The following is a 144179-nucleotide window of genomic DNA, read 5'->3' as shown; positions in this document are numbered from 1 at the left end:
CTCGGGATCGAAGGCACAGCCGAAGAATAGAACCTCCGACTTGCTGGAGTTGGCCTTCAGACTATTTCACTGGAACCAGCTGAAGACCCTGTCCAAGCAGTCCTGGATTCTCTCCCCATCAAATGTCTGATCTTTTTCACATGTGAAGAGGAGTTGTGTGTCATCGGCGTAGGACACGATCTGGGCTCTGTAAGCCTCAACCGCAGCCGCCAGGGGGGACATAAAGATGTTGAATAATGTCGGGCTCAACACAGAACCCTGTGGAACCCCAACACCCAATGGCGGCATCTCGGCGGAGCTCTGGGAAACCCATACCGTCTGGCGGCGGCCCTCCAGGAAAGATGTAAACCATCTGAGCACCGTCCCCCTTAGGCCGATGTCGTAGAGCCTGGCGAGAAGCGCCTCATGGGGGACGGTGTCGAAAGCCGCCGACAGGTCCAACATGACTAGCATGGCCTTGCCACCCCCATCCAAGGTCTCCCTGATGATCTCAGAGACCTCCACCAACGCTGTTTCCGTACTGAAATTCGGACGGAAACCGGATTGGGATGGATGGAGCAGATTGTGAGACTCTAGGAAGTTCGACAAGACGCCATGAACATGTTTCTCAGTGATCTTGGCCAGAGCTGGGAGAAGTGAAATTGGCCTATAATTGGCCAAGACCTCGGCATCAAGACCAGGCTTTTTCAGGAGGGGGATCACCATCGCCCTTTTCCAGGTGCGTGGGACACTCCCCTCCCTCAAGGAGGCATTGAGGATCGGGTTGACCAGGGGATTCACCACTGCCGCCATCCCGGCCAAAAATTTGGCGGGGCAGGGGTCAAGTGGGGAGCCAGATTTAAGACTGGCTAGCAGGGTCCGGGACATGTCACTGGAGACAGGTGGAAAGTTCTCCAGGATAGCCATAGACATGGCCGATGTTCCAAGTCCTGCCCCAAGATCACAGCAACCCTCCACCGTGCTCTCCGAGAAGGAGGCCTGAATGGCCTTAATCTTGTCGGTGAAAAAGGTGGCAAGATCACGCGCCCACGCATCAGGTGATTCAGGCGGAGGTGAATAAGAGGTGGGAGACGTGAACTCCTTCACAATCGTGAAGATCTCCTTACAGGAGTTCGCCGACGCCTCAATCCTCCTGGCAAGGTATTCCCGCTTGGCACCAAGAATATCACGGTGATAGGCCTTCACCGCCGACCTATAGACGAGTTTGGCCTCCCCATCGTATTGATGGCGCCAGGCCCGCTCAGCGACCTTACATTGGCTGCGAGCCATGCGTAGCGCCTCTGTAAACCAAGGCGCAGATTGCCGTTTCGCCGTGGACCGGGGGGTTGCCCTGGGGGCAAGATCATCTAACCTCTCAGTCAGCCATCGCTGCAGGGCCTCCGTGTCTCTTTCCGGATCCCCCGAGAGAGAACAAGGATGTTCCGTGAGCGCCTGCTCTAACATAGCAGGCGTCACTCTGTGTAACGCTCTCGAGGCCGATCTGGGCACCGTGGGGGCGCAGGTGTCAGACCGCCCATTCTCCAACACAGAGAACCCAATCAGCCTATGATCCGACCAGAGCACAGGCCGCGTTTCAATGTCGACAATTGGGACAGAGGAAAACACTTGATCAAGGGTGTGCCCTTTCTCATGTGTAGGCCCCGACACAAACGGTGCCAGGCCAAGCGGAGATGTAATATCCAGCAATTTAGCCCCATCCGGGTCGTCCGTGAAATCAAGATGAAAATTGAAATCGCCTGCCAGCAAACAATGCTGTGCAGACAGCGCCAGCTCCGAAATGGCTGTCTGTAGGTCCTCTCAAAAGGAGCCCACCGGACCAGGAGGCCTGTAGACCAACAGACCCTTAAGCGCTTGGCCTGGAGACAGTCTTAGCGTGAAAGCAAGGGATTCAGAGCCCCCAATGGAGTTCACGGGAAGAACTGAACAAGAAATGTTCTTCCTCACCACCACAGCGACTCCGCCCCCCCTGCCCTTAGCTCTGTCTTGGCGAAAGATGTTATAGGTTGGAGGGATCGCAGTGAAGATATCCGGATTGGACGCCTCTCCCAGCCAAGTTTCGGTCAGGAGTAGACAAAAAGGATTATCCCTGACCAATAGATCATAGATGTGCAGAGCATGTCTTCCTACCGACCTTGTATTAAGCAGCAGACAGAGATGCTTCGCATGCACCTCGGTAGTCCTAAGGGTGCTACACAGCGTCCCCGTGGGCGACCAACCGCAGGCCGGACAGCGTCGTTTACCCTTGTATCGACCAGGGAAAACCGAGCGACACTGGCAAGATGTAGTACGCAAGGCGCGGAGCGTCGCCGAGGTATAATGGATCATCCTCGCCCACGCCTGACCAGAGTCCTACGCCGCCCTGCCGCCTCCGGGACGCTGACTGGCGCAGACGGGCAGGACTCCGGCACGACTCAGGCTAAGCGAAGGCGTCCACCTGCGCATCCCGCTGCGCGTAGGGAGCGACTTTAAATAGGCTCTCCAGTGAGCCCTTGGCGCGCGAGTCCGCTCAAAGATGGCGGCCGCCACCGAATACCAAGCCCCAAACAAAGATGGCGCCCAAAAAGGAAACCCAGGACCCGGACCCACCAAAGTGGTGGTGCTTTATAGGCACAGAGGTGCGCTTTTTAAATGCAGTAAAGGGGCTGGGGTGCGAGCTGCAGGCAGCCAGGTAAAAACAGGGGTAAGTCAAAGAAAAAGCTAACCCAAATAGAAAATGAAGGAGAGGTTTAGGGCCCCTGGAAGCATGAAAATCACTTTAAACATGCTAATTTTAGCTCTAACACTGATGATCCACCTACAAATGTGAACTGACGTTCAAAAATAAAACATTTGAAAACGGACCAATTTCCACATTTCTGAAGCATGACGTAATGGGGGGGTGTTATCTCTTTTGTCAAAAACAGCTGTTTTTGCTTGAACATTAAATGCCTCCAAATAGTATTTAATTCACTTCCCGAGCCCCTGGAAGCATGAAAATCACTTTAAACATGCTAATTTTAGCTCTAACACTGATGATCCACCTACAAATGTGAACTGACGTTCAAAAATAAAACATTTGAAAACGGACCATTTTCCACATTTCTGAAGCATGACATAATGGGGGGGTGTTATCTCTTTTGTCGAAAATCTGCCGTTTTTGCTCGAACATTAAATGCCTCCAAATGGTATTTAATTAACTTCCCGGGCTGAAGAAACCCTTTTTGAGAACTCAAAGTGAGTAAATTGGCCATTTTCATGCACTTTTAACAATTCCATAAATCTTGTGTTTAGGGCCCCTGGAAGCATGAAAATCACTTCAAACATGCTAATTTTAGCTCTAACACTGATGATCCACCTACAAATGTGAACTGACGATAAAAAAAAAACATTTGAAAACGGACCATTTTGCACATTTCTGAAGCATGACGTAATGGGGGGGTGTTATCTCTTTTGTCAAAAATCAGCTGTTTTTGCTTGAACATTAAATGCCTCCATATAGTATTTAATTCACTTCCCGAGCCCCTGGAAGCATGAAAATCACTTTAAACATGCTAATTTTAGCTCTAACACTGATGATCCACCTACAAATGTGAACTGACGCTCAAAAATAAAACATTTGAAAACAGACCATTTTCCACATTTCTGAAGCATGACGTAATGGGGGGGTGTTATCTCTTTTGTCGAAAATCATCCTTTTTTGCTCGAACATTAAATGCCTCCAAATGGTATTTAATTAACTTCCCGGGGTGAAGAAACCCTTTTTGAGAACTCAGAGTGAGTAAATTGGACATTTTCATGCACTTTTAACGATTCCATAAATCTTGTGTTTAGGGCCCCTGGAAGCATGAAAATCACTTTAAACATGCTAATTTTAGCTCTAACACTGATGATCCACCTACAAATGTGAACTGACGTTCAAAAATAAAACATTTGAAAACGGACCATTTTCCACATTTCTGAAGCATGACGTAATGGGGGGTGTTATCTCTTTTGTCAAAAATCAGCTGTTTTTGCTTGAACACTAAATGCATCCAAATAGTATTTAATTCACTTCCCGAGCCCCTGGAAGCATGAAAATCACTTTAAACATGCTAATTTTAGCTCTAACACTGATGATCCACCTACAAATGTGAACTGACGTTCAAAAATAAAACATTTGAAAACGGACCATTTTCCACATTTCTGAAGCATGACGTAATGGGGGGGTGTTATCTCTTTTGTCGAAAATCAGCCGTTTTTGCTCGAACATTAAATGCCTCCAAATGGTATTTAATTAACTTCCCGGGGTGAAGAAACTCTTTTTGAGAACTCAGAGTGAGTAAATTGGCCATTTTCATGCACTTTTAACCATTCCATAAATCTTGTGTTTAGGGCCCCTGGAAGCATGAAAATCACTTTAAACATGCTAATTTTAGCTCTAACACTGATGATCCACCTACAAATGTGAACTGACGTTCAAAAATAAAACATTTGAAAACGGACCATTTTCCACATTTCTGAAGCATGACGTAATGGGGGGGTGTTATCTCTTTTGTCAAAAATCAGCTGTTTTTGCTTGAACATTAAATGCCTCCAAATAGTATTTAATTCACTTCCCGAGCCCCTGGAAGCATGAAAATCACTTTAAACATGCTAATTTTAGCTCTAACACTGATGATCCACCTACAAATGTGAACTGACGTTCAAAAATAAAACATTTGAAAACGGACCATTTTCCACATTTCTGAAGCATGACATAATGGGGGGGTGTTATCTCTTTTGTCGAAAATCAGCCGTTTTTGCTCGAACATTAAATGCCTCCAAATGGTATTTAATTAACTTCCCGGGCTGAAGAAACCCTTTTTGAGAACTCAAAGTGAGTAAATTGGCCATTTTCATGCACTTTTAACCATTCCATAAATCTTGTGTTTAGGGCCCCTGGAAGCATGAAAATCACTTCAAACATGCTAATTTTAGCTCTAACACTGATGATCCACCTACAAATGTGAACTGACGATAAAAAAAAAACATTTGAAAACGGACCATTTTCCACATTTCTGAAGCATGACGTAATGGGGGGGTGTTATCTCTTTTGTCAAAAATCAGCTGTTTTTGCTTGAACATTAAATGCCTCCAAATAGTATTTAATTCACTTCCCGAGCCCCTGGAAGCATGAAAATCAATTCTAACATGCTAATTTTAGCTTTAACACTGATGATCCACCTACAAATGTGAACTGACGTTCAAAAATAAAACATTTGAAAACGGACCATTTTCCACATTTCTGAAGCATGACGTAATGGGGGGTGTTATCTCTTTTGTCGAAAATCAGCCGTTTTTGCTCGAACATTAAATGCCTCCAAATGGTAGTTAATTAACTTCCCGGGGTGAAGAAACCCTTTTTGAGAACTCAGAGTGAGTAAATTGGCCATTTTCATGCACTTTTAACCATTCCATAAATCTTGTGTTTAGGGCCCCTGGAAGCATGAAAATCACTTTCAACATGCTAATGTTAGCTCTAACACTGATGATCCACCTACAAATGTGAACTGACGTTCAAAAATAAAACATTTGAAAACTGACCATTTTCCACATTTCTGAAGCATGACGTAATGGGGGGGTGTTATCTCTTTTGTCGAAAATCAGCCGTTTTTGCTCGAACATTAAATGCCTCCAAATGGTATTTAATTAACTTCCCGGGGTGAAGAAACCCTTTTTGAGAACTCAGAGTGAGTAAATTGGCCATTTTCATGCACTTTTAACCATTCCATAAATCTTGTGTTTAGGGCCCCTGGAAGCATGAAAATCACTTTAAACATGCTAATTTTAGCTCTAACACTGATGATCCACCTACAAATGTGAACTGACGTTCAAAAATAAAACATTTGAAAAAGGACCATTTTCCATATTTCTGAAGCATGACGTAATGGGGGGGGTGTTATCTCTTTTGTCAAAAATCAGCTGTTTTTGCTTGAACACTAAATGCATCCAAATAGTATTTAATTCACTTCCCGAGCCCCTGGAAGCATGAAAATCACATTAAACATGCTAATTTTAGCTCTAACACTGATGATCCACCTACAAATGTGAACTGACGTTCAAAAATAAAACATTTGAAAAAGGACCATTTTCCACATTTCTGAAGCATGACGTAATGGGGGCTGTTATCTCTTTTGTCAAAAATCAGCTGTTTTTCCTTGAACATTAAATGCCTCCATATAGTATTTAATTCACTTCCCGAGCCCCTGGAAGCATGAAAATCACTTTAAACATGCTAATTTTAGCTCTAACACTGATGATCCACCTACAAATGTGAAGTGACGCTCAAAAATAAAACATTTGAAAACAGACCATTTTCCACATTTCTGAAGCATGACGTAATGGGGGGGTGTTATCTCTTTTGTCGAAAATCATCCGTTTTTGCTCGAACATTAAATGCCTCCAAATGGTATTTAATTAACTTCCCGGGGTGAAGAAACCCTTTTTGAGAACTCAGAGTGAGTAAATTGGACATTTTCATGCACTTTTAACGATTCCATAAATCTTGTGTTTAGGGCCCCTGGAAGCATGAAAATCACTTTAAACATGCTAATTTTAGCTCTAACACTGATGATCCACCTACAAATGTGAACTGACGTTCAAAAATTAAACATTTGAAAACGGACCATTTTCCACATTTCTGAAGCATGACGTAATGGGGGGGTGTTATCTCTTTTGTCAAAAATCAGCTGTTTTTGCTTGAACACTAAATGCATCCAAATAGTATTTAATTCACTTCCCGAGCCCCTGGAAGCATGAAAATCACTTTAAACATGCTAATTTTAGCTCTAACACTGATGATCCACCTACAAATGTGAACTGACGTTCAAAAATAAAACATTTGAAAATGGACCATTTTCCACATTTCTGAAGCATGACGTAATGGGGGGGTGTTATCTCTTTTGTCGAAAATCAGCCGTTTTTGCTCGAACATTAAATGCCTCCAAATGGTATTTAATTAACTTCCCGGGGTGAAGAAACCCTTTTTGAGAACTCAGAGTGAGTAAATTGGCCATTTTCATGCACTTTTAACCATTCCATAAATCTTGTGTTTAGGGCCCCTGGAAGCATGAAAATCACTTTAAACATGCTAATTTTAGCTCTAACACTGATGATCCACCTACAAATGTGAACTGACGTTCAAAAATAAAACATTTGAAAATGGACCATTTTCCACATTTCTGAAGCATGATGTAATGGGGGGGTGTTATCTCTTTTGTCAAAAATCAGCTGTTTTTGCTTGAACATTAAATGCCTCCAAATAGTATTTAATTCACTTCCCGAGCCCCTGGAAGCATGAAAATCACTTTAAACATGCTAATTTTAGCTCTAACACTGATGATCCACCTACAAATGTGAACTGACGTTCAAAAATAAAACATTTGAAAACGAACCATTTTCCACATTTCTGAAGCATGACATAATGGGGGGGTGTTATCTCTTTTGTCGAAAATCAGCCGTTTTTGCTCGAACATTAAATGCCTCCAAATGGTATTTAATTAACTTCCCGGGGTGAAGAAACCCTTTTTGAGAACTCAGAGTGAGTAAATTGGCCATTTTCATGCACTTTTAACCATTCCATAAATCTTGTGTTTAGGGCCCCTGGAAGCATGAAAATCACTTTAAACATGCTAATTTTAGCTCTAACACTGATGATCCACCTACAAATGTGAACTGACGTTCAAAAATAAAACATTTGAAAACGGACCATTTTCCACATTTCTGAAGCATGATGTAATGGGGGGGTGTTATCTCTTTTGTCAAAAATCAGCTGTTTTTGCTTGAACATTAAATGCCTCCAAATAGTATTTAATTCACTTCCCGAGCCCCTGGAAGCATGAAAATCACTTTAAACATGCTAATTTTAGCTCTAACACTGATGATCCACCTACAAATGTGAACTGACGTTCAAAAATAAAACATTTGAAAACGAACCATTTTCCACATTTCTGAAGCATGACATAATGGGGGGGTGTTATCTCTTTTGTCGAAAATCAGCCGTTTTTGCTCGAACATTAAATGCCTCCAAATGGTATTTAATTAACTTCCCGGGCTGAAGAATCCCTTTTTGAGAACTCAAAGTGAGTAAATTGGCCATTTTCATGCACTTTTAACCATTCCATAAATCTTGTGTTTAGGGCCCCTGGAAGCATGAAAATCACTTCAAACATGCTAATTTTAGCTCTTACACTGATGATCCACCTACAAATGTGAACTGACGATAAAAAAAAAAACATTTGAAAACGGACCATTTTCCACATTTCTGAAGCATGACGTAATGGGGGGGTGTTATCTCTTTTGTCAAAAATCAGCTGTTTTTGCTTGAACATTAAATGCCTCCATATAGTATTTAATTCACTTCCCGAGCCCCTGGAAGCATGAAAATCACTTTAAACATGCTAATTTTAGCTCTAACACTGATGATCCACCTACAAATGTGAACTGACGCTCAAAAATAAAACATTTGAAAACAGACCATTTTCCACATTTCTGAAGCATGACGTAATGGGGGGGTGTTATCTCTTTTGTCGAAAATCATCCTTTTTTGCTCGAACATTAAATGCCTCCAAATGGTATTTAATTAACTTCCCGGGGTGAAGAAACCCTTTTTGAGAACTCAGAGTGAGTAAATTGGACATTTTCATGCACTTTTAACGATTCCATAAATCTTGTGTTTAGGGCCCCTGGAAGCATGAAAATCACTTTAAACATGCTAATTTTAGCTCTAACACTGATGATCCACCTACAAATGTGAACTGACGTTCAAAAATAAAACATTTGAAAACGGACCATTTTCCACATTTCTGAAGCATGACGTAATGGGGGGTGTTATCTCTTTTGTCAAAAATCAGCTGTTTTTGCTTGAACATTAAATGCCTCCAAATAGTATTTAATTCACTTCCCGAGCCCCTGGAAGCATGAAAATCACTTTAAACATGCTAATTTTAGCTCTAACACTGATGATCCACCTACAAATGTGAACTGACGTTCAAAAATAAAACATTTGAAAACGGACCATTTTCCACATTTCTGAAGCATGACATAATGGGGGGGTGTTATCTCTTTTGTCGAAAATCAGCCGTTTTTGCTCGAACATTAAATGCCTCCAAATGGTATTTAATTAACTTCCCGGGCTGAAGAAACCCTTTTTGAGAACTCAAAGTGAGTAAATTGGCCATTTTCATGCACTTTTAACCATTCCATAAATCTTGTGTTTAGGGCCCCTGGAAGCATGAAAATCACTTCAAACATGCTAATTTTAGCTCTAACACTGATGATCCACCTACAAATGTGAACTGACGATAAAAATAAAACATTTGAAAACGGACCATTTTCCACATTTCTGATGCATGACGTAATGGGGGGTGTTATCTCTTTTGTCAAAAATCAGCTGTTTTTGCTTGAACATTAAATGCCTCCAAATAGTATTTAATTCACTTCCCGAGCCCCTGGAAGCATGAAAATCAATTCTAACATGCTAATTTTAGCTTTAACACTGATGATCCACCTACAAATGTGAACTGACGTTCAAAAATAAAACATTTGAAAACGGACCATTTTCCACATTTCTGAAGCATGACGTAATGGGGGGTGTTATCTCTTTTGTCATAAATCAGCCGTTTTTGCTCGAACATTAAATGCCTCCAAATGGTAGTTAATTAACTTCCCGGGGTGAAGAAACCCTTTTTGAGAACTCAGAGTGAGTAAATTGGCCATTTTCATGCACTTTTAACCATTCCATAAATCTTGTGTTTAGGGCCCCTGGAAGCATGAAAATCACTTTCAACATGCTAATGTTAGCTCTAACACTGATGATCCACCTACAAATGTGAACTGACGTTCAAAAATAAAACATTTGAAAACTGACCATTTTCCACGTTTCTGAAGCATGACGTAATGGGGGGGTGTTATCTCTTTTGTCGAAAATCAGCCGTTTTTGCTCGAACATTAAATGCCTCCAAATGGTATTTAATTAACTTCCCGGGGTGAAGAAACCCTTTTTGAGAACTCAGAGTGAGTAAATTGGCCATTTTCATGCACTTTTAACCATTCCATAAATCTTGTGTTTAGGGCCCCTGGAAGCATGAAAATCACTTTAAACATGCTAATTTTAGCTCTAACACTGATGATCCACCTACAAATGTGAACTGACGTTCAAAAATAAAACATTTGAAAACGGACCATTTTCCACATTTCTGAAGCATGACGTAATGGGGGGGTGTTATCTCTTTTGTCAAAAATCAGCTGTTTTTGATTGAACATTAAATGCCTCCAAATAGTATTTAATTCACTTCCCGAGCCCCTGGAAGCATGAAAATCACTTTCAACATGCTAATTTTAGCTCTAACACTGATGATCCACCTACAAATGTGAACTGACGTTCAAAAATAAAACATTTGAAAAAGGACCATTTTCCATATTTCTGAAGCATGACGTAATGGGGGGGTGTTATCTCTTTTGTCAAAAATCAGCTGTTTTTGCTTGAACACTAAATGCATCCAAATAGTATTTAATTCACTTCCCGAGCCCCTGGAAGCATGAAAATCACATTAAACATGCTAATTTTAGCTCTAACACTGATGATCCACCTACAAATGTGAACTGACGTTCAAAAATAAAACATTTGAAAAAGGACCATTTTCCACATTTCTGAAGCATGACGTAATGGGGGCTGTTATCTCTTTTGTCAAAAATCAGCTGTTTTTCCTTGAACATTAAATGCCTCCATATAGTATTTAATTCACTTCCCGAGCCCCTGGAAGCATGAAAATCACTTTAAACATGCTAATTTTAGCTCTAACACTGATGATCCACCTACAAATGTGAAGTGACGCTCAAAAATAAAACATTTGAAAACAGACCATTTTCCACATTTCTGAAGCATGACGTAATGGGGGGGTGTTATCTCTTTTGTCGAAAATCATCCGTTTTTGCTCGAACATTAAATGCCTCCAAATGGTATTTAATTAACTTCCCGGGGTGAAGAAACCCTTTTTGAGAACTCAGAGTGAGTAAATTGGACATTTTCATGCACTTTTAACGATTCCATAAATCTTGTGTTTAGGGCCCCTGGAAGCATGAAAATCACTTTAAACATGCTAATTTTAGCTCTAACACTGATGATCCACCTACAAATGTGAACTGACGTTCAAAAATAAAACATTTGAAAACGGACCATTTTCCACATTTCTGAAGCATGACGTAATGGGGGGGTGTTATCTCTTTTGTCAAAAATCAGCTGTTTTTGCTTGAACACTAAATGCATCCAAATAGTATTTAATTCACTTCCCGAGCCCCTGGAAGCATGAAAATCACTTTAAACATGCTAATTTTAGCTCTAACACTGATGATCCACCTACAAATGTGAACTGACGTTCAAAAATAAAACATTTGAAAATGGACCATTTTCCACATTTCTGAAGCATGACGTAATGGGGGGGTGTTATCTCTTTTGTCGAAAATCAGCCGTTTTTGCTCGAACATTAAATGCCTCCAAATGGTATTTAATTAACTTCCCGGGGTGAAGAAACCCTTTTTGAGAACTCAGAGTGAGTAAATTGGCCATTTTCATGCACTTTTAACCATTCCATAAATCTTGTGTTTAGGGCCCCTGGAAGCATGAAAATCACTTTAAACATGCTAATTTTAGCTCTAACACTGATGATCCACCTACAAATGTGAACTGACGTTCAAAAATAAAACATTTGAAAACGGACCATTTTCCACATTTCTGAAGCATGATGTAATGGGGGGGTGTTATCTCTTTTGTCAAAAATCAGCTGTTTTTGCTTGAACATTAAATGCCTCCAAATAGTATTTAATTCACTTCCCGAGCCCCTGGAAGCATGAAAATCACTTTAAACATGCTAATTTTAGCTCTAACACTGATGATCCACCTACAAATGTGAACTGACGTTCAAAAATAAAACATTTGAAAACGAACCATTTTCCACGTTTCTGAAGCATGACATAATGGGGGGGTGTTATCTCTTTTGTCGAAAATCAGCCGTTTTTGCTCGAACATTAAATGCCTCCAAATGGTATTTAATTAACTTCCCGGGCTGAAGAATCCCATTTTGAGAACTCAAAGTGAGTAAATTGGCCATTTTCATGCACTTTTAACCATTCCATAAATCTTGTGTTTAGGGCCCCTGGAAGCATGAAAATCACTTCAAACATGCTAATTTTAGCTCTAACACTGATGATCCACCTACAAATGTGAACTGACGATAAAAAAAAAAACATTTGAAAACGGACCATTTTCCACATTTCTGAAGCATGACGTAATGGGGGGGTGTTATCTCTTTTGTCAAAAATCAGCTGTTTTTGCTTGAACATTAAATGCCTCCAAATAGTATTTAATTCACTTCCCGAGCCCCTGGAAGCATGAAAATCACTTCTAACATGCTAATTTTAGCTCTAACACTGATGATCCACCTACAAATGTGAACTGACGTTCAAAAATAAAACATTTGAAAAAGGACCATTTTCCACATTTCTGAAGCATGACGTAATGGGGGGGTGTTATCTCTTTTGTCAAAAATCAGCTGTTTTTGCTTGAACACTAAATGCATCCAAATAGTATTTAATTCACTTCCCGAGCCCCTGGAAGCATGAAAATCACTTTAAACATGCTAATTTTAGCTCTAACACTGATGATCCACCTACAAATGTGAACTGACGTTCAAAAATAAAACATTTGAAAACGGACCATTTTCCACATTTCTGAAGCATGACGTAATGGGGGGGTGTTATCTCTTTTTTCGAAAATCAGCCGTTTTTGCTCGAACATTAAATGCCTCCAAATGGTATTTAATTAACTTCCTGGGGTGAAGAAACCCTTTTTGAGAACTCAGAGTGAGTAAATTGTCCATTTTCATGCACTTTTAACCATTCCATAAATCTTGTGTTTAGGGCCCCTGGAAGCATGAAAATCACTTTAAACATGCTAATTTTAGCTCTAACACTGATGATCCACCTACAAATGTGAACTGACGTTCAAAAATAAAACATTTGAAAAAGGACAATTTTCCACATTTCTGAAGCATGACGTAATGGGGGGGTGTTATCTCTTTTGTCAAAAATCAGCTGTTTTTCCTTGAACATTAAATGCCTCCATATAGTATTTAATTCACTTCCTGAGCCCCTGGAAGCATGAAAATCACTTTAAACATGCTAATTTTAGCTCTAACACTGATGATCCACCTACAAATGTGAACTGACGCTCAAAAATAAAACATTTGAAAACAGACCATTTTCCACATTTCTGAAGCATGACGTAATGGGGGGGTGTTATCTCTTTTGTCGAAAATCATCTGTTTTTGCTCGAACATTAAATGCCTCCAAATGGTATTTAATTAACTTCCCGGGGTGAAGAAACCCTTTTTGAGAACTCAGAGTGAGTAAATTGGACATTTTCATGCACTTTTAACCATTCCATAAATCTTGTGTTTAGGGCCCCTGGAAGCATGAAAATCACTTTAAACATGCTAATTTTAGCTCTAACACTGATGATCCACCTACAAATGTGAACTGACGTTCAAAAATAAAACATTTGAAAACAGACCATTTTCCACATTTCTGAAGCATGACGTAATGGGGGGGTGTTATCTCTTTTGTCGAAAATCAGCCGTTTTTGCTCGAACATTAAATGCCTCCAAATGGTATTTAATTAACTTCCCGGGGTGAAGAAACCCTTTTTGAGAACTCAGAGTGAGTAAATTGGCCATTTTCATGCACTTTTAACCATTCCATAAATCTTGTGTTTAGGGCCCCTGGAAGCATGAAAATCACTTTAAACATGCTCATTTTAGCTCTAACACTGATGATCCACCTACAAATGTGAACTGACGTTCAAAAATAAAACATTTGAAAACGGACCATTTTCCACATTTCTGAAGCATGACGTAATGGGGGGGGGTTATCTCTTTTGTCAAAAATCAGCTGTTTTTGCTTGAACATTAAATGCCTCCAAATAGTATTTAATTCACTTCCCGAGCCCCTGGAAGCATGAAAATCACTTTAAACATGCTAATTTTAGCTCTAACACTGATGATCCACCTACAAATGTGAACTGACGATCAAAAAAAACCCATTTAAAAACGGACCATTTTCCACATTTCTGAAGCATGACGTAATGGGGGGGTGTTATCTCTTTTGTCAAAAATCAGCTGTTTTTGCTCGAACATTAAATGCCTCCAAATGGTATTTAATTAACTTCCCGAGCCCCTGGAAGCATGAAAATCACTTTAAACATGCTAATTTTAGCTCTAACACTGATGATCCACCTACAAATGTGAACTGACGTTCAAAAATAAAACATTTGAAAACGGACCATTTTCCACATTTCTGAAGCATGACGTAATGGGGGGGTGTTATCTCTTTTGTCGAAAATCAGCCGTTTTTGCTCGAACATTAAATGCCTCCAAATGGTATTTAATTAACTTCCCGGGGTGAAGAAACCCTTTTTGAGAACTCAGAGTGAGTAAATTGGCCATTTTCATGCACTTTTAACCATTCCATAAATCTTGTGTTTAGTGCCCCTGGAAGCATGAAAATCACTTTAAACATGCTAATTTTAGCTCTAACACTGATGATCCACCTACAAATGTGAACTGACGTTCAAAAATAAAACATTTGAAAAAGGACCATTTTCCACATTTCTGAAGCATGACGTAATGGGGGGGTGTTATCTCTTTTGTCAAAAATCAGCTGTTTTTCCTTGAACATTAAATGCCTCCATATAGTATTTAATTCACTTCCCGAGCCCCTGGAAGCATGAAAATCACTTTAAACATGCTAATTTTAGCTCTAACACTGATGATCCACCTACAAATGTGAACTGACGTTCAAAAATAAAACATTTGAAAACAGACCATTTTCCACATTTTTGAAGCATGACGTAATGGGGGGGTGTTATCTCTTTTGTCAAAAATCAGCTGTTTTTCCTTGAACATTAAATGCCTCCATATAGTATTTAATTCACTTCCCGAGCCCCTGGAAGCATGAAAATCACTTTAAACATGCTAATTTTAGCTCTAACACTGATGATCCACCTACAAATGTGAACTGACGTTCAAAAATAAAACATTTGAAAACAGACCATTTTCCACATTTTTGAAGCATGACGTAATGGGGGGGTGTTATCTCTTTTGTCGAAAATCAGCCGTTTTTGCTCGAACATTAAATGCCTCCAAATGGTATTTAATTAACTTCCCGGGGTGAAGAAACCCTTTTTGAGAACTCAGAGTGAGTAAATTGGCCATTTTCATGCACTTTTAACCATTCCATAAATCTTGTGTTTAGGGCCCCTGGAAGCATGAAAATCACTTTAAACATGCTAATTTTAGCTCTAACACTGATGATCCACCTACAAATGTGAACTGACGTTCAAAAATAAAACATTTGAAAACGGACCATTTTCCACATTTCTGAAGCATGACGTAATGGGGGGGTGTTATCTCTTTTGTCAAAAATCAGCCGTTTTTGCTCGAACATTAAATGCCTCCAAATGGTATTTAATTAACTTCCCGGGGTGAAGAAACCCTTTTTGAGAACTCAGAGTGAGTAAATTGGCCATTTTCATGCACTTTTAACCATTCCATAAATCTTGTGTTTAGGGCCCCTGGAAGCATGAAAATCACTTTAAACATGCTAATTTTAGCTCTAACACTGATGATCCACCTACAAATGTGAACTGACGTTCAAAAATAAAACATTTGAAAAAGGACCATTTTCCACATTTCTGAAGCATGACGTAATGGGGGGGGTGTTATCTCTTTTGTCAAAAATCAGCTGTTTTTCCTTGAACATTAAATGCCTCCATATAGTATTTAATTCACTTCCCGAGCCCCTGGAAGCATGAAAATCACTTTAAACATGCTAATTTTAGCTCTAACACTGATGATCCACCTACAAATGTGAACTGACGTTCAAAAAAAAAACATTTGAAAACAGACCATTTTCCACATTTCTGAAGCATGACGTAATGGGGGGGTGTTATCTCTTTTGTCGAAAATCAGCCGTTTTTGCTCGAACATTAAATGCCTCCAAATGGTATTTAATTAACTTCCCGGGGTGAAGAAACCCTTTTTGAGAACTCAGAGTGAGTAAATTGGCCATTTTCATGCACTTTTAACCATTCCATAAATCTTGTGTTTAGGGCCCCTGGAAGCATGAAAATCACTTTAAACATGCTAATTTTAGCTCTAACACTGATGATCCACCTACAAATGTGAACTGACGTTCAAAAATAAAACATTTGAAAACGGACCATTTTCCACATTTCTGAAGCATGACGTAATGGGGGGGTGTTATCTCTTTTGTCAAAAATCAGCTGTTTTTGCTTGAACATTAAATGCCTCCAGATAGTAGTTAATTCACTTCCCGAGCACCTGGAAGCATGAAAATCACTTTAAACATGCTAATTTTAGCTCTAACACTGATGATCCACCTACAAATGTGAACTGACGTTCAAAAATAAAACATTTGAAAACGGACCAATTTCCACATTTCTGATGCATGACGTAATGGGGGGGTGTTATCTCTTTTGTCGAAAATCAGCCGTTTTTGCTCGAACATTAAATGCCTCCAAATGGTATTTAATTAACTTCCCGGTGTGAAGAAACCCTTTTTGAGAACTCAGAGTGAGTAAATTGGCCATTTTCATGCACTTTTAACCATTCCATAAATCTTGTGTTTAGGGCCCCTGGAAGCATGAAAATCACTTTAAACATGCTAATTTTAGCTCTAACACTGATGATCCACCTACAAATGTGAACTGACGTTCAAAAATAAAACATTTGAAAACGGACCATTTTCCCCATTTCTGAAGCATGACGTAATGGGGGGGTGTTATCTCTTTTGTCAAAAATCAGCTGTTTTTGATTGAACATTATATGCCTCCAAATAGTATTTAATTCACTTCCTGAGCCCCTGGAAGCATGAAAATCACTTTAAACATGCTAATTTTAGCTCTAACACTGATGATCCACCTACAAATGTGAACTGACGTTCAAAAATAAAACATTTGAAAACGGACCATTTTCCACATTCCTGAAGCATGACGTAATGGGGGGTGTTATCTCTTTTGTAAAAAATCAGCTGTTTTTGCTTGAACATTAAATGCCTCCAAATAGTATTTAATTCACTTCCCGAGCCCCTGGAAGCATGAAAATCACTTTAAACATGCTAATTTTAGCTCTAACACTGATGATCCACCTACAAATGTGAACTGACGTTCAAAAATAAAACATTTGAAAAAGGACCATTTTCCACATTTCTGAAGCATGACGTAATGGGGGGGTGTTATCTCTTTTGTCGAAAATCAGCCGTTTTTGCTCGAACATTAAATGCCTCCAAATGGTATTTAATTAACTTCCCGGGGTGAAGAAACCCTTTTTGAGAACTCAGAGTGAGTAAATTGGCCATTTTCATACACTTTTAACCATTCCATAAATCTTGTGTTTAGGGCCCCTGGAAGCATGAAAATCACTTTAAACATGCTAATTTTAGCTCTAACACTGATGATCCACCTACAAATGTGAACTGACGTTCAAAAATAAAACATTTTAAAACGGACCATTTTCCACATTTCTGAAGCATGACGTAATGGGGGGGGTGTTATCTCTTTTGTCAAAAATCAGCTGTTTTTGCTTGAACATTAAATGCCTCCAAATAGTATTTAATTCACTTCCCGAGCCCCTGGAAGCATGAAAATCACTTTAAACATGCTAATGTTAGCTCTAACACTGATGATACACCTACAAATGTGAACTGACGTTCAAAAATAAAACATTTTAAAACAGACCATTTTCCACATTTCTGAAGCATGACGTAATGGGGGGTTGTTATCTCTCTTGTCGAAAATCAGCCGTTTTTGCTCGAACAATAAATGCCTCCAAATGGTATTTAATTAACTTCCAGGGGTGAAGAAACCCTTTTTGAGAACTCAGAGTGAGTAAATTGGCCATTTTCATGCACTTTTAACCATTCCATAAATCTTGTGTTTAGGGCCCCTGGAAGCATGAAAATCACTTTAAACATGCTAATTTTAGCTCTAACACTGATGATCCACCTACAAATGTGAACTGACGTTCAAAAATAAAACCTTTGAAAACGGACCATTTTCCACATTTCTGAAGCATGACGTAATGGGGGGGTGTTATCTCTTTTGTCAAAAATCAGCTGTTTTTGATTGAACATTAAATGCCTCCAAATAGTATTTAATTCACTTCCCGAGCCCATGGAAGCATGAAAATCACTTTAAACATGCTAATTTTAGCTCTAACACTGATGATCCACCTACAAATGTGAACTGACGTTCAAAAATAAAACATTTGAAAACGGACCATTTTCCACATTTCTGAAGCATGACGTAATGGGGGGGTGTTATCTCTTTTGTCGAAAATCAGCCGTTTTTGCTCGAACATTAAATGCCTCCAAATGGTATTTAATTAACTTCCCGGGGTGAAGAAACCCTTTTTGAGAACTCAGAGTGAGTAAATTAGCCATTTTCATGCACTTTTAACCATTCCATAAATCTTGTGTTTAGGGCCCCTGGAGGCATGAAAATCACTCTAAACATGCTAATTTTAGCTCTAACACTGATGATCCACCTACAAATGTGAACTGACGTTCAAAAATAAAACATTTGAAAACTGACCATTTTCCACATTTCTGAAGCATGACGTAATGGGGGGGTGTTATCTCTTTTGTCAAAAATCAGCTGTTTTTGCTTGAACATTAAATGCCTCCAAATAGTATTTAATTCACTTCCCGAGTCCCTGGAAGCATGAAAATCACTTTAAACATGCTAATTTTAGCTCTAACACTGATGATCCACCTACAAATGTGAACTGACGTTCAAAAATAAAACATTTGAAAACGGACCATTTTCCACATTTCTGAAGCATGACGTAATGGGGGGGTGTTATCTCTTTTGTCGAAAATCAGCCGTTTTTGCTCGAATATTAAATGCCTCCAAATGGTATTTAATTAACTTCCCGGGGTGAAGAAACCCTTTTTGAGAACTCAGAGTGAGTAAATTGGCCATTTTCATGCACTTTTAACCATTCCATAAATCTTGTGTTTAGGGCCCCTGGAAGCATGAAAATCACTTTAAACATGCTAATTTTAGCTCTAACACTGATGATCCACCTACAAATGTGAACTGACGTTCAAAAATAAAACATTTGAAAACGGACCATTTTCCCCATTTCTGAAGCATGACGTAATGGGGGGGTGTTATCTCTTTTGTCAAAAATCAGCTGTTTTTGATTGAACATTATATGCCTCCAAATAGTATTTAATTCACTTCCTGAGCCCCTGGAAGCATGAAAATCACTTTAAACATGCTAATTTTAGCTCTAACACTGATGATCCACCTACAAATGTGAACTGACGTTCAAAAATAAAACATTTGAAAACGGACCATTTTCCACATTCCTGAAGCATGACGTAATGGGGGGTGTTATCTCTTTTGTAAAAAATCAGCTGTTTTTGCTTGAACATTAAATGCCTCCAAATAGTATTTAATTCACTTCCCGAGCCCCTGGAAGCATGAAAATCACTTTAAACATGCTAATTTTAGCTCTAACACTGATGATCCACCTACAAATGTGAACTGACGTTCAAAAATAAAACATTTGAAAAAGGACCATTTTCCACATTTCTGAAGCATGACGTAATGGGGGGTTGTTATCTCTCTTGTCGAAAATCAGCCGTTTTTGCTCGAACAATAAATGCCTCCAAATGGTATTTAATTAACTTCCAGGGGTGAAGAAACCCTTTTTGAGAACTCAGAGTGAGTAAATTGGCCATTTTCATGCACTTTTAACCATTCCATAAATCTTGTGTTTAGGGCCCCTGGAAGCATGAAAATCACTTTAAACATGCTAATTTTAGCTCTAACACTGATGATCCACCTACAAATGTGAACTGACGTTCAAAAATAAAACCTTTGAAAACGGACCATTTTCCACATTTCTGAAGCATGACGTAATGGGGGGGTGTTATCTCTTTTGTCAAAAATCAGCTGTTTTTGATTGAACATTAAATGCCTCCAAATAGTATTTAATTCACTTCCCGAGCCCATGGAAGCATGAAAATCACTTTAAACATGCTAATTTTAGCTCTAACACTGATGATCCACCTACAAATGTGAACTGACGTTCAAAAATAAAACATTTGAAAACGGACCATTTTCCACATTTCTGAAGCATGACGTAATGGGGGGGTGTTATCTCTTTTGTCGAAAATCAGCCGTTTTTGCTCGAACATTAAATGCCTCCAAATGGTATTTAATTAACTTCCCGGGGTGAAGAAACCCTTTTTGAGAACTCAGAGTGAGTAAATTAGCCATTTTCATGCACTTTTAACCATTCCATAAATCTTGTGTTTAGGGCCCCTGGAGGCATGAAAATCACTCTAAACATGCTAATTTTAGCTCTAACACTGATGATCCACCTACAAATGTGAACTGACGTTCAAAAATAAAACATTTGAAAACTGACCATTTTCCACATTTCTGAAGCATGACGTAATGGGGGGGTGTTATCTCTTTTGTCAAAAATCAGCTGTTTTTGCTTGAACATTAAATGCCTCCAAATAGTATTTAATTCACTTCCCGAGTCCCTGGAAGCATGAAAATCACTTTAAACATGCTAATTTTAGCTCTAACACTGATGATCCACCTACAAATGTGAACTGACGTTCAAAAATAAAACATTTGAAAACGGACCATTTTCCACATTTCTGAAGCATGACGTAATGGGGGGGTGTTATCTCTTTTGTCGAAAATCAGCCGTTTTTGCTCGAATATTAAATGCCTCCAAATGGTATTTAATTAACTTCCCGGGGTGAAGAAACCCTTTTTGAGAACTCAGAGTGAGTAAATTGGCCATTTTCATGCACTTTTAACCATTCCATAAATCTTGTGTTTAGGGCCCCTGGAAGCATGAAAATCACTTTAAACATGCTAATTTTAGCTCTAACACTGATGATCCACCTACAAATGTGAACTGACGTTCAAAAATAAAACATTTGAAAACGGACCATTTTCCACATTTCTGAAGCATGACGTAATGGGGGGGTGTTATCTCTTTTGTCAAAAATCAGCTGTTTTTGATTGAACATTAAATGCCTCCAAATAGTATTTAATTCACTTCCTGAGCCCCTGGAAGCATGAAAATCACTTTAAACATGCTAATTTTAGCTCTAACACTGATGATCCACCTACAAATGTGAACTGACGTTCAAAAATAAAACATTTGAAAACGGACCATTTTCCACATTTCTGAAGCATGACGTAATGGGGGGGGTGTTATCTCTTTTGTCGAAAATCAGCCGTTTTTGCTCGAACATTAAATGCCTCCAAATGGTATTTAATTAACTTCCCGGTGTGAAGAAACCCTTTTTGAGAACTCAGAGTGAGTAAATTGGAAATTTTCATGCACTTTTAACCATTCCATAACTCTCGTGTTTAGGTCCCCTGGAAGCATGAAAATCACTTTAAACATGCTAATTTTAGCTCTAACACTGATGATCCACCTACAAATGTGAACTGACGTTCAAAAATAAAACATTTGAAAACGGACCATTTTCCACATTTCTGAAGCATGACGTAATGGGGGGTGTTATCTCTTTTGTAAAAAATCAGCTGTTTTTGATTGAACATTAAATGCCTCCAAATAGTATTTAATTCACTTCCCGAGCCCCTGGAAGCATGAAAATCACTTTAAACATGCTAATTTTAGCTCTAACACTGATGATCCACCTACAAATGTGAACTGACGTTCAAAAATAAAACATTTGAAAACGGACCATTTTCCACATTTCTGAAGCATGACTTAATGGGGGGGTGTTATCTCTTTTGTCGAAAATCAGCCGTTTTTGCTCGAACATTAAATGCCTCCAAATGGTATTTAATTAACTTCCCGGTGTGAAGAAACCCTTTTTGAGAACTCAGAGTGAGTAAATTGGCCATTTTCATGCACTTTTAACCATTCCATAAATCTTGTGTTTAGGGCCCCTGGAAGCATGAAAATCACTTTAAACATGCTAATTTTAGCTCTAAGACTGATGATCCACCTACAAATGTGAACTGACGTTCAAAAATAAAACATTTGAAAACGGACCATTTTCCACATTTCTGAAGCATGACGTAATGGGGGGGGGGGTGTTATCTCTTTTGTCAAAAATCAGCTGTTTTTGCTTGAACATTAAATGCCTCCAAATAGTATTTAATTAACTTCCCGAGCCCCTGGAAGCATGAAAATCACTTTAAACATGCTAATTTTAGCTCTAACACTGATGATCCACCTACAAATGTGAACTGACGTTCAAAAATAAAACATTTGAAAACGGACCATTTTCCACATTTCTGAAGCATGACGTAATGGGGGGGTGTTATCTCTTTTGTCGAAAATCAGCCGTTTTTGCTCGAACATTAAATGCCTCCAAATGGTATTTAATTAACTTCCTGGGGTGAAGAAACCCTTTTTGAGAACTCAGAGTGAGTAAATTGGCCATTTTCATGCACTTTTAACCATTCCATAAATCTTGTGTTTAGGGCCCCTGGAAGCATGAAAATCACTTTAAACATGCTAATTTTAGCTCCAACACGGATGATCCACCTACAAATGTGAACTGACGTTCAAAAATAAAACATTTTAAAACGGACCATTTTCCACATTTTTGAAGCATGACGTAATGGGGGGGTGTTATCTCTTTTGTCAAAAATCAGCTGTTTTTGATTGAACATTAAATGCCTCCAAATAGTATTTAATTCACTTCCCGAGCCCCTGGAAGCATGAAAATCACTTTAAACATGCTAATTTTAGCTCTAACACTGATGATCCACCTACAAATGTGAACTGACGTTCAAAAATAAAACATTTGAAAACGGACCATTTTCCACATTTCTGAAGCATGACTTAATGGGGGGGTGTTATCTCTTTTGTCGAAAATCAGCCGTTGTTGCTCGAACATTAAATGCCTCCAAATGGTATTTAATTAACTTCCCGGGGTGAAGAAATCCTTTTTTAGAACTCAGAGTGAGTAAATTGGCCATTTTCATGCACTTTTAACCATTCCATAAATCTTGTGTTTAGGGCCCCTGGAAGCATGAAAATCACTTTAAACATGCTAATTTTAGCTCTAACACTGATGATCCACCTACAAATGTGAACTGACGTTCAAAAATAAAACATTTGAAAACGGACCATTTTCCACATTTCTGAAGCATGACGTAATGGGGGGGTGTTATCTCTTTTGTCGAAAATCAGCCGTTTTTGCTCGAATATTAAATGCCTCCAAATGGTATTTAATTAACTTCCCGGGGTGAAGAAACCCTTTTTGAGAACTCAGAGTGAGTAAATTGGCCATTTTCATGCACTTTTAACCATTCCATAAATCTTGTGTTTAGGGCCCCTGGAAGCATGAAAATCACTTTAAACATGCTAATTTTAGCTCTAACACTGATGATCCACCTACAAATGTGAACTGACGTTCAAAAATAAAACATTTGAAAACGGACCATTTTCCACATTTCTGAAGCATGACGTAATGGGGGGGTGTTATCTCTTTTGTCAAAAATCAGCTGTTTTTGATTGAACATTAAATGCCTCCAAATAGTATTTAATTCACTTCCTGAGCCCCTGGAAGCATGAAAATCACTTTAAACATGCTAATTTTAGCTCTAACACTGATGATCCACCTACAAATGTGAACTGACGTTCAAAAATAAAACATTTGAAAACGGACCATTTTCCACATTTCTGAAGCATGACTTAATGGGGGGGTGTTATCTCTTTTGTCGAAAATCAGCCGTTTTTGCTCGAACATTAAATGCCTCCAAATGGTATTTAATTAACTTCCCGGTGTGAAGAAACCCTTTTTGAGAACTCAGAGTGAGTAAATTGGAAATTTTCATGCACTTTTAACCATTCCATAACTCTCGTGTTTAGGGCCCCTGGAAGCATGAAAATCACTTTAAACATGCTAATTTTAGCTCTAACACTGATGATCCACCTACAAATGTGAACTGACGTTCAAAAATAAAACATTTGAAAACGGACCATTTTCCACATTTCTGAAGCATGACTTAATGGGGGGGTGTTATCTCTTTTGTCGAAAATCAGCCGTTTTTGCTCGAACATTAAATGCCTCCAAATGGTATTTAATTAACTTCCCGGTGTGAAGAAACCCTTTTTGAGAACTCAGAGTGAGTAAATTGGCCATTTTCATGCACTTTTAACCATTCCATAAATCTTGTGTTTAGGGCCCCTGGAAGCATGAAAATCACTTTAAACATGCTAATTTTAGCTCTAAGACTGATGATCCACCTACAAATGTGAACTGACGTTCAAAAATAAAACATTTGAAAACGGACCATTTTCCACATTTCTGAAGCATGACGTAATGGGGGGGGGGTGTTATCTCTTTTGTCAAAAATCAGCTGTTTTTGCTTGAACATTAAATGCCTCCAAATAGTATTTAATTCACTTCCCGAGCCCCTGGAAGCATGAAAATCACTTTAAACATGCTAATTTTAGCTCTAACACTGATGATCCACCTACAAATGTGAACTGACGTTCAAAAATAAAACATTTGAAAACGGACCATTTTCCACATTTCTGAAGCATGACGTAATGGGGGGGTGTTATCTCTTTTGTCGAAAATCAGCCGTTTTTGCTCGAACATTAAATGCCTCCAAATGGTATTTAATTAACTTCCTGGGGTGAAGAAACCCTTTTTGAGAACTCAGAGTGAGTAAATTGGCCATTTTCATGCACTTTTAACCATTCCATAAATCTTGTGTTTAGGGCCCCTGGAAGCATGAAAATCACTTTAAACATGCTAATTTTAGCTCCAACACGGATGATCCACCTACAAATGTGAACTGACGTTCAAAAATAAAACATTTTAAAACGGACCATTTTCCACATTTCTGAAGCATGACGTAATGGGGGGGGTGTTATCTCTTTTGTCAAAAATCAGCTGTTTTTGATTGAACATTAAATGCCTCCAAATAGTATTTAATTCACTTCCCGAGCCCCTGGAAGCATGAAAATCACTTTAAACATGCTAATTTTAGCTCTAACACTGATGATCCACCTACAAATGTGAACTGACGTTCAAAAATAAAACATTTGAAAACGGACCATTTTCCACATTTCTGAAGCATGACGTAATGGGGGGGTGTTATCTCTTTTGTCGAAAATCAGCCGTTTTTGCTCGAACATTAAATGCCTCCAAATGGTATTTAATTAACTTCCTGGGGTGAAGAAACCCTTTTTGAGAACTCAGAGTGAGTAAATTGGCCATTTTCATGCACTTTTAACCATTCCATAAATCTTGTGTTTAGGGCCCCTGGAAGCATGAAAATCACTTTAAACATGCTAATTTTAGCTCCAACACGGATGATCCACCTACAAATGTGAACTGACGTTCAAAAATAAAACATTTGAAAAAGGACCATTTTCCACATTTCTGAAGCATGACGTAATGGGGGGGTGTTATCTCTTTTGTCAAAAATCAGCTGTTTTTCCTTTAACATTAAATGCCTCCATATAGTATTTAATTCACTTCCCGAGCCCCTGGAAGCATGAAAATCACTTTAAACATGCTAATTTTAGCTCTAACACTGATGATCCACCTACAAATGTGAACTGACGTTCAAAAATAAAACATTTGAAAACAGACCATTTTCCACATTTTTGAAGCATGACGTAATGGGGGGGTGTTATCTCTTTTGTCGAAAATCAGCCGTTTTTGCTCGAACATTAAATGCCTCCAAATGGTATTTAATTAACTTCCCGGGGTGAAGAAACCCTTTTTGAGAACTCAGAGTGAGTAAATTGGCCATTTTCATGCACTTTTAACCATTCCATAAATCTTGTGTTTAGGGCCCCTGGAAGCATGAAAATCACTTTAAACATGCTAATTTTAGCTCTAACACTGATGATCCACCTACAAATGTGAACTGACGTTCAAAAATAAAACATTTGAAAACGGACCATTTTCCACATTTCTGAAGCATGACGTAATGGGGGGGTGTTATCTCTTTTGTCAAAAATCAGCCGTTTTTGCTCGAACATTAAATGCCTCCAAATGGTATTTAATTAACTTCCCGGGGTGAAGAAACCCTTTTTGAGAACTCAGAGTGAGTAAATTGGCCATTTTCATGCACTTTTAACCATTCCATAAATCTTGTGTTTAGGGCCCCTGGAAGCATGAAAATCACTTTAAACATGCTAATTTTAGCTCTAACACTGATGATCCACCTACAAATGTGAACTGACGTTCAAAAATAAAACATTTGAAAAAGGACCATTTTCCACATTTCTGAAGCATGACGTAATGGGGGGGGTGTTATCTCTTTTGTCAAAAATCAGCTGTTTTTCCTTGAACATTAAATGCCTCCATATAGTATTTAATTCACTTCCCGAGCCCCTGGAAGCATGAAAATCACTTTAAACATGCTAATTTTAGCTCTAACACTGATGATCCACCTACAAATGTGAACTGACGTTCAAAAAAAAAACATTTGAAAACAGACCATTTTCCACATTTCTGAAGCATGACGTAATGGGGGGGTGTTATCTCTTTTGTCGAAAATCAGCCGTTTTTGCTCGAACATTAAATGCCTCCAAATGGTATTTAATTAACTTCCCGGGGTGAAGAAACCCTTTTTGAGAACTCAGAGTGAGTAAATTGGCCATTTTCATGCACTTTTAACCATTCCATAAATCTTGTGTTTAGGGCCCCTGGAAGCATGAAAATCACTTTAAACATGCTAATTTTAGCTCTAACACTGATGATCCACCTACAAATGTGAACTGACGTTCAAAAATAAAACATTTGAAAACGGACCATTTTCCACATTTCTGAAGCATGACGTAATGGGGGGGTGTTATCTCTTTTGTCAAAAATCAGCTGTTTTTGCTTGAACATTAAATGCCTCCAGATAGTAGTTAATTCACTTCCCGAGCACCTGGAAGCATGAAAATCACTTTAAACATGCTAATTTTAGCTCTAACACTGATGATCCACCTACAAATGTGAACTGACGTTCAAAAATAAAACATTTGAAAACGGACCAATTTCCACATTTCTGATGCATGACGTAATGGGGGGGTGTTATCTCTTTTGTCGAAAATCAGCCGTTTTTGCTCGAACATTAAATGCCTCCAAATGGTATTTAATTAACTTCCCGGTGTGAAGAAACCCTTTTTGAGAACTCAGAGTGAGTAAATTGGCCATTTTCATGCACTTTTAACCATTCCATAAATCTTGTGTTTAGGGCCCCTGGAAGCATGAAAATCACTTTAAACATGCTAATTTTAGCTCTAACACTGATGATCCACCTACAAATGTGAACTGACGTTCAAAAATAAAACATTTGAAAACGGACCATTTTCCCCATTTCTGAAGCATGACGTAATGGGGGGGTGTTATCTCTTTTGTCAAAAATCAGCTGTTTTTGATTGAACATTATATGCCTCCAAATAGTATTTAATTCACTTCCTGAGCCCCTGGAAGCATGAAAATCACTTTAAACATGCTAATTTTAGCTCTAACACTGATGATCCACCTACAAATGTGAACTGACGTTCAAAAATAAAACATTTGAAAACGGACCATTTTCCACATTCCTGAAGCATGACGTAATGGGGGGGTGTTATCTCTTTTGTAAAAAATCAGCTGTTTTTGCTTGAACATTAAATGCCTCCAAATAGTATTTAATTCACTTCCCGAGCCCCTGGAAGCATGAAAATCACTTTAAACATGCTAATTTTAGCTCTAACACTGATGATCCACCTACAAATGTGAACTGACGTTCAAAAATAAAACATTTGAAAAAGGACCATTTTCCACATTTCTGAAGCATGACGTAATGGGGGGGTGTTATCTCTTTTGTCGAAAATCAGCCGTTTTTGCTCGAACATTAAATGCCTCCAAATGGTATTTAATTAACTTCCCGGGGTGAAGAAACCCTTTTTGAGAACTCAGAGTGAGTAAATTGGCCATTTTCATACACTTTTAACCATTCCATAAATCTTGTGTTTAGGGCCCCTGGAAGCATGAAAATCACTTTAAACATGCTAATTTTAGCTCTAACACTGATGATCCACCTACAAATGTGAACTGACGTTCAAAAATAAAACATTTTAAAACGGACCATTTTCCACATTTCTGAAGCATGACGTAATGGGGGGGGGTGTTATCTCTTTTGTCAAAAATCAGCTGTTTTTGCTTGAACATTAAATGCCTCCAAATAGTATTTAATTCACTTCCCGAGCCCCTGGAAGCATGAAAATCACTTTAAACATGCTAATGTTAGCTCTAACACTGATGATACACCTACAAATGTGAACTGACATTCAAAAATAAAACATTTTAAAACAGACCATTTTCCACATTTCTGAAGCATGACGTAATGGGGGGTTGTTATCTCTCTTGTCGAAAATCAGCCGTTTTTGCTCGAACATTAAATGCCTCCAAATGGTATTTAATTAACTTCCAGGGGTGAAGAAACCCTTTTTGAGAACTCAGAGTGAGTAAATTGGCCATTTTCATGCACTTTTAACCATTCCATAAATCTTGTGTTTAGGGCCCCTGGAAGCATGAAAATCACTTTAAACATGCTAATTTTAGCTCTAACACTGATGATCCACCTACAAATGTGAACTGACGTTCAAAAATAAAACCTTCGAAAACGGACCATTTTCCACATTTCTGAAGCATGACGTAATGGGGGGGTGTTATCTCTTTTGTCGAAAATCAGCCGTTTTTGCTCGAACATTAAATGCCTCCAAATGGTATTTAATTAACTTCCCGGGGTGAAGAAACCCTTTTTGAGAACTCAGAGTGAGTAAATTAGCCATTTTCATGCACTTTTAACCATTCCATAAATCTTGTGTTTAGGGCCCCTGGAGGCATGAAAATCACTCTAAACATGCTAATTTTAGCTCTAACACTGATGATCCACCTACAAATGTGAACTGACGTTCAAAAATAAAACATTTGAAAACTGACCATTTTCCACATTTCTGAAGCATGACGTAATGGGGGGGTGTTATCTCTTTTGTCAAAAATCAGCTGTTTTTGCTTGAACATTAAATGCCTCCAAATAGTATTTAATTCACTTCCCGAGTCCCTGGAAGCATGAAAATCACTTTAAACATGCTAATTTTAGCTCTAACACTGATGATCCACCTACAAATGTGAACTGACGTTCAAAAATAAAACATTTGAAAACGGACCATTTTCCACATTTCTGAAGCATGACGTAATGGGGGGGTGTTATCTCTTTTGTCGAAAATCAGCCGTTTTTGCTCGAATATTAAATGCCTCCAAATGGTATTTAATTAACTTCCCGGGGTGAAGAAACCCTTTTTGAGAACTCAGAGTGAGTAAATTGGCCATTTTCATGCACTTTTAACCATTCCATAAATCTTGTGTTTAGGGCCCCTGGAAGCATGAAAATCACTTTAAACATGCTAATTTTAGCTCTAACACTGATGATCCACCTACAAATGTGAACTGACGTTCAAAAATAAAACATTTGAAAACGGACCATTTTCCACATTTCTGAAGCATGACGTAATGGGGGGGTGTTATCTCTTTTGTCAAAAATCAGCTGTTTTTGATTGAACATTAAATGCCTCCAAATAGTATTTAATTCACTTCCTGAGCCCCTGGAAGCATGAAAATCACTTTAAACATGCTAATTTTAGCTCTAACACTGATGATCCACCTACAAATGTGAACTGACGTTCAAAAATAAAACATTTGAAAACGGACCATTTTCCACATTTCTGAAGCATGACGTAATGGGGGGGTGTTATCTCTTTTGTCAAAAATCAGCTGTTTTTCCTTTAACATTAAATGCCTCCATATAGTATTTAATTCACTTCCCGAGCCCCTGGAAGCATGAAAATCACTTTAAACATGCTAATTTTAGCTCTAACACTGATGATCCACCTACAAATGTGAACTGACGTTCAAAAATAAAACATTTGAAAACAGACCATTTTCCACATTTTTGAAGCATGACGTAATGGGGGGGTGTTATCTCTTTTGTCGAAAATCAGCCGTTTTTGCTCGAACATTAAATGCCTCCAAATGGTATTTAATTAACTTCCCGGGGTGAAGAAACCCTTTTTGAGAACTCAGAGTGAGTAAATTGGCCATTTTCATGCACTTTTAACCATTCCATAAATCTTGTGTTTAGGGCCCCTGGAAGCATGAAAATCACTTTAAACATGCTAATTTTAGCTCTAACACTGATGATCCACCTACAAATGTGAACTGACGTTCAAAAATAAAACATTTGAAAACGGACCATTTTCCACATTTCTGAAGCATGACGTAATGGGGGGGTGTTATCTCTTTTGTCAAAAATCAGCCGTTTTTGCTCGAACATTAAATGCCTCCAAATGGTATTTAATTAACTTCCCGGGGTGAAGAAACCCTTTTTGAGAACTCAGAGTGAGTAAATTGGCCATTTTCATGCACTTTTAACCATTCCATAAATCTTGTGTTTAGGGCCCCTGGAAGCATGAAAATCACTTTAAACATGCTAATTTTAGCTCTAACACTGATGATCCACCTACAAATGTGAACTGACGTTCAAAAATAAAACATTTGAAAAAGGACCATTTTCCACATTTCTGAAGCATGACGTAATGGGGGGGGTGTTATCTCTTTTGTCAAAAATCAGCTGTTTTTCCTTGAACATTAAATGCCTCCATATAGTATTTAATTCACTTCCCGAGCCCCTGGAAGCATGAAAATCACTTTAAACATGCTAATTTTAGCTCTAACACTGATGATCCACCTACAAATGTGAACTGACGTTCAAAAAAAAAACATTTGAAAACAGACCATTTTCCACATTTCTGAAGCATGACGTAATGGGGGGGTGTTATCTCTTTTGTCGAAAATCAGCCGTTTTTGCTCGAACATTAAATGCCTCCAAATGGTATTTAATTAACTTCCCGGGGTGAAGAAACCCTTTTTGAGAACTCAGAGTGAGTAAATTGGCCATTTTCATGCACTTTTAACCATTCCATAAATCTTGTGTTTAGGGCCCCTGGAAGCATGAAAATCACTTTAAACATGCTAATTTTAGCTCTAACACTGATGATCCACCTACAAATGTGAACTGACGTTCAAAAATAAAACATTTGAAAACGGACCATTTTCCACATTTCTGAAGCATGACGTAATGGGGGGGTGTTATCTCTTTTGTCAAAAATCAGCTGTTTTTGCTTGAACATTAAATGCCTCCAGATAGTAGTTAATTCACTTCCCGAGCACCTGGAAGCATGAAAATCACTTTAAACATGCTAATTTTAGCTCTAACACTGATGATCCACCTACAAATGTGAACTGACGTTCAAAAATAAAACATTTGAAAACGGACCAATTTCCACATTTCTGATGCATGACGTAATGGGGGGGTGTTATCTCTTTTGTCGAAAATCAGCCGTTTTTGCTCGAACATTAAATGCCTCCAAATGGTATTTAATTAACTTCCCGGTGTGAAGAAACCCTTTTTGAGAACTCAGAGTGAGTAAATTGGCCATTTTCATGCACTTTTAACCATTCCATAAATCTTGTGTTTAGGGCCCCTGGAAGCATGAAAATCACTTTAAACATGCTAATTTTAGCTCTAACACTGATGATCCACCTACAAATGTGAACTGACGTTCAAAAATAAAACATTTGAAAACGGACCATTTTCCCCATTTCTGAAGCATGACGTAATGGGGGGGTGTTATCTCTTTTGTCAAAAATCAGCTGTTTTTGATTGAACATTATATGCCTCCAAATAGTATTTAATTCACTTCCTGAGCCCCTGGAAGCATGAAAATCACTTTAAACATGCTAATTTTAGCTCTAACACTGATGATCCACCTACAAATGTGAACTGACGTTCAAAAATAAAACATTTGAAAACGGACCATTTTCCACATTCCTGAAGCATGACGTAATGGGGGGGTGTTATCTCTTTTGTAAAAAATCAGCTGTTTTTGCTTGAACATTAAATGCCTCCAAATAGTATTTAATTCACTTCCCGAGCCCCTGGAAGCATGAAAATCACTTTAAACATGCTAATTTTAGCTCTAACACTGATGATCCACCTACAAATGTGAACTGACGTTCAAAAATAAAACATTTGAAAAAGGACCATTTTCCACATTTCTGAAGCATGACGTAATGGGGGGGTGTTATCTCTTTTGTCGAAAATCAGCCGTTTTTGCTCGAACATTAAATGCCTCCAAATGGTATTTAATTAACTTCCCGGGGTGAAGAAACCCTTTTTGAGAACTCAGAGTGAGTAAATTGGCCATTTTCATACACTTTTAACCATTCCATAAATCTTGTGTTTAGGGCCCCTGGAAGCATGAAAATCACTTTAAACATGCTAATTTTAGCTCTAACACTGATGATCCACCTACAAATGTGAACTGACGTTCAAAAATAAAACATTTTAAAACGGACCATTTTCCACATTTCTGAAGCATGACGTAATGGGGGGGGGTGTTATCTCTTTTGTCAAAAATCAGCTGTTTTTGCTTGAACATTAAATGCCTCCAAATAGTATTTAATTCACTTCCCGAGCCCCTGGAAGCATGAAAATCACTTTAAACATGCTAATGTTAGCTCTAACACTGATGATACACCTACAAATGTGAACTGACATTCAAAAATAAAACATTTTAAAACAGACCATTTTCCACATTTCTGAAGCATGACGTAATGGGGGGTTGTTATCTCTCTTGTCGAAAATCAGCCGTTTTTGCTCGAACATTAAATGCCTCCAAATGGTATTTAATTAACTTCCAGGGGTGAAGAAACCCTTTTTGAGAACTCAGAGTGAGTAAATTGGCCATTTTCATGCACTTTTAACCATTCCATAAATCTTGTGTTTAGGGCCCCTGGAAGCATGAAAATCACTTTAAACATGCTAATTTTAGCTCTAACACTGATGATCCACCTACAAATGTGAACTGACGTTCAAAAATAAAACCTTCGAAAACGGACCATTTTCCACATTTCTGAAGCATGACGTAATGGGGGGGTGTTATCTCTTTTGTCGAAAATCAGCCGTTTTTGCTCGAACATTAAATGCCTCCAAATGGTATTTAATTAACTTCCCGGGGTGAAGAAACCCTTTTTGAGAACTCAGAGTGAGTAAATTAGCCATTTTCATGCACTTTTAACCATTCCATAAATCTTGTGTTTAGGGCCCCTGGAGGCATGAAAATCACTCTAAACATGCTAATTTTAGCTCTAACACTGATGATCCACCTACAAATGTGAACTGACGTTCAAAAATAAAACATTTGAAAACTGACCATTTTCCACATTTCTGAAGCATGACGTAATGGGGGGGTGTTATCTCTTTTGTCAAAAATCAGCTGTTTTTGCTTGAACATTAAATGCCTCCAAATAGTATTTAATTCACTTCCCGAGTCCCTGGAAGCATGAAAATCACTTTAAACATGCTAATTTTAGCTCTAACACTGATGATCCACCTACAAATGTGAACTGACGTTCAAAAATAAAACATTTGAAAACGGACCATTTTCCACATTTCTGAAGCATGACGTAATGGGGGGGTGTTATCTCTTTTGTCGAAAATCAGCCGTTTTTGCTCGAATATTAAATGCCTCCAAATGGTATTTAATTAACTTCCCGGGGTGAAGAAACCCTTTTTGAGAACTCAGAGTGAGTAAATTGGCCATTTTCATGCACTTTTAACCATTCCATAAATCTTGTGTTTAGGGCCCCTGGAAGCATGAAAATCACTTTAAACATGCTAATTTTAGCTCTAACACTGATGATCCACCTACAAATGTGAACTGACGTTCAAAAATAAAACATTTGAAAACGGACCATTTTCCACATTTCTGAAGCATGACGTAATGGGGGGGTGTTATCTCTTTTGTCAAAAATCAGCTGTTTTTGATTGAACATTAAATGCCTCCAAATAGTATTTAATTCACTTCCTGAGCCCCTGGAAGCATGAAAATCACTTTAAACATGCTAATTTTAGCTCTAACACTGATGATCCACCTACAAATGTGAACTGACGTTCAAAAATAAAACATTTGAAAACGGACCATTTTCCACATTTCTGAAGCATGACGTAATGGGGGGGGTGTTATCTCTTATGTCGAAAATCAGCCGTTTTTGCTCGAACATTAAATGCCTCCAAATGGTATTTAATTAACTTCCCGGTGTGAAGAAACCCTTTTTGAGAACTCAGAGTGAGTAAATTGGAAATTTTCATGCACTTTTAACCATTCCATAACTCTCGTGTTTAGGTCCCCTGGAAGCATGAAAATCACTTTAAACATGCTAATTTTAGCTCTAACACTGATGATCCACCTACAAATGTGAACTGACGTTCAAAAATAAAACATTTGAAAACGGACCATTTTCCACATTTCTGAAGCATGACGTAATGGGGGGTGTTATCTCTTTTGTAAAAAATCAGCTGTTTTTGATTGAACATTAAATGCCTCCAAATAGTATTTAATTCACTTCCCGAGCCCCTGGAAGCATGAAAATCACTTTAAACATGCTAATTTTAGCTCTAACACTGATGATCCACCTACAAATGTGAACTGACGTTCAAAAATAAAACATTTGAAAACGGACCATTTTCCACATTTCTGAAGCATGACTTAATGGGGGGGTGTTATCTCTTTTGTCGAAAATCAGCCGTTTTTGCTCGAACATTAAATGCCTCCAAATGGTATTTAATTAACTTCCCGGTGTGAAGAAACCCTTTTTGAGAACTCAGAGTGAGTAAATTGCCCATTTTCATGCACTTTTAACCATTCCATAAATCTTGTGTTTAGGGCCCCTGGAAGCATGAAAATCACTTTAAACATGCTAATTTTAGCTCTAAGACTGATGATCCACCTACAAATGTGAACTGACGTTCAAAAATAAAACATTTGAAAACGGACCATTTTCCACATTTCTGAAGCATGACGTAATGGGGGGGGGGGGTGTTATCTCTTTTGTCAAAAATCAGCTGTTTTTGCTTGAACATTAAATGCCTCCAAATAGTATTTAATTCACTTCCCGAGCCCCTGGAAGCATGAAAATCACGTTAAACATGCTAATTTTAGCTCTAACACTGATGATCCACCTACAAATGTGAACTGACGTTCAAAAATAAAACATTTGAAAACGGACCATTTTCCACATTTCTGAAGCATGACGTAATGGGGGGGTGTTATCTCTTTTGTCGAAAATCAGCCGTTTTTGCTCGAACATTAAATGCCTCCAAATGGTATTTAATTAACTTCCTGGGGTGAAGAAACCCTTTTTGAGAACTCAGAGTGAGTAAATTGGCCATTTTCATGCACTTTTAACCATTCCATAAATCTTGTGTTTAGGGCCCCTGGAAGCATGAAAATCACTTTAAACATGCTAATTTTAGCTCTAACACTGATGATCCACCTACAAATGTGAACTGACGTTCAAAAATAAAACATTTGAAAACGGACCATTTTCCACATTTCTGAAGCATGACGTAATGGGGGGGTGTTATCTCTTTTGTCAAAAATCAGCTGTTTTTGCTTGAACATTAAATGCCTCCAGATAGTAGTTAATTCACTTCCCGAGCACCTGGAAGCATGAAAATCACTTTAAACATGCTAATTTTAGCTCTAACACTGATGATCCACCTACAAATGTGAACTGACGTTCAAAAATAAAACATTTGAAAAAGGACCATTTTCCACATTTCTGAAGCATGACGTAATGGGGGGGGTGTTATCTCTTTTGTCAAAAATCAGCTGTTTTTCCTTGAACATTAAATGCCTCCATATAGTATTTAATTCACTTCCCGAGCCCCTGGAAGCATGAAAATCACTTTAAACATGCTAATTTTAGCTCTAACACTGATGATCCACCTACAAATGTGAACTGACGTTCAAAAAAAAAACATTTGAAAACAGACCATTTTCCACATTTCTGAAGCATGACGTAATGGGGGGGTGTTATCTCTTTTGTCGAAAATCAGCCGTTTTTGCTCGAACATTAAATGCCTCCAAATGGTATTTAATTAACTTCCCGGGGTGAAGAAACCCTTTTTGAGAACTCAGAGTGAGTAAATTGGCCATTTTCATGCACTTTTAACCATTCCATAAATCTTGTGTTTAGGGCCCCTGGAAGCATGAAAATCACTTTAAACATGCTAATTTTAGCTCTAACACTGATGATCCACCTACAAATGTGAACTGACGTTCAAAAATAAAACATTTGAAAACGGACCATTTTCCACATTTCTGAAGCATGACGTAATGGGGGGGTGTTATCTCTTTTGTCAAAAATCAGCTGTTTTTGCTTGAACATTAAATGCCTCCAGATAGTAGTTAATTCACTTCCCGAGCACCTGGAAGCATGAAAATCACTTTAAACATGCTAATTTTAGCTCTAACACTGATGATCCACCTACAAATGTGAACTGACGTTCAAAAATAAAACATTTGAAAACGGACCAATTTCCACATTTCTGATGCATGACGTAATGGGGGGGTGTTATCTCTTTTGTCGAAAATCAGCCGTTTTTGCTCGAACATTAAATGCCTCCAAATGGTATTTAATTAACTTCCCGGTGTGAAGAAACCCTTTTTGAGAACTCAGAGTGAGTAAATTGGCCATTTTCATGCACTTTTAACCATTCCATAAATCTTGTGTTTAGGGCCCCTGGAAGCATGAAAATCACTTTAAACATGCTAATTTTAGCTCTAACACTGATGATCCACCTACAAATGTGAACTGACGTTCAAAAATAAAACATTTGAAAACGGACCATTTTCCCCATTTCTGAAGCATGACGTAATGGGGGGGTGTTATCTCTTTTGTCAAAAATCAGCTGTTTTTGATTGAACATTATATGCCTCCAAATAGTATTTAATTCACTTCCTGAGCCCCTGGAAGCATGAAAATCACTTTAAACATGCTAATTTTAGCTCTAACACTGATGATCCACCTACAAATGTGAACTGACGTTCAAAAATAAAACATTTGAAAACGGACCATTTTCCACATTCCTGAAGCATGACGTAATGGGGGGGTGTTATCTCTTTTGTAAAAAATCAGCTGTTTTTGCTTGAACATTAAATGCCTCCAAATAGTATTTAATTCACTTCCCGAGCCCCTGGAAGCATGAAAATCACTTTAAACATGCTAATTTTAGCTCTAACACTGATGATCCACCTACAAATGTGAACTGACGTTCAAAAATAAAACATTTGAAAAAGGACCATTTTCCACATTTCTGAAGCATGACGTAATGGGGGGGTGTTATCTCTTTTGTCGAAAATCAGCCGTTTTTGCTCGAACATTAAATGCCTCCAAATGGTATTTAATTAACTTCCCGGGGTGAAGAAACCCTTTTTGAGAACTCAGAGTGAGTAAATTGGCCATTTTCATACACTTTTAACCATTCCATAAATCTTGTGTTTAGGGCCCCTGGAAGCATGAAAATCACTTTAAACATGCTAATTTTAGCTCTAACACTGATGATCCACCTACAAATGTGAACTGACGTTCAAAAATAAAACATTTTAAAACGGACCATTTTCCACATTTCTGAAGCATGACGTAATGGGGGGGGGTGTTATCTCTTTTGTCAAAAATCAGCTGTTTTTGCTTGAACATTAAATGCCTCCAAATAGTATTTAATTCACTTCCCGAGCCCCTGGAAGCATGAAAATCACTTTAAACATGCTAATGTTAGCTCTAACACTGATGATACACCTACAAATGTGAACTGACATTCAAAAATAAAACATTTTAAAACAGACCATTTTCCACATTTCTGAAGCATGACGTAATGGGGGGTTGTTATCTCTCTTGTCGAAAATCAGCCGTTTTTGCTCGAACATTAAATGCCTCCAAATGGTATTTAATTAACTTCCAGGGGTGAAGAAACCCTTTTTGAGAACTCAGAGTGAGTAAATTGGCCATTTTCATGCACTTTTAACCATTCCATAAATCTTGTGTTTAGGGCCCCTGGAAGCATGAAAATCACTTTAAACATGCTAATTTTAGCTCTAACACTGATGATCCACCTACAAATGTGAACTGACGTTCAAAAATAAAACCTTCGAAAACGGACCATTTTCCACATTTCTGAAGCATGACGTAATGGGGGGGTGTTATCTCTTTTGTCGAAAATCAGCCGTTTTTGCTCGAACATTAAATGCCTCCAAATGGTATTTAATTAACTTCCCGGGGTGAAGAAACCCTTTTTGAGAACTCAGAGTGAGTAAATTAGCCATTTTCATGCACTTTTAACCATTCCATAAATCTTGTGTTTAGGGCCCCTGGAGGCATGAAAATCACTCTAAACATGCTAATTTTAGCTCTAACACTGATGATCCACCTACAAATGTGAACTGACGTTCAAAAATAAAACATTTGAAAACTGACCATTTTCCACATTTCTGAAGCATGACGTAATGGGGGGGTGTTATCTCTTTTGTCAAAAATCAGCTGTTTTTGCTTGAACATTAAATGCCTCCAAATAGTATTTAATTCACTTCCCGAGTCCCTGGAAGCATGAAAATCACTTTAAACATGCTAATTTTAGCTCTAACACTGATGATCCACCTACAAATGTGAACTGACGTTCAAAAATAAAACATTTGAAAACGGACCATTTTCCACATTTCTGAAGCATGACGTAATGGGGGGGTGTTATCTCTTTTGTCGAAAATCAGCCGTTTTTGCTCGAATATTAAATGCCTCCAAATGGTATTTAATTAACTTCCCGGGGTGAAGAAACCCTTTTTGAGAACTCAGAGTGAGTAAATTGGCCATTTTCATGCACTTTTAACCATTCCATAAATCTTGTGTTTAGGGCCCCTGGAAGCATGAAAATCACTTTAAACATGCTAATTTTAGCTCTAACACTGATGATCCACCTACAAATGTGAACTGACGTTCAAAAATAAAACATTTGAAAACGGACCATTTTCCACATTTCTGAAGCATGACGTAATGGGGGGGTGTTATCTCTTTTGTCAAAAATCAGCTGTTTTTGATTGAACATTAAATGCCTCCAAATAGTATTTAATTCACTTCCTGAGCCCCTGGAAGCATGAAAATCACTTTAAACATGCTAATTTTAGCTCTAACACTGATGATCCACCTACAAATGTGAACTGACGTTCAAAAATAAAACATTTGAAAACGGACCATTTTCCACATTTCTGAAGCATGACGTAATGGGGGGGGTGTTATCTCTTATGTCGAAAATCAGCCGTTTTTGCTCGAACATTAAATGCCTCCAAATGGTATTTAATTAACTTCCCGGTGTGAAGAAACCCTTTTTGAGAACTCAGAGTGAGTAAATTGGAAATTTTCATGCACTTTTAACCATTCCATAACTCTCGTGTTTAGGTCCCCTGGAAGCATGAAAATCACTTTAAACATGCTAATTTTAGCTCTAACACTGATGATCCACCTACAAATGTGAACTGACGTTCAAAAATAAAACATTTGAAAACGGACCATTTTCCACATTTCTGAAGCATGACGTAATGGGGGGTGTTATCTCTTTTGTAAAAAATCAGCTGTTTTTGATTGAACATTAAATGCCTCCAAATAGTATTTAATTCACTTCCCGAGCCCCTGGAAGCATGAAAATCACTTTAAACATGCTAATTTTAGCTCTAACACTGATGATCCACCTACAAATGTGAACTGACGTTCAAAAATAAAACATTTGAAAACGGACCATTTTCCACATTTCTGAAGCATGACTTAATGGGGGGGTGTTATCTCTTTTGTCGAAAATCAGCCGTTTTTGCTCGAACATTAAATGCCTCCAAATGGTATTTAATTAACTTCCCGGTGTGAAGAAACCCTTTTTGAGAACTCAGAGTGAGTAAATTGCCCATTTTCATGCACTTTTAACCATTCCATAAATCTTGTGTTTAGGGCCCCTGGAAGCATGAAAATCACTTTAAACATGCTAATTTTAGCTCTAAGACTGATGATCCACCTACAAATGTGAACTGACGTTCAAAAATAAAACATTTGAAAACGGACCATTTTCCACATTTCTGAAGCATGACGTAATGGGGGGGGGGGGTGTTATCTCTTTTGTCAAAAATCAGCTGTTTTTGCTTGAACATTAAATGCCTCCAAATAGTATTTAATTCACTTCCCGAGCCCCTGGAAGCATGAAAATCACGTTAAACATGCTAATTTTAGCTCTAACACTGATGATCCACCTACAAATGTGAACTGACGTTCAAAAATAAAACATTTGAAAACGGACCATTTTCCACATTTCTGAAGCATGACGTAATGGGGGGGTGTTATCTCTTTTGTCGAAAATCAGCCGTTTTTGCTCGAACATTAAATGCCTCCAAATGGTATTTAATTAACTTCCTGGGGTGAAGAAACCCTTTTTGAGAACTCAGAGTGAGTAAATTGGCCATTTTCATGCACTTTTAACCATTCCATAAATCTTGTGTTTAGGGCCCCTGGAAGCATGAAAATCACTTTAAACATGCTAATTTTAGCTCCAACACGGATGATCCACCTACAAATGTGAACTGACGTTCAAAAATAAAACATTTTAAAACAGACCATTTTCCACATTTCTGAAGCATGACGTAATGGGGGGGTGTTATCTCTTTTGTAAAAAATCAGCTGTTTTTGATTGAACATTAAATGCCTCCAAATAGTATTTAATTCACTTCCCGAGCCCCTGGAAGCATGAAAATCACTTTAAACATGCTAATTTTAGCTCTAACACTGATGATCCACCTACAAATGTGAACTGACGTTCAAAAATAAAACATTTGAAAACGGACCATTTTCCACATTTCTGAAGCATGACTTAATGGGGGGGTGTTATCTCTTTTGTCGAAAATCAGCCGTTTTTGCTCGAACATTAAATGCCTCCAAACGGTATTTAATTAACTTCCCGGGGTGAAGAAATCCTTTTTTAGAACTCAGAGTGAGTAAATTGGCCATTTTCATGCACTTTTAACCATTCCATAAATCTTGTGTTTAGGGCCCCTGGAAGCATGAAAATCACTTTAAACATGCTAATTTTAGCTCTAACACTGATGATCCACCTACAAATGTGAACTGACGTTCAAAAATAAAACATTTGAAAACGGACCATTTTCCACATTTCTGAAGCATGACGTAATGGGGGGGTGTTATCTCTTTTGTCGAAAATCAGCCGTTTTTGCTCGAATATTAAATGCCTCCAAATGGTATTTAATTAACTTCCCGGGGTGAAGAAACCCTTTTTGAGAACTCAGAGTGAGTAAATTGGCCATTTTCATGCACTTTTAACCATTCCATAAATCTTGTGTTTAGGGCCCCTGGAAGCATGAAAATCACTTTAAACATGCTAATTTTAGCTCTAACACTGATGATCCACCTACAAATGTGAACTGACGTTCAAAAATAAAACATTTGAAAACGGACCATTTTCCACATTTCTGAAGCATGACGTAATGGGGGGGTGTTATCTCTTTTGTCAAAAATCAGCTGTTTTTGATTGAACATTAAATGCCTCCAAATAGTATTTAATTCACTTCCTGAGCCCCTGGAAGCATGAAAATCACTTTAAACATGCTAATTTTAGCTCTAACACTGATGATCCACCTACAAATGTGAACTGACGTTCAAAAATAAAACATTTGAAAACGGACCATTTTCCACATTTCTGAAGCATGACTTAATGGGGGGGTGTTATCTCTTTTGTCGAAAATCAGCCGTTTTTGCTCGAACATTAAATGCCTCCAAATGGTATTTAATTAACTTCCCGGGGTGAAGAAACCCTTTTTGAGAACTCAGAGTGAGTAAATTGGCCATTTTCATGCACTTTTAACCATTCCATAAATCTTGTGTTTAGGGCCCCTGGAAGCATGAAAATCACTTTAAACATGCTAATTTTAGCTCTAACACTGATGATCCACCTACAAATGTGAACTGACGTTCAAAAATAAAACATTTGAAAAAGGACCATTTTCCACATTTCTGAAGCATGACGTAATGGGGGGGGTGTTATCTCTTTTGTCAAAAATCAGCTGTTTTTCCTTGAACATTAAATGCCTCCATATAGTATTTAATTCACTTCCCGAGCCCCTGGAAGCATGAAAATCACTTTAAACATGCTAATTTTAGCTCTAACACTGATGATCCACCTACAAATGTGAACTGACGTTCAAAAAAAAAACATTTGAAAACAGACCATTTTCCACATTTCTGAAGCATGACGTAATGGGGGGGTGTTATCTCTTTTGTCGAAAATCAGCCGTTTTTGCTCGAACATTAAATGCCTCCAAATGGTATTTAATTAACTTCCCGGGGTGAAGAAACCCTTTTTGAGAACTCAGAGTGAGTAAATTGGCCATTTTCATGCACTTTTAACCATTCCATAAATCTTGTGTTTAGGGCCCCTGGAAGCATGAAAATCACTTTAAACATGCTAATTTTAGCTCTAACACTGATGATCCACCTACAAATGTGAACTGACCTTCAAAAATAAAACATTTGAAAACGGACCATTTTCCACATTTCTGAAGCATGACGTAATGGGGGGGTGTTATCTCTTTTGTCAAAAATCAGCTGTTTTTGCTTGAACATTAAATGCCTCCAGATAGTAGTTAATTCACTTCCCGAGCACCTGGAAGCATGAAAATCACTTTAAACATGCTAATTTTAGCTCTAACACTGATGATCCACCTACAAATGTGAACTGACGTTCAAAAATAAAACATTTGAAAACGGACCAATTTCCACATTTCTGATGCATGACGTAATGGGGGGGTGTTATCTCTTTTGTCGAAAATCAGCCGTTTTTGCTCGAACATTAAATGCCTCCAAATGGTATTTAATTAACTTCCCGGTGTGAAGAAACCCTTTTTGAGAACTCAGAGTGAGTAAATTGGCCATTTTCATGCACTTTTAACCATTCCATAAATCTTGTGTTTAGGGCCCCTGGAAGCATGAAAATCACTTTAAACATGCTAATTTTAGCTCTAACACTGATGATCCACCTACAAATGTGAACTGACGTTCAAAAATAAAACATTTGAAAACGGACCATTTTCCCCATTTCTGAAGCATGACGTAATGGGGGGGTGTTATCTCTTTTGTCAAAAATCAGCTGTTTTTGATTGAACATTATATGCCTCCAAATAGTATTTAATTCACTTCCTGAGCCCCTGGAAGCATGAAAATCACTTTAAACATGCTAATTTGAGCTCTAACACTGATGATCCACCTACAAATGTGAACTGACGTTCAAAAATAAAACATTTGAAAACGGACCATTTTCCACATTCCTGAAGCATGACGTAATGGGGGGGTGTTATCTCTTTTGTAAAAAATCAGCTGTTTTTGCTTGAACATTAAATGCCTCCAAATAGTATTTAATTCACTTCCCGAGCCCCTGGAAGCATGAAAATCACTTTAAACATGCTAATTTTAGCTCTAACACTGATGATCCACCTACAAATGTGAACTGACGTTCAAAAATAAAACATTTGAAAAAGGACCATTTTCCACATTTCTGAAGCATGACGTAATGGGGGGGTGTTATCTCTTTTGTCGAAAATCAGCCGTTTTTGCTCGAACATTAAATGCCTCCAAATGGTATTTAATTAACTTCCCGGGGTGAAGAAACCCTTTTTGAGAACTCAGAGTGAGTAAATTGGCCATTTTCATACACTTTTAACCATTCCATAAATCTTGTGTTTAGGGCCCCTGGAAGCATGAAAATCACTTTAAACATGCTAATTTTAGCTCTAACACTGATGATCCACCTACAAATGTGAACTGACGTTCAAAAATAAAACATTTTAAAACGGACCATTTTCCACATTTCTGAAGCATGACGTAATGGGGGGGGTGTTATCTCTTTTGTCAAAAATCAGCTGTGTTTGCTTGAACATTAAATGCCTCCAAATAGTATTTAATTCACTTCCCGAGCCCCTGGAAGCATGAAAATCACTTTAAACATGCTAATGTTAGCTCTAACACTGATGATACACCTACAAATGTGAACTGACGTTCAAAAATAAAACATTTTAAAACAGACCATTTTCCACATTTCTGAAGCATGACGTAATGGGGGGTTGTTATCTCTCTTGTCGAAAATCAGCCGTTTTTGCTCGAACATTAAATGCCTCCAAATGGTATTTAATTAACTTCCAGGGGTGAAGAAACCCTTTTTGAGAACTCAGAGTGAGTAAATTGGCCATTTTCATGCACTTTTAACCATTCCATAAATCTTGTGTTTAGGGCCCCTGGAAGCATGAAAATCACTTTAAACATGCTAATTTTAGCTCTAACACTGATGATCCACCTACAAATGTGAACTGACGTTCAAAAATAAAACCTTCGAAAACGGACCATTTTCCACATTTCTGAAGCATGACGTAATGGGGGGGTGTTATCTCTTTTGTCAAAAATCAGCTGTTTTTGATTGAACATTAAATGCCTCCAAATAGTATTTAATTCACTTCCCGAGCCCATGGAAGCATGAAAATCACTTTAAACATGCTAATTTTAGCTCTAACACTGATGATCCACCTACAAATGTGAACTGACGTTCAAAAATAAAACATTTGAAAACGGACCATTTTCCACATTTCTGAAGCATGACGTAATGGGGGGGTGTTATCTCTTTTGTCGAAAATCAGCCGTTTTTGCTCGAACATTAAATGCCTCCAAATGGTATTTAATTAACTTCCCGGGGTGAAGAAACCCTTTTTGAGAACTCAGAGTGAGTAAATTAGCCATTTTCATGCACTTTTAACCATTCCATAAATCTTGTGTTTAGGGCCCCTGGAGGCATGAAAATCACTCTAAACATGCTAATTTTAGCTCTAACACTGATGATCCACCTACAAATGTGAACTGACGTTCAAAAATAAAACATTTGAAAACTGACCATTTTCCACATTTCTGAAGCATGACGTAATGGGGGGGTGTTATCTCTTTTGTCAAAAATCAGCTGTTTTTGCTTGAACATTAAATGCCTCCAAATAGTATTTAATTCACTTCCCGAGTCCCTGGAAGCATGAAAATCACTTTAAACATGCTAATTTTAGCTCTAACACTGATGATCCACCTACAAATGTGAACTGACGTTCAAAAATAAAACATTTGAAAACGGACCATTTTCCACATTTCTGAAGCATGACGTAATGGGGGGGTGTTATCTCTTTTGTCGAAAATCAGCCGTTTTTGCTCGAATATTAAATGCCTCCAAATGGTATTTAATTAACTTCCCGGGGTGAAGAAACCCTTTTTGAGAACTCAGAGTGAGTAAATTGGCCATTTTCATGCACTTTTAACCATTCCATAAATCTTGTGTTTAGGGCCCCTGGAAGCATGAAAATCACTTTAAAGATGCTAATTTTAGCTCTAACACTGATGATCCACCTACAAATGTGAACTGACGTTCAAAAATAAAACATTTGAAAACGGACCATTTTCCACATTTCTGAAGCATGACGTAATGGGGGGGTGTTATCTCTTTTGTCAAAAATCAGCTGTTTTTGATTGAACATTAAATGCCTCCAAATAGTATTTAATTCACTTCCTGAGCCCCTGGAAGCATGAAAATCACTTTAAACATGCTAATTTTAGCTCTAACACTGATGATCCACCTACAAATGTGAACTGACGTTCAAAAATAAAACATTTGAAAACGGACCATTTTCCACATTTCTGAAGCATGACGTAATGGGGGGGGTGTTATCTCTTTTGTCGAAAATCAGCCGTTTTTGCTCGAACATTAAATGCCTCCAAATGGTATTTAATTAACTTCCCGGTGTGAAGAAACCCTTTTTGAGAACTCAGAGTGAGTAAATTGGAAATTTTCATGCACTTTTAACCATTCCATAACTCTCGTGTTTAGGTCCCCTGGAAGCATGAAAATCACTTTAAACATGCTAATTTTAGCTCTAACACTGATGATCCACCTACAAATGTGAACTGACGTTCAAAAATAAAACATTTGAAAACGGACCATTTTCCACATTTCTGAAGCATGACGTAATGGGGGGTGTTATCTCTTTTGTAAAAAATCAGCTGTTTTTGATTGAACATTAAATGCCTCCAAATAGTATTTAATTCACTTCCCGAGCCCCTGGAAGCATGAAAATCACTTTAAACATGCTAATTTTAGCTCTAACACTGATGATCCACCTACAAATGTGAACTGACGTTCAAAAATAAAACATTTGAAAACGGACCATTTTCCACATTTCTGAAGCATGACTTAATGGGGGGGTGTTATCTCTTTTGTCGAAAATCAGCCGTTTTTGCTCGAACATTAAATGCCTCCAAATGGTATTTAATTAACTTCCCGGTGTGAAGAAACCCTTTTTGAGAACTCAGAGTGAGTAAATTGGCCATTTTCATGCACTTTTAACCATTCCATAAATCTTGTGTTTAGGGCCCCTGGAAGCATGAAAATCACTTTAAACATGCTAATTTTAGCTCTAAGACTGATGATCCACCTACAAATGTGAACTGACGTTCAAAAATAAAACATTTGAAAACGGACCATTTTCCACATTTCTGAAGCATGACGTAATGGGGGGGGGGGGGGGGTGTTATCTCTTTTGTCAAAAATCAGCTGTTTTTGCTTGAACATTAAATGCCTCCAAATAGTATTTAATTCACTTCCCGAGCCCCTGGAAGCATGAAAATCACGTTAAACATGCTAATTTTAGCTCTAACACTGATGATCCACCTACAAATGTGAACTGACGTTCAAAAATAAAACATTTGAAAACGGACCATTTTCCACATTTCTGAAGCATGACGTAATGGGGGGGTGTTATCTCTTTTGTCGAAAATCAGCCGTTTTTGCTCGAACATTAAATGCCTCCAAATGGTATTTAATTAACTTCCTGGGGTGAAGAAACCCTTTTTGAGAACTCAGAGTGAGTAAATTGGCCATTTTCATGCACTTTTAACCATTCCATAAATCTTGTGTTTAGGGCCCCTGGAAGCATGAAAATCACTTTAAACATGCTAATTTTAGCTCCAACACGGATGATCCACCTACAAATGTGAACTGACGTTCAAAAATAAAACATTTTAAAACGGACCATTTTCCACATTTCTGAAGCATGACGTAATGGGGGGGTGTTATCTCTTTTGTCAAAAATCAGCTGTTTTTGATTGAACATTAAATGCCTCCAAATAGTATTTAATTCACTTCCCGAGCCCCTGGAAGCATGAAAATCACTTTAAACATGCTAATTTTAGCTCTAACACTGATGATCCACCTACAAATGTGAACTGACGTTCAAAAATAAAACATTTGAAAACGGACCATTTTCCACATTTCTGAAGCATGACTTAATGGGGGGGTGTTATCTCTTTTGTCGAAAATCAGCCGTTTTTGCTCGAACATTAAATGCCTCCAAATGGTATTTAATTAACTTCCCGGGGTGAAGAAATCCTTTTTTAGAACTCAGAGTGAGTAAATTGGCCATTTTCATGCACTTTTAACCATTCCATAAATCTTGTGTTTAGGGCCCCTGGAAGCATGAAAATCACTTTAAACATGCTAATTTTAGCTCTAACACTGATGATCCACCTACAAATGTGAACTGACGTTCAAAAATAAAACATTTGAAAACGGACCATTTTCCACATTTCTGAAGCATGACGTAATGGGGGGGTGTTATCTCTTTTGTCGAAAATCAGCCGTTTTTGCTCGAATATTAAATGCCTCCAAATGGTATTTAATTAACTTCCCGGGGTGAAGAAACCCTTTTTGAGAACTCAGAGTGAGTAAATTGGCCATTTTCATGCACTTTTAACCATTCCATAAATCTTGTGTTTAGGGCCCCTGGAAGCATGAAAATCACTTTAAACATGCTAATTTTAGCTCTAACACTGATGATCCACCTACAAATGTGAACTGACGTTCAAAAATAAAACATTTGAAAACGGACCATTTTCCACATTTCTGAAGCATGACGTAATGGGGGGGTGTTATCTCTTTTGTCAAAAATCAGCTGTTTTTGATTGAACATTAAATGCCTCCAAATAGTATTTAATTCACTTCCTGAGCCCCTGGAAGCATGAAAATCACTTTAAACATGCTAATTTTAGCTCTAACACTGATGATCCACCTACAAATGTGAACTGACGTTCAAAAATAAAACATTTGAAAACGGACCATTTTCCACATTTCTGAAGCATGACTTAATGGGGGGGTGTTATCTCTTTTGTCGAAAATCAGCCGTTTTTGCTCGAACATTAAATGCCTCCAAATGGTATTTAATTAACTTCCCGGTGTGAAGAAACCCTTTTTGAGAACTCAGAGTGAGTAAATTGGAAATTTTCATGCACTTTTAACCATTCCATAACTCTCGTGTTTAGGGCCCCTGGAAGCATGAAAATCACTTTAAACATGCTAATTTTAGCTCTAACACTGATGATCCACCTACAAATGTGAACTGACGTTCAAAAATAAAACATTTGAAAACGGACCATTTTCCACATTTCTGAAGCATGACGTAATGGGGGGTGTTATCTCTTTTGTAAAAAATCAGCTGTTTTTGATTGAACATTAAATGCCTCCAAATAGTATTTAATTCACTTCCCGAGCCCCTGGAAGCATGAAAATCACTTTAAACATGCTAATTTTAGCTCTAACACTGATGATCCACCTACAAATGTGAACTGACGTTCAAAAATAAAACATTTGAAAACGGAACCATTTTCCACATTTCTGAAGCATGACTTAATGGGGGGGTGTTATCTCTTTTGTCGAAAATCAGCCGTTTTTGCTCGAACATTAAATGCCTCCAAATGGTATTTAATTAACTTCCCGGTGTGAAGAAACCCTTTTTGAGAACTCAGAGTGAGTAAATTGGCCATTTTCATGCACTTTTAACCATTCCATAAATCTTGTGTTTAGGGCCCCTGGAAGCATGAAAATCACTTTAAACATGCTAATTTTAGCTCTAAGACTGATGATCCACCTACAAATGTGAACTGACGTTCAAAAATAAAACATTTGAAAACGGACCATTTTCCACATTTCTGAAGCATGACGTAATGGGGGGGGGGGGGTGTTATCTCTTTTGTCAAAAATCAGCTGTTTTTGCTTGAACATTAAATGCCTCCAAATAGTATTTAATTCACTTCCCGAGCCCCTGGAAGCATGAAAATCACTTTAAACATGCTAATTTTAGCTCTAACACTGATGATCCACCTACAAATGTGAACTGACGTTCAAAAATAAAACATTTGAAAACGGACCATTTTCCACATTTCTGAAGCATGACGTAATGGGGGGGTGTTATCTCTTTTGTCGAAAATCAGCCGTTTTTGCTCGAACATTAAATGCCTCCAAATGGTATTTAATTAACTTCCTGGGGTGAAGAAACCCTTTTTGAGAACTCAGAGTGAGTAAATTGGCCATTTTCATGCACTTTTAACCATTCCATAAATCTTGTGTTTAGGGCCCCTGGAAGCATGAAAATCACTTTAAACATGCTAATTTTAGCTCCAACACGGATGATCCACCTACAAATGTGAACTGACGTTCAAAAATAAAACATTTTAAAACGGACCATTTTCCACATTTCTGAAGCATGACGTAATGTGGGGGTGTTATCTCTTTTGTCAAAAATCAGCTGTTTTTGATTGAACATTAAATGCCTCCAAATAGTATTTAATTCACTTCCCGAGCCCCTGGAAGCATGAAAATCACTTTAAACATGCTAATTTTAGCTCTAACACTGATGATCCACCTACAAATGTGAACTGACGTTCAAAAATAAAACATTTGAAAACGGACCATTTTCCACATTTCTGAAGCATGACTTAATGGGGGGGTGTTATCTCTTTTGTCGAAAATCAGCCGTTTTTGCTCGAACATTAAATGCCTCCAAATGGTATTTAATTAACTTCCCGGGGTGAAGAAATCCTTTTTTAGAACTCAGAGTGAGTAAATTGGCCATTTTCATGCACTTTTAACCATTCCATAAATCTTGTGTTTAGGGCCCCTGGAAGCATGAAAATCACTTTAAACATGCTAATTTTAGCTCTAACACTGATGATCCACCTACAAATGTGAACTGACGTTCAAAAATAAAACATTTGAAAACGGACCATTTTCCACATTTCTGAAGCATGACGTAATGGGGGGTGTTATCTCTTTTGTCAAAATCAGCTGTTTTTGCTTGAATATTAAATGCCTCCAAATAGTATTTAATTCACTTCCCGAGCCCCTGGAAGCATGAAAATCACTTTAAACATGCTAATTTTAGCTCCAACACTGATGATCCACCTACAAATGTGAACTGACGTTCAAAAATAAAACATTTGAAAACGGACCATTTTCCACATTTCTGAAGCATGACGTAATGGGGGGGGTGTATCTCTTTTGTCGAAAATCAGCCGTTTTTGCTCGAACATTAAATGCCTCCAAATGGTATTTAATTAACTTCCCAGGGTGAAGAAACCCTTTTTGAGAACTCAGAGTGAGTAAATTGGCCATTTTCATGCACTTTTAACCATTCCATAAATCTTGTGTTTAGGGCCCCTGGAAGCATGAAAATCACTTTAAACATGCTAATTTTAGCTCTAACACTGATGATCCACCTACAAATGTGAACTGACGTTCAAAAATAAAACATTTGAAAACGGACCATTTTCCACATTTCTGAAGCATGACGTAATGGGGGGTGTTATCTCTTTTGTCAAAATCAGCTGTTTTTGCTTGAATATTAAATGCCTCCAAATAGTATTTAATTCACTTCCCGAGCCCCTGGAAGCATGAAAATCACTTTAAACATGCTAATTTTAGCTCTAACACTGATGATCCACCTACAAATGTGAACTGACGTTCAAAAATAAAACATTTGAAAACGGACCATTTTCCACATTCCTGAAGCATGACGTAATGGGGGGGTGTTATCTCTTTTGTAAAAAATCAGCTGTTTTTGCTTGAACATTAAATGCCTCCAAATAGTATTTAATTCACTTCCCGAGCCCCTGGAAGCATGAAAATCACTTTAAACATGCTAATTTTAGCTCTAACACTGATGATCCACCTACAAATGTGAACTGACGTTCAAAAATAAAACATTTGAAAAAGGACCATTTTCCACATTTCTGAAGCATGACGTAATGGGGGGGTGTTATCTCTTTTGTCGAAAATCAGCCGTTTTTGCTCGAACATTAAATGCCTCCAAATGGTATTTAATTAACTTCCCGGGGTGAAGAAACCCTTTTTGAGAACTCAGAGTGAGTAAATTGGCCATTTTCATACACTTTTAACCATTCCATAAATCTTGTGTTTAGGGCCCCTGGAAGCATGAAAATCACTTTAAACATGCTAATTTTAGCTCTAACACTGATGATCCACCTACAAATGTGAACTGACGTTCAAAAATAAAACATTTTAAAACGGACCATTTTCCACATTTCTGAAGCATGACGTAATGGGGGGGGTGTTATCTCTTTTGTCAAAAATCAGCTGTTTTTGCTTGAACATTAAATGCCTCCAAATAGTATTTAATTCACTTCCCGAGCCCCTGGAAGCATGAAAATCACTTTAAACATGCTAATGTTAGCTCTAACACTGATGATACACCTACAAATGTGAACTGACGTTCAAAAATAAAACATTTTAAAACAGACCATTTTCCACATTTCTGAAGCATGACGTAATGGGGGGTTGTTATCTCTCTTGTCGAAAATCAGCCGTTTTTGCTCGAACATTAAATGCCTCCAAATGGTATTTAATTAACTTCCAGGGGTGAAGAAACCCTTTTTGAGAACTCAGAGTGAGTAAATTGGCCATTTTCATGCACTTTTAACCATTCCATAAATCTTGTGTTTAGGGCCCCTGGAAGCATGAAAATCACTTTAAACATGCTAATTTTAGCTCTAACACTGATGATCCACCTACAAATGTGAACTGACGTTCAAAAATAAAACCTTCGAAAACGGACCATTTTCCACATTTCTGAAGCATGACGTAATGGGGGGGTGTTATCTCTTTTGTCAAAAATCAGCTGTTTTTGATTGAACATTAAATGCCTCCAAATAGTATTTAATTCACTTCCCGAGCCCATGGAAGCATGAAAATCACTTTAAACATGCTAATTTTAGCTCTAACACTGATGATCCACCTACAAATGTGAACTGACGTTCAAAAATAAAACATTTGAAAACGGACCATTTTCCACATTTCTGAAGCATGACGTAATGGGGGGGTGTTATCTCTTTTGTCGAAAATCAGCCGTTTTTGCTCGAACATTAAATGCCTCCAAATGGTATTTAATTAACTTCCCGGGGTGAAGAAACCCTTTTTGAGAACTCAGAGTGAGTAAATTAGCCATTTTCATGCACTTTTAACCATTCCATAAATCTTGTGTTTAGGGCCCCTGGAGGCATGAAAATCACTCTAAACATGCTAATTTTAGCTCTAACACTGATGATCCACCTACAAATGTGAACTGACGTTCAAAAATAAAACATTTGAAAACTGACCATTTTCCACATTTCTGAAGCATGACGTAATGGGGGGGTGTTATCTCTTTTGTCAAAAATCAGCTGTTTTTGCTTGAACATTAAATGCCTCCAAATAGTATTTAATTCACTTCCCGAGTCCCTGGAAGCATGAAAATCACTTTAAACATGCTAATTTTAGCTCTAACACTGATGATCCACCTACAAATGTGAACTGACGTTCAAAAATAAAACATTTGAAAACGGACCATTTTCCACATTTCTGAAGCATGACGTAATGGGGGGGTGTTATCTCTTTTGTCGAAAATCAGCCGTTTTTGCTCGAATATTAAATGCCTCCAAATGGTATTTAATTAACTTCCCGGGGTGAAGAAACCCTTTTTGAGAACTCAGAGTGAGTAAATTGGCCATTTTCATGCACTTTTAACCATTCCATAAATCTTGTGTTTAGGGCCCCTGGAAGCATGAAAATCACTTTAAACATGCTAATTTTAGCTCTAACACTGATGATCCACCTACAAATGTGAACTGACGTTCAAAAATAAAACATTTGAAAACGGACCATTTTCCACATTTCTGAAGCATGACGTAATGGGGGGGTGTTATCTCTTTTGTCAAAAATCAGCTGTTTTTGATTGAACATTAAATGCCTCCAAATAGTATTTAATTCACTTCCTGAGCCCCTGGAAGCATGAAAATCACTTTAAACATGCTAATTTTAGCTCTAACACTGATGATCCACCTACAAATGTGAACTGACGTTCAAAAATAAAACATTTGAAAACGGACCATTTTCCACATTTCTGAAGCATGACGTAATGGGGGGGGTGTTATCTCTTTTGTCGAAAATCAGCCGTTTTTGCTCGAACATTAAATGCCTCCAAATGGTATTTAATTAACTTCCCGGTGTGAAGAAACCCTTTTTGAGAACTCAGAGTGAGTAAATTGGAAATTTTCATGCACTTTTAACCATTCCATAACTCTCGTGTTTAGGTCCCCTGGAAGCATGAAAATCACTTTAAACATGCTAATTTTAGCTCTAACACTGATGATCCACCTACAAATGTGAACTGACGTTCAAAAATAAAACATTTGAAAACGGACCATTTTCCACATTTCTGAAGCATGACGTAATGGGGGGTGTTATCTCTTTTGTAAAAAATCAGCTGTTTTTGATTGAACATTAAATGCCTCCAAATAGTATTTAATTCACTTCCCGAGCCCCTGGAAGCATGAAAATCACTTTAAACATGCTAATTTTAGCTCTAACACTGATGATCCACCTACAAATGTGAACTGACGTTCAAAAATAAAACATTTGAAAACGGACCATTTTCCACATTTCTGAAGCATGACTTAATGGGGGGGTGTTATCTCTTTTGTCGAAAATCAGCCGTTTTTGCTTGAACATTAAATGCCTCCAAATGGTATTTAATTAACTTCCCGGTGTGAAGAAACCCTTTTTGAGAACTCAGAGTGAGTAAATTGGCCATTTTCATGCACTTTTAACCATTCCATAAATCTTGTGTTTAGGGCCCCTGGAAGCATGAAAATCACTTTAAACATGCTAATTTTAGCTCTAAGACTGATGATCCACCTACAAATGTGAACTGACGTTCAAAAATAAAACATTTGAAAACGGACCATTTTCCACATTTCTGAAGCATGACGTAATGGGGGGGGGGGGGTGTTATCTCTTTTGTCAAAAATCAGCTGTTTTTGCTTGAACATTAAATGCCTCCAAATAGTATTTAATTCACTTCCCGAGCCCCTGGAAGCATGAAAATCACGTTAAACATGCTAATTTTAGCTCTAACACTGATGATCCACCTACAAATGTGAACTGACGTTCAAAAATAAAACATTTGAAAACGGACCATTTTCCACATTTCTGAAGCATGACGTAATGGGGGGGTGTTATCTCTTTTGTCGAAAATCAGCCGTTTTTGCTCGAACATTAAATGCCTCCAAATGGTATTTAATTAACTTCCTGGGGTGAAGAAACCCTTTTTGAGAACTCAGAGTGAGTAAATTGGCCATTTTCATGCACTTTTAACCATTCCATAAATCTTGTGTTTAGGGCCCCTGGAAGCATGAAAATCACTTTAAACATGCTAATTTTAGCTCCAACACGGATGATCCACCTACAAATGTGAACTGACGTTCAAAAATAAAACATTTTAAAACGGACCATTTTCCACATTTCTGAAGCATGACGTAATGGGGGGGTGTTATCTCTTTTGTCAAAAATCAGCTGTTTTTGATTGAACATTAAATGCCTCCAAATAGTATTTAATTCACTTCCCGAGCCCCTGGAAGCATGAAAATCACTTTAAACATGCTAATTTTAGCTCTAACACTGATGATCCACCTACAAATGTGAACTGACGTTCAAAAATAAAACATTTGAAAACGGACCATTTTCCACATTTCTGAAGCATGACTTAATGGGGGGGTGTTATCTCTTTTGTCGAAAATCAGCCGTTTTTGCTCGAACATTAAATGCCTCCAAATGGTATTTAATTAACTTCCCGGGGTGAAGAAATCCTTTTTTAGAACTCAGAGTGAGTAAATTGGCCATTTTCATGCACTTTTAACCATTCCATAAATCTTGTGTTTAGGGCCCCTGGAAGCATGAAAATCACTTTAAACATGCTAATTTTAGCTCTAACACTGATGATCCACCTACAAATGTGAACTGACGTTCAAAAATAAAACATTTGAAAACGGACCATTTTCCACATTTCTGAAGCATGACGTAATGGGGGGGTGTTATCTCTTTTGTCGAAAATCAGCCGTTTTTGCTCGAATATTAAATGCCTCCAAATGGTATTTAATTAACTTCCCGGGGTGAAGAAACCCTTTTTGAGAACTCAGAGTGAGTAAATTGGCCATTTTCATGCACTTTTAACCATTCCATAAATCTTGTGTTTAGGGCCCCTGGAAGCATGAAAATCACTTTAAACATGCTAATTTTAGCTCTAACACTGATGATCCACCTACAAATGTGAACTGACGTTCAAAAATAAAACATTTGAAAACGGACCATTTTCCACATTTCTGAAGCATGACGTAATGGGGGGGGTGTTATCTCTTTTGTCAAAAATCAGCTGTTTTTGATTGAACATTAAATGCCTCCAAATAGTATTTAATTCACTTCCTGAGCCCCTGGAAGCATGAAAATCACTTTAAACATGCTAATTTTAGCTCTAACACTGATGATCCACCTACAAATGTGAACTGACGTTCAAAAATAAAACATTTGAAAACGGACCATTTTCCACATTTCTGAAGCATGACTTAATGGGGGGGTGTTATCTCTTTTGTCGAAAATCAGCCGTTTTTGCTCGAACATTAAATGCCTCCAAATGGTATTTAATTAACTTCCCGGTGTGAAGAAACCCTTTTTGAGAACTCAGAGTGAGTAAATTGGAAATTTTCATGCACTTTTAACCATTCCATAACTCTCGTGTTTAGGGCCCCTGGAAGCATGAAAATCACTTTAAACATGCTAATTTTAGCTCTAACACTGATGATCCACCTACAAATGTGAACTGACGTTCAAAAATAAAACATTTGAAAACGGACCATTTTCCACATTTCTGAAGCATGACGTAATGGGGGGTGTTATCTCTTTTGTAAAAAATCAGCTGTTTTTGATTGAACATTAAATGCCTCCAAATAGTATTTAATTCACTTCCCGAGCCCCTGGAAGCATGAAAATCACTTTAAACATGCTAATTTTAGCTCTAACACTGATGATCCACCTACAAATGTGAACTGACGTTCAAAAATAAAACATTTGAAAACGGACCATTTTCCACATTTCTGAAGCATGACTTAATGGGGGGGTGTTATCTCTTTTGTCGAAAATCAGCCGTTTTTGCTCGAACATTAAATGCCTCCAAATGGTATTTAATTAACTTCCCGGTGTGAAGAAACCCTTTTTGAGAACTCAGAGTGAGTAAATTGGCCATTTTCATGCACTTTTAACCATTCCATAAATCTTGTGTTTAGGGCCCCTGGAAGCATGAAAATCACTTTAAACATGCTAATTTTAGCTCTAAGACTGATGATCCACCTACAAATGTGAACTGACGTTCAAAAATAAAACATTTGAAAACGGACCATTTTCCACATTTCTGAAGCATGACGTAATGGGGGGGGGGGGGGTGTTATCTCTTTTGTCAAAAATCAGCTGTTTTTGCTTGAACATTAAATGCCTCCAAATAGTATTTAATTCACTTCCCGAGCCCCTGGAAGCATGAAAATCACTTTAAACATGCTAATTTTAGCTCTAACACTGATGATCCACCTACAAATGTGAACTGACGTTCAAAAATAAAACATTTGAAAACGGACCATTTTCCACATTTCTGAAGCATGACGTAATGGGGGGGTGTTATCTCTTTTGTCGAAAATCAGCCGTTTTTGCTCGAACATTAAATGCCTCCAAATGGTATTTAATTAACTTCCTGGGGTGAAGAAACCCTTTTTGAGAACTCAGAGTGAGTAAATTGGCCATTTTCATGCACTTTTAACCATTCCATAAATCTTGTGTTTAGGGCCCCTGGAAGCATGAAAATCACTTTAAACATGCTAATTTTAGCTCCAACACGGATGATCCACCTACAAATGTGAACTGACGTTCAAAAATAAAACATTTTAAAACGGACCATTTTCCACATTTCTGAAGCATGACGTAATGGGGGGGTGTTATCTCTTTTGTCAAAAATCAGCTGTTTTTGATTGAACATTAAATGCCTCCAAATAGTATTTAATTCACTTCCCGAGCCCCTGGAAGCATGAAAATCACTTTAAACATGCTAATTTTAGCTCTAACACTGATGATCCACCTACAAATGTGAACTGACGTTCAAAAATAAAACATTTGAAAACGGACCATTTTCCACATTTCTGAAGCATGACTTAATGGGGGGGTGTTATCTCTTTTGTCGAAAATCAGCCGTTTTTGCTCGAACATTAAATGCCTCCAAATGGTATTTAATTAACTTCCCGGGGTGAAGAAATCCTTTTTTAGAACTCAGAGTGAGTAAATTGGCCATTTTCATGCACTTTTAACCATTCCATAAATCTTGTGTTTAGGGCCCCTGGAAGCATGAAAATCACTTTAAACATGCTAATTTTAGCTCTAACACTGATGATCCACCTACAAATGTGAACTGACGTTCAAAAATAAAACATTTGAAAACGGACCATTTTCCACATTTCTGAAGCATGACGTAATGGGGGGTGTTATCTCTTTTGTCAAAATCAGCTGTTTTTGCTTGAATATTAAATGCCTCCAAATAGTATTTAATTCACTTCCCGAGCCCCTGGAAGCATGAAAATCACTTTAAACATGCTAATTTTAGCTCCAACACTGATGATCCACCTACAAATGTGAACTGACGTTCAAAAATAAAACATTTGAAAACGGACCATTTTCCACATTTCTGAAGCATGACGTAATGGGGGGGGTGTATCTCTTTTGTCGAAAATCAGCCGTTTTTGCTCGAACATTAAATGCCTCCAAATGGTATTTAATTAACTTCCCAGGGTGAAGAAACCCTTTTTGAGAACTCAGAGTGAGTAAATTGGCCATTTTCATGCACTTTTAACCATTCCATAAATCTTGTGTTTAGGGCCCCTGGAAGCATGAAAATCACTTTAAACATGCTAATTTTAGCTCTAACACTGATGATCCACCTACAAATGTGAACTGACGTTCAAAAATAAAACATTTGAAAACGGACCATTTTCCACATTTCTGAAGCATGACGTAATGGGGGGTGTTATCTCTTTTGTCAAAATCAGCTGTTTTTGCTTGAATATTAAATGCCTCCAAATAGTATTTAATTCACTTCCCGAGCCCCTGGAAGCATGAAAATCACTTTAAACATGCTAATTTTAGCTCTAACACTGATGATCCACCTACAAATGTGAACTGACGTTCAAAAATAAAACATTTGAAAAAGGACCATTTTCCACATTTCTGAAGCATGACGTAATGGGGGGGTGTTATCTCTTTTGTCGAAAATCAGCCGTTTTTGCTCGAACATTAAATGCCTCCAAATGGTATTTAATTAACTTCCCGGGGTGAAGAAACCCTTTTTGAGAACTCAGAGTGAGTAAATTGGCCATTTTCATACACTTTTAACCATTCCATAAATCTTGTGTTTAGGGCCCCTGGAAGCATGAAAATCACTTTAAACATGCTAATTTTAGCTCTAACACTGATGATCCACCTACAAATGTGAACTGACGTTCAAAAATAAAACATTTGAAAACGGACCATTTTCCACATTTCTGAAGCATGACGTAATGGGGGGGTGTTATCTCTTTTGTCAAAAATCAGCTGTTTTTGATTGAACATTAAATGCCTCCAAATAGTATTTAATTCACTTCCCGAGCCCCTGGAAGCATGAAAATCACTTTAAACATGCTAATTTTAGCTCTAACACTGATGATCCACCTACAAATGTGAACTGACGTTCAAAAATAAAACATTTGAAAACGGACCATTTTCCACATTTCTGAAGCATGACGTAATGGGGGGGTGTTATCTCTTTTGTCGAAAATCAGCCGTTTTTGCTCGAACATTAAATGCCTCCAAATGGTATTTAATTAACTTCCCGGGGTGAAGAAACCCTTTTTGAGTACTCAGAGTGAGTAAATTAGCCATTTTCATGCACTTTTAACCATTCCATAAATCTTGTGTTTAGGGTCCCTGGAAGCATGAAAATCACTCTAAACATGCTAAATTTAGCTCTAACACTGATGATCCACCTACAAATGTGAACTGACGTTCAAAAATAAAACATTTGAAAACTGACCATTTTCCACATTTCTGAAGCATGACGTAATGGGGGGGTGTTATCTCTTTTGTCAAAAATCAGCTGTTTTTGCTTGAACATTAAATGCCTCCAAATAGTATTTAATTCACTTCCCGAGCCCCTGGAAGCATGAAAATCACTTTAAACATGCTAATTTTAGCTCTAACACTGATGATCCACCTACAAATGTGAACTGACGTTCAAAAATAAAACATTTGAAAACGGACCATTTTCCACATTTCTGAAGCATGACGTAATGGGGGGGTGTTATCTCTTTTGTCGAAAATCAGCCGTTTTTGCTCGAATATTAAATGCCTCCAAATGGTATTTAATTAACTTCCCGGGGTGAAGAAACCCTTTTTGAGAACTCAGAGTGAGTAAATTGGCCATTTTCATGCACTTTTAACCATTCCATAAATCTTGTGTTTAGGGCCCCTGGAAGCATGAAAATCACTTTAAACATGCTAATTTTAGCTCTAACACTGATGATCCACCTACAAATGTGAACTGACGTTCAAAAATAAAACATTTGAAAACGGACCATTTTCCACATTTCTGAAGCATGACGTAATGGGGGGGTGTTATCTCTTTTGTCAAAAATCAGCTGTTTTTGATTGAACATTAAATGCCTCCAAATAGTATTTAATTCACTTCCTGAGCCCCTGGAAGCATGAAAATCACTTTAAACATGCTAATTTTAGCTCTAACACTGATGATCCACCTACAAATGTGAAGTGACGTTCAAAAATAAAACATTTGAAAACGGACCATTTTCCACATTTCTGAAGCATGACGTAATGGGGGGGGTGTTATCTCTTTTGTCGAAAATCAGCCGTTTTTGCTCGAACATTAAATGCCTCCAAATGGTATTTAATTAACTTCCCGGTGTGAAGAAACCCTTTTTGAGAACTCAGAGTGAGTAAATTGGAAATTTTCATGCACTTTTAACCATTCCATAACTCTCGTGTTTAGGGCCCCTGGAAGCATGAAAATCACTTTAAACATGCTAATTTTAGCTCTAACACTGATGATCCACCTACAAATGTGAACTGACGTTCAAAAATAAAACATTTGAAAACGGACCATTTTCCACATTTCTGAAGCATGACGTAATGGGGGGTGTTATCTCTTTTGTAAAAAATCAGCTGTTTTTGATTGAACATTAAATGCCTCCAAATAGTATTTAATTCACTTCCCGAGCCCCTGGAAGCATGAAAATCACTTTAAACATGCTAATTTTAGCTCTAACACTGATGATCCACCTACAAATGTGAACTGACGTTCAAAAATAAAACATTTGAAAACGGACCATTTTCCACATTTCTGAAGCATGACTTAATGGGGGGGTGTTATCTCTTTTGTCGAAAATCAGCCGTTTTTGCTCGAACATTAAATGCCTCCAAATGGTATTTAATTAACTTCCCGGTGTGAAGAAACCCTTTTTGAGAACTCAGAGTGAGTAAATTGGCCATTTTCATGCACTTTTAACCATTCCATAAATCTTGTGTTTAGGGCCCCTGGAAGCATGAAAATCACTTTAAACATGCTAATTTTAGCTCTAACACTGATGATCCACCTACAAATGTGAACTGACGTTCAAAAATAAAACATTTGAAAACGGACCATTTTCCACATTTCTGAAGCATGACGTAATGGGGGGGGGTGTTATCTCTTTTGTCAAAAATCAGCTGTTTTTGCTTGAACATTAAATGCCTCCAAATAGTATTTAATTCACTTCCCGAGCCCCTGGAAGCATGAAAATCACTTTAAACATGCTAATTTTAGCTCTAACACTGATGATCCACCTACAAATGTGAACTGACGTTCAAAAATAAAACATTTGAAAACGGACCATTTTCCACATTTCTGAAGCATGACGTAATGGGGGGGTGTTATCTCTTTTGTCGAAAATCAGCCGTTTTTGCTCGAACATTAAATGCCTCCAAATGGTATTTAATTAACTTCCTGGGGTGAAGAAACCCTTTTTGAGAACTCAGAGTGAGTAAATTGGCCATTTTCATGCACTTTTAACCATTCCATAAATCTTGTGTTTAGGGCCCCTGGAAGCATGAAAATCACTTTAAACATGCTAATTTTAGCTCCAACACGGATGATCCACCTACAAATGTGAACTGACGTTCAAAAATAAAACATTTTAAAACGGACCATTTTCCACATTTCTGAAGCATGACGTAATGGGGGGTGTTATCTCTTTTGTCAAAATCAGCTGTTTTTGCTTGAATATTAAATGCCTCCAAATAGTATTTAATTCACTTCCCGAGCCCCTGGAAGCATGAAAATCACTTTAAACATGCTAATTTTAGCTCTAACACTGATGATCCACCTACAAATGTGAACTGACGTTCAAAAATAAAACATTTTAAAACGGACCATTTTCCACATTTCTGAAGCATGACGTAATGGGGGGGTGTTATCTCTTTTGTCAAAAATCAGCTGTTTTTGATTGAACATTAAATGCCTCCAAATAGTATTCAATTCACTTCCTGAGCCCCTGGAAGCATGAAAATCACTTTAAACATGCTAATTTTAGCTCTAACACTGATGATCCACCTACAAATGTGAACTGACGTTCAAAAATAAAACATTTGAAAACGGACCATTTTCCACATTTCTGAAGCATGACGTAATGGGGGGGGTGTTATCTCTTTTGTCGAAAATCAGCCGTTTTTGCTCGAACATTAAATGCCTCCAAATGGTATTTAATTAACTTCCCGGTGTGAAGAAACCCTTTTTGAGAACTCAGAGTGAGTAAATTGGAAATTTTCATGCACTTTTAACCATTCCATAACTCTCGTGTTTAGGGCCCCTGGAAGCATGAAAATCACTTTAAACATGCTAATTTTAGCTCTAACACTGATGATCCACCTACAAACGTGAACTGACGTTCAAAAATAAAACATTTGAAAACGGACCATTTTCCACATTTCTGAAGCATGACGTAATGGGGGGTGTTATCTCTTTTGTAAAAAATCAGCTGTTTTTGATTGAACATTAAATGCCTCCAAATAGTATTTAATTCACTTCCCGAGCCCCTGGAAGCATGAAAATCACTTTAAACATGCTAATTTTAGCTCTAACACTGATGATCCACCTACAAATGTGAACTGACGTTCAAAAATAAAACATTTGAAAACGGACCATTTTCCACATTTCTGAAGCATGACGTAATGGGGGGTGTTATCTCTTTTGTAAAAAATCAGCTGTTTTTGATTGAACATTAAATGCCTCCAAATAGTATTTAATTCACTTCCCGAGCCCCTGGAAGCATGAAAATCACTTTAAACATGCTAATTTTAGCTCTAACACTGATGATCCACCTACAAATGTGAACTGACGTTCAAAAATAAAACATTTGAAAACGGACCATTTTCCACATTTCTGAAGCATGACGTAATGGGGGGTGTTATCTCTTTTGTAAAAAATCAGCTGTTTTTGATTGAACATTAAATGCCTCCAAATAGTATTTAATTCACTTCCCGAGCCCCTGGAAGCATGAAAATCACTTTAAACATGCTAATTTTAGCTCTAACACTGATGATCCACCTACAAATGTGAACTGACGTTCAAAAAAAAAACATTTGAAAACGGACCATTTTCCACATTTCTGAAGCATGACTTAATGGGGGGGTGTTATCTCTTTTGTCGAAAATCAGCCGTTTTTGCTCGAACATTAAATGCCTCCAAATGGTATTTAATTAACTTCCCGGTGTGAAGAAACCCTTTTTGAGAACTCAGAGTGAGTAAATTGGCCATTTTCATGCACTTTTAACCATTCCATAAATCTTGTGTTTAGGGCCCCTGGAAGCATGAAAATCACTTTAAACATGCTAATTTTAGCTCTAACACTGATGATCCACCTACAAATGTGAACTGACGTTCAAAAATAAAACATTTGAAAACGGACCATTTTCCACATTTCTGAAGCATGACGTAATGGGGGGGGGGGTGTTATCTCTTTTGTCAAAAATCAGCTGTTTTTGCTTGAACATTAAATGCCTCCAAATAGTATTTAATTCACTTCCCGAGCCCCTGGAAGCATGAAAATCACTTTAAACATGCTAATTTTAGCTCTAACACTGATGATCCACCTACAAATGTGAACTGACGTTCAAAAATAAAACATTTGAAAACGGACCATTTTCCACATTTCTGAAGCATGACGTAATGGGGGGGTGTTATCTCTTTTGTCGAAAATCAGCCGTTTTTGCTCGAACATTAAATGCCTCCAAATGGTATTTAATTAACTTCCTGGGGTGAAGAAACCCTTTTTGAGAACTCAGAGTGAGTAAATTGGCCATTTTCATGCACTTTTAACCATTCCATAAATCTTGTGTTTAGGGCCCCTGGAAGCATGAAAATCACTTTAAACATGCTAATTTTAGCTCCAACACGGATGATCCACCTACAAATGTGAACTGACGTTCAAAAATAAAACATTTTAAAACGGACCATTTTCCACATTTCTGAAGCATGACGTAATGGGGGGGTGTTATCTCTTTTGTCAAAAATCAGCTGTTTTTGATTGAACATTAAATGCCTCCAAATAGTATTTAATTCACTTCCCGAGCCCCTGGAAGCATGAAAATCACTTTAAACATGCTAATTTTAGCTCTAACACTGATGATCCACCTACAAATGTGAACTGACGTTCAAAAATAAAACATTTGAAAACGGACCATTTTCCACATTTCTGAAGCATGACTTAATGGGGGGGTGTTATCTCTTTTGTCGAAAATCAGCCGTTTTTGCTCGAACATTGAATGCCTCCAAATGGTATTTAATTAACTTCCCGGGGTGAAGAAATCCTTTTTTAGAACTCAGAGTGAGTAAATTGGCCATTTTCATGCACTTTTAACCATTCCATAAATCTTGTGTTTAGGGCCCCTGGAAGCATGAAAATCACTTTAAACATGCTAATTTTAGCTCTAACACTGATGATCCACCTACAAATGTGAACTGACGTTCAAAAATAAAACATTTGAAAACGGACCATTTTCCACATTTCTGAAGCATGACGTAATGGGGGGTGTTATCTCTTTTGTCAAAATCAGCTGTTTTTGCTTGAATATTAAATGCCTCCAAATAGTATTTAATTCACTTCCCGAGCCCCTGGAAGCATGAAAATCACTTTAAACATGCTAATTTTAGCTCCAACACTGATGATCCACCTACAAATGTGAACTGACGTTCAAAAATAAAACATTTGAAAACGGACCATTTTCCACATTTCTGAAGCATGACGTAATGGGGGGGGTGTATCTCTTTTGTCGAAAATCAGCCGTTTTTGCTCGAACATTAAATGCCTCCAAATGGTATTTAATTAACTTCCCAGGGTGAAGAAACCCTTTTTGAGAACTCAGAGTGAGTAAATTGGCCATTTTCATGCACTTTTAACCATTCCATAAATCTTGTGTTTAGGGCCCCTGGAAGCATGAAAATCACTTTAAACATGCTAATTTTAGCTCTAACACTGATGATCCACCTACAAATGTGAACTGACGTTCAAAAATAAAACATTTGAAAACGGACCATTTTCCACATTTCTGAAGCATGACGTAATGGGGGGTGTTATCTCTTTTGTCAAAATCAGCTGTTTTTGCTTGAATATTAAATGCCTCCAAATAGTATTTAATTCACTTCCCGAGCCCCTGGAAGCATGAAAATCACTTTAAACATGCTAATTTTAGCTCCAACACTGATGATCCACCTACAAATGTGAACTGACGTTCAAAAATAAAACATTTGAAAACGGACCATTTTCCACATTTCTGAAGCATGACGTAATGGGGGGGGTGTATCTCTTTTGTCGAAAATCAGCCGTTTTTGCTCGAACATTAAATGCCTCCAAATGGTATTTAATTAACTTCCCAGGGTGAAGAAACCCTTTTTGAGAACTCAGAGTGAGTAAATTGGCCATTTTCATGCACTTTTAACCATTCCATAAATCTTGTGTTTAGGGCCCCTGGAAGCATGAAAATCACTTTAAACATGCTAATTTTAGCTCTAACACTGATGATCCACCTACAAATGTGAACTGACGTTCAAAAATAAAACATTTGAAAACGGACCATTTCCCACATTTCTGAAGCATGACGTAATGGGGGGGTGTTATCTCTTTTGTCAAAAATCAGCTGTTTTTTGAACATTAAATGCCTCCAAATAGTATTTAATTCACTTCCCGAGCCCCTGGAAGCATGAAAATCACTTTAAACATGCTAATTTTAGCTCTAACACTGATGATCTACCTACAAATGTGAACTGACGTTCAAAAATAAAACTTTTGAAAACGGACCATTTTCCACATTTCTGAAGCATGACGTAATGGGGGGGGTGTTATCTCTTTTGTCGAAAATCAGCCGTTTTTGCTCGAACATTAAATGCCTCCAAATGGTATTTAATTAACTTCCCGGGGTGAAGAAACCCTTTTTGAGAACTCAGAGTGAGTAAATTGGCCATTTTCATGCACTTTTAACCATTCCATAAATCTTGTGTTTAGGGCCCCTGGAAGCATGAAAATCACTTTAAACATGCTAATTTTAGCTCTAACACTGATGATCCACCTACAAATGTGAACTGACGTTCAAAAATAAAACATTTGAAAACGGACCATTTGCCACATTTCTGAAGCATGACGTAATGGGGGGGTGTTATCTCTTTTGTCAAAAATCAGCCGTTTTTGCTCGAACATTAAATGCCTCCAAATGGTATTTAATTAACTTCCCGGGGTGAAGAAACCCTTTTTGAGAACTCAGAGTGAGAAAATTGGCCATTTTCATGCACTTTTAACCATTCCATAAATCTTGTGTTTAGGGCCCCTGGAAGCATGAAAATCACTTTAAACATGCTAATTTTAGCTCTAACACTGATGATCCACCTACAAATGTGAACTGACGTTCAAAAATAAAACATTTGAAAAAGGACCATTTTCCACATTTCTGAAGCATGACGTAATGGGGGGGGTGTTATCTCTTTTGTCAAAAATCAGCTGTTTTTCCTTGAACATTAAATGCCTCCATATAGTATTTAATTCACTTCCCGAGCCCCTGGAAGCATGAAAATCACTTTAAACATGCTAATTTTAGCTCTAACACTGATGATCCACCTACAAATGTGAACTGACGTTCAAAAAAAAAACATTTGAAAACAGACCATTTTCCACATTTCTGAAGCATGACGTAATGGGGGGGTGTTATCTCTTTTGTCGAAAATCAGCCGTTTTTGCTCGAACATTAAATGCCTCCAGATAGTAGTTAATTCACTTCCCGAGCACCTGGAAGCATGAAAATCACTTTAAACATGCTAATTTTAGCTCTAACACTGATGATCCACCTACAAATGTGAACTGACGTTCAAAAAAAAAACATTTGAAAACAGACCATTTTCCACATTTCTGAAGCATGACGTAATGGGGGGGTGTTATCTCTTTTGTCAAAAATCAGCTGTTTTTGCTTGAACATTAAATGCCTCCAGATAGTAGTTAATTCACTTCCCGAGCACCTGGAAGCATGAAAATCACTTTAAACATGCTAATTTTAGCTCTAACACTGATGATCCACCTACAAATGTGAACTGACGTTCAAAAATAAAACATTTGAAAACGGACCAATTTCCACATTTCTGATGCATGACGTAATGGGGGGGTGTTATCTCTTTTGTCGAAAATCAGCCGTTTTTGCTCGAACATTAAATGCCTCCAAATGGTATTTAATTAACTTCCCGGTGTGAAGAAACCCTTTTTGAGAACTCAGAGTGAGTAAATTGGCCATTTTCATGCACTTTTAACCATTCCATAAATCTTGTGTTTAGGGGCCCTGGAAGCATGAAAATCACTTTAAACATGCTAATTTTAGCTCTAACACTGATGATCCACCTACAAATGTGAACTGACGTTCAAAAATAAAACATTTTAAAACGGACCATTTTCCACATTTCTGAAGCATGACGTAATGGGGGGGTGTTATCTCTTTTGTCAAAAATCTGCTGTTTTTGCTTGAACATTAAATGCCTCCAAATAGTATTTAATTCACTTCCTGAGCCCCTGGAAGCATGAAAATCACTTTAAACATGCTAATGTTAGCTCTAACACTGATGATGCACCTACAAATGTGAACTGACGTTCAAAAATAAAACATTTTAAAACAGACCATTTTCCACATTTCTGAAGCATGACGTAATGGGGGGTTGTTATCTCTCTTGTCGAAAATCAGCCGTTTTTGCTCGAACATTAAATGCCTCCAAATGGTATTTAATTAACTTCCAGGGGTGAAGAAACCCTTTTTGAGAACTCAGAGTGAGTAAATTGGCCATTTTCATGCACTTTTAACCATTCCATAAATCTTGTGTTTAGGGCCCCTGGAAGCATGAAAATCACTTTAAACATGCTAATTTTAGCTCTAACACTGATGATCCACCTACAAATGTGAACTGACGTTCAAAAATAAAACATTTGAAAACGGACCATTTTCCACATTTCTGAAGCATGACGTAATGGGGGGGTGTTATCTCTTTTGTCAAAAATCAGCTGTTTTTGATTGAACATTAAATGCCTCCAAATAGTATTTAATTCACTTCCCGAGCCCCTGGAAGCATGAAAATCACTTTAAACATCCTAATTTTAGCTCTAAGACTGATGATCCACCTACAAATGTGAACTGACGTTCAAAAATAAAACATTTGAAAACGGACCATTTTCCACATTTCTGAAGCATGACGTAATGGGGGGGTGTTATCTTTTTTGTCGAAAATCAGCCGTTTTTGCTCGAACATTAAATGCCTCCAAATGGTATTTAATTAACTTCCCGGGGTGAAGAAACCCTTTTTGAGAACTCAGAGTGAGTAAATTAGCCATTTTCATGCACTTTTAACCATTCCATAAATCTTGTGTTTAGGGCCCCTGGAAGCATGAAAATCACTCTAAACATGCTAATTTTAGCTCTAACACTGATGATCCACCTACAAATGTGAACTGACGTTCAAAAATAAAACATTTGAAAACTGACCATTTTCCACATTTCTGAAGCATGACGTAATGGGGGGGTGTTATCTCTTTTGTCAAAAATCAGCTGTTTTTGCTTGAACATTAAATGCCTCCAAATAGTATTTAATTCACTTCCCGAGCCCCTGGAAGCATGAAAATCACTTTAAACATGCTAATTTTAGCTCTAACACTGATGATCCACCTACAAATGTGAACTGACGTTCAAAAATAAAACATTTGAAAACGGACCATTTTCCACATTTCTGAAGCATGACGTAATGGGGGTGTGTTATCTCTTTTGTCGAAAATCAGCCGTTTTTGCTCGAATATTAAATGCCTCCAAATGGTATTTAATTAACTTCCCGGGGTGAAGAAACCCTTTTTGAGAACTCAGAGTGAGTAAATTGGCCATTTTCATGCACTTTTAACCATTCCATAAATCTTGTGTTTAGGGCCCCTGGAAGCATGAAAATCACTTTAAACATGCTAATTTTAGCTCTAACACTGATGATCCACCTACAAATGTGAACTGACGTTCAAAAATAAAACATTTGAAAATGGACCATTTTCCACATTTCTGAAGCATGACGTAATGGGGGGGTGTTATCTCTTTTGTCAAAAATCAGCTGTTTTTGATTGAACATTAAATGCCTCCAAATAGTATTTAATTCACTTCCTGAGCCCCTGGAAGCATGAAAATCACTTTAAACATGCTAATTTTAGCTCTAACACTGATGATCCACCTACAAATGTGAACTGACGTTCAAAAATAAAACATTTGAAAACGGACCATTTTCCACATTTCTGAAGCATGACGTAATGGGGGGGGTGTTATCTCTTTTGTCGAAAATCAGCCGTTTTTGCTCGAACATTAAATGCCTCCAAATGGTATTTAATTAACTTCCCGGTGTGAAGAAACCCTTTTTGAGAACTCAGAGTGAGTAAATTGGAAATTTTCATGCACTTTTAACCATTCCATAACTCTCGTGTTTAGGGCCCCTGGAAGCATGAAAATCACTTCAAACATGCTAATTTTAGCTCTAACACTGATGATCCACCTACAAATGTGAACTGACGTTCAAAAATAAAACATTTGAAAATGGACCATTTTCCACATTTCTGAAGCATGACGTAATGGGGGGTGTTATCTCTTTTGTAAAAAATCAGCTGTTTTTGATTGAACATTAAATGCCTCCAAATAGTATTTAATTCACTTCCCGAGCCCCTGGAAGCATGAAAATCACTTTAAACATGCTAATTTTAGCTCTAACACTGATGATCCACCTACAAATGTGAACTGACGTTCAAAAATAAAACATTTGAAAACGGACCATTTTCCACATTTCTGAAGCATGACTTAATGGGGGGGTGTTATCTCTTTTGTCGAAAATCAGCCGTTTTTGCTCGAACATTAAATGCCTCCAAATGGTATTTAATTAACTTCCCGGTGTGAAGAAACCCTTTTTGAGAACTCAGAGTGAGTAAATTGGCCATTTTCATGCACTTTTAACCATTCCATAAATCTTGTGTTTAGGGCCCCTGGAAGCATGAAAATCACTTTAAACATGCTAATTTTAGCTCTAACACTGATGATCCACCTACAAATGTGAACTGACGTTCAAAAATAAAACATTTGAAAACGGACCATTTTCCACATTTCTGAAGCATGACGTAATGGGGGGGGGGGTGTTATCTCTTTTGTCAAAAATCAGCTGTTTTTGCTTGAACATTAAATGCCTCCAAATAGTATTTAATTCACTTCCCGAGCCCCTGGAAGCATGAAAATCACTTTAAACATGCTAATTTTAGCTCTAACACTGATGATCCACCTACAAATGTGAACTGACGTTCAAAAATAAAACATTTGAAAACGGACCATTTTCCACATTTCTGAAGCATGACGTAATGGGGGGGTGTTATCTCTTTTGTCGAAAATCAGCCGTTTTTGCTCGAACATTAAATGCCTCCAAATGGTATTTAATTAACTTCCTGGGGTGAAGAAACCCTTTTTGAGAACTCAGAGTGAGTAAATTGGCCATTTTCATGCACTTTTAACCATTCCATAAATCTTGTGTTTAGGGCCCCTGGAAGCATGAAAATCACTTTAAACATGCTAATTTTAGCTCCAACACGGATGATCCACCTACAAATGTGAACTGACGTTCAAAAATAAAACATTTTAAAACGGACCATTTTCCACATTTCTGAAGCATGACGTAATGGGGGGTGTTATCTCTTTTGTCAAAATCAGCTGTTTTTGCTTGAATATTAAATGCCTCCAAATAGTATTTAATTCACTTCCCGAGCCCCTGGAAGCATGAAAATCACTTTAAACATGCTAATTTTAGCTCTAACACTGATGATCCACCTACAAATGTGAACTGACGTTCAAAAATAAAACATTTGAAAACGGACCATTTTCCACATTTCTGAAGCATGACGTAATGGGGGGGGTGTATCTCTTTTGTCGAAAATCAGCCGTTTTTGCTCGAACATTAAATGCCTCCAAATGGTATTTAATTAACTTCCCAGGGTGAAGAAACCCTTTTTGAGAACTCAGAGTGAGTAAATTGGCCATTTTCATGCACTTTTAACCATTCCATAAATCTTGTGTTTAGGGCCCCTGGAAGCATGAAAATCACTTTAAACATGCTAATTTTAGCTCTAACACTGATGATCCACCTACAAATGTGAACTGACGTTCAAAAATAAAACATTTGAAAACGGACCATTTCCCACATTTCTGAAGCATGACGTAATGGGGGGGTGTTATCTCTTTTGTCAAAAATCAGCTGTTTTTTGAACATTAAATGCCTCCAAATAGTATTTAATTCACTTCCCGAGCCCCTGGAAGCATGAAAATCACTTTAAACATGCTAATTTTAGCTCTAACACTGATGATCTACCTACAAATGTGAACTGACGTTCAAAAATAAAACTTTTGAAAACGGACCATTTTCCACATTTCTGAAGCATGACGTAATGGGGGGGGTGTTATCTCTTTTGTCGAAAATCAGCCGTTTTTGCTCGAACATTAAATGCCTCCAAATGGTATTTAATTAACTTCCCGGGGTGAAGAAACCCTTTTTGAGAACTCAGAGTGAGTAAATTGGCCATTTTCATGCACTTTTAACCATTCCATAAATCTTGTGTTTAGGGCCCCTGGAAGCATGAAAATCACTTTAAACATGCTAATTTTAGCTCTAACACTGATGATCCACCTACAAATGTGAACTGACGTTCAAAAATAAAACATTTGAAAACGGACCATTTGCCACATTTCTGAAGCATGACGTAATGGGGGGGTGTTATCTCTTTTGTCAAAAATCAGCCGTTTTTGCTCGAACATTAAATGCCTCCAAATGGTATTTAATTAACTTCCCGGGGTGAAGAAACCCTTTTTGAGAACTCAGAGTGAGAAAATTGGCCATTTTCATGCACTTTTAACCATTCCATAAATCTTGTGTTTAGGGCCCCTGGAAGCATGAAAATCACTTTAAACATGCTAATTTTAGCTCTAACACTGATGATCCACCTACAAATGTGAACTGACGTTCAAAAATAAAACATTTGAAAAAGGACCATTTTCCACATTTCTGAAGCATGACGTAATGGGGGGGGTGTTATCTCTTTTGTCAAAAATCAGCTGTTTTTCCTTGAACATTAAATGCCTCCATATAGTATTTAATTCACTTCCCGAGCCCCTGGAAGCATGAAAATCACTTTAAACATGCTAATTTTAGCTCTAACACTGATGATCCACCTACAAATGTGAACTGACGTTCAAAAAAAAAACATTTGAAAACAGACCATTTTCCACATTTCTGAAGCATGACGTAATGGGGGGGTGTTATCTCTTTTGTCGAAAATCAGCCGTTTTTGCTCGAACATTAAATGCCTCCAGATAGTAGTTAATTCACTTCCCGAGCACCTGGAAGCATGAAAATCACTTTAAACATGCTAATTTTAGCTCTAACACTGATGATCCACCTACAAATGTGAACTGACGTTCAAAAAAAAAACATTTGAAAACAGACCATTTTCCACATTTCTGAAGCATGACGTAATGGGGGGGTGTTATCTCTTTTGTCAAAAATCAGCTGTTTTTGCTTGAACATTAAATGCCTCCAGATAGTAGTTAATTCACTTCCCGAGCACCTGGAAGCATGAAAATCACTTTAAACATGCTAATTTTAGCTCTAACACTGATGATCCACCTACAAATGTGAACTGACGTTCAAAAATAAAACATTTGAAAACGGACCAATTTCCACATTTCTGATGCATGACGTAATGGGGGGGTGTTATCTCTTTTGTCGAAAATCAGCCGTTTTTGCTCGAACATTAAATGCCTCCAAATGGTATTTAATTAACTTCCCGGTGTGAAGAAACCCTTTTTGAGAACTCAGAGTGAGTAAATTGGCCATTTTCATGCACTTTTAACCATTCCATAAATCTTGTGTTTAGGGGCCCTGGAAGCATGAAAATCACTTTAAACATGCTAATTTTAGCTCTAACACTGATGATCCACCTACAAATGTGAACTGACGTTCAAAAATAAAACATTTGAAAACGGACCATTTTCCACATTTCTGAAGCATGACGTAATGGGGGGGTGTTATCTCTTTTGTAAAAAATCAGCTGTTTTTGCTTGAACATTAAATGCCTCCAAATAGTATTTAATTCACTTCCCGAGCCCCTGGAAGCATGAAAATCACTTTAAACATGCTAATTTTAGCTCTAACACTGATGATCCACCTACAAATGTGAACTGACGTTCAAAAATAAAACATTTTAAAACGGACCATTTTCCACATTTCTGAAGCATGACGTAATGGGGGGTGTTATCTCTTTTGTCAAAAATCAGCTGTTTTTGCTTGAACATTAAATGCCTCCAAATAGTATTTAATTCACTTCCCGAGCCCCTGGAAGCATGAAAATCACTTTAAACATGCTAATGTTAGCTCTAACACTGATGATGCACCTACAAATGTGAACTGACGTTCAAAAATAAAACATTTTAAAACAGACCATTTTCCACATTTCTGAAGCATGACGTAATGGGGGGTTGTTATCTCTCTTGTCGAAAATCAGCCGTTTTTGCTCGAACATTAAATGCCTCCAAATGGTATTTAATTAACTTCCAGGGGTGAAGAAACCCTTTTTGAGAACTCAGAGTGAGTAAATTGGCCATTTTCATGCACTTTTAACCATTCCATAAATCTTGTGTTTAGGGCCCCTGGAAGCATGAAAATCACTTTAAACATGCTAATTTTAGCTCTAACACTGATGATCCACCTACAAATGTGAACTGACGTTCAAAAATAAAACATTTGAAAACGGACCATTTTCCACATTTCTGAAGCATGACGTAATGGGGGGGTGTTATCTCTTTTGTCAAAAATCAGCTGTTTTTGATTGAACATTAAATGCCTCCAAATAGTATTTAATTCACTTCCCGAGCCCCTGGAAGCATGAAAATCACTTTAAACATCCTAATTTTAGCTCTAACACTGATGATCCACCTACAAATGTGAACTGACGTTCAAAAATAAAACATTTGAAAACGGACCATTTTCCACATTTCTGAAGCATGACGTAATGGGGGGGTGTTATCTTTTTTGTCGAAAATCAGCCGTTTTTGCTCGAACATTAAATGCCTCCAAATGGTATTTAATTAACTTCCCGGGGTGAAGAAACCCTTTTTGAGAACTCAGAGTGAGTAAATTAGCCATTTTCATGCACTTTTAACCATTCCATAAATCTTGTGTTTAGGGCCCCTGGAAGCATGAAAATCACTCTAAACATGCTAATTTTAGCTCTAACACTGATGATCCACCTACAAATGTGAACTGACGTTCAAAAATAAAACATTTGAAAACTGACCATTTTCCACATTTCTGAAGCATGACGTAATGGGGGGGTGTTATCTCTTTTGTCAAAAATCAGCTGTTTTTGCTTGAACATTAAATGCCTCCAAATAGTATTTAATTCACTTCCCGAGCCCCTGGAAGCATGAAAATCACTTTAAACATGCTAATTTTAGCTCTAACACTGATGATCCACCTACAAATGTGAACTGACGTTCAAAAATAAAACATTTGAAAACGGACCATTTTCCACATTTCTGAAGCATGACGTAATGGGGGGGTGTTATCTCTTTTGTCGAAAATCAGCCGTTTTTGCTCGAATATTAAATGCCTCCAAATGGTATTTAATTAACTTCCCGGGGTGAAGAAACCCTTTTTGAGAACTCAGAGTGAGTAAATTGGCCATTTTCATGCACTTTTAACCATTCCATAAATCTTGTGTTTAGGGCCCCTGGAAGCATGAAAATCACTTTAAACATGCTAATTTTAGCTCTAACACTGATGATCCACCTACAAATGTGAACTGACGTTCAAAAATAAAACATTTGAAAACGGACCATTTTCCACATTTCTGAAGCATGACGTAATGGGGGGGTGTTATCTCTTTTGTCAAAAATCAGCTGTTTTTGATTGAACATTAAATGCCTCCAAATAGTATTTAATTCACTTCCTGAGCCCCTGGAAGCATGAAAATCACTTTAAACATGCTAATTTTAGCTCTAACACTGATGATCCACCTACAAATGTGAACTGACGTTCAAAAATAAAACATTTGAAAACGGACCATTTTCCACATTTCTGAAGCATGACGTAATGGGGGGGGTGTTATCTCTTTTGTCGAAAATCAGCCGTTTTTGCTCGAACATTAAATGCCTCCAAATGGTATTTAATTAACTTCCCGGTGTGAAGAAACCCTTTTTGAGAACTCAGAGTGAGTAAATTGGAAATTTTCATGCACTTTTAACCATTCCATAACTCTCGTGTTTAGGGCCCCTGGAAGCATGAAAATCACTTCAAACATGCTAATTTTAGCTCTAACACTGATGATCCACCTACAAATGTGAACTGACGTTCAAAAATAAAACATTTGAAAATGGACCATTTTCCACATTTCTGAAGCATGACGTAATGGGGGGTGTTATCTCTTTTGTAAAAAATCAGCTGTTTTTGATTGAACATTAAATGCCTCCAAATAGTATTTAATTCACTTCCCGAGCCCCTGGAAGCATGAAAATCACTTTAAACATGCTAATTTTAGCTCTAACACTGATGATCCACCTACAAATGTGAACTTACGTTCAAAAATAAAACATTTGAAAACGGACCATTTTCCACATTTCTGAAGCATGACTTAATGGGGGGGTGTTATCTCTTTTGTCGAAAATCAGCCGTTTTTGCTCGAACATTAAATGCCTCCAAATGGTATTTAATTAACTTCCCGGTGTGAAGAAACCCTTTTTGAGAACTCAGAGTGAGTAAATTGGCCATTTTCATGCACTTTTAACCATTCCATAAATCTTGTGTTTAGGGCCCCTGGAAGCATGAAAATCACTTTAAACATGCTAATTTTAGCTCTAACACTGATGATCCACCTACAAATGTGAACTGACGTTCAAAAATAAAACATTTGAAAACGGACCATTTTCCACATTTCTGAAGCATGACGTAATGGGGGGGGGGGGTGTTATCTCTTTTGTCAAAAATCAGCTGTTTTTGCTTGAACATTAAATGCCTCCAAATAGTATTTAATTCACTTCCCGAGCCCCTGGAAGCATGAAAATCACTTTAAACATGCTAATTTTAGCTCTAACACTGATGATCCACCTACAAATGTGAACTGACGTTCAAAAATAAAACATTTGAAAACGGACCATTTTCCACATTTCTGAAGCATGACGTAATGGGGGGGTGTTATCTCTTTTGTCGAAAATCAGCCGTTTTTGCTCGAACATTAAATGCCTCCAAATGGTATTTAATTAACTTCCTGGGGTGAAGAAACCCTTTTTGAGAACTCAGAGTGAGTAAATTGGCCATTTTCATGCACTTTTAACCATTCCATAAATCTTGTGTTTAGGGCCCCTGGAAGCATGAAAATCACTTTAAACATGCTAATTTTAGCTCCAACACGGATGATCCACCTACAAATGTGAACTGACGTTCAAAAATAAAACATTTTAAAACGGACCATTTTCCACATTTCTGAAGCATGACGTAATGGGGGGTGTTATCTCTTTTGTCAAAATCAGCTGTTTTTGCTTGAATATTAAATGCCTCCAAATAGTATTTAATTCACTTCCCGAGCCCCTGGAAGCATGAAAATCACTTTAAACATGCTAATTTTAGCTCTAACACTGATGATCCACCTACAAATGTGAACTGACGTTCAAAAATAAAACATTTGAAAAAGGACCATTTTCCACATTTCTGAAGCATGACGTAATGGGGGGTGTTATCTCTTTTGTCGAAAATCAGCCGTTTTTGCTCGAACATTAAATGCCTCCAAATGGTATTTAATTAACTTCCCGGGGTGAAGAAACCCTTTTTGAGAACTCAGAGTGAGTAAATTGGCCATTTTCATACACTTTTAACCATTCCATAAATCTTGTGTTTAGGGCCCCTGGAAGCATGAAAATCACTTTAAACATGCTAATTTTAGCTCTAACACTGATGATCCACCTACAAATGTGAACTGACGTTCAAAAATAAAACATTTTAAAACGGACCATTTTCCACATTTCTGAAGCATGACGTAATGGGGGGGTGTTATCTCTTTTGTCAAAATCAGCTGTTTTTGCTTGAACATTAAATGCCTCCAAATAGTATTTAATTCACTTCCCGAGCCCCTGGAAGCATGAAAATCACTTTAAACATGCTAATGTTAGCTCTAACACTGATGATACACCTACAAATGTGAACTGACGTTCAAAAATAAAACATTTTAAAACAGACCATTTTCCACATTTCTGAAGCATGACGTAATGGGGGGTTGTTATCTCTCTTGTCGAAAATCAGCCGTTTTTGCTCGAACATTAAATGCCTCCAAATGGTATTTAATTAACTTCCAGGGGTGAAGAAACCCTTTTTGAGAACTCAGAGTGAGTAAATTGGCCATTTTCATGCACTTTTAACCATTCCATAAATCTTGTGTTTAGGGCCCCTGGAAGCATGAAAATCACTTTAAACATGCTAATTTTAGCTCTAACACTGATGATCCACCTACAAATGTGAACTGACGTTCAAAAATAAAACATTTGAAAACGGACCATTTTCCACATTTCTGAAGCATGACGTAATGGGGGGGTGTTATCTCTTTTGTCAAAAATCAGCTGTTTTTGATTGAACATTAAATGCCTCCAAATAGTATTTAATTCACTTCCCGAGCCCCTGGAAGCATGAAAATCACTTTAAACATGCTAATTTTAGCTCTAACACTGATGATCCACCTACAAATGTGAACTGACGTTCAAAAATAAAACATTTGAAAACGGACCATTTTCGACATTTCTGAAGCATGACGTAATGGGGGGGTGTTATCTCTTTTGTCGAAAATCAGCCGTTTTTGCTCGAATATTAAATGCCTCCAAATGGTATTTAATTAACTTCCCGGGGTGAAGAAACCCTTTTTGAGAACTCAGAGTGAGTAAATTGGCCATTTTCATGCACTTTTAACCATTCCATAAATCTTGTGTTTAGGGCCCCTGGAAGCATGAAAATCACTTTAAACATGCTAATTTTAGCTCTAACACTGATGATCCACCTACAAATGTGAACTGACGTTCAAAAATAAAACATTTGAAAACGGACCATTTTCCACATTTCTGAAGCATGACGTAATGGGGGGGTGTTATCTCTTTTGTCAAAAATCAGCTGTTTTTGATTGAACATTAAATGCCTCCAAATAGTATTTAATTCACTTCCTGAGCCCCTGGAAGCATGAAAATCACTTTAAACATGCTAATTTTAGCTCTAACACTGATGATCCACCTACAAATGTGAACTGACGTTCAAAAATAAAACATTTGAAAACGGACCATTTTCCACATTTCTGAAGCATGACGTAATGGGGGGGGGTGTTATCTCTTTTGTCGAAAATCAGCCGTTTTTGCTCGAACATTAAATGCCTCCAAATGGTATTTAATTAACTTCCCGGTGTGAAGAAACCCTTTTTGAGAACTCAGAGTGAGTAAATTGGAAATTTTCATGCACTTTTAACCATTCCATAACTCTCGTGTTTAGGGCCCCTGGAAGCATGAAAATCACTTTAAACATGCTAATTTTAGCTCTAACACTGATGATCCACCTACAAATGTGAACTGACGTTCAAAAATAAAACATTTGAAAATGGACCATTTTCCACATTTCTGAAGCATGACGTAATGGGGGGTGTTATCTCTTTTGTAAAAAATCAGCTGTTTTTGATTGAACATTAAATGCCTCCAAATAGTATTTAATTCACTTCCCGAGCCCCTGGAAGCATGAAAATCACTTTAAACATGCTAATTTTAGCTCTAACACTGATGATCCACCTACAAATGTGAACTGACGTTCAAAAATAAAACATTTGAAAACGGACCATTTTCCACATTTCTGAAGCATGACTTAATGGGGGGGTGTTATCTCTTTTGTCGAAAATCAGCCGTTTTTGCTCGAACATTAAATGCCTCCAAATGGTATTTAATTAACTTCCCGGTGTGAAGAAACCCTTTTTGAGAACTCAGAGTGAGTAAATTGGCCATTTTCATGCACTTTTAACCATTCCATAAATCTTGTGTTTAGGGCCCCTGGAAGCATGAAAATCACTTTAAACATGCTAATTTTAGCTCTAACACTGATGATCCACCTACAAATGTGAACTGACGTTCAAAAATAAAACATTTGAAAACGGACCATTTTCCACATTTCTGAAGCATGACGTAATGGGGGGGGGGGGGGTGTTATCTCTTTTGTCAAAAATCAGCTGTTTTTGCTTGAACATTAAATGCCTCCAAATAGTATTTAATTCACTTCCCGAGCCCCTGGAAGCATGAAAATCACTTTAAACATGCTAATTTTAGCTCTAACACTGATGATCCACCTACAAATGTGAACTGACGTTCAAAAATAAAACATTTGAAAACGGACCATTTTCCACATTTCTGAAGCATGACGTAATGGGGGGGTGTTATCTCTTTTGTCGAAAATCAGCCGTTTTTGCTCGAACATTAAATGCCTCCAAATGGTATTTAATTAACTTCCTGGGGTGAAGAAACCCTTTTTGAGAACTCAGAGTGAGTAAATTGGCCATTTTCATGCACTTTTAACCATTCCATAAATCTTGTGTTTAGGGCCCCTGGAAGCATGAAAATCACTTTAAACATGCTAATTTTAGCTCCAACACGGATGATCCACCTACAAATGTGAACTGACGTTCAAAAATAAAACATTTTAAAACGGACCATTTTCCACATTTCTGAAGCATGACGTAATGGGGGGTGTTATCTCTTTTGTCAAAATCAGCTGTTTTTGCTTGAATATTAAATGCCTCCAAATAGTATTTAATTCACTTCCCGAGCCCCTGGAAGCATGAAAATCACTTTAAACATGCTAATTTTAGCTCTAACACTGATGATCCACCTACAAATGTGAACTGACGTTCAAAAATAAAACATTTGAAAAAGGACCATTTTCCACATTTCTGAAGCATGACGTAATGGGGGGTGTTATCTCTTTTGTCGAAAATCAGCCGTTTTTGCTCGAACATTAAATGCCTCCAAATGGTATTTAATTAACTTCCCGGGGTGAAGAAACCCTTTTTGAGAACTCAGAGTGAGTAAATTGGCCATTTTCATACACTTTTAACCATTCCATAAATCTTGTGTTTAGGGCCCCTGGAAGCATGAAAATCACTTTAAACATGCTAATTTTAGCTCTAACACTGATGATCCACCTACAAATGTGAACTGACGTTCAAAAATAAAACATTTTAAAACGGACCATTTTCCACATTTCTGAAGCATGACGTAATGGGGGGGTGTTATCTCTTTTGTCAAAAATCAGCTGTTTTTGCTTGAACATTAAATGCCTCCAAATAGTATTTAATTCACTTCCCGAGCCCCTGGAAGCATGAAAATCACTTTAAACATGCTAATGTTAGCTCTAACACTGATGATACACCTACAAATGTGAACTGACGTTCAAAAATAAAACATTTTAAAACAGACCATTTTCCACCTTTCTGAAGCATGACGTAATGGGGGGTTGTTATCTCTCTTGTCGAAAATCAGCCGTTTTTGCTCGAACATTAAATGCCTCCAAATGGTATTTAATTAACTTCCAGGGGTGAAGAAACCCTTTTTGAGAACTCAGAGTGAGTAAATTGGCCATTTTCATGCACTTTTAACCATTCCATAAATCTTGTGTTTAGGGCCCCTGGAAGCATGAAAATCACTTTAAACATGCTAATTTTAGCTCTAACACTGATGATCCACCTACAAATGTGAACTGACGTTCAAAAATAAAACATTTGAAAACGGACCATTTTCCACATTTCTGAAGCATGACGTAATGGGGGGGTGTTATCTCTTTTGTCAAAAATCAGCTGTTTTTGATTGAACATTAAATGCCTCCAAATAGTATTTAATTCACTTCCCGAGCCCCTGGAAGCATGAAAATCACTTTAAACATGCTAATTTTAGCTCTAACACTGATGATCCACCTACAAATGTGAACTGACGTTCAAAAATAAAACATTTGAAAACGGACCATTTTCCACATTTCTGAAGCATGACGTAATGGGGGGGGTGTTATCTCTTTTGTCGAAAATCAGCCGTTTTTGCTCGAACATTAAATGCCTCCAAATGGTATTTAATTAACTTCCCGGGGTGAAGAAACCCTTTTTGAGAACTCAGAGTGAGTAAATTAGCCATTTTCATGCACTTTTAACCATTCCATAAATCTTGTGTTTAGGGCCCCTGGAAGCATGAAAATCACTCTAAACATGCTAATTTTAGCTCTAACACTGATGATCCACCTACAAATGTGAACTGACGTTCAAAAATAAAACATTTGAAAACTGACCATTTTCCACATTTCTGAAGCATGACGTAATGGGGGGGTGTTATCTCTTTTGTCAAAAATCAGGTGTTTTTGCTTGAACATTAAATGCCTCCAAATAGTATTTAATTCACTTCCCGAGCCCCTGGAAGCATGAAAATCACTTTAAACATGCTAATTTTAGCTCTAACACTGATGATCCACCTACAAATGTGAACTGACGTTCAAAAATAAAACATTTGAAAACGGACCATTTTCCACATTTCTGAAGCATGACGTAATGGGGGGGTGTTATCTCTTTTGTCGAAAATCAGCCGTTTTTGCTCGAATATTAAATGCCTCCAAATGGTATTTAATTAACTTCCCGGGGTGAAGAAACCCTTTTTGAGAACTCAGAGTGAGTAAATTGGCCATTTTCATGCACTTTTAACCATTCCATAAATCTTGTGTTTAGGGCCCCTGGAAGCATGAAAATCACTTTAAACATGCTAATTTTAGCTCCAACACGGATGATCCACCTACAAATGTGAACTGACGTTCAAAAATAAAACATTTTAAAACGGACCATTTTCCACATTTCTGAAGCATGACGTAATGGGGGGTGTTATCTCTTTTGTCAAAATCAGCTGTTTTTGCTTGAATATTAAATGCCTCCAAATAGTATTTAATTCACTTCCCGAGCCCCTGGAAGCATGAAAATCACTTTAAACATGCTAATTTTAGCTCTAACACTGATGATCCACCTACAAATGTGAACTGACGTTCAAAAATAAAACATTTGAAAAAGGACCATTTTCCACATTTCTGAAGCATGACGTAATGGGGGGTGTTATCTCTTTTGTCGAAAATCAGCCGTTTTTGCTCGAACATTAAATGCCTCCAAATGGTATTTAATTAACTTCCCGGGGTGAAGAAACCCTTTTTGAGAACTCAGAGTGAGTAAATTGGCCATTTTCATACACTTTTAACCATTCCATAAATCTTGTGTTTAGGGCCCCTGGAAGCATGAAAATCACTTTAAACATGCTAATTTTAGCTCTAACACTGATGATCCACCTACAAATGTGAACTGACGTTCAAAAATAAAACATTTTAAAACGGACCATTTTCCACATTTCTGAAGCATGACGTAATGGGGGGGTGTTATCTCTTTTGTCAAAAATCAGCTGTTTTTGCTTGAACATTAAATGCCTCCAAATAGTATTTAATTCACTTCCCGAGCCCCTGGAAGCATGAAAATCACTTTAAACATGCTAATGTTAGCTCTAACACTGATGATACACCTACAAATGTGAACTGACGTTCAAAAATAAAACATTTTAAAACAGACCATTTTCCACCTTTCTGAAGCATGACGTAATGGGGGGTTGTTATCTCTCTTGTCGAAAATCAGCCGTTTTTGCTCGAACATTAAATGCCTCCAAATGGTATTTAATTAACTTCCAGGGGTGAAGAAACCCTTTTTGAGAACTCAGAGTGAGTAAATTGGCCATTTTCATGCACTTTTAACCATTCCATAAATCTTGTGTTTAGGGCCCCTGGAAGCATGAAAATCACTTTAAACATGCTAATTTTAGCTCTAACACTGATGATCCACCTACAAATGTGAACTGACGTTCAAAAATAAAACATTTGAAAACGGACCATTTTCCACATTTCTGAAGCATGACGTAATGGGGGGGTGTTATCTCTTTTGTCAAAAATCAGCTGTTTTTGATTGAACATTAAATGCCTCCAAATAGTATTTAATTCACTTCCCGAGCCCCTGGAAGCATGAAAATCACTTTAAACATGCTAATTTTAGCTCTAACACTGATGATCCACCTACAAATGTGAACTGACGTTCAAAAATAAAACATTTGAAAACGGACCATTTTCCACATTTCTGAAGCATGACGTAATGGGGGGGGTGTTATCTCTTTTGTCGAAAATCAGCCGTTTTTGCTCGAACATTAAATGCCTCCAAATGGTATTTAATTAACTTCCCGGGGTGAAGAAACCCTTTTTGAGAACTCAGAGTGAGTAAATTAGCCATTTTCATGCACTTTTAACCATTCCATAAATCTTGTGTTTAGGGCCCCTGGAAGCATGAAAATCACTCTAAACATGCTAATTTTAGCTCTAACACTGATGATCCACCTACAAATGTGAACTGACGTTCAAAAATAAAACATTTGAAAACTGACCATTTTCCACATTTCTGAAGCATGACGTAATGGGGGGGTGTTATCTCTTTTGTCAAAAATCAGGTGTTTTTGCTTGAACATTAAATGCCTCCAAATAGTATTTAATTCACTTCCCGAGCCCCTGGAAGCATGAAAATCACTTTAAACATGCTAATTTTAGCTCTAACACTGATGATCCACCTACAAATGTGAACTGACGTTCAAAAATAAAACATTTGAAAACGGACCATTTTCCACATTTCTGAAGCATGACGTAATGGGGGGGTGTTATCTCTTTTGTCGAAAATCAGCCGTTTTTGCTCGAATATTAAATGCCTCCAAATGGTATTTAATTAACTTCCCGGTGTGAAGAAACCCTTTTTGAGAACTCAGAGTGAGTAAATTAGCCATTTTCATGCACTTTTAACCATTCCATAAATCTTGTGTTTAGGGCCCCTGGAAGCATGAAAATCACTCTAAACATGCTAATTTTAGCTCTAACACTGATGATCCACCTACAAATGTGAACTGACGTTCAAAAATAAAACATTTGAAAACTGACCATTTTCCACATTTCTGAAGCATGACGTAATGGGGGGGTGTTATCTCTTTTGTCAAAAATCAGGTGTTTTTGCTTGAACATTAAATGCCTCCAAATAGTATTTAATTCACTTCCCGAGCCCCTGGAAGCATGAAAATCACTTTAAACATGCTAATTTTAGCTCTAACACTGATGATCCACCTACAAATGTGAACTGACGTTCAAAAATAAAACATTTGAAAACGGACCATTTTCCACATTTCTGAAGCATGACGTAATGGGGGGGTGTTATCTCTTTTGTCAAAAATCAGCTGTTTTTGATTGAACATTAAATGCCTCCAAATAGTATTTAATTCACTTCCCGAGCCCCTGGAAGCATGAAAATCACTTTAAACATGCTAATTTTAGCTCTAACACTGATGATCCACCTACAAATGTGAACTGACGTTCAAAAATAAAACATTTGAAAACGGACCATTTTCCACATTTCTGAAGCATGACGTAATGGGGGGGGTGTTATCTCTTTTGTCGAAAATCAGCCGTTTTTGCTCGAACATTAAATGCCTCCAAATGGTATTTAATTAACTTCCCGGGGTGAAGAAACCCTTTTTGAGAACTCAGAGTGAGTAAATTAGCCATTTTCATGCACTTTTAACCATTCCATAAATCTTGTGTTTAGGGCCCCTGGAAGCATGAAAATCACTCTAAACATGCTAATTTTAGCTCTAACACTGATGATCCACCTACAAATGTGAACTGACGTTCAAAAATAAAACATTTGAAAACTGACCATTTTCCACATTTCTGAAGCATGACGTAATGGGGGGGTGTTATCTCTTTTGTCAAAAATCAGGTGTTTTTGCTTGAACATTAAATGCCTCCAAATAGTATTTAATTCACTTCCCGAGCCCCTGGAAGCATGAAAATCACTTTAAACATGCTAATTTTAGCTCTAACACTGATGATCCACCTACAAATGTGAACTGACGTTCAAAAATAAAACATTTGAAAACGGACCATTTTCCACATTTCTGAAGCATGACGTAATGGGGGGGTGTTATCTCTTTTGTCAAAAATCAGCTGTTTTTGATTGAACATTAAATGCCTCCAAATAGTATTTAATTCACTTCCCGAGCCCCTGGAAGCATGAAAATCACTTTAAACATGCTAATTTTAGCTCTAACACTGATGATCCACCTACAAATGTGAACTGACGTTCAAAAATAAAACATTTGAAAACGGACCATTTTCGACATTTCTGAAGCATGACGTAATGGGGGGGTGTTATCTCTTTTGTCGAAAATCAGCCGTTTTTGCTCGAATATTAAATGCCTCCAAATGGTATTTAATTAACTTCCCGGGGTGAAGAAACCCTTTTTGAGAACTCAGAGTGAGTAAATTGGCCATTTTCATGCACTTTTAACCATTCCATAAATCTTGTGTTTAGGGCCCCTGGAAGCATGAAAATCACTTTAAACATGCTAATTTTAGCTCTAACACTGATGATCCACCTACAAATGTGAACTGACGTTCAAAAATAAAACATTTGAAAACGGACCATTTTCCACATTTCTGAAGCATGACGTAATGGGGGGGGGTGTTATCTCTTTTGTCGAAAATCAGCCGTTTTTGCTCGAACATTAAATGCCTCCAAATGGTATTTAATTAACTTCCCGGTGTGAAGAAACCCTTTTTGAGAACTCAGAGTGAGTAAATTGGCCATTTTCATGCACTTTTAACCATTCCATAAATCTTGTGTTTAGGGCCCCTGGAAGCATGAAAATCACTTTAAACATGCTAATTTTAGCTCTAACACTGATGATCCACCTACAAATGTGAACTGACGTTCAAAAATAAAACATTTGAAAACGGACCATTTTCCACATTTCTGAAGCATGACGTAATGGGGGGGTGTTATCTCTTTTGTCAAAAATCAGCTGTTTTTGATTGAACATTAAATGCCTCCAAATAGTATTTAATTCACTTCCCGAGCCCCTGGAAGCATGAAAATCACTTTAAACATGCTAATTTTAGCTCTAACACTGATGATCCACCTACAAATGTGAACTGACGTTCAAAAATAAAACATTTGAAAACGGACCATTTTCGACATTTCTGAAGCATGACGTAATGGGGGGGTGTTATCTCTTTTGTCGAAAATCAGCCGTTTTTGCTCGAATATTAAATGCCTCCAAATGGTATTTAATTAACTTCCCGGGGTGAAGAAACCCTTTTTGAGAACTCAGAGTGAGTAAATTGGCCATTTTCATGCACTTTTAACCATTCCATAAATCTTGTGTTTAGGGCCCCTGGAAGCATGAAAATCACTTTAAACATGCTAATTTTAGCTCTAACACTGATGATCCACCTACAAATGTGAACTGACGTTCAAAAATAAAACATTTGAAAACGGACCATTTTCCACATTTCTGAAGCATGACGTAATGGGGGGGTGTTATCTCTTTTGTCAAAAATCAGCTGTTTTTGATTGAACATTAAATGCCTCCAAATAGTATTTAATTCACTTCCTGAGCCCCTGGAAGCATGAAAATCACTTTAAACATGCTAATTTTAGCTCTAACACTGATGATCCACCTACAAATGTGAACTGACGTTCAAAAATAAAACATTTGAAAACGGACCATTTTCCACATTTCTGAAGCATGACGTAATGGGGGGGGGTGTTATCTCTTTTGTCGAAAATCAGCCGTTTTTGCTCGAACATTAAATGCCTCCAAATGGTATTTAATTAACTTCCCGGTGTGAAGAAACCCTTTTTGAGAACTCAGAGTGAGTAAATTGGAAATTTTCATGCACTTTTAACCATTCCATAACTCTCGTGTTTAGGGCCCCTGGAAGCATGAAAATCACTTTAAACATGCTAATTTTAGCTCTAACACTGATGATCCACCTACAAATGTGAACTGACGTTCAAAAATAAAACATTTGAAAATGGACCATTTTCCACATTTCTGAAGCATGACGTAATGGGGGGTGTTATCTCTTTTGTAAAAAATCAGCTGTTTTTGATTGAACATTAAATGCCTCCAAATAGTATTTAATTCACTTCCCGAGCCCCTGGAAGCATGAAAATCACTTTAAACATGCTAATTTTAGCTCTAACACTGATGATCCACCTACAAATGTGAACTGACGTTCAAAAATAAAACATTTGAAAACGGACCATTTTCCACATTTCTGAAGCATGACTTAATGGGGGGGTGTTATCTCTTTTGTCGAAAATCAGCCGTTTTTGCTCGAACATTAAATGCCTCCAAATGGTATTTAATTAACTTCCCGGTGTGAAGAAACCCTTTTTGAGAACTCAGAGTGAGTAAATTGGCCATTTTCATGCACTTTTAACCATTCCATAAATCTTGTGTTTAGGGCCCCTGGAAGCATGAAAATCACTTTAAACATGCTAATTTTAGCTCTAACACTGATGATCCACCTACAAATGTGAACTGACGTTCAAAAATAAAACATTTGAAAACGGACCATTTTCCACATTTCTGAAGCATGACGTAATGGGGGGGGGGGGGTGTTATCTCTTTTGTCAAAAATCAGCTGTTTTTGCTTGAACATTAAATGCCTCCAAATAGTATTTAATTCACTTCCCGAGCCCCTGGAAGCATGAAAATCACTTTAAACATGCTAATTTTAGCTCTAACACTGATGATCCACCTACAAATGTGAACTGACGTTCAAAAATAAAACATTTGAAAACGGACCATTTTCCACATTTCTGAAGCATGACGTAATGGGGGGGTGTTATCTCTTTTGTCGAAAATCAGCCGTTTTTGCTCGAACATTAAATGCCTCCAAATGGTATTTAATTAACTTCCTGGGGTGAAGAAACCCTTTTTGAGAACTCAGAGTGAGTAAATTGGCCATTTTCATGCACTTTTAACCATTCCATAAATCTTGTGTTTAGGGCCCCTGGAAGCATGAAAATCACTTTAAACATGCTAATTTTAGCTCCAACACGGATGATCCACCTACAAATGTGAACTGACGTTCAAAAATAAAACATTTTAAAACGGACCATTTTCCACATTTCTGAAGCATGACGTAATGGGGGGTGTTATCTCTTTTGTCAAAATCAGCTGTTTTTGCTTGAATATTAAATGCCTCCAAATAGTATTTAATTCACTTCCCGAGCCCCTGGAAGCATGAAAATCACTTTAAACATGCTAATTTTAGCTCTAACACTGATGATCCACCTACAAATGTGAACTGACGTTCAAAAATAAAACATTTGAAAAAGGACCATTTTCCACATTTCTGAAGCATGACGTAATGGGGGGTGTTATCTCTTTTGTCGAAAATCAGCCGTTTTTGCTCGAACATTAAATGCCTCCAAATGGTATTTAATTAACTTCCCGGGGTGAAGAAACCCTTTTTGAGAACTCAGAGTGAGTAAATTGGCCATTTTCATACACTTTTAACCATTCCATAAATCTTGTGTTTAGGGCCCCTGGAAGCATGAAAATCACTTTAAACATGCTAATTTTAGCTCTAACACTGATGATCCACCTACAAATGTGAACTGACGTTCAAAAATAAAACATTTTAAAACGGACCATTTTCCACATTTCTGAAGCATGACGTAATGGGGGGGTGTTATCTCTTTTGTCAAAAATCAGCTGTTTTTGCTTGAACATTAAATGCCTCCAAATAGTATTTAATTCACTTCCCGAGCCCCTGGAAGCATGAAAATCACTTTAAACATGCTAATGTTAGCTCTAACACTGATGATACACCTACAAATGTGAACTGACGTTCAAAAATAAAACATTTTAAAACAGACCATTTTCCACATTTCTGAAGCATGACGTAATGGGGGGTTGTTATCTCTCTTGTCGAAAATCAGCCGTTTTTGCTCGAACATTAAATGCCTCCAAATGGTATTTAATTAACTTCCAGGGGTGAAGAAACCCTTTTTGAGAACTCAGAGTGAGTAAATTGGCCATTTTCATGCACTTTTAACCATTCCATAAATCTTGTGTTTAGGGCCCCTGGAAGCATGAAAATCACTTTAAACATGCTAATTTTAGCTCTAACACTGATGATCCACCTACAAATGTGAACTGACGTTCAAAAATAAAACATTTGAAAACGGACCATTTTCCACATTTCTGAAGCATGACGTAATGGGGGGGTGTTATCTCTTTTGTCAAAAATCAGCTGTTTTTGATTGAACATTAAATGCCTCCAAATAGTATTTAATTCACTTCCCGAGCCCCTGGAAGCATGAAAATCACTTTAAACATGCTAATTTTAGCTCTAACACTGATGATCCACCTACAAATGTGAACTGACGTTCAAAAATAAAACATTTGAAAACGGACCATTTTCGACATTTCTGAAGCATGACGTAATGGGGGGGTGTTATCTCTTTTGTCGAAAATCAGCCGTTTTTGCTCGAATATTAAATGCCTCCAAATGGTATTTAATTAACTTCCCGGGGTGAAGAAACCCTTTTTGAGAACTCAGAGTGAGTAAATTGGCCATTTTCATGCACTTTTAACCATTCCATAAATCTTGTGTTTAGGGCCCCTGGAAGCATGAAAATCACTTTAAACATGCTAATTTTAGCTCTAACACTGATGATCCACCTACAAATGTGAACTGACGTTCAAAAATAAAACATTTGAAAACGGACCATTTTCCACATTTCTGAAGCATGACGTAATGGGGGGGGGTGTTATCTCTTTTGTCGAAAATCAGCCGTTTTTGCTCGAACATTAAATGCCTCCAAATGGTATTTAATTAACTTCCCGGTGTGAAGAAACCCTTTTTGAGAACTCAGAGTGAGTAAATTGGCCATTTTCATGCACTTTTAACCATTCCATAAATCTTGTGTTTAGGGCCCCTGGAAGCATGAAAATCACTTTAAACATGCTAATTTTAGCTCTAACACTGATGATCCACCTACAAATGTGAACTGACGTTCAAAAATAAAACATTTGAAAACGGACCATTTTCCACATTTCTGAAGCATGACGTAATGGGGGGGTGTTATCTCTTTTGTCAAAAATCAGCTGTTTTTGATTGAACATTAAATGCCTCCAAATAGTATTTAATTCACTTCCCGAGCCCCTGGAAGCATGAAAATCACTTTAAACATGCTAATTTTAGCTCTAACACTGATGATCCACCTACAAATGTGAACTGACGTTCAAAAATAAAACATTTGAAAACGGACCATTTTCGACATTTCTGAAGCATGACGTAATGGGGGGGTGTTATCTCTTTTGTCGAAAATCAGCCGTTTTTGCTCGAATATTAAATGCCTCCAAATGGTATTTAATTAACTTCCCGGGGTGAAGAAACCCTTTTTGAGAACTCAGAGTGAGTAAATTGGCCATTTTCATGCACTTTTAACCATTCCATAAATCTTGTGTTTAGGGCCCCTGGAAGCATGAAAATCACTTTAAACATGCTAATTTTAGCTCTAACACTGATGATCCACCTACAAATGTGAACTGACGTTCAAAAATAAAACATTTGAAAACGGACCATTTTCCACATTTCTGAAGCATGACGTAATGGGGGGTGTTATCTCTTTTGTCAAAATCAGCTGTTTTTGCTTGAATATTAAATGCCTCCAAATAGTATTTAATTCACTTCCCGAGCCCCTGGAAGCATGAAAATCACTTTAAACATGCTAATTTTAGCTCTAACACTGATGATCCACCTACAAATGTGAACTGACGTTCAAAAATAAAACATTTGAAAAAGGACCATTTTCCACATTTCTGAAGCATGACGTAATGGGGGGTGTTATCTCTTTTGTCGAAAATCAGCCGTTTTTGCTCGAACATTAAATGCCTCCAAATGGTATTTAATTAACTTCCCGGGGTGAAGAAACCCTTTTTGAGAACTCAGAGTGAGTAAATTGGCCATTTTCATACACTTTTAACCATTCCATAAATCTTGTGTTTAGGGCCCCTGGAAGCATGAAAATCACTTTAAACATGCTAATTTTAGCTCTAACACTGATGATCCACCTACAAATGTGAACTGACGTTCAAAAATAAAACATTTTAAAACGGACCATTTTCCACATTTCTGAAGCATGACGTAATGGGGGGGTGTTATCTCTTTTGTCAAAAATCAGCTGTTTTTGCTTGAACATTAAATGCCTCCAAATAGTATTTAATTCACTTCCCGAGCCCCTGGAAGCATGAAAATCACTTTAAACATGCTAATGTTAGCTCTAACACTGATGATACACCTACAAATGTGAACTGACGTTCAAAAATAAAACATTTTAAAACAGACCATTTTCCACATTTCTGAAGCATGACGTAATGGGGGGTTGTTATCTCTCTTGTCGAAAATCAGCCGTTTTTGCTCGAACATTAAATGCCTCCAAATGGTATTTAATTAACTTCCAGGGGTGAAGAAACCCTTTTTGAGAACTCAGAGTGAGTAAATTGGCCATTTTCATGCACTTTTAACCATTCCATAAATCTTGTGTTTAGGGCCCCTGGAAGCATGAAAATCACTTTAAACATGCTAATTTTAGCTCTAACACTGATGATCCACCTACAAATGTGAACTGACGTTCAAAAATAAAACATTTGAAAACGGACCATTTTCCACATTTCTGAAGCATGACGTAATGGGGGGGTGTTATCTCTTTTGTCAAAAATCAGCTGTTTTTGATTGAACATTAAATGCCTCCAAATAGTATTTAATTCACTTCCCGAGCCCCTGGAAGCATGAAAATCACTTTAAACATGCTAATTTTAGCTCTAACACTGATGATCCACCTACAAATGTGAACTGACGTTCAAAAATAAAACATTTGAAAACGGACCATTTTCGACATTTCTGAAGCATGACGTAATGGGGGGGTGTTATCTCTTTTGTCGAAAATCAGCCGTTTTTGCTCGAATATTAAATGCCTCCAAATGGTATTTAATTAACTTCCCGGGGTGAAGAAACCCTTTTTGAGAACTCAGAGTGAGTAAATTGGCCATTTTCATGCACTTTTAACCATTCCATAAATCTTGTGTTTAGGGCCCCTGGAAGCATGAAAATCACTTTAAACATGCTAATTTTAGCTCTAACACTGATGATCCACCTACAAATGTGAACTGACGTTCAAAAATAAAACATTTGAAAACGGACCATTTTCCACATTTCTGAAGCATGACGTAATGGGGGGGGGTGTTATCTCTTTTGTCGAAAATCAGCCGTTTTTGCTCGAACATTAAATGCCTCCAAATGGTATTTAATTAACTTCCCGGTGTGAAGAAACCCTTTTTGAGAACTCAGAGTGAGTAAATTGGCCATTTTCATGCACTTTTAACCATTCCATAAATCTTGTGTTTAGGGCCCCTGGAAGCATGAAAATCACTTTAAACATGCTAATTTTAGCTCTAACACTGATGATCCACCTACAAATGTGAACTGACGTTCAAAAATAAAACATTTGAAAACGGACCATTTTCCACATTTCTGAAGCATGACGTAATGGGGGGGTGTTATCTCTTTTGTCAAAAATCAGCTGTTTTTGATTGAACATTAAATGCCTCCAAATAGTATTTAATTCACTTCCCGAGCCCCTGGAAGCATGAAAATCACTTTAAACATGCTAATTTTAGCTCTAACACTGATGATCCACCTACAAATGTGAACTGACGTTCAAAAATAAAACATTTGAAAACGGACCATTTTCGACATTTCTGAAGCATGACGTAATGGGGGGGTGTTATCTCTTTTGTCGAAAATCAGCCGTTTTTGCTCGAATATTAAATGCCTCCAAATGGTATTTAATTAACTTCCCGGGGTGAAGAAACCCTTTTTGAGAACTCAGAGTGAGTAAATTGGCCATTTTCATGCACTTTTAACCATTCCATAAATCTTGTGTTTAGGGCCCCTGGAAGCATGAAAATCACTTTAAACATGCTAATTTTAGCTCTAACACTGATGATCCACCTACAAATGTGAACTGACGTTCAAAAATAAAACATTTGAAAACGGACCATTTTCCACATTTCTGAAGCATGACGTAATGGGGGGGTGTTATCTCTTTTGTCAAAAATCAGCTGTTTTTGATTGAACATTAAATGCCTCCAAATAGTATTTAATTCACTTCCTGAGCCCCTGGAAGCATGAAAATCACTTTAAACATGCTAATTTTAGCTCTAACACTGATGATCCACCTACAAATGTGAACTGACGTTCAAAAATAAAACATTTGAAAACGGACCATTTTCCACATTTCTGAAGCATGACGTAATGGGGGGGGGTGTTATCTCTTTTGTCGAAAATCAGCCGTTTTTGCTCGAACATTAAATGCCTCCAAATGGTATTTAATTAACTTCCCGGTGTGAAGAAACCCTTTTTGAGAACTCAGAGTGAGTAAATTGGAAATTTTCATGCACTTTTAACCATTCCATAACTCTCGTGTTTAGGGCCCCTGGAAGCATGAAAATCACTTTAAACATGCTAATTTTAGCTCTAACACTGATGATCCACCTACAAATGTGAACTGACGTTCAAAAATAAAACATTTGAAAATGGACCATTTTCCACATTTCTGAAGCATGACGTAATGGGGGGTGTTATCTCTTTTGTAAAAAATCAGCTGTTTTTGATTGAACATTAAATGCCTCCAAATAGTATTTAATTCACTTCCCGAGCCCCTGGAAGCATGAAAATCACTTTAAACATGCTAATTTTAGCTCTAACACTGATGATCCACCTACAAATGTGAACTGACGTTCAAAAATAAAACATTTGAAAACGGACCATTTTCCACATTTCTGAAGCATGACTTAATGGGGGGGTGTTATCTCTTTTGTCGAAAATCAGCCGTTTTTGCTCGAACATTAAATGCCTCCAAATGGTATTTAATTAACTTCCCGGTGTGAAGAAACCCTTTTTGAGAACTCAGAGTGAGTAAATTGGCCATTTTCATGCACTTTTAACCATTCCATAAATCTTGTGTTTAGGGCCCCTGGAAGCATGAAAATCACTTTAAACATGCTAATTTTAGCTCTAACACTGATGATCCACCTACAAATGTGAACTGACGTTCAAAAATAAAACATTTGAAAACGGACCATTTTCCACATTTCTGAAGCATGACGTAATGGGGGGGGGGGGGTGTTATCTCTTTTGTCAAAAATCAGCTGTTTTTGCTTGAACATTAAATGCCTCCAAATAGTATTTAATTCACTTCCCGAGCCCCTGGAAGCATGAAAATCACTTTAAACATGCTAATTTTAGCTCTAACACTGATGATCCACCTACAAATGTGAACTGACGTTCAAAAATAAAACATTTGAAAACGGACCATTTTCCACATTTCTGAAGCATGACGTAATGGGGGGGTGTTATCTCTTTTGTCGAAAATCAGCCGTTTTTGCTCGAACATGAAATGCCTCCAAATGGTATTTAATTAACTTCCTGGGGTGAAGAAACCCTTTTTGAGAACTCAGAGTGAGTAAATTGGCCATTTTCATGCACTTTTAACCATTCCATAAATCTTGTGTTTAGGGCCCCTGGAAGCATGAAAATCACTTTAAACATGCTAATTTTAGCTCCAACACGGATGATCCACCTACAAATGTGAACTGACGTTCAAAAATAAAACATTTTAAAACGGACCATTTTCCACATTTCTGAAGCATGACGTAATGGGGGGTGTTATCTCTTTTGTCAAAATCAGCTGTTTTTGCTTGAATATTAAATGCCTCCAAATAGTATTTAATTCACTTCCCGAGCCCCTGGAAGCATGAAAATCACTTTAAACATGCTAATTTTAGCTCTAACACTGATGATCCACCTACAAATGTGAACTGACGTTCAAAAATAAAACATTTGAAAAAGGACCATTTTCCACATTTCTGAAGCATGACGTAATGGGGGGTGTTATCTCTTTTGTCGAAAATCAGCCGTTTTTGCTCGAACATTAAATGCCTCCAAATGGTATTTAATTAACTTCCCGGGGTGAAGAAACCCTTTTTGAGAACTCAGAGTGAGTAAATTGGCCATTTTCATACACTTTTAACCATTCCATAAATCTTGTGTTTAGGGCCCCTGGAAGCATGAAAATCACTTTAAACATGCTAATTTTAGCTCTAACACTGATGATCCACCTACAAATGTGAACTGACGTTCAAAAATAAAACATTTTAAAACGGACCATTTTCCACATTTCTGAAGCATGACGTAATGGGGGGGTGTTATCTCTTTTGTCAAAAATCAGCTGTTTTTGCTTGAACATTAAATGCCTCCAAATAGTATTTAATTCACTTCCCGAGCCCCTGGAAGCATGAAAATCACTTTAAACATGCTAATGTTAGCTCTAACACTGATGATACACCTACAAATGTGAACTGACGTTCAAAAATAAAACATTTTAAAACAGACCATTTTCCACATTTCTGAAGCATGACGTAATGGGGGGTTGTTATCTCTCTTGTCGAAAATCAGCCGTTTTTGCTCGAACATTAAATGCCTCCAAATGGTATTTAATTAACTTCCAGGGGTGAAGAAACCCTTTTTGAGAACTCAGAGTGAGTAAATTGGCCATTTTCATGCACTTTTAACCATTCCATAAATCTTGTGTTTAGGGCCCCTGGAAGCATGAAAATCACTTTAAACATGCTAATTTTAGCTCTAACACTGATGATCCACCTACAAATGTGAACTGACGTTCAAAAATAAAACATTTGAAAACGGACCATTTTCCACATTTCTGAAGCATGACGTAATGGGGGGGTGTTATCTCTTTTGTCAAAAATCAGCTGTTTTTGATTGAACATTAAATGCCTCCAAATAGTATTTAATTCACTTCCCGAGCCCCTGGAAGCATGAAAATCACTTTAAACATGCTAATTTTAGCTCTAACACTGATGATCCACCTACAAATGTGAACTGACGTTCAAAAATAAAACATTTGAAAACGGACCATTTTCGACATTTCTGAAGCATGACGTAATGGGGGGGTGTTATCTCTTTTGTCGAAAATCAGCCGTTTTTGCTCGAATATTAAATGCCTCCAAATGGTATTTAATTAACTTCCCGGGGTGAAGAAACCCTTTTTGAGAACTCAGAGTGAGTAAATTGGCCATTTTCATGCACTTTTAACCATTCCATAAATCTTGTGTTTAGGGCCCCTGGAAGCATGAAAATCACTTTAAACATGCTAATTTTAGCTCTAACACTGATGATCCACCTACAAATGTGAACTGACGTTCAAAAATAAAACATTTGAAAACGGACCATTTTCCACATTTCTGAAGCATGACGTAATGGGGGGGGGTGTTATCTCTTTTGTCGAAAATCAGCCGTTTTTGCTCGAACATTAAATGCCTCCAAATGGTATTTAATTAACTTCCCGGTGTGAAGAAACCCTTTTTGAGAACTCAGAGTGAGTAAATTGGCCATTTTCATGCACTTTTAACCATTCCATAAATCTTGTGTTTAGGGCCCCTGGAAGCATGAAAATCACTTTAAACATGCTAATTTTAGCTCTAACACTGATGATCCACCTACAAATGTGAACTGACGTTCAAAAATAAAACATTTGAAAACGGACCATTTTCCACATTTCTGAAGCATGACGTAATGGGGGGGTGTTATCTCTTTTGTCAAAAATCAGCTGTTTTTGATTGAACATTAAATGCCTCCAAATAGTATTTAATTCACTTCCCGAGCCCCTGGAAGCATGAAAATCACTTTAAACATGCTAATTTTAGCTCTAACACTGATGATCCACCTACAAATGTGAACTGACGTTCAAAAATAAAACATTTGAAAACGGACCATTTTCGACATTTCTGAAGCATGACGTAATGGGGGGGTGTTATCTCTTTTGTCGAAAATCAGCCGTTTTTGCTCGAATATTAAATGCCTCCAAATGGTATTTAATTAACTTCCCGGGGTGAAGAAACCCTTTTTGAGAACTCAGAGTGAGTAAATTGGCCATTTTCATGCACTTTTAACCATTCCATAAATCTTGTGTTTAGGGCCCCTGGAAGCATGAAAATCACTTTAAACATGCTAATTTTAGCTCTAACACTGATGATCCACCTACAAATGTGAACTGACGTTCAAAAATAAAACATTTGAAAACGGACCATTTTCCACATTTCTGAAGCATGACGTAATGGGGGGGTGTTATCTCTTTTGTCAAAAATCAGCTGTTTTTGATTGAACATTAAATGCCTCCAAATAGTATTTAATTCACTTCCTGAGCCCCTGGAAGCATGAAAATCACTTTAAACATGCTAATTTTAGCTCTAACACTGATGATCCACCTACAAATGTGAACTGACGTTCAAAAATAAAACATTTGAAAACGGACCATTTTCCACATTTCTGAAGCATGACGTAATGGGGGGGGGGTGTTATCTCTTTTGTCGAAAATCAGCCGTTTTTGCTCGAACATTAAATGCCTCCAAATGGTATTTAATTAACTTCCCGGTGTGAAGAAACCCTTTTTGAGAACTCAGAGTGAGTAAATTGGAAATTTTCATGCACTTTTAACCATTCCATAACTCTCGTGTTTAGGGCCCCTGGAAGCATGAAAATCACTTTAAACATGCTAATTTTAGCTCTAACACTGATGATCCACCTACAAATGTGAACTGACGTTCAAAAATAAAACATTTGAAAATGGACCATTTTCCACATTTCTGAAGCATGACGTAATGGGGGGTGTTATCTCTTTTGTAAAAAATCAGCTGTTTTTGATTGAACATTAAATGCCTCCAAATAGTATTTAATTCACTTCCCGAGCCCCTGGAAGCATGAAAATCACTTTAAACATGCTAATTTTAGCTCTAACACTGATGATCCACCTACAAATGTGAACTGACGTTCAAAAATAAAACATTTGAAAACGGACCATTTTCCACATTTCTGAAGCATGACTTAATGGGGGGGTGTTATCTCTTTTGTCGAAAATCAGCCGTTTTTGCTCGAACATTAAATGCCTCCAAATGGTATTTAATTAACTTCCCGGTGTGAAGAAACCCTTTTTGAGAACTCAGAGTGAGTAAATTGGCCATTTTCATGCACTTTTAACCATCCATAAATCTTGTGTTTAGGGCCCCTGGAAGCATGAAAATCACTTTAAACATGCTAATTTTAGCTCTAACACTGATGATCCACCTACAAATGTGAACTGACGTTCAAAAATAAAACATTTGAAAACGGACCATTTTCCACATTTCTGAAGCATGACGTAATGGGGGGGGGGGGGTGTTATCTCTTTTGTCAAAAATCAGCTGTTTTTGCTTGAACATTAAATGCCTCCAAATAGTATTTAATTCACTTCCCGAGCCCCTGGAAGCATGAAAATCACTTTAAACATGCTAATTTTAGCTCTAACACTGATGATCCACCTACAAATGTGAACTGACGTTCAAAAATAAAACATTTGAAAACGGACCATTTTCCACATTTCTGAAGCATGACGTAATGGGGGGGTGTTATCTCTTTTGTCGAAAATCAGCCGTTTTTGCTCGAACATTAAATGCCTCCAAATGGTATTTAATTAACTTCCTGGGGTGAAGAAACCCTTTTTGAGAACTCAGAGTGAGTAAATTGGCCATTTTCATGCACTTTTAACCATTCCATAAATCTTGTGTTTAGGGCCCCTGGAAGCATGAAAATCACTTTAAACATGCTAATTTTAGCTCCAACACGGATGATCCACCTACAAATGTGAACTGACGTTCAAAAATAAAACATTTTAAAACGGACCATTTTCCACATTTCTGAAGCATGACGTAATGGGGGGTGTTATCTCTTTTGTCAAAATCAGCTGTTTTTGCTTGAATATTAAATGCCTCCAAATAGTATTTAATTCACTTCCCGAGCCCCTGGAAGCATGAAAATCACTTTAAACATGCTAATTTTAGCTCTAACACTGATGATCCACCTACAAATGTGAACTGACGTTCAAAAATAAAACATTTGAAAAAGGACCATTTTCCACATTTCTGAAGCATGACGTAATGGGGGGTGTTATCTCTTTTGTCGAAAATCAGCCGTTTTTGCTCGAACATTAAATGCCTCCAAATGGTATTTAATTAACTTCCCGGGGTGAAGAAACCCTTTTTGAGAACTCAGAGTGAGTAAATTGGCCATTTTCATACACTTTTAACCATTCCATAAATCTTGTGTTTAGGGCCCCTGGAAGCATGAAAATCACTTTAAACATGCTAATTTTAGCTCTAACACTGATGATCCACCTACAAATGTGAACTGACGTTCAAAAATAAAACATTTTAAAACGGACCATTTTCCACATTTCTGAAGCATGACGTAATGGGGGGGTGTTATCTCTTTTGTCAAAAATCAGCTGTTTTTGCTTGAACATTAAATGCCTCCAAATAGTATTTAATTCACTTCCCGAGCCCCTGGAAGCATGAAAATCACTTTAAACATGCTAATGTTAGCTCTAACACTGATGATACACCTACAAATGTGAACTGACGTTCAAAAATAAAACATTTTAAAACAGACCATTTTCCACCTTTCTGAAGCATGACGTAATGGGGGGTTGTTATCTCTCTTGTCGAAAATCAGCCGTTTTTGCTCGAACATTAAATGCCTCCAAATGGTATTTAATTAACTTCCAGGGGTGAAGAAACCCTTTTTGAGAACTCAGAGTGAGTAAATTGGCCATTTTCATGCACTTTTAACCATTCCATAAATCTTGTGTTTAGGGCCCCTGGAAGCATGAAAATCACTTTAAACATGCTAATTTTAGCTCTAACACTGATGATCCACCTACAAATGTGAACTGACGTTCAAAAATAAAACATTTGAAAACGGACCATTTTCCACATTTCTGAAGCATGACGTAATGGGGGGGTGTTATCTCTTTTGTCAAAAATCAGCTGTTTTTGATTGAACATTAAATGCCTCCAAATAGTATTTAATTCACTTCCCGAGCCCCTGGAAGCATGAAAATCACTTTAAACATGCTAATTTTAGCTCTAACACTGATGATCCACCTACAAATGTGAACTGACGTTCAAAAATAAAACATTTGAAAACGGACCATTTTCCACATTTCTGAAGCATGACGTAATGGGGGGGGTGTTATCTCTTTTGTCGAAAATCAGCCGTTTTTGCTCGAACATTAAATGCCTCCAAATGGTATTTAATTAACTTCCCGGGGTGAAGAAACCCTTTTTGAGAACTCAGAGTGAGTAAATTAGCCATTTTCATGCACTTTTAACCATTCCATAAATCTTGTGTTTAGGGCCCCTGGAAGCATGAAAATCACTCTAAACATGCTAATTTTAGCTCTAACACTGATGATCCACCTACAAATGTGAACTGACGTTCAAAAATAAAACATTTGAAAACTGACCATTTTCCACATTTCTGAAGCATGACGTAATGGGGGGGTGTTATCTCTTTTGTCAAAAATCAGGTGTTTTTGCTTGAACATTAAATGCCTCCAAATAGTATTTAATTCACTTCCCGAGCCCCTGGAAGCATGAAAATCACTTTAAACATGCTAATTTTAGCTCTAACACTGATGATCCACCTACAAATGTGAACTGACGTTCAAAAATAAAACATTTGAAAACGGACCATTTTCCACATTTCTGAAGCATGACGTAATGGGGGGGTGTTATCTCTTTTGTCGAAAATCAGCCGTTTTTGCTCGAATATTAAATGCCTCCAAATGGTATTTAATTAACTTCCCGGGGTGAAGAAACCCTTTTTGAGAACTCAGAGTGAGTAAATTGGCCATTTTCATGCACTTTTAACCATTCCATAAATCTTGTGTTTAGGGCCCCTGGAAGCATGAAAATCACTTTAAACATGCTAATTTTAGCTCCAACACGGATGATCCACCTACAAATGTGAACTGACGTTCAAAAATAAAACATTTTAAAACGGACCATTTTCCACATTTCTGAAGCATGACGTAATGGGGGGTGTTATCTCTTTTGTCAAAATCAGCTGTTTTTGCTTGAATATTAAATGCCTCCAAATAGTATTTAATTCACTTCCCGAGCCCCTGGAAGCATGAAAATCACTTTAAACATGCTAATTTTAGCTCTAACACTGATGATCCACCTACAAATGTGAACTGACGTTCAAAAATAAAACATTTGAAAAAGGACCATTTTCCACATTTCTGAAGCATGACGTAATGGGGGGTGTTATCTCTTTTGTCGAAAATCAGCCGTTTTTGCTCGAACATTAAATGCCTCCAAATGGTATTTAATTAACTTCCCGGGGTGAAGAAACCCTTTTTGAGAACTCAGAGTGAGTAAATTGGCCATTTTCATACACTTTTAACCATTCCATAAATCTTGTGTTTAGGGCCCCTGGAAGCATGAAAATCACTTTAAACATGCTAATTTTAGCTCTAACACTGATGATCCACCTACAAATGTGAACTGACGTTCAAAAATAAAACATTTTAAAACGGACCATTTTCCACATTTCTGAAGCATGACGTAATGGGGGGGTGTTATCTCTTTTGTCAAAAATCAGCTGTTTTTGCTTGAACATTAAATGCCTCCAAATAGTATTTAATTCACTTCCCGAGCCCCTGGAAGCATGAAAATCACTTTAAACATGCTAATGTTAGCTCTAACACTGATGATACACCTACAAATGTGAACTGACGTTCAAAAATAAAACATTTTAAAACAGACCATTTTCCACATTTCTGAAGCATGACGTAATGGGGGGTTGTTATCTCTCTTGTCGAAAATCAGCCGTTTTTGCTCGAACATTAAATGCCTCCAAATGGTATTTAATTAACTTCCAGGGGTGAAGAAACCCTTTTTGAGAACTCAGAGTGAGTAAATTGGCCATTTTCATGCACTTTTAACCATTCCATAAATCTTGTGTTTAGGGCCCCTGGAAGCATGAAAATCACTTTAAACATGCTAATTTTAGCTCTAACACTGATGATCCACCTACAAATGTGAACTGACGTTCAAAAATAAAACATTTGAAAACGGACCATTTTCCACATTTCTGAAGCATGACGTAATGGGGGGGTGTTATCTCTTTTGTCAAAAATCAGCTGTTTTTGATTGAACATTAAATGCCTCCAAATAGTATTTAATTCACTTCCCGAGCCCCTGGAAGCATGAAAATCACTTTAAACATGCTAATTTTAGCTCTAACACTGATGATCCACCTACAAATGTGAACTGACGTTCAAAAATAAAACATTTGAAAACGGACCATTTTCGACATTTCTGAAGCATGACGTAATGGGGGGGTGTTATCTCTTTTGTCGAAAATCAGCCGTTTTTGCTCGAATATTAAATGCCTCCAAATGGTATTTAATTAACTTCCCGGGGTGAAGAAACCCTTTTTGAGAACTCAGAGTGAGTAAATTGGCCATTTTCATGCACTTTTAACCATTCCATAAATCTTGTGTTTAGGGCCCCTGGAAGCATGAAAATCACTTTAAACATGCTAATTTTAGCTCTAACACTGATGATCCACCTACAAATGTGAACTGACGTTCAAAAATAAAACATTTGAAAACGGACCATTTTCCACATTTCTGAAGCATGACGTAATGGGGGGGGTGTTATCTCTTTTGTCGAAAATCAGCCGTTTTTGCTCGAACATTAAATGCCTCCAAATGGTATTTAATTAACTTCCCGGTGTGAAGAAACCCTTTTTGAGAACTCAGAGTGAGTAAATTGGAAATTTTCATGCACTTTTAACCATTCCATAACTCTCGTGTTTAGGGCCCCTGGAAGCATGAAAATCACTTTAAACATGCTAATTTTAGCTCTAACACTGATGATCCACCTACAAATGTGAACTGACGTTAAAAAATAAAACATTTGAAAATGGACCATTTTCCACATTTCTGAAGCATGACGTAATGGGGGGTGTTATCTCTTTTGTAAAAAATCAGCTGTTTTTGATTGAACATTAAATGCCTCCAAATAGTATTTAATTCACTTCCCGAGCCCCTGGAAGCATGAAAATCACTTTAAACATGCTAATTTTAGCTCTAACACTGATGATCCACCTACAAATGTGAACTGACGTTCAAAAATAAAACATTTGAAAACGGACCATTTTCCACATTTCTGAAGCATGACTTAATGGGGGGGTGTTATCTCTTTTGTCGAAAATCAGCCGTTTTTGCTCGAACATTAAATGCCTCCAAATGGTATTTAATTAACTTCCCGGTGTGAAGAAACCCTTTTTGAGAACTCAGAGTGAGTAAATTGGCCATTTTCATGCACTTTTAACCATTCCATAAATCTTGTGTTTAGGGCCCCTGGAAGCATGAAAATCACTTTAAACATGCTAATTTTAGCTCTAACACTGATGATCCACCTACAAATGTGAACTGACGTTCAAAAATAAAACATTTGAAAACGGACCATTTTCCACATTTCTGAAGCATGACGTAATGGGGGGGGGGGGTGTTATCTCTTTTGTCAAAAATCAGCTGTTTTTGCTTGAACATTAAATGCCTCCAAATAGTATTTAATTCACTTCCCGAGCCCCTGGAAGCATGAAAATCACTTTAAACATGCTAATTTTAGCTCTAACACTGATGATCCACCTACAAATGTGAACTGACGTTCAAAAATAAAACATTTGAAAACGGACCATTTTCCACATTTCTGAAGCATGACGTAATGGGGGGGTGTTATCTCTTTTGTCGAAAATCAGCCGTTTTTGCTCGAACATTAAATGCCTCCAAATGGTATTTAATTAACTTCCTGGGGTGAAGAAACCCTTTTTGAGAACTCAGAGTGAGTAAATTGGCCATTTTCATGCACTTTTAACCATTCCATAAATCTTGTGTTTAGGGCCCCTGGAAGCATGAAAATCACTTTAAACATGCTAATTTTAGCTCCAACACGGATGATCCACCTACAAATGTGAACTGACGTTCAAAAATAAAACATTTTAAAACGGACCATTTTCCACATTTCTGAAGCATGACGTAATGGGGGGTGTTATCTCTTTTGTCAAAATCAGCTGTTTTTGCTTGAATATTAAATGCCTCCAAATAGTATTTAATTCACTTCCCGAGCCCCTGGAAGCATGAAAATCACTTTAAACATGCTAATTTTAGCTCTAACACTGATGATCCACCTACAAATGTGAACTGACGTTCAAAAATAAAACATTTGAAAAAGGACCATTTTCCACATTTCTGAAGCATGACGTAATGGGGGGTGTTATCTCTTTTGTCGAAAATCAGCCGTTTTTGCTCGAACATTAAATGCCTCCAAATGGTATTTAATTAACTTCCCGGGGTGAAGAAACCCTTTTTGAGAACTCAGAGTGAGTAAATTGGCCATTTTCATACACTTTTAACCATTCCATAAATCTTGTGTTTAGGGCCCCTGGAAGCATGAAAATCACTTTAAACATGCTAATTTTAGCTCTAACACTGATGATCCACCTACAAATGTGAACTGACGTTCAAAAATAAAACATTTTAAAACGGACCATTTTCCACATTTCTGAAGCATGACGTAATGGGGGGGTGTTATCTCTTTTGTCAAAAATCAGCTGTTTTTGCTTGAACATTAAATGCCTCCAAATAGTATTTAATTCACTTCCCGAGCCCCTGGAAGCATGAAAATCACTTTAAACATGCTAATGTTAGCTCTAACACTGATGATACACCTACAAATGTGAACTGACGTTCAAAAATAAAACATTTTAAAACAGACCATTTTCCACCTTTCTGAAGCATGACGTAATGGGGGGTTGTTATCTCTCTTGTCGAAAATCAGCCGTTTTTGCTCGAACATTAAATGCCTCCAAATGGTATTTAATTAACTTCCAGGGGTGAAGAAACCCTTTTTGAGAACTCAGAGTGAGTAAATTGGCCATTTTCATGCACTTTTAACCATTCCATAAATCTTGTGTTTAGGGCCCCTGGAAGCATGAAAATCACTTTAAACATGCTAATTTTAGCTCTAACACTGATGATCCACCTACAAATGTGAACTGACGTTCAAAAATAAAACATTTGAAAACGGACCATTTTCCACATTTCTGAAGCATGACGTAATGGGGGGGTGTTATCTCTTTTGTCAAAAATCAGCTGTTTTTGATTGAACATTAAATGCCTCCAAATAGTATTTAATTCACTTCCCGAGCCCCTGGAAGCATGAAAATCACTTTAAACATGCTAATTTTAGCTCTAACACTGATGATCCACCTACAAATGTGAACTGACGTTCAAAAATAAAACATTTGAAAACGGACCATTTTCCACATTTCTGAAGCATGACGTAATGGGGGGGGTGTTATCTCTTTTGTCGAAAATCAGCCGTTTTTGCTCGAACATTAAATGCCTCCAAATGGTATTTAATTAACTTCCCGGGGTGAAGAAACCCTTTTTTAGAACTCAGAGTGAGTAAATTAGCCATTTTCATGCACTTTTAACCATTCCATAAATCTTGTGTTTAGGGCCCCTGGAAGCATGAAAATCACTTTAAACATGCTAATTTTAGCTCTAACACTGATGATCCACCTACAAATGTGAACTGACGTTCAAAAATAAAACATTTGAAAACTGACCATTTTCCACATTTCTGAAGCATGACGTAATGGGGGGGTGTTATCTCTTTTGTCAAAAATCAGGTGTTTTTGCTTGAACATTAAATGCCTCCAAATAGTATTTAATTCACTTCCCGAGCCCCTGGAAGCATGAAAATCACTTTAAACATGCTAATTTTAGCTCTAACACTGATGATCCACCTACAAATGTGAACTGACGTTCAAAAATAAAACATTTGAAAACGGACCATTTTCCACATTTCTGAAGCATGACGTAATGGGGGGGTGTTATCTCTTTTGTCGAAAATCAGCCGTTTTTGCTCGAATATTAAATGCCTCCAAATGGTATTTAATTATCTTCCCGGGGTGAAGAAACCCTTTTTGAGAACTCAGAGTGAGTAAATTGGCCATTTTCATGCACTTTTAACCATTCCATAAATCTTGTGTTTAGGGCCCCTGGAAGCATGAAAATCACTTTAAACATGCTAATTTTAGCTCTAACACTGATGATCCACCTACAAATGTGAACTGACGTTCAAAAATAAAACATTTGAAAACGGACCATTTTCCACATTTCTGAAGCATGACGTAATGGGGGGGTGTTATCTCTTTTGTCAAAAATCAGCTGTTTTTGATTGAACATTAAATGCCTCCAAATAGTATTTAATTCACTTCCTGAGCCCCTGGAAGCATGAAAATCACTTTAAACATGCTAATTTTAGCTCTAACACTGATGATCCACCTACAAATGTGAACTGACGTTCAAAAATAAAACATTTGAAAACGGACCATTTTCCACATTTCTGAAGCATGACGTAATGGGGGGGGGTGTTATCTCTTTTGTCGAAAATCAGCCGTTTTTGCTCGAACATTAAATGCCTCCAAATGGTATTTAATTAACTTCCCGGTGTGAAGAAACCCTTTTTGAGAACTCAGAGTGAGTAAATTGGAAATTTTCATGCACTTTTAACCATTCCATAACTCTCGTGTTTAGGGCCCCTGGAAGCATGAAAATCACTTTAAACATGCTAATTTTAGCTCTAACACTGATGATCCACCTACAAATGTGAACTGACGTTCAAAAATAAAACATTTGAAAACGGACCATTTTCCACATTTCTGAAGCATGACGTAATGGGGGGTGTTATCTCTTTTGTAAAAAATCAGCTGTTTTTGATTGAACATTAAATGCCTCCAAATAGTATTTAATTCACTTCCCGAGCCCCTGGAAGCATGACAATCACTTTAAACATGCTAATTTTAGCTCTAACACTGATGATCCACCTACAAATGTGAACTGACGTTCAAAAATAAAACATTTGAAAACGGACCATTTTCCACATTTCTGAAGCATGACTTAATGGGGGGGTGTTATCTCTTTTGTCGAAAATCAGCCGTTTTTGCTCGAACATTAAATGCCTCCAAATGGTATTTAATTAACTTCCCGGTGTGAAGAAACCCTTTTTGAGAACTCAGAGTGAGTAAATTGGCCATTTTCATGCACTTTTAACCATTCCATAAATCTTGTGTTTAGGGCCCCTGGAAGCATGAAAATCACTTTAAACATGCTAATTTTAGCTCTAACACTGATGATCCACCTACAAATGTGAACTGACGTTCAAAAATAAAACATTTGAAAACGGACCATTTTCCACATTTCTGAAGCATGACGTAATGGGGGGGGGGGGTGTTATCTCTTTTGTCAAAAATCAGCTGTTTTTGCTTGAACATTAAATGCCTCCAAATAGTATTTAATTCACTTCCCGAGCCCCTGGAAGCATGAAAATCACTTTAAACATGCTAATTTTAGCTCTAACACTGATGATCCACCTACAAATGTGAACTGACGTTCAAAAATAAAACATTTGAAAACGGACCATTTTCCACATTTCTGAAGCATGACGTAATGGGGGGGTGTTATCTCTTTTGTCGAAAATCAGCCGTTTTTGCTCGAACATTAAATGCCTCCAAATGGTATTTAATTAACTTCCTGGGGTGAAGAAACCCTTTTTGAGAACTCAGAGTGAGTAAATTGGCCATTTTCATGCACTTTTAACCATTCCATAAATCTTGTGTTTAGGGCCCCTGGAAGCATGAAAATAACTTTAAACATGCTAATTTTAGCTCCAACACGGATGATCCACCTACAAATGTGAACTGACGTTCAAAAATAAAACATTTTAAAACGGACCATTTTCCACATTTCTGAAGCATGACGTAATGGGGGGGTGTTATCTCTTTTGTCAAAAATCAGCTGTTTTTGATTGAACATTAAATGTCTCCAAATAGTATTTAATTCACTTCCCGAGCCCCTGGAAGCATGAAAATCACTTTAAACATGCTAATTTTAGCTCTAACACTGATGATCCACCTACAAATGTGAACTGACGTTCAAAAATAAAACATTTGAAAACGGACCATTTTCCACATTTCTGAAGCATGACTTAATGGGGGGGTGTTATCTCTTTTGTCGAAAATCAGCCGTTTTTGCTCGAACATTAAATGCCTCCAAATGGTATTTAATTAACTTCCCGGGGTGAAGAAATCCTTTTTTAGAACTCAGAGTGAGTAAATTGGCCATTTTCATGCACTTTTAACCATTCCATAAATCTTGTGTTTAGGGCCCCTGGAAGCATGAAAATCACTTTAAACATGCTAATTTTAGCTCTAACACTGATGATCCACCTACAAATGTGAACTGACGTTCAAAAATAAAACATTTGAAAACGGACCATTTTCCACATTTCTGAAGCATGACGTAATGGGGGGTGTTATCTCTTTTGTCAAAATCAGCTGTTTTTGCTTGAATATTAAATGCCTCCAAATAGTATTTAATTCACTTCCCGAGCCCCTGGAAGCATGAAAATCACTTTAAACATGCTAATTTTAGCTCCAACACTGATGATCCACCTACAAATGTGAACTGACGTTCAAAAATAAAACATTTGAAAACGGACCATTTTCCACATTTCTGAAGCATGACGTAATGGGGGGGGTGTATCTCTTTTGTCGAAAATCAGCCGTTTTTGCTCGAACATTAAATGCCTCCAAATGGTATTTAATTAACTTCCCAGGGTGAAGAAACCCTTTTTGAGAACTCAGAGTGAGTAAATTGGCCATTTTCATGCACTTTTAACCATTCCATAAATCTTGTGTTTAGGGCCCCTGGAAGCATGAAAATCACTTTAAACATGCTAATTTTAGCTCTAACACTGATGATCCACCTACAAATGTGAACTGACGTTCAAAAATAAAACATTTGAAAACGGACCATTTTCCACATTTCTGAAGCATGACGTAATGGGGGGTGTTATCTCTTTTGTCAAAATCAGCTGTTTTTGCTTGAATATTAAATGCCTCCAAATAGTATTTAATTCACTTCCCGAGCCCCTGGAAGCATGAAAATCACTTTAAACATGCTAATTTTAGCTCCAACACTGATGATCCACCTACAAATGTGAACTGACGTTCAAAAATAAAACATTTGAAAACGGACCATTTTCCACATTTCTGAAGCATGACGTAATGGGGGGGGTGTATCTCTTTTGTCGAAAATCAGCCGTTTTTGCTCGAACATTAAATGCCTCCAAATGGTATTTAATTAACTTCCCAGGGTGAAGAAACCCTTTTTGAGAACTCAGAGTGAGTAAATTGGCCATTTTCATGCACTTTTAACCATTCCATAAATCTTGTGTTTAGGGCCCCTGGAAGCATGAAAATCACTTTAAACATGCTAATTTTAGCTCTAACACTGATGATCCACCTACAAATGTGAACTGACGTTCAAAAATAAAACATTTGAAAACGGACCATTTCCCACATTTCTGAAGCATGACGTAATGGGGGGGTGTTATCTCTTTTGTCAAAAATCAGCTGTTTTTGCTTGAACATTAAATGCCTCCAAATAGTATTTAATTCACTTCCCGAGCCCCTGGAAGCATGAAAATCACTTTAAACATGCTAATTTTAGCTCTAACACTGATGATCTACCTACAAATGTGAACTGACGTTCAAAAATAAAACTTTTGAAAACGGACCATTTTCCACATTTCTGAAGCATGACGTAATGGGGGGGTGTTATCTCTTTTGTCGAAAATCAGCCGTTTTTGCTCGAACATTAAATGCCTCCAAATGGTATTTAATTAACTTCCCGGGGTGAAGAAACCCTTTTTGAGAACTCAGAGTGAGTAAATTGGCCATTTTCATGCACTTTTAACCATTCCATAAATCTTGTGTTTAGGGCCCCTGGAAGCATGAAAATCACTTTAAACATGCTAATTTTAGCTCTAACACTGATGATCCACCTACAAATGTGAACTGACGTTCAAAAATAAAACATTTGAAAACGGACCATTTTCCACATTTCTGAAGCATGACGTAATGGGGGGGTGTTATCTCTTTTGTCAAAAATCAGCCGTTTTTGCTCGAACATTAAATGCCTCCAAATGGTATTTAATTAACTTCCCGGGATGAAGAAACCCTTTTTGAGAACTCAGAGTGAGTAAATTGGCCATTTTCATGCACTTTTAACCATTCCATAAATCTTGTGTTTAGGGCCCCTGGAAGCATGAAAATCACTTTAAACATGCTAATTTTAGCTCTAACACTGATGATCCACCTACAAATGTGAACTGACGTTCAAAAATAAAACATTTGAAAAAGGAACATTTTCCACATTTCTGAAGCATGACGTAATGGGGGGGGTGTTATCTCTTTTGTCAAAAATCAGCTGTTTTTCCTTGAACATTAAATGCCTCCATATAGTATTTAATTCACTTCCCGAGCCCCTGGAAGCATGAAAATCACTTTAAACATGCTAATTTTAGCTCTAACACTGATGATCCACCTACAAATGTGAACTGACGTTCAAAAAAAAAACATTTGAAAACAGACCATTTTCCACATTTCTGAAGCATGACGTAATGGGGGGGTGTTATCTCTTTTGTCGAAAATCAGCCGTTTTTGCTCGAACATTAAATGCCTCCAGATAGTAGTTAATTCACTTCCCGAGCACCTGGAAGCATGAAAATCACTTTAAACATGCTAATTTTAGCTCTAACACTGATGATCCACCTACAAATGTGAACTGACGTTCAAAAAAAAAACATTTGAAAACAGACCATTTTCCACATTTCTGAAGCATGACGTAATGGGGGGGTGTTATCTCTTTTGTCAAAAATCAGCTGTTTTTGCTTGAACATTAAATGCCTCCAGATAGTAGTTAATTCACTTCCCGAGCACCTGGAAGCATGAAAATCACTTTAAACATGCTAATTTTAGCTCTAACACTGATGATCCACCTACAAATGTGAACTGACGTTCAAAAATAAAACATTTGAAAACGGACCAATTTCCACATTTCTGATGCATGACGTAATGGGGGGGTGTTATCTCTTTTGTCGAAAATCAGCCGTTTTTGCTCGAACATTAAATGCCTCCAAATGGTATTTAATTAACTTCCCGGTGTGAAGAAACCCTTTTTGAGAACTCAGAGTGAGTAAATTGGCCATTTTCATGCACTTTTAACCATTCCATAAATCTTGTGTTTAGGACCCCTGGAAGCATGAAAATCACTTTAAACATGCTAATTTTAGCTCTAACACTGATGATCCACCTACAAATGTGAAATGACGTTCAAAAATAAAACATTTGAAAACGGACCATTTTCCCCATTTCTGAAGCATGACGTAATGGGGGGTGTTATCTCTTTTGTCAAAATCAGCTGTTTTTGCTTGAATATTAAATGCCTCCAAATAGTATTTAATTCACTTCCCGAGCCCCTGGAAGCATGAAAATCACTTTAAACATGCTAATTTTAGCTCCAACACTGATGATCCACCTACAAATGTGAACTGACGTTCAAAAATAAAACATTTGAAAACGGACCATTTTCCACATTTCTGAAGCATGACGTAATGGGGGGGGTGTATCTCTTTTGTCGAAAATCAGCCGTTTTTGCTCGAACATTAAATGCCTCCAAATGGTATTTAATTAACTTCCCAGGGTGAAGAAACCCTTTTTGAGAACTCAGAGTGAGTAAATTGGCCATTTTCATGCACTTTTAACCATTCCATAAATCTTGTGTTTAGGGCCCCTGGAAGCATGAAAATCACTTTAAACATGCTAATTTTAGCTCTAACACTGATGATCCACCTACAAATGTGAACTGACGTTCAAAAATAAAACATTTGAAAACGGACCATTTTCCACATTTCTGAAGCATGACGTAATGGGGGGTGTTATCTCTTTTGTCAAAATCAGCTGTTTTTGCTTGAATATTAAATGCCTCCAAATAGTATTTAATTCACTTCCCGAGCCCCTGGAAGCATGAAAATCACTTTAAACATGCTAATTTTAGCTCCAACACTGATGATCCACCTACAAATGTGAACTGACGTTCAAAAATAAAACATTTGAAAACGGACCATTTTCCACATTTCTGAAGCATGACGTAATGGGGGGGGTGTATCTCTTTTGTCGAAAATCAGCCGTTTTTGCTCGAACATTAAATGCCTCCAAATGGTATTTAATTAACTTCCCAGGGTGAAGAAACCCTTTTTGAGAACTCAGAGTGAGTAAATTGGCCATTTTCATGCACTTTTAACCATTCCATAAATCTTGTGTTTAGGGCCCCTGGAAGCATGAAAATCACTTTAAACATGCTAATTTTAGCTCTAACACTGATGATCCACCTACAAATGTGAACTGACGTTCAAAAATAAAACATTTGAAAACGGACCATTTCCCACATTTCTGAAGCATGACGTAATGGGGGGTGTTATCTCTTTTGTAAAAAATCAGCTGTTTTTGATTGAACATTAAATGCCTCCAAATAGTATTTAATTCACTTCCCGAGCCCCTGGAAGCATGAAAATCACTTTAAACATGCTAATTTTAGCTCTAACACTGATGATCCACCTACAAATGTGAACTGACGTTCAAAAATAAAACATTTGAAAACGGACCATTTTCCACATTTCTGAAGCATGACTTAATGGGGGGGTGTTATCTCTTTTGTCGAAAATCAGCCGTTTTTGCTCGAACATTAAATGCCTCCAAATGGTATTTAATTAACTTCCCGGTGTGAAGAAACCCTTTTTGAGAACTCAGAGTGAGTAAATTGGCCATTTTCATGCACTTTTAACCATTCCATAAATCTTGTGTTTAGGGCCCCTGGAAGCATGAAAATCACTTTAAACATGCTAATTTTAGCTCTAACACTGATGATCCACCTACAAATGTGAACTGACGTTCAAAAATAAAACATTTGAAAACGGACCATTTTCCACATTTCTGAAGCATGACGTAATGGGGGGGGGGGTGTTATCTCTTTTGTCAAAAATCAGCTGTTTTTGCTTGAACATTAAATGCCTCCAAATAGTATTTAATTCACTTCCCGAGCCCCTGGAAGCATGAAAATCACTTTAAACATGCTAATTTTAGCTCTAACACTGATGATCCACCTACAAATGTGAACTGACGTTCAAAAATAAAACATTTGAAAACGGACCATTTTCCACATTTCTGAAGCATGACGTAATGGGGGGGTGTTATCTCTTTTGTCGAAAATCAGCCGTTTTTGCTCGAACATTAAATGCCTCCAAATGGTATTTAATTAACTTCCTGGGGTGAAGAAACCCTTTTTGAGAACTCAGAGTGAGTAAATTGGCCATTTTCATGCACTTTTAACCATTCCATAAATCTTGTGTTTAGGGCCCCTGGAAGCATGAAAATCACTTTAAACATGCTAATTTTAGCTCCAACACGGATGATCCACCTACAAATGTGAACTGACGTTCAAAAATAAAACATTTTAAAACGGACCATTTTCCACATTTCTGAAGCATGACGTAATGGGGGGTGTTATCTCTTTTGTCAAAATCAGCTGTTTTTGCTTGAATATTAAATGCCTCCAAATAGTATTTAATTCACTTCCCGAGCCCCTGGAAGCATGAAAATCACTTTAAACATGCTAATTTTAGCTCTAACACTGATGATCCACCTACAAATGTGAACTGACGTTCAAAAATAAAACATTTGAAAAAGGACCATTTTCCACATTTCTGAAGCATGACGTAATGGGGGGTGTTATCTCTTTTGTCGAAAATCAGCCGTTTTTGCTCGAACATTAAATGCCTCCAAATGGTATTTAATTAACTTCCCGGGGTGAAGAAACCCTTTTTGAGAACTCAGAGTGAGTAAATTGGCCATTTTCATACACTTTTAACCATTCCATAAATCTTGTGTTTAGGGCCCCTGGAAGCATGAAAATCACTTTAAACATGCTAATTTTAGCTCTAACACTGATGATCCACCTACAAATGTGAACTGACGTTCAAAAATAAAACATTTTAAAACGGACCATTTTCCACATTTCTGAAGCATGACGTAATGGGGGGGTGTTATCTCTTTTGTCAAAAATCAGCTGTTTTTGCTTGAACATTAAATGCCTCCAAATAGTATTTAATTCACTTCCCGAGCCCCTGGAAGCATGAAAATCACTTTAAACATGCTAATGTTAGCTCTAACACTGATGATACACCTACAAATGTGAACTGACGTTCAAAAATAAAACATTTTAAAACAGACCATTTTCCACCTTTCTGAAGCATGACGTAATGGGGGGTTGTTATCTCTCTTGTCGAAAATCAGCCGTTTTTGCTCGAACATTAAATGCCTCCAAATGGTATTTAATTAACTTCCAGGGGTGAAGAAACCCTTTTTGAGAACTCAGAGTGAGTAAATTGGCCATTTTCATGCACTTTTAACCATTCCATAAATCTTGTGTTTAGGGCCCCTGGAAGCATGAAAATCACTTTAAACATGCTAATTTTAGCTCTAACACTGATGATCCACCTACAAATGTGAACTGACGTTCAAAAATAAAACATTTGAAAACGGACCATTTTCCACATTTCTGAAGCATGACGTAATGGGGGGGTGTTATCTCTTTTGTCAAAAATCAGCTGTTTTTGATTGAACATTAAATGCCTCCAAATAGTATTTAATTCACTTCCCGAGCCCCTGGAAGCATGAAAATCACTTTAAACATGCTAATTTTAGCTCTAACACTGATGATCCACCTACAAATGTGAACTGACGTTCAAAAATAAAACATTTGAAAACGGACCATTTTCCACATTTCTGAAGCATGACGTAATGGGGGGGGGTGTTATCTCTTTTGTCGAAAATCAGCCATTTTTGCTCGAACATTAAATGCCTCCAAATGGTATTTAATTAACTTCCCGGGGTGAAGAAACCCTTTTTGAGAACTCAGAGTGAGTAAATTAGCCATTTTCATGCACTTTTAACCATTCCATAAATCTTGTGTTTAGGGCCCCTGGAAGCATGAAAATCACTCTAAACATGCTAATTTTAGCTCTAACACTGATGATCCACCTACAAATGTGAACTGACGTTCAAAAATAAAACATTTGAAAACTGACCATTTTCCACATTTCTGAAGCATGACGTAATGGGGGGGTGTTATCTCTTTTGTCAAAAATCAGGTGTTTTTGCTTGAACATTAAATGCCTCCAAATAGTATTTAATTCACTTCCCGAGCCCCTGGAAGCATGAAAATCACTTTAAACATGCTAATTTTAGCTCTAACACTGATGATCCACCTACAAATGTGAACTGACGTTCAAAAATAAAACATTTGAAAACGGACCATTTTCCACATTTCTGAAGCATGACGTAATGGGGGGGTGTTATCTCTTTTGTCGAAAATCAGCCGTTTTTGCTCGAATATTAAATGCCTCCAAATGGTATTTAATTAACTTCCCGGGGTGAAGAAACCCTTTTTGAGAACTCAGAGTGAGTAAATTGGCCATTTTCATGCACTTTTAACCATTCCATAAATCTTGTGTTTAGGGCCCCTGGAAGCATGAAAATCACTTTAAACATGCTAATTTTAGCTCTAACACTGATGATCCACCTACAAATGTGAACTGACGTTCAAAAATAAAACATTTGAAAACGGACCATTTTCCACATTTCTGAAGCATGACGTAATGGGGGGGTGTTATCTCTTTTGTCAAAAATCAGCTGTTTTTGATTGAACATTAAATGCCTCCAAATAGTATTTAATTCACTTCCTGAGCCCCTGGAAGCATGAAAATCACTTTAAACATGCTAATTTTAGCTCTAACACTGATGATCCACCTACAAATGTGAACTGACGTTCAAAAATAAAACATTTGAAAACGGACCATTTTCCACATTTCTGAAGCATGACGTAATGGGGGGGGTGTTATCTCTTTTGTCGAAAATCAGCCGTTTTTGCTCGAACATTAAATGCCTCCAAATGGTATTTAATTAACTTCCCGGTGTGAAGAAACCCTTTTTGAGAACTCAGAGTGAGTAAATTGGAAATTTTCATGCACTTTTAACCATTCCATAACTCTCGTGTTTAGGGCCCCTGGAAGCATGAAAATCACTTTAAACATGCTAATTTTAGCTCTAACACTGATGATCCACCTACAAATGTGAACTGACGTTCAAAAATAAAACATTTGAAAACGGACCATTTTCCACATTTCTGAAGCATGACGTAATGGGGGGTGTTATCTCTTTTGTAAAAAATCAGCTGTTTTTGATTGAACATTAAATGCCTCCAAATAGTATTTAATTCACTTCCCGAGCCCCTGGAAGCATGAAAATCACTTTAAACATGCTAATTTTAGCTCTAACACTGATGATCCACCTACAAATGTGAACTGACGTTCAAAAATAAAACATTTGAAAACGGACCATTTTCCACATTTCTGAAGCATGACTTAATGGGGGGGTGTTATCTCTTTTGTCGAAAATCAGCCGTTTTTGCTCGAACATTAAATGCCTCCAAATGGTATTTAATTAACTTCCCGGTGTGAAGAAACCCTTTTTGAGAACTCAGAGTGAGTAAATTGGCCATTTTCATGCACTTTTAACCATTCCATAAATCTTGTGTTTAGGGCCCCTGGAAGCATGAAAATCACTTTAAACATGCTAATTTTAGCTCTAACACTGATGATCCACCTACAAATGTGAACTGACGTTCAAAAATAAAACATTTGAAAACGGACCATTTTCCACATTTCTGAAGCATGACGTAATGGGGGGGGGGGTGTTATCTCTTTTGTCAAAAATCAGCTGTTTTTGCTTGAACATTAAATGCCTCCAAATAGTATTTAATTCACTTCCCGAGCCCCTGGAAGCATGAAAATCACTTTAAACATGCTAATTTTAGCTCTAACACTGATGATCCACCTACAAATGTGAACTGACGTTCAAAAATAAAACATTTGAAAACGGACCATTTTCCACATTTCTGAAGCATGACGTAATGGGGGGGTGTTATCTCTTTTGTCGAAAATCAGCCGTTTTTGCTCGAACATTAAATGCCTCCAAATGGTATTTAATTAACTTCCTGGGGTGAAGAAACCCTTTTTGAGAACTCAGAGTGAGTAAATTGGCCATTTTCATGCACTTTTAACCATTCCATAAATCTTGTGTTTAGGGCCCCTGGAAGCATGAAAATCACTTTAAACATGCTAATTTTAGCTCCAACACGGATGATCCACCTACAAATGTGAACTGACGTTCAAAAATAAAACATTTTAAAACGGACCATTTTCCACATTTCTGAAGCATGACGTAATGGGGGGGTGTTATCTCTTTTGTCAAAAATCAGCTGTTTTTGATTGAACATTAAATGTCTCCAAATAGTATTTAATTCACTTCCCGAGCCCCTGGAAGCATGAAAATCACTTTAAACATGCTAATTTTAGCTCTAACACTGATGATCCACCTACAAATGTGAACTGACGTTCAAAAATAAAACATTTGAAAACGGACCATTTTCCACATTTCTGAAGCATGACTTAATGGGGGGGTGTTATCTCTTTTGTCGAAAATCAGCCGTTTTTGCTCGAACATTAAATGCCTCCAAATGGTATTTAATTAACTTCCCAGGGTGAAGAAACCCTTTTTGAGAACTCAGAGTGAGTAAATTGGCCATTTTCATGCACTTTTAACCATTCCATAAATCTTGTGTTTAGGGCCCCTGGAAGCATGAAAATCACTTTAAACATGCTAATTTTAGCTCTAACACTGATGATCCACCTACAAATGTGAACTGACGTTCAAAAATAAAACATTTGAAAACGGACCATTTTCCACATTTCTGAAGCATGACGTAATGGGGGGTGTTATCTCTTTTGTCAAAATCAGCTGTTTTTGCTTGAATATTAAATGCCTCCAAATAGTATTTAATTCACTTCCCGAGCCCCTGGAAGCATGAAAATCACTTTAAACATGCTAATTTTAGCTCCAACACTGATGATCCACCTACAAATGTGAACTGACGTTCAAAAATAAAACATTTGAAAACGGACCATTTTCCACATTTCTGAAGCATGACGTAATGGGGGGGGTGTATCTCTTTTGTCGAAAATCAGCCGTTTTTGCTCGAACATTAAATGCCTCCAAATGGTATTTAATTATCTTCCCAGGGTGAAGAAACCCTTTTTGAGAACTCAGAGTGAGTAAATTGGCCATTTTCATGCACTTTTAACCATTCCATAAATCTTGTGTTTAGGGCCCCTGGAAGCATGAAAATCACTTTAAACATGCTAATTTTAGCTCTAACACTGATGATCCACCTACAAATGTGAACTGACGTTCAAAAATAAAACATTTGAAAACGGACCATTTCCCACATTTCTGAAGCATGACGTAATGGGGGGGTGTTATCTCTTTTGTCAAAAATCAGCTGTTTTTGCTTGAACATTAAATGCCTCCAAATAGTATTTAATTCACTTCCCGAGCCCCTGGAAGCATGAAAATCACTTTAAACATGCTAATTTTAGCTCTAACACTGATGATCTACCTACAAATGTGAACTGACGTTCAAAAATAAAACTTTTGAAAACGGACCATTTTCCACATTTCTGAAGCATGACGTAATGGGGGGGTGTTATCTCTTTTGTCGAAAATCAGCCGTTTTTGCTCGAACATTAAATGCCTCCAAATGGTATTTAATTAACTTCCCGGGGTGAAGAAACCCTTTTTGAGAACTCAGAGTGAGTAAATTGGCCATTTTCATGCACTTTTAACCATTCCATAAATCTTGTGTTTAGGGCCCCTGGAAGCATGAAAATCACTTTAAACATGCTAATTTTAGCTCTAACACTGATGATCCACCTACAAATGTGAACTGACGTTCAAAAATAAAACATTTGAAAACGGACCATTTTCCACATTTCTGAAGCATGACGTAATGGGGGGGTGTTATCTCTTTTGTCAAAAATCAGCCGTTTTTGCTCGAACATTAAATGCCTCCAAATGGTATTTAATTAACTTCCCGGGGTGAAGAAACCCTTTTTGAGAACTCAGAGTGAGTAAATTGGCCATTTTCATGCACTTTTAACCATTCCATAAATCTTGTGTTTAGGGCCCCTGGAAGCATGAAAATCACTTTAAACATGCTAATTTTAGCTCTAACACTGATGATCCACCTACAAATGTGAACTGACGTTCAAAAATAAAACATTTGAAAAAGGAACATTTTCCACATTTCTGAAGCATGACGTAATGGGGGGGGTGTTATCTCTTTTGTCAAAAATCAGCTGTTTTTCCTTGAACATTAAATGCCTCCATATAGTATTTAATTCACTTCCCGAGCCCCTGGAAGCATGAAAATCACTTTAAACATGCTAATTTTAGCTCTAACACTGATGATCCACCTACAAATGTGAACTGACGTTCAAAAAAAAAACATTTGAAAACAGACCATTTTCCACATTTCTGAAGCATGACGTAATGGGGGGGTGTTATCTCTTTTGTCGAAAATCAGCCGTTTTTGCTCGAACATTAAATGCCTCCAGATAGTAGTTAATTCACTTCCCGAGCACCTGGAAGCATGAAAATCACTTTAAACATGCTAATTTTAGCTCTAACACTGATGATCCACCTACAAATGTGAACTGACGTTCAAAAAAAAAACATTTGAAAACAGACCATTTTCCACATTTCTGAAGCATGACGTAATGGGGGGGTGTTATCTCTTTTGTCAAAAATCAGCTGTTTTTGCTTGAACATTAAATGCCTCCAGATAGTAGTTAATTCACTTCCCGAGCACCTGGAAGCATGAAAATCACTTTAAACATGCTAATTTTAGCTCTAACACTGATGATCCACCTACAAATGTGAACTGACGTTCAAAAATAAAACATTTGAAAACGGACCAATTTCCACATTTCTGATGCATGACGTAATGGGGGGGTGTTATCTCTTTTGTCGAAAATCAGCCGTTTTTGCTCGAACATTAAATGCCTCCAAATGGTATTTAATTAACTTCCCGGTGTGAAGAAACCCTTTTTGAGAACTCAGAGTGAGTAAATTGGCCATTTTCATGCACTTTTAACCATTCCATAAATCTTGTGTTTAGGACCCCTGGAAGCATGAAAATCACTTTAAACATGCTAATTTTAGCTCTAACACTGATGATCCACCTACAAATGTGAAATGACGTTCAAAAATAAAACATTTGAAAACGGACCATTTTCCCCATTTCTGAAGCATGACGTAATGGGGGGTGTTATCTCTTTTGTCAAAATCAGCTGTTTTTGCTTGAATATTAAATGCCTCCAAATAGTATTTAATTCACTTCCCGAGCCCCTGGAAGCATGAAAATCACTTTAAACATGCTAATTTTAGCTCCAACACTGATGATCCACCTACAAATGTGAACTGACGTTCAAAAATAAAACATTTGAAAACGGACCATTTTCCACATTTCTGAAGCATGACGTAATGGGGGGGGTGTATCTCTTTTGTCGAAAATCAGCCGTTTTTGCTCGAACATTAAATGCCTCCAAATGGTATTTAATTAACTTCCCAGGGTGAAGAAACCCTTTTTGAGAACTCAGAGTGAGTAAATTGGCCATTTTCATGCACTTTTAACCATTCCATAAATCTTGTGTTTAGGGCCCCTGGAAGCATGAAAATCACTTTAAACATGCTAATTTTAGCTCTAACACTGATGATCCACCTACAAATGTGAACTGACGTTCAAAAATAAAACATTTGAAAAAGGACCATTTTCCACATTTCTGAAGCATGACGTAATGGGGGGGTGTTATCTCTTTTGTCAAAAATCAGCCGTTTTTGCTCGAACATTAAATGCCTCCAAATGGTATTTAATTAACTTCCCGGGGTGAAGAAACCCTTTTTGAGAACTCAGAGTGAGAAAATTGGCCATTTTCATGCACTTTTAACCATTCCATAAATCTTGTGTTTAGGGCCCCTGGAAGCATGAAAATCACTTTAAACATGCTAATTTTAGCTCTAACACTGATGATCCACCTACAAATGTGAACTGACGTTCAAAAATAAAACATTTGAAAAAGGACCATTTTCCACATTTCTGAAGCATGACGTAATGGGGGGGGTGTTATCTCTTTTGTCAAAAATCAGCTGGTTTTCCTTGAACATTAAATGCCTCCATATAGTATTTAATTCACTTCCCGAGCCCCTGGAAGCATGAAAATCACTTTAAACATGCTAATTTTAGCTCTAACACTGATGATCCACCTACAAATGTGAACTGACGTTCAAAAAAAAAACATTTGAAAACAGACCATTTTCCACATTTCTGAAGCATGACGTAATGGGGGGGTGTTATCTCTTTTGTCGAAAATCAGCCGTTTTTGCTCGAACATTAAATGCCTCCAGATAGTAGTTAATTCACTTCCCGAGCACCTGGAAGCATGAAAATCACTTTAAACATGCTAATTTTAGCTCTAACACTGATGATCCACCTACAAATGTGAACTGACGTTCAAAAAAAAAACATTTGAAAACAGACCATTTTCCACATTTCTGAAGCATGACGTAATGGGGGGGTGTTATCTCTTTTGTCAAAAATCAGCTGTTTTTGCTTGAACATTAAATGCCTCCAGATAGTAGTTAATTCACTTCCCGAGCACCTGGAAGCATGAAAATCACTTTAAACATGCTAATTTTAGCTCTAACACTGATGATCCACCTACAAATGTGAACTGACGTTCAAAAATAAAACATTTGAAAACGGACCAATTTCCACATTTCTGATGCATGACGTAATGGGGGGGTGTTATCTCTTTTGTCGAAAATCGGCCGTTTTTGCTCGAACATTAAATGCCTCCAAATGGTATTTAATTAACTTCCCGGTGTGAAGAAACCCTTTTTGAGAACTCAGAGTGAGTAAATTGGCCATTTTCATGCACTTTTAACCATTCCATAAATCTTGTGTTTAGGGGCCCTGGAAGCATGAAAATCACTTTAAACATGCTAATTTTAGCTCTAACACTGATGATCCACCTACAAATGTGAACTGACGTTCAAAAATAAAACATTTGAAAACGGACCATTTTCCACATTTCTGAAGCATGACGTAATGGGGGGGTGTTATCTCTTTTGTAAAAAATCAGCTGTTTTTGCTTGAACATTAAATGCCTCCAAATAGTATTTAATTCACTTCCCGAGCCCCTGGAAGCATGAAAATCACTTTAAACATGCTAATTTTAGCTCTAACACTGATGATCCACCTACAAATGTGAACTGACGTTCAAAAATAAAACATTTTAAAACGGACCATTTTCCACATTTCTGAAGCATGACGTAATGGGGGGGTGTTATCTCTTTTGTCAAAAATCAGCTGTTTTTGCTTGAACATTAAATGCCTCCAAATAGTATTTAATTCACTTCCCGAGCCCCTGGAAGCATGAAAATCACTTTAAACATGCTAATGTTAGCTCTAACACTGATGATGCACCTACAAATGTGAACTGACGTTCAAAAATAAAACATTTGAAAACGGACCATTTTCCACATTTCTGAAGCATGACGTAATGGGGGGGTGTTATCTCTTTTGTCGAAAATCAGCCGTTTTTGCTCGAATATTAAATGCCTCCAAATGGTATTTAATTAACTTCCCGGGGTGAAGAAACCCTTTTTGAGAACTCAGAGTGAGTAAATTGGCCATTTTCATGCACTTTTAACCATTCCATAAATCTTGTGTTTAGGGCCCCTGGAAGCATGAAAATCACTTTAAACATGCTAATTTTAGCTCTAACACTGATGATCCACCTACAAATGTGAACTGACGTTCAAAAATAAAACATTTGAAAACGGACCATTTTCCACATTTCTGAAGCATGACGTAATGGGGGGGTGTTATCTCTTTTGTCAAAAATCAGCTGTTTTTGCTTGAACATTAAATGCCTCCAAATAGTATTTAATTCACTTCCCGAGCCCCTGGAAGCATGAAAATCACTTTAAACATGCTAATTTTAGCTCTAACACTGATGATCTACCTACAAATGTGAACTGACGTTCAAAAATAAAACTTTTGAAAACGGACCATTTTCCACATTTCTGAAGCATGACGTAATGGGGGGGTGTTATCTCTTTTGTCGAAAATCAGCCGTTTTTGCTCGAACATTAAATGCCTCCAAATGGTATTTAATTAACTTCCCGGGGTGAAGAAACCCTTTTTGAGAACTCAGAGTGAGTAAATTGGCCATTTTCATGCACTTTTAACCATTCCATAAATCTTGTGTTTAGGGCCCCTGGAAGCATGAAAATCACTTTAAACATGCTAATTTTAGCTCTAACACTGATGATCCACCTACAAATGTGAACTGACGTTCAAAAATAAAACATTTGAAAACGGACCATTTTCCACATTTCTGAAGCATGACGTAATGGGGGGGTGTTATCTCTTTTGTCGAAAATCAGCCGTTTTTGCTCGAACATTAAATGCCTCCAAATGGTATTTAATTAACTTCCCGGGGTGAAGAATCCCTTTTTGAGAACTCAGAGTGAGTAAATTGGCCATTTTCATGCACTTTTAACCATTCCATAAATCTTGTGTTTAGGGCCCCTGGAAGCATGAAAATCACTTTAAACATGCTAATTTTAGCTCTAACACTGATGATCCACCTACAAATGTGAACTGACGTTCAAAAATAAAACATTTGAAAACGGACCATTTTCCACATTTCTGAAGCATGACGTAATGGGGGGGTGTTATCTCTTTTGTCAAAAATCAGCCGTTTTTGCTCGAACATTAAATGCCTCCAAATGGTATTTAATTAACTTCCCGGGGTGAAGAAACCCTTTTTGAGAACTCAGAGTGAGTAAATTGGCCATTTTCATGCACTTTTAACCATTCCATAAATCTTGTGTTTAGGGCCCCTGGAAGCATGAAAATCACTTTAAACATGCTAATTTTAGCTCTAACACTGATGATCCACCTACAAATGTGAACTGACGTTCAAAAATAAAACATTTGAAAAAGGACCATTTTCCACATTTCTGAAGCATGACGTAATGGGGGGGGTGTTATCTCTTTTGTCAAAAATCAGCTGTTTTTCCTTGAACATTAAATGCCTCCATATAGTATTTAATTCACTTCCCGAGCCCCTGGAAGCATGAAAATCACTTTAAACATGCTAATTTTAGCTCTAACACTGATGATCCACCTACAAATGTGAACTGACGTTCAAAAAAAAAACATTTGAAAACAGACCATTTTCCACATTTCTGAAGCATGACGTAATGGGGGGGTGTTATCTCTTTTGTCGAAAATCAGCCGTTTTTGCTCGAACATTAAATGCCTCCAGATAGTAGTTAATTCACTTCCCGAGCACCTGGAAGCATGAAAATCACTTTAAACATGCTAATTTTAGCTCTAACACTGATGATCCACCTACAAATGTGAACTGACGTTCAAAAAAAAAACATTTGAAAACAGACCATTTTCCACATTTCTGAAGCATGACGTAATGGGGGGGTGTTATCTCTTTTGTCAAAAATCAGCTGTTTTTGCTTGAACATTAAATGCCTCCAAATGGTATTTAATTAACTTCCCGGTGTGAAGAAACCCTTTTTGAGAACTCAGAGTGAGTAAATTGGCCATTTTCATGCACTTTTAACCATTCCATAAATCTTGTGTTTAGGACCCCTGGAAGCATGAAAATCACTTTAAACATGCTAATTTTAGCTCTAACACTGATGATCCACCTACAAATGTGAAATGACGTTCAAAAATAAAACATTTGAAAACGGACCATTTTCCCCATTTCTGAAGCATGACGTAATGGGGGGGTGTTATCTCTTTTGTCAAAAATCAGCTGTTTTTGATTGAACATTATATGCCTCCAAATAGTATTTAATTCACTTCCTGAGCCCCTGGAAGCATGAAAATCACTTTAAACATGCTAATTGTAGCTCTAACACTGATGATCCACCTACAAATGTGAACTGACGTTCAAAAATAAAACATTTGAAAACGGACCATTTTCCACATTCCTGAAGCATGACGTAATGGGGGGGTGTTATCTCTTTTGTTGAAAATCAGCCGTTTTTGCTCGAACATTAAATGCCTCCAAATGGTATTTAATTAACTTCCTGGTGTGAAGAAACCCTTTTTGAGAACTCAGAGTGAGTAAATTGGCCATTTTCATGCACTTTTAACCATTCCATAAATCTTGTGTTTAGGGGCCCTGGAAGCATGAAAATCACTTTAAACATGCTAATTTTAGCTCTAACACTGATGATCCACCTACAAATGTGAACTGACGTTCAAAAATAAAACATTTGAAAACGGACCATTTTCCACATTTCTGAAGCATGACGTAATGGGGGGGTGTTATCTCTTTTGTAAAAAATCAGCTGTTTTTGCTTGAACATTAAATGCCTCCAAATAGTATTTAATTCACTTCCCGAGCCCCTGGAAGCATGAAAATCACTTTAAACATGCTAATTTTAGCTCTAACACTGATGATCCACCTATAAATGTGAACTGACCTTCAAAAATAAAACATTTGAAAAAGGACCATTTTCCACATTTCTGAAGCATGACGTAATGGGGGGGTGTTATCTCTTTTGTCGAAAATCAGCCGTTTTTGCTCGAACATTAAATGCCTCCAAATGGTATTTAATTAACTTCCCGGGGTGAAGAAACCCTTTTTGAGAACTCAGAGTGAGTAAATTGGCCATTTTCATACACTTTTAAAAATGCCATAAATCTTGTGTTTAGGGCCCCTGGAAGCATGAAAATCACTTTAAACATGCTAATTTTAGCTCTAACACTGATGATCCACCTACAAATGTGAACTGACGTTCAAAAATAAAACATTTTAAAACGGACCATTTTCCACATTTCTGAAGCATGACGTAATGGGGGGGTGTTATCTCTTTTGTCAAAAATCAGCTGTTTTTGCTTGAACATTAAATGCCTCCAAATAGTATTTAATTCACTTCCCGAGCCCCTGGAAGCATGAAAATCACTTTAAACATGCTAATGTTAGCTCTAACACTGATGATACACCTACAAATGTGAACTGACGTTCAAAAATAAAACATTTTAAAACAGACCATTTTCCACATTTCTGAAGCATGACGTAATGGGGGGTTGTTATCTCTCTTGTCGAAAATCAGCCGTTTTTGCTCGAACATTAAATGCCTCCAAATGGTATTTAATTAACTTCCAGGGGTGAAGAAACCCTTTTTGAGAACTCAGAGTGAGTAAATTGGCCATTTTCATGCACTTTTAACCATTCCATAAATCTTGTGTTTAGGGCCCCTGGAAGCATGAAAATCACTTTAAACATGCTAATTTTAGCTCTAACACTGATGATCCACCTACAAATGTGAACTGACGTTCAAAAATAAAACATTTGAAAACGGACCATTTTCCACATTTCTGAAGCATGACGTAATGGGGGGGTGTTATCTCTTTTGTCAAAAATCAGCTGTTTTTGCTTGAACATTAAATGCCTCCAAATAGTATTTAATTCACTTCCCGAGCCCCTGGAAGCATGAAAATCACTTTAAACATGCTAATTTTAGCTCTAACACTGATGATCCACCTACAAATGTGAACTGACGTTCAAAAATAAAACATTTGAAAACGGACCATTTTCCACATTTCTGAAGCATGACGTAATGGGGGGGTGTTATCTCTTTTGTCGAAAATCAGCCGTTTTTGCTCGAACATTAAATGCCTCCAAATGGTATTTAATTAACTTCCCGGGGTGAAGAAACCCTTTTTGAGAACTCAGAGTGAGTAAATTAGCCATTTTCATGCACTTTTAACCATTCCATAAATCTTGTGTTTAGGGCCCCTGGAAGCATGAAAATCACTCTAAACATGCTAATTTTAGCTCTAACACTGATGATCCACCTACAAATGTGAACTGACGTTCAAAAATAAAACATTTGAAAACGGACCATTTTCCACATTTCTGAAGCATGACGTAATGGGGGGGTGTTATCTCTTTTGTCAAAAATCAGCTGTTTTTGCTTGAACATTAAATGCCTCCAAATAGTATTTAATTCACTTCCCGAGCCCCTGGAAGCATGAAAATCACTTTAAACATGCTAATTTTAGCTCTAACACTGATGATCCACCTACAAATGTGAACTGACGTTCAAAAATAAAACATTTGAAAAAGGACCATTTTCCACATTTCTGAAGCATGACGTAATGGGGGGGTGTTATCTCTTTTGTCGAAAATCAGCCGTTTTTGCTCGAACATTAAATGCCTCCAAATGGTATTTAATTAACTTCCCGGGGTGAAGAAACCCTTTTTGAGAACTCAGAGTGAGTAAATTGGCCATTTTCATACACTTTTAACCATTCCATAAATCTTGTGTTTAGGGCCCCTGGAAGCATGAAAATCACTTTAAACATGCTAATTTTAGCTCTAACACTGATGATCCACCTACAAATGTGAACTGACGTTCAAAAATAAAACATTTTAAAACGGACCATTTTCCACATTTCTGAAGCATGACGTAATGGGGGGGTGTTATCTCTTTTGTCAAAAATCAGCTGTTTTTGCTTGAACATTAAATGCCTCCAAATAGTATTTAATTCACTTCCCGAGCCCCTGGAAGCATGAAAATCACTTTAAACATGCTAATGTTAGCTCTAACACTGATGATACACCTACAAATGTGAACTGACGTTCAAAAATAAAACATTTTAAAACAGACCATTTTCCACATTTCTGAAGCATGACGTAATGGGGGGTTGTTATCTCTCTTGTCGAAAATCAGCCGTTTTTGCTCGAACATTAAATGCCTCCAAATGGTATTTAATTAACTTCCAGGGGTGAAGAAACCCTTTTTGAGAACTCAGAGTGAGTAAATTGGCCATTTTCATGCACTTTTAACCATTCCATAAATCTTGTGTTTAGGGCCCCTGGAAGCATGAAAATCACTTTAAACATGCTAATTTTAGCTCTAACACTGATGATCCACCTACAAATGTGAACTGACGTTCAAAAATAAAACATTTGAAAACGGACCATTTTCCACATTTCTGAAGCATGACGTAATGGGGGGGTGTTATCTCTTTTGTCAAAAATCAGCTGTTTTTGCTTGAACATTAAATGCCTCCAAATAGTATTTAATTCACTTCCCGAGCCCCTGGAAGCATGAAAATCACTTTAAACATGCTAATTTTAGCTCTAACACTGATGATCCACCTACAAATGTGAACTGACGTTCAAAAATAAAACATTTGAAAACGGACCATTTTCCACATTTCTGAAGCATGACGTAATGGGGGGGTGTTATCTCTTTTGTCGAAAATCAGCCGTTTTTGCTCGAACATTAAATGCCTCCAAATGGTATTTAATTAACTTCCCGGGGTGAAGAAACCCTTTTTGAGAACTCAGAGTGAGTAAATTAGCCATTTTCATGCACTTTTAACCATTCCATAAATCTTGTGTTTAGGGCCCCTGGAAGCATGAAAATCACTCTAAACATGCTAATTTTAGCTCTAACACTGATGATCCACCTACAAATGTGAACTGACGTTCAAAAATAAAACATTTGAAAACGGACCATTTTCCACATTTCTGAAGCATGACGTAATGGGGGGGTGTTATCTCTTTTGTCAAAAATCAGCTGTTTTTGCTTGAACATTAAATGCCTCCAAATAGTATTTAATTCACTTCCCGAGCCCCTGGAAGCATGAAAATCACTTTAAACATGCTAATTTTAGCTCTAACACTGATGATCCACCTACAAATGTGAACTGACGTTCAAAAATAAAACATTTGAAAACGGACCATTTTCCACATTTCTGAAGCATGACGTAATGGGGGGGTGTTATCTCTTTTGTCGAAAATCAGCCGTTTTTGCTCGAATATTAAATGCCTCCAAATGGTATTTAATTAACTTCCCGGGGTGAAGAAACCCTTTTTGAGAACTCAGAGTGAGTAAATTGGCCATTTTCATGCACTTTTAACCATTCCATAAATCTTGTGTTTAGGGCCCCTGGAAGCATGAAAATCACTTTAAACATGCTAATTTTAGCTCTAACACTGATGATCCACCTACAAATGTGAACTGACGTTCAAAAATAAAACATTTGAAAACGGACCATTTTCCACATTTCTGAAGCATGACGTAATGGGGGGGTGTTATCTCTTTTGTCAAAAATCAGCTGTTTTTGATTGAACATTAAATGCCTCCAAATAGTATTTAATTCACTTCCTGAGCCCCTGGAAGCATGAAAATCACTTTAAACATGCTAATTTTAGCTCTAACACTGATGATCCACCTACAAATGTGAACTGACGTTCAAAAATAAAACATTTGAAAACGGACCATTTTCCACATTTCTGAAGCATGACGTAATGGGGGGTGTTATCTCTTTTGTCGAAAATCAGCCGTTTTTGCTCGAACATTAAATGCCTCCAAATGGTATTTAATTAACTTCCCGGTGAAAAGAAACCCTTTTTGAGAACTCAGAGTGAGTAAATTGGAAATTTTCATGCACTTTTAACCATTCCATAACTCTCGTGTTTAGGGCCCCTGGAAGCATGAAAATCACTTTAAACATGCTAATTTTAGCTCTAACACTGATGATTCACCTACAAATGTGAACTGACGTTCAAAAATAAAACATTTGAAAATGGACCATTTTCCACATTTCTGAAGCATGACGTAATGGGGGGTGTTATCTCTTTTGTAAAAAATCAGCTGTTTTTGATTGAACATTAAATGCCTCCAAATAGTATTTAATTCACTTCCCGAGCCCCTGGAAGCATGAAAATCACTTTAAACATGCTAATTTTAGCTCTAACACTGATGATCCACCTACAAATGTGAACTGACGTTCAAAAATAAAACATTTGAAAACGGACCATTTTCCACATTTCTGAAGCATGACTTAATGGGGGGGTGTTATCTCTTTTGTCGAAAATCAGCCGTTTTTGCTCGAACATTAAATGCCTCCAAATGGTATTTAATTAACTTCCCGGTGTGAAGAAACCCTTTTTGAGAACTCAGAGTGAGTAAATTGGCCATTTTCATGCACTTTTAACCATTCCATAAATCTTGTGTTTAGGGCCCCTGGAAGCATGAAAATCACTTTAAACATGCTAATTTTAGCTCTAACACTGATGATCCACCTACAAATGTGAACTGACGTTCAAAAATAAAACATTTGAAAACGGACCATTTTCCACATTTCTGAAGCATGACGTAATGGGGGGGGGTGTTATCTCTTTTGTCAAAAATCAGCTGTTTTTGCTTGAACATTAAATGCCTCCAAATAGTATTTAATTCACTTCCCGAGCCCCTGGAAGCATGAAAATCACTTTAAACATGCTAATTTTAGCTCTAACACTGATGATCCACCTACAAATGTGAACTGACGTTCAAAAATAAAACATTTGAAAACGGACCATTTTCCACATTTCTGAAGCATGACGTAATGGGGGGGTGTTATCTCTTTTGTCAAAAATCAGCTGTTTTTGATTGAACATTAAATGCCTCCAAATAGTATTTAATTCACTTCCTGAGCCCCTGGAAGCATGAAAATCACTTTAAACATGCTAATTTTAGCTCTAACACTGATGATCCACCTACAAATGTGAACTGACGTTCAAAAATAAAACATTTGAAAACGGACCATTTTCCACATTTCTGAAGCATGACGTAATGGGGGGTGTTATCTCTTTTGTAAAAAATCAGCTGTTTTTGATTGAACATTAAATGCCTCCAAATAGTATTTAATTCACTTCCCGAGCCCCTGGAAGCATGAAAATCACTTTAAACATGCTAATTTTAGCTCTAACACTGATGATCCACCTACAAATGTGAACTGACGTTCAAAAATAAAACATTTGAAAACGGACCATTTTCCACATTTCTGAAGCATGACTTAATGGGGGGGTGTTATCTCTTTTGTCGAAAATCAGCCGTTTTTGCTCGAACATTAAATGCCTCCAAATGGTATTTAATTAACTTCCCGGTGTGAAGAAACCCTTTTTGAGAACTCAGAGTGAGTAAATTGGCCATTTTCATGCACTTTTAACCATTCCATAAATCTTGTGTTTAGGGCCCCTGGAAGCATGAAAATCACTTTAAACATGCTAATTTTAGCTCTAACACTGATGATCCACCTACAAATGTGAACTGACGTTCAAAAATAAAACATTTGAAAACGGACCATTTTTCACATTTCTGAAGCATGACGTAATGGGGGGGGGTGTTATCTCTTTTGTCAAAAATCAGCTGTTTTTGCTTGAACATTAAATGCCTCCAAATAGTATTTAATTCACTTCCCGAGCCCCTGGAAGCATGAAAATCACTTTAAACATGCTAATTTTAGCTCTAACACTGATGATCCACCTACAAATGTGAACTGACGTTCAAAAATAAAACATTTGAAAACGGACCATTTTCCACATTTCTGAAGCATGACGTAATGGGGGGGTGTTATCTCTTTTGTCGAAAATCAGCCGTTTTTGCTCGAACATTAAATGCCTCCAAATGGTATTTAATTAACTTCCTAGGGTGAAGAAACCCTTTTTGAGAACTCAGAGTGAGTAAATTGGCCATTTTCATGCACTTTTAACCATTCCATAAATCTTGTGTTTAGGGCCCCTGGAAGCATGAAAATCACTTTAAACATGCTAATTTTAGCTCCAACACGGATGATCCACCTACAAATGTGAACTGACGTTCAAAAATAAAACATTTTAAAACGGACCATTTTCCACATTTCTGAAGCATGACGTAATGGGGGGGTGTTATCTCTTTTGTCAAAAATCAGCTGTTTTTGATTGAACATTAAATGCCTCCAAATAGTATTTAATTCACTTCCCGAGCCCCTGGAAGCATGAAAATCACTTTAAACATGCTAATTTTAGCTCTAACCTTGATGATCCACCTACAAATGTGAACTGACGTTCAAAAATAAAACATTTGAAAACGGACCATTTTCCACATTTCTGAAGCATGACTTAATGGGGGGGTGTTATCTCTTTTGTCGAAAATCAGCCGTTTTTGCTCGAACATTAAATGCCTCCAAATGGTATTTAATTAACTTCCCGGGGTGAAGAAATCCTTTTTTAGAACTCAGAGTGAGTAAATTGGCCATTTTCATGCACTTTTAACCATTCCATAAATCTTGTGTTTAGGGCCCCTGGAAGCATGAAAATCACTTTAAACATGCTAATTTTAGCTCTAACACTGATGATCCACCTACAAATGTGAACTGACGTTCAAAAATAAAACATTTGAAAACGGACCATTTTCCACATTTCTGAAGCATGACGTAATGGGGGGTGTTATCTCTTTTGTCAAAATCAGCTGTTTTTGCTTGAATATTAAATGCCTCCAAATAGTATTTAATTCACTTCCCGAGCCCCTGGAAGCATGAAAATCACTTTAAACATGCTAATTTTAGCTCCAACACTGATGATCCACCTACAAATGTGAACTGACGTTCAAAAATAAAACATTTGAAAACGGACCATTTTCCACATTTCTGAAGCATGACGTAATGGGGGGGGTGTATCTCTTTTGTCGAAAATCAGCCGTTTTTGCTCGAACATTAAATGCCTCCAAATGGTATTTAATTAACTTCCCAGGGTGAAGAAACCCTTTTTGAGAACTCAGAGTGAGTAAATTGGCCATTTTCATGCACTTTTAACCATTCCATAAATCTTGTGTTTAGGGCCCCTGGAAGCATGAAAATCACTTTAAACATGCTAATTTTAGCTCTAACACTGATGATCCACCTACAAATGTGAACTGACGTTCAAAAATAAAACATTTGAAAACGGACCATTTTCCACATTTCTGAAGCATGACGTAATGGGGGGTGTTATCTCTTTTGTCAAAATCAGCTGTTTTTGCTTGAATATTAAATGCCTCCAAATAGTATTTAATTCACTTCCCGAGCCCCTGGAAGCATGAAAATCACTTTAAACATGCTAATTTTAGCTCCAACACTGATGATCCACCTACAAATGTGAACTGACGTTCAAAAATAAAACATTTGAAAACGGACCATTTTCCACATTTCTGAAGCATGACGTAATGGGGGGGGTGTATCTCTTTTGTCGAAAATCAGCCGTTTTTGCTCGAACATTAAATGCCTCCAAATGGTATTTAATTAACTTCCCAGGGTGAAGAAACCCTTTTTGAGAACTCAGAGTGAGTAAATTGGCCATTTTCATGCACTTTTAACCATTCCATAAATCTTGTGTTTAGGGCCCCTGGAAGCATGAAAATCACTTTAAACATGCTAATTTTAGCTCTAACACTGATGATCCACCTACAAATGTGAACTGACGTTCAAAAATAAAACATTTGAAAACGGACCATTTCCCACATTTCTGAAGCATGACGTAATGGGGGGGTGTTATCTCTTTTGTCAAAAATCAGCTGTTTTTGCTTGAACATTAAATGCCTCCAAATAGTATTTAATTCACTTCCCGAGCCCCTGGAAGCATGAAAATCACTTTAAACATGCTAATTTTAGCTCTAACACTGATGATCTACCTACAAATGTGAACTGACGTTCAAAAATAAAACTTTTGAAAACGGACCATTTTCCACATTTCTGAAGCATGACGTAATGGGGGGGTGTTATCTCTTTTGTCGAAAATCAGCCGTTTTTGCTCGAACATTAAATGCCTCCAAATGGTATTTAATTAACTTCCCGGGGTGAAGAAACCCTTTTTGAGAACTCAGAGTGAGTAAATTGGCCATTTTCATGCACTTTTAACCATTCCATAAATCTTGTGTTTAGGGCCCCTGGAAGCATGAAAATCACTTTAAACATGCTAATTTTAGCTCTAACACTGATGATCCACCTACAAATGTGAACTGACGTTCAAAAATAAAACATTTGAAAACGGACCATTTTCCACATTTCTGAAGCATGACGTAATGGGGGGGTGTTATCTCTTTTGTCAAAAATCAGCCGTTTTTGCTCGAACATTAAATGCCTCCAAATGGTATTTAATTAACTTCCCGGGGTGAAGAAACCCTTTTTGAGAACTCAGAGTGAGTAAATTGGCCATTTTCATGCACTTTTAACCATTCCATAAATCTTGTGTTTAGGGCCCCTGGAAGCATGAAAATCACTTTAAACATGCTAATTTTAGCTCTAACACTGATGATCCACCTACAAATGTGAACTGACGTTCAAAAATAAAACATTTGAAAAAGGACCATTTTCCACATTTCTGAAGCATGACGTAATGGGGGGGGTGTTATCTCTTTTGTCAAAAATCAGCTGTTTTTCCTTGAACATTAAATGCCTCCATATAGTATTTAATTCACTTCCCGAGCCCCTGGAAGCATGAAAATCACTTTAAACATGCTAATTTTAGCTCTAACACTGATGATCCACCTACAAATGTGAACTGACGTTCAAAAAAAAAACATTTGAAAACAGACCATTTTCCACATTTCTGAAGCATGACGTAATGGGGGGGTGTTATCTCTTTTGTCGAAAATCAGCCGTTTTTGCTCGAACATTAAATGCCTCCAGATAGTAGTTAATTCACTTCCCGAGCACCTGGAAGCATGAAAATCACTTTAAACATGCTAATTTTAGCTCTAACACTGATGATCCACCTACAAATGTGAACTGACGTTCAAAAAAAAAACATTTGAAAACAGACCATTTTCCACATTTCTGAAGCATGACGTAATGGGGGGGTGTTATCTCTTTTGTCAAAAATCAGCTGTTTTTGCTTGAACATTAAATGCCTCCAGATAGTAGTTAATTCACTTCCCGAGCACCTGGAAGCATGAAAATCACTTTAAACATGCTAATTTTAGCTCTAACACTGATGATCCACCTACAAATGTGAACTGACGTTCAAAAATAAAACATTTGAAAACGGACCAATTTCCACATTTCTGATGCATGACGTAATGGGGGGGTGTTATCTCTTTTGTCGAAAATCAGCCGTTTTTGCTCGAACATTAAATGCCTCCAAATGGTATTTAATTAACTTCCCGGTGTGAAGAAACCCTTTTTGAGAACTCAGAGTGAGTAAATTGGCCATTTTCATGCACTTTTAACCATTCCATAAATCTTGTGTTTAGGACCCCTGGAAGCATGAAAATCACTTTAAACATGCTAATTTTAGCTCTAACACTGATGATCCACCTACAAATGTGAAATGACGTTCAAAAATAAAACATTTGAAAACGGACCATTTTCCCCATTTCTGAAGCATGACGTAATGGGGGGGTGTTATCTCTTTTGTCAAAAATCAGCTGTTTTTGATTGAACATTATATGCCTCCAAATAGTATTTAATTCACTTCCTGAGCCCCTGGAAGCATGAAAATCACTTTAAACATGCTAATTGAGCTCTAACACTGATGATCCACCTACAAATGTGAACTGACGTTCAAAAATAAAACATTTGAAAACGGACCATTTTCCACATTCCTGAAGCATGACGTAATGGGGGGGTGTTATCTCTTTTGTTGAAAATCAGCCGTTTTTGCTCGAACATTAAATGCCTCCAAATGGTATTTAATTAACTTCCTGGTGTGAAGAAACCCTTTTTGAGAACTCAGAGTGAGTAAATTGGCCATTTTCATGCACTTTTAACCATTCCATAAATCTTGTGTTTAGGGGCCCTGGAAGCATGAAAATCACTTTAAACATGCTAATTTTAGCTCTAACACTGATGATCCACCTACAAATGTGAACTGACGTTCAAAAATAAAACATTTGAAAACTGACCATTTTCCACATTTCTGAAGCATGACGTAATGGGGGGGTGTTATCTCTTTTGTAAAAAATCAGCTGTTTTTGCTTGAACATTAAATGCCTCCAAATAGTATTTAATTCACTTCCCGAGCCCCTGGAAGCATGAAAATCACTTTAAACATGCTAATTTTAGCTCTAACACTGATGATCCACCTACAAATGTGAACTGACGTTCAAAAATAAAACATTTGAAAAAGGACCATTTTCCACATTTCTGAAGCATGACGTAATGGGGGGGTGTTATCTCTTTTGTCGAAAATCAGCCGTTTTTGCTCGAACATTAAATGCCTCCAAATGGTATTTAATTAACTTCCCGGGGTGAAGAAACCCTTTTTGAGAACTCAGAGTGAGTAAATTGGCCATTTTCATACACTTTTAACCATTCCATAAATCTTGTGTTTAGGGCCCCTGGAAGCATGAAAATCACTTTAAACATGCTAATTTTAGCTCTAACACTGATGATCCACCTACAAATGTGAACTGACGTTCAAAAATAAAACATTTTAAAACGGACCATTTTCCACATTTCTGAAGCATGACGTAATGGGGGGGTGTTATCTCTTTTGTCAAAAATCAGCTGTTTTTGCTTGAACATTAAATGCCTCCAAATAGTATTTAATTCACTTCCCGAGCCCCTGGAAGCATGAAAATCACTTTAAACATGCTAATGTTAGCTCTAACACTGATGATACACCTACAAATGTGAACTGACGTTCAAAAATAAAACATTTTAAAACAGACCATTTTCCACATTTCTGAAGCATGACGTAATGGGGGGTTGTTATCTCTCTTGTCGAAAATCAGCCGTTTTTGCTCGAACATTAAATGCCTCCAAATGGTATTTAATTAACTTCCAGGGGTGAAGAAACCCTTTTTGAGAACTCAGAGTGAGTAAATTGGCCATTTTCATGCACTTTTAACCATTCCATAAATCTTGTGTTTAGGGCCCCTGGAAGCATGAAAATCACTTTAAACATGCTAATTTTAGCTCTAACACTGATGATCCACCTACAAATGTGAACTGACGTTCAAAAATAAAACATTTGAAAACGGACCATTTTCCACATTTCTGAAGCATGACGTAATGGGGGGGTGTTATCTCTTTTGTCAAAAATCAGCTGTTTTTGCTTGAACATTAAATGCCTCCAAATAGTATTTAATTCACTTCCCGAGCCCCTGGAAGCATGAAAATCACTTTAAACATGCTAATTTTAGCTCTAACACTGATGATCCACCTACAAATGTGAACTGACGTTCAAAAATAAAACATTTGAAAACGGACCATTTTCCACATTTCTGAAGCATGACGTAATGGGGGGGTGTTATCTCTTTTGTCGAAAATCAGCCGTTTTTGCTCGAACATTAAATGCCTCCAAATGGTATTTAATTAACTTCCCGGGGTGAAGAAACCCTTTTTGAGAACTCAGAGTGAGTAAATTAGCCATTTTCATGCACTTTTAACCATTCCATAAATCTTGTGTTTAGGGCCCCTGGAAGCATGAAAATCACTCTAAACATGCTAATTTTAGCTCTAACACTGATGATCCACCTACAAATGTGAACTGACGTTCAAAAATAAAACATTTGAAAACGGACCATTTTCCACATTTCTGAAGCATGACGTAATGGGGGGGTGTTATCTCTTTTGTCAAAAATCAGCTGTTTTTGCTTGAACATTAAATGCCTCCAAATAGTATTTAATTCACTTCCCGAGCCCCTGGAAGCATGAAAATCACTTTAAACATGCTAATTTTAGCTCTAACACTGATGATCCACCTACAAATGTGAACTGACGTTCAAAAATAAAACATTTGAAAACGGACCATTTTCCACATTTCTGAAGCATGACGTAATGGGAGGGTGATATCTCTTTTGTCGAAAATCAGCCGTTTTTGCTCGAATATTAAATGCCTCCAAATGGTATTTAATTAACTTCCCGGGGTGAAGAAACCCTTTTTGAGAACTCAGAGTGAGTAAATTGGCCATTTTCATGCACTTTTAACCATTCCATAAATCTTGTGTTTAGGGCCCCTGGAAGCATGAAAATCACTTTAAACATGCTAATTTTAGCTCTAACACTGATGATCCACCTACAAATGTGAACTGACGTTCAAAAATAAAACATTTGAAAACGGACCATTTTCCACATTTCTGAAGCATGACGTAATGGGGGGGTGTTATCTCTTTTGTCAAAAATCAGCTGTTTTTGATTGAACATTAAATGCCTCCAAATAGTATTTAATTCACTTCCTGAGCCCCTGGAAGCATGAAAATCACTTTAAACATGCTAATTTTAGCTCTAACACTGATGATCCACCTACAAATGTGAACTGACGTTCAAAAATAAAACATTTGAAAACGGACCATTTTCCACATTTCTGAAGCATGACGTAATGGGGGGGTGTTATCTCTTTTGTCGAAAATCAGCCGTTTTTGCTCGAACATTAAATGCCTCCAAATGGTATTTAATTAACTTCCCGGTGTGAAGAAACCCTTTTTGAGAACTCAGAGTGAGTAAATTGGAAATTTTCATGCACTTTTAACCATTCCATAACTCTCGTGTTTAGGGCCCCTGGAAGCATGAAAATCACTTTAAACATGCTAATTTTAGCTCTAACACTGATGATCCACCTACAAATGTGAACTGACGTTCAAAAATAAAACATTTGAAAACGGACCATTTTCCACATTTCTGAAGCATGACGTAATGGGGGGGTGTTATCTCTTTTGTCAAAAATCAGCTGTTTTTGCTTGAACATTAAATGCCTCCAAATAGTATTTAATTCACTTCCCGAGCCCCTGGAAGCATGAAAATCACTTTAAACATGCTAATTTTAGCTCTAACACTGATGATCCACCTACAAATGTGAACTGACGTTCAAAAATAAAACATTTGAAAACGGACCATTTTCCACATTTCTGAAGCATGACGTAATGGGGGGGTGTTATCTCTTTTGTCGAAAATCAGCCGTTTTTGCTCGAATATTAAATGCCTCCAAATGGTATTTAATTAACTTCCCGGGGTGAAGAAACCCTTTTTGAGAACTCAGAGTGAGTAAATTGGCCATTTTCATGCACTTTTAACCATTCCATAAATCTTGTGTTTAGGGCCCCTGGAAGCATGAAAATCACTTTAAACATGCTAATTTTAGCTCTAACACTGATGATCCACCTACAAATGTGAACTGACGTTCAAAAATAAAACATTTGAAAACGGACCATTTTCCACATTTCTGAAGCATGACGTAATGGGGGGGTGTTATCTCTTTTGTCAAAAATCAGCTGTTTTTGATTGAACATTAAATGCCTCCAAATAGTATTTAATTCACTTCCTGAGCCCCTGGAAGCATGAAAATCACTTTAAACATGCTAATTTTAGCTCTAACACTGATGATCCACCTACAAATGTGAACTGACGTTCAAAAATAAAACATTTGAAAACGGACCATTTTCCACATTTCTGAAGCATGACGTAATGGGGGGTGTTATCTCTTTTGTCGAAAATCAGCCGTTTTTGCTCGAACATTAAATGCCTCCAAATGGTATTTAATTAACTTCCCGGTGTGAAGAAACCCTTTTTGAGAACTCAGAGTGAGTAAATTGGAAATTTTCATGCACTTTTAACCATTCCATAACTCTCGTGTTTAGGGCCCCTGGAAGCATGAAAATCACTTTAAACATGCTAATTTTAGCTCTAACACTGATGATTCACCTACAAATGTGAACTGACGTTCAAAAATAAAACATTTGAAAATGGACCATTTTCCACATTTCTGAAGCATGACGTAATGGGGGGTGTTATCTCTTTTGTAAAAAATCAGCTGTTTTTGATTGAACATTAAATGCCTCCAAATAGTATTTAATTCACTTCCCGAGCCCCTGGAAGCATGAAAATCACTTTAAACATGCTAATTTTAGCTCTAACACTGATGATCCACCTACAAATGTGAACTGACGTTCAAAAATAAAACATTTGAAAACGGACCATTTTCCACATTTCTGAAGCATGACGTAATGGGGGGGGGGGTGTTATCTCTTTTGTCAAAAATCAGCTGTTTTTGCTTGAACATTAAATGCCTCCAAATAGTATTTAATTCACTTCCCGAGCCCCTGGAAGCATGAAAATCACTTTAAACATGCTAATTTTAGCTCTAACACTGATGATCCACCTACAAATGTGAACTGACGTTCAAAAATAAAACATTTGAAAACGGACCATTTTCCACATTTCTGAAGCATGACGTAATGGGGGGGTGTTATCTCTTTTGTCAAAAATCAGCTGTTTTTGATTGAACATTAAATGCCTCCAAATAGTATTTAATTCACTTCCTGAGCCCCTGGAAGCATGAAAATCACTTTAAACATGCTAATTTTAGCTCTAACACTGATGATCCACCTACAAATGTGAACTGACGTTCAAAAATAAAACATTTGAAAACGGACCATTTTCCACATTTCTGAAGCATGACGTAATGGGGGGTGTTATCTCTTTTGTAAAAAATCAGCTGTTTTTGATTGAACATTAAATGCCTCCAAATAGTATTTAATTCACTTCCCGAGCCCCTGGAAGCATGAAAATCACTTTAAACATGCTAATTTTAGCTCTAACACTGATGATCCACCTACAAATGTGAACTGACGTTCAAAAATAAAACATTTGAAAACGGACCATTTTCCACATTTCTGAAGCATGACTTAATGGGGGGGTGTTATCTCTTTTGTCGAAAATCAGCCGTTTTTGCTCGAACATTAAATGCCTCCAAATGGTATTTAATTAACTTCCCGGTGTGAAGAAACCCTTTTTGAGAACTCAGAGTGAGTAAATTGGCCATTTTCATGCACTTTTAACCATTCCATAAATCTTGTGTTTAGGGCCCCTGGAAGCATGAAAATCACTTTAAACATGCTAATTTTAGCTCTAACACTGATGATCCACCTACAAATGTGAACTGACGTTCAAAAATAAAACATTTGAAAACGGACCATTTTCCACATTTCTGAAGCATGACGTAATGGGGGGGGGGTGTTATCTCTTTTGTCAAAAATCAGCTGTTTTTGCTTGAACATTAAATGCCTCCAAATAGTATTTAATTCACTTCCCGAGCCCCTGGAAGCATGAAAATCACTTTAAACATGCTAATTTTAGCTCTAACACTGATGATCCACCTACAAATGTGAACTGACGTTCAAAAATAAAACATTTGAAAACGGACCATTTTCCACATTTCTGAAGCATGACGTAATGGGGGGGTGTTATCTCTTTTGTCGAAAATCAGCCGTTTTTGCTCGAACATTAAATGCCTCCAAATGGTATTTAATTAACTTCCTGGGGTGAAGAAACCCTTTTTGAGAACTCAGAGTGAGTAAATTGGCCATTTTCATGCACTTTTAACCATTCCATAAATCTTGTGTTTAGGGCCCCTGGAAGCATGAAAATCACTTTAAACATGCTAATTTTAGCTCCAACACGGATGATCCACCTACAAATGTGAACTGACGTTCAAAAATAAAACATTTTAAAACGGACCATTTTCCACATTTCTGAAGCATGACGTAATGGGGGGGTGTTATCTCTTTTGTCAAAAATCAGCTGTTTTTGATTGAACATTAAATGCCTCCAAATAGTATTTAATTCACTTCCCGAGCCCCTGGAAGCATGAAAATAACTTTAAACATGCTAATTTTAGCTCTAACACTGATGATCCACCTACAAATGTGAACTGACGTTCAAAAATAAAACATTTGAAAACGGACCATTTTCCACATTTCTGAAGCATGACTTAATGGGGGGGTGTTATCTCTTTTGTCGAAAATCAGCCGTTTTTGCTCGAACATTAAATGCCTCCAAATGGTATTTAATTAACTTCCCGGGGTGAAGAAATCCTTTTTTAGAACTCAGAGTGAGTAAATTGGCCATTTTCATGCACTTTTAACCATTCCATAAATCTTGTGTTTAGGGCCCCTGGAAGCATGAAAATCACATTAAACATGCTAATTTTAGCTCTAACACTGATGATCCACCTACAAATGTGAACTGACGTTCAAAAATAAAACATTTGAAAACGGACCATTTTCCACATTTCTGAAGCATGACGTAATGGGGGGTGTTATCTCTTTTGTCAAAATCAGCTGTTTTTGCTTAAATATTAAATGCCTCCAAATAGTATTTAATTCACTTCCCGAGCCCCTGGAAGCATGAAAATCACTTTAAACATGCTAATTTTAGCTCCAACACTGATGATCCACCTACAAATGTGAACTGACGTTCAAAAATAAAACATTTGAAAACGGACCATTTTCCACATTTCTGAAGCATGACGTAATGGGGGGGTGTATCTCTTTTGTCGAAAATCAGCCGTTTTTGCTCGAACATTAAATGCCTCCAAATGGTATTTAATTAACTTCCCAGGGTGAAGAAACCCTTTTTGAGAACTCAGAGTGAGTAAATTGGCCATTTTCATGCACTTTTAACCATTCCATAAATCTTGTGTTTAGGGCCCCTGGAAGCATGAAAATCACTTTAAACATGCTAATTTTAGCTCTAACACTGATGATCCACCTACAAATGTGAACTGACGTTCAAAAATAAAACATTTGAAAACGGACCATTTTCCACATTTCTGAAGCATGACGTAATGGGGGGTGTTATCTCTTTTGTCAAAATCAGCTGTTTTTGCTTGAATATTAAATGCCTCCAAATAGTATTTAATTCAGTTCCCGAGCCCCTGGAAGCATGAAAATCACTTTAAACATGCTAATTTTAGCTCCAACACTGATGATCCACCTACAAATGTGAACTGACGTTCAAAAATAAAACATTTGAAAACGGACCATTTTCCACATTTCTGAAGCATGACGTAATGGGGGGGTGTATCTCTTTTGTCGAAAATCAGCCGTTTTTGCTCGAACATTAAATGCCTCCAAATGGTATTTAATTAACTTCCCAGGGTGAAATAACCCTTTTTGAGAACTCAGAGTGAGTAAATTGGCCATTTTCATGCACTTTTAACCATTCCATAAATCTTGTGTTTAGGGCCCCTGGAAGCATGAAAATCACTTTAAACATGCTAATTTTAGCTCTAACACTGATGATCCACCTACAAATGTGAACTGACGTTCAAAAATAAAACATTTGAAAATGGACCATTTCCCACATTTCTGAAGCATGACGTAATGGGGGGGTGTTATCTCTTTTGTCAAAAATCAGCTGTTTTTGCTTGAACATTAAATGCCTCCAAATAGTATTTAATTCACTTCCCGAGCCCCTGGAAGCATGAAAATCACTTTAAACATGCTAATTTTAGCTCTAACACTGATGATCTACCTACAAATGTGAACTGACGTTCAAAAATAAAACTTTTGAAAACGGACCATTTTCCACATTTCTGAAGCATGACGTAATGGGGGGGTGTTATCTCTTTTGTCGAAAATCAGCCGTTTTTGCTCGAACATTAAATGCCTCCAAATGGTATTTAATTAACTTCCCGGGGTGAAGAAACCCTTTTTGAGAACTCAGAGTGAGTAAATTGGCCATTTTCATGCACTTTTAACCATTCCATAAATCTTGTGTTTAGGGCCCCTGGAAGCATGAAAATCACTTTAAACATGCTAATTTTAGCTCTAACACTGATGATCCACCTACAAATGTGAACTGACGTTCAAAAATAAAACATTTGAAAACGGACCATTTTCCACATTTCTGAAGCATGACGTAATGGGGGGGTGTTATCTCTTTTGTCAAAAATCAGCCGTTTTTGCTCGAACATTAAATGCCTCCAAATGGTATTTAATTAACTTCCCGGGGTGAAGAAACCCTTTTTGAGAACTCAGAGTGAGTAAATTGGCCATTTTCATGCACTTTTAACCATTCCATAAATCTTGTGTTTAGGGCCCCTGGAAGCATGAAAATCACTTTAAACATGCTAATTTTAGCTCTAACACTGATGATCCACCTACAAATGTGAACTGACGTTCAAAAATAAAACATTTGAAAAAGGACCATTTTCCACATTTCTGAAGCATGACGTAATGGGGGGGGTGTTATCTCTTTTGTCAAAAATCAGCCGTTTTTCCTTGAACATTAAATGCCTCCATATAGTATTTAATTCACTTCCCGAGCCCCTGGAAGCATGAAAATCACTTTAAACATGCTAATTTTAGCTCTAACACTGATGATCCACCTACAAATGTGAACTGACGTTCAAAAAAAAAACATTTGAAAACAGACCATTTTCCACATTTCTGAAGCATGACGTAATGGGGGGGTGTTATCTCTTTTGTCGAAAATCAGCCGTTTTTGCTCGAACATTAAATGCCTCCAGATAGTAGTTAATTCACTTCCCGAGCACCTGGAAGCATGAAAATCACTTTAAACATGCTAATTTTAGCTCTAACACTGATGATCCACCTACAAATGTGAACTGACGTTCAAAAAAAAAACATTTGAAAACAGACCATTTTCCACATTTCTGAAGCATGACGTAATGGGGGGGTGTTATCTCTTTTGTCAAAAATCAGCTGTTTTTGCTTGAACATTAAATGCCTCCAGATAGTAGTTAATTCACTTCCCGAGCACCTGGAAGCATGAAAATCACTTTA

The sequence above is a fragment of the Lissotriton vulgaris genome, chromosome 5 (assembly GCF_964263255.1).
Source record: "Lissotriton vulgaris chromosome 5, aLisVul1.2, whole genome shotgun sequence".
NCBI classification, from domain to species: Eukaryota; Metazoa; Chordata; class Amphibia; order Caudata; family Salamandridae; genus Lissotriton; species Lissotriton vulgaris.
This window is presented reverse-complemented; position numbering follows the sequence as displayed.